The sequence below is a fragment of the Rhamphochromis sp. 'chilingali' genome (genome assembly GCF_963969265.1).
Source record: "Rhamphochromis sp. 'chilingali' genome assembly, chromosome: 19".
NCBI lineage: Eukaryota > Metazoa > Chordata > Actinopteri > Cichliformes > Cichlidae > Rhamphochromis > Rhamphochromis sp. 'chilingali'.
This window is the reverse complement of record NC_137946.1, coordinates 6578408-6722586: the sequence shown is the minus strand read 5'-3', so window position 1 is coordinate 6722586 and position 144179 is coordinate 6578408. Positions and strand designations below refer to the sequence as shown.

The following is a 144179-nucleotide window of genomic DNA, read 5'->3' as shown; positions in this document are numbered from 1 at the left end:
AACCATTTTTATTTCTCAGCAGCATCCATAGTAACAAAAACGCAATTTAGTTTTCGCTGTCAAAGTCGATTTAACTGAAGTTACGTGTTTCCGGTTACTGTGGAGGTCATGTGCTTCCGGTTACTGTGGAGGTCACGTGTTTCCGGTTACTGTGGAGCTCCACAGTGGCTGCAGCCAGGTGCTCTTGGAGTGAAGCGGGAAAATAGTGCGATAGAGCAGCGGTCCCCAACCTTTTTTGCGCCACGGACCGGTTTATGCCCGACAATATTTTCACGGACTGGCCTTTAAGGTGTCGCGGATAAATACAACAAACTAAAACTAGTACCGGTACCGGAAAAAAAAATTATTCATAACACACGTGAAAAGACCCAGGAAAACCGAGTAAACGATAAAAACAATAACAAAATAACGCTGAACACCGATAAAAACCCTGAAAACTATACATTTCACACCTGAGCCTCAACTCTCGCGGCCTGGTACCAAATGCATCACGGACTGGTACCGGTCCGAGGCCCGGGGGTTGGGGACCGCTGCGATAGAGCGAGAAAGAAAAAAAACCCCACAGCTCGCAATAAGGAGCCGGCTCGCGCCGTTCACCTCAAAGATCCGGCTCTAAGAGCCATTTCGTTCGCGACCGACACATCACTAGTAAATATAGGAAAAGTTAATGGAGTCTGGCTAAGTTGATACCAGCACACGAAATATTAGCTCGGAAGTTGGCTGTACTGGAGCATGAGAAATATATGCTTGTGAGTACGATTATATTCTGTGTTCATGTTAAGCATGTGATGTAAAATGGTTTGTTGACTCTCATATTTGAAGCCGGCATGTTAGCTGCACTGCCTATGCTAATTGTGTTAGCATGTCAATAGGAAATTCCATTATGTGTTAGCATCAAGCCAGCGGGATTTGGAGTTAACATGTTTTCATTTATTTTTCTTGGTTATATCAGCTGCAATTTTATTTGTTAAGTCTTCAGTCAGTACCTTGTAATGTGAGAAATATATTATGCTCCAAATGTATGTTTCAATATGTTTTTTCTTATGTTTGTAGTTTCACAGTGCCTTCATTAGGGAGACAAATAAACCCTGCAATGAGAACTGGAAGCCTTTGCCTTTCCTTTTGAAGAACTGTTTATCTATCTTCCAAACTGGGCATCAACGTACAGGGAGGGCAGAACACAAGGTATCTCATGTGGTGGCATAACTCACACTGTCTCACTGCATGTGGACGATTTGTTGTTATATGTAACAAATCCAATCACATCTACCCCTGAAATCCTCAGTCTTACAGGAATTTGGAAGCATATCTGGATACAAACTAAGTTTAGCTAAAAGTGAATACTTCCCCATCAGTAATAATGCAGGAGAATACCCCAATCTGCTATTTAAGTTGTCTACCGAGTCCTTTACATATCTGGGTGTAGAAGTCACCAAATCCTATGACAGTCTGTTTAAAAGTAACCTCACTCCTCTATTGGAACAGTGCAAACAAGATGTTAAAAGATGATCTATTTTACCATTATCTCTCATTGGGAGAGCTAATTCTGTAAAGATGAATATTGTGCCAAAATTTCTGTATTTATTTCAGGTGTTACTAGGGCTGGGCCATATCATACCGTTCACGGTAATACCGGTATAATGTTGGGCAATGACAAGAAAATGAAATATCACGATAGAATATGGCTAAAAAGCGCATGTGCAGTGCATTTGTTTTCATACGCACATGGCGAAAAAGGCACGGCGGCGACGGAGAATGACAAGGGCGAAAGCGGATCGTTGAATGAAACCGATGAACCAGAATTGGTTTGTAAAAATGCTGCAACTTCAGTGGTGTGGAACTGGTTTAGCTTTCCTCCGTCAGATACACAACAAAGCACTACTTTTGGTAGAGCATGCTAGAGGACCGTCATTATTACCGTGTTTTTTGGAAAATACGGCACACTTAAAATCAATCATTTGATTTTTCTGAAAATCGACAGTGCCCCTTATAGTCCCGTGTGCCTTATGTTTGAATTCTGGTTGTGTTTACTGACCTCGAAACGAATCTGTCAAATGTTTTAGTACGACTTTGCTAAGCTACGAACCCGCACCACTTGATGAATTGTCGGAGCATTACGGCTATCGTAGGCAGGAGCCTGGCGGAGTGATACGTACGGTGCTTCAACATAATATTTCCGTTTTGCGTGTGTATAAGCTCTTTTTAAGTTTTGTGGATATTGTACTTGCTTATGCTGAGGATATGTCGGCCAATTTCCACTGGAAATGCCTTTTGGTTAAACTGTCAGCAAGGAATTTGCATTTGTACTGATACATTTTTATATAACTTTAATGCAAAAAACAGTTGCTTGTTTAAGTGAAAATACATTGATGGGTTTTTTTTGCACTAATAAAATTGTGGAGTTGTAAAGTATTTTGTCTAGTGTCAATTATCGTCAGTTATATCGTTATCGCAAATTTTCAAATCTATATCGTGATAAATATTTTTGGTCATATCGCCCTGCTCTAGGCGTTACCTGTTTACATATCACAATCTTTTTTCATGTCATTTAATCGAATGGTTTCTTCATTTATATGGAATAATAAAACGCCTCATATAAGAAAAGCATTTATGGAAAGACCAAAAAATTTAGGTGGGCTGTTACTGCCAAACCTGCACACATACTATTGGGTGGCAAATCTCAATACCATCTCTCTATGGCTAAAGGACTGGAATGATCAGATCCCTGCGTGGCTACAGATTGAAAGAGTCACAGGCAGGCCGCATTCACTCCCAGCTTTACTCTGTGCACCCCTACCACCTCTAGTTAATAATGTTAAAGATAACATAATTGTTACTCAATCGATAAGCATTGTAAATCAGTTTAAAAAAAACATCTGGGTATTCAGAGTATTTCTATTCACTCTCCAATAATACATAACCATCTTTTTCAACCACCCCTAATGGACGATGGCTTCAAAATTTGGCACGACGGGGGCATTCAGAGTATTGAGGATTTGTATATTAATGATACGTTTGCTAGCTTTGAACAACTATCTAGGAAATGTGGTCTGACTAATAACCATTTTTTGCGATACTTGCAAATCAGAGATTTTATACGTAAAAAGGTTCCTAATTTTCCTACTCTCCCCCCTCCTTCCTGTTTGGATTCTATACTAAGGGTCAATGAGATGAAAAAAGGCACAATATCATTTATTTACTCACATATCATGGACAGCTGTAACCTGTCTATTTCATACATTCGAGAACAGTGGGAGAATGATTTGGGTACCCAGCTGTCTGACGAAGAGTGGCATATGGCTCTTACCAGAGTCCATTTGTCTTCTATATGTTCAAGACACTCCCTAATACAATTTAAAGTGTTACACAGTTAAACTAGCAAAAAATATTTCCGAACATCGTGTGATAGATGCAAACAGACTCCAGCTACTTCCCTTCATATGTTTTGGTCCTGTCCGAAAATTGCTCCTTTCTGGTCATCATTTTTTAAAGTCATCTCTAAAGCCTATGCCTATAACATCTCGCCTTCCCCCTTTGTGGCAATTTTTGGTTGTTTCTCTGGTATCGCGACTTCTGTTCCCCCTGCCCATTTACAGAGGGTCATTGCCTTTTTGTCATTATTAGCGAGACGCCTGATTTTATTTAAATGGAACCTTGAATGTTTTTGTCTGCCCTAGAACAGTCCTGTAAAAACAATTGAGAGGTGCACCGCCCTTTTTTTTGTTTTTTTTTGTCTGTGTGTGTGTGTGAGGGTTTTTTTTGTTTGTTTTTTTCCCTTTTCCTGTCTTGGCATTATCTGTCTTTATGATCTGTGGGGATTGTTGTTTTGTGGTTATCTGTAGAATAATAAGGATGCTATGTATAATAATTGTAAAACTACAAATAAAGTGTTAAAAAAATTTTTTTAAGCTTTTCATTTATGTTTACCCTCTTATAATGGCGTGGATCTCTTAACAGATCGTTTTAATAATCATTGTCTTTCTATTTTAGATAAAGTCGGTCTTGTAAAAACAGTAGCTCCTTTTTCATTCATCGATGATTAAATGACAGTATTTGCTGTTCACCTTCTTGTTAGAATTGCGAGAGCTGCCTATTTTTCAAACCTGGTTTTGAAGACCAGAAGTAACTCCTTACTGTAACTCCTGCTGTACCTGCAGTCCCAAGTTTTTTAAATGAAGATTGGGAAATCTTTCTCTCCAGCTACTCCATATACTGTATGGCTGCAGACCTCCCAAGTACAAGCTGGAGGTCACCGCCTGATAAAGCCAGAAGAGCCACATCTGGGAATAGCAGAAACATGATCCAGAGGCCACCAAAGTACACATCTGCACCTAGACATTTTGTCCATAAAAGTTATGAACATAGTCTTGAAGGAGGGTGGGCCTGGTGGAGTCCAACTCTCACTGGGAAATGTGCTCACTTACTACTGGCAATGCGAACCAAGTTTTTCTATGGTTATGCTAGGAACAATCCCATAGTCCCAAGGTAATCCCCACAGGATGCTGTTGGGGTGCTTAATGTAAATTGTTATCTTGTTTAGGAAATATGTTATGGGATAATTAATTATAAATAATGAATAAAACATTTCATCATTTTCCATTTTAAAGATAATTTTTAAATATAACTTTAATTTACTGTATGCAGTGGTCCGCAGTTCACCTTTTGCCGATTTTTTTTGTGCAGCTTTGCATGTTCCCCCCCCCCCCCCCTTTTTTTTTTTACAGAGCATTGTGTTCTGCGTCCTGATCAGCTGTGGACCATTGTCAATCAATCTCCTCCGTGCTGTTTCTCCTGTTAAGTACAGAATGCGTTCAGCTTGTCAATTTTACATAAATCGTCGATCGCTAGCAGTGTGACTCCGAAGTGCTGCACTGTATGTTTGTAAGTTTTCTCCAGCAAACACAAAAATGTCGATGAAACGTTTTGCACCAAAGGCAACCGTGGGTGCCTTCGGTTTTATTCTATAATACTGGTCTTATTTTTCTACGAAGTTTTGAACTTTTAGAGTGTGTAAACCATAGAGAAAAGTGTGGAAATGTTCGAGCCTGTTGGAGAAAAGTGTATAAAGTGTGTAGTGAGGGGTTTTACAGCTATAAAACATCTATAATAATTGTAAAAAAAAATAAAGTTAGCTACTTCGCGGATTTCACCTATTGTGGGTTATTTTTAGAACGTAACTACCGCGGTAAACGAGGGACCACTGTACATACTGTATATATACAGTACATTAAATGGGAAGGAAAATGATAGGTTTAAACACACACTTTATAGCTCTGCCAGTGTTTGGTATTTTATATGAATAGCCTAAAGCATTCTAGAGTTATAATGAAAATGGGAAACCATGGACTCATTTTGTATTAACTTTTCAGCAGTGCATTTTAAAGAAGTTATTGTCCGACTCTTCAAGGCTGTAAGCTTGGCTGTTAGGTGCATTTGTACAAGCCATAATGTGTTTGTAGTGTTGCAAAAAACACTCAAAGGTCCTGTGAATGTTTGCCACATTTTTGGTCTTGTTTTAAGCCCCTCAGAGTAAAATGTGTAGACTGTCACATATTATTATGTGTTATTAATCTGCCCAGAGATTAATAACATCAGGGTCAGTGCAGAACTCTAGCAAGTCTGAAGAGACATGACTACAACACCATGGTCAGCGAAGGGATACGTATGAAAAAAGGGAGAACAGGACATGCTAATGACTCATATGAGAGTAACATTTACAGACACTGCTCATACAGCTTTCAGCGCACAAACAAGAGGCACAATAAATACACTACTGTAGGACAGGTTGCTGTGAGAGACACTACATACAAAGACAACAGGAAGCAGAAAACCACAAGGAGAACCACAAGCAGAAAAACTGGAATATATTGTGTGCATAGAGTCTCAGTTTTCACTTCTGTTGATATGTGGAAATTCAATTTGGACATATTCATGTGTACAGGGAAGGAGTAAGGAAGAGAGGGGGGGGTTTGTTGGACTGACTGCTGAAGAAAGCTGCTTTGACTGTATTTTTCAGAAGTCTTTTCAAACTTTATGCAGGCTCATTAATGCAGGCTCACAAATAAAACATTATATTACCCAACTGGACAGAACATTTCTCAGTGTGACAATGAACAAATGCATAAACACATGCAATACCACCAATATTTAATAACTTTGAAATGGACTTCTGTGATAAGATTTGTTACGGTACCTGCCAGGCAGTAAAACAGGAAGTACACATGAGGTGACCGCATGGTTCAATCTTGATGTCTTTGTCATTCTCAGCACAGATCTTACAAAGCTGAAAGGTAGAGCCCATTTCACAGTACAGCTCATACTGCTCCTGTTCATGCAGAAAATACTGCTGTTAGTCATCAAATGGCATATAAAAGTCATGAGAAACATATAAACATGCACTATCCGTACAACACACGTTTCCCATCTCGTCTTGTACAATGTGTTTTTCTTCTCTCACTCGTTCAGAGCTATTCCATAACCTTTTATCTTTAAAGTCCCAAATTTTATTTGGGGATCTAACTGAATAAGTGTTCAGTTCAAAAGAAAAAAACATGTTTTCTCATAGTGAATGGTGCTGCACCAAATTCACAGAAACAGACTATTTTTATTGGTTTAATTTTAAAGGCTTCCCCCTGAAAAACCAAGTCTGATTTGTCACCATTACTAAACAAAAATAAGTACAAGAACAGGTATAGCTGTGTAAGAACTGCTAGCTACTAAAAACCTACAATTTATCTGTACAGTTTTGAAACCACAGAATAATCAGAATTTCCACCCGAGTCAGCATGTAGCATAAACCAAAATGGTTTTAAGCATTTTCTAGAGAAATTTTCCCAAATTACTTCCATTGTGACCATTTAATAATCTACCAAGAAGAAAATCGCTTTTGTAGCGGAAGCCTTGGTGGAGCTATGTTTTCAGTGATGTTTTCAATGATGCAAGCAAAAACTACCAAGCCAAATTCCATGAAATTGTGCAGTGATGTAAATATTTGAAAAAGAGGATCTCATTGGATGGTGATGTAGAACTGGATAACTTTCTTAAAGTGGCCTTGTCAGATAATACTCTTGCTGGTGCAGGAAAAACAAATAAATAATAAGCAGACTGCTTGCTGGGCAACTGTCATTCACCTTTGAAGTTTCCCAGTATTCCCTAACTGATCTCGTTTGGAATAATTTTCTCAGAAAATTAAAATGTCAAAGTACAGTGAACACTACACCATTACACATGAATGAATAAACAAACCACTAGTAAAAAGTGGTTTAAAAACAACTTTTATGTACTATTTTGAAATTGAAAAAATGTGGTTTCACTTCTAGAAAACTTAAAGTTTTTGTCACACTATATGGAAAATTCAGTTTTGTAATAAATCAGAAGTGAGTATAAAAAGCCATTGATTTGTATTACCTCATTTAATACCACACTTTTACACAGTGATTTTCAACATTTAATAGTTTGGAGAGGCTGTAAGTCATGTCGATTTACTGAATGCTGTGAAACACAAAGTCTACCTGGCGAATCATACTACTCACCGAAATGTCACAATTATTTATGTGCCATTACAAGTGGGAAATTTGCAGAGTATTATAAATTTCTCCACGTATACATGTTTTTTTTCCCAGTAACATAGAAATGCTTACACACACACATAACCACACAGACAAACCCACTTGTGTGACTTTGATGTGATCGTGAGGTGTCGGCTCACATAAACCAGTGAGGTCAGGATTGTAACTGCGACCATCTGGGAATAAGTAGCTGTGAATTTAAAGCAAACAACCAAACAACAAAGAACAGCATTTCATTATATGTTATATTTATAAGAGTTTAACTTGTGCACAATTCAATAATCATGAATTCTGTCTAGTTAAAAACAGTGGGTATAATTATGTAATGAGTAAAGTGAAAAAATGGATTAGTAGTACTGTTTGTATCAGTAATATAACCTGTTTTTTCCACCACTTGAATTAAATATATATGTCTAACTTTTTTGAAGGCTTTTAATATTATCAGGTTTATTGAAACAGACAACATCAGATAAACACTTCTGGGTCAAAAACCCTTTCTTGATCCATATATATAAACCAGAGATTAGCAACAAATCTCTGGTTTGCTGCTAAACATTTAAAGCGAATCAGATGTGACCACTGAAGATACAATTTGTGACTTTCTGTTTGTAGAAAGCGACAAGCTCACCACATACCTGCAGAGAGTGAGTTAGAAAAAGAGATGTGTGACAGGTTACATACAAGCCCTCCTTGTAGCCATCGATTAAAGCCTGGAACAGCGGTTTGTTGTTGGGAATGGTCTGCAGTATGTTTCCATCAGTGGTCACATAGCCAATGGCCCATTGGCCCAAACGTGTACAACTCAGTCTGAAGATGTAACTATTAGAGAAAGAGAAAGATATGCATGACTCACACTAAAAACATCACTGACAAGGAAAAATCTGGTAACAACTGAAAAGAATGCAGTGACTACTGGCGAGTCAGTGACACCTTGGAACGATGGCATTAAGCGCAAATCAGGCTTACAACAGAGTCTGTGTCTTCTGTAAGGTGGCCCCCCAAACAACACAACACACAGGTGTTCACTCTGTTGAGAAGGAGGCCTGGAGTCACCCAAAGTCAACTTGAGTCTGGCAATGATATGGTCCAAATTATAGAAGCAACCATGATAGGAGATATTGGCAGGAAACTTCAAGCCATGGCAACAATAGGTTCAGAGGAAAAAAGATGAAAAATATCAAAGAATGAGAACGGGAAGGTGAAAATCAAAAGACAGTTACATGTAGGCTTGACACTATATAAATGTCATGGTTACAGGTTTTGGACTTTTGAATTATTTATTAATCATTTAAAGCTCCACTGGAATTCTTAGTATGTATGTATTCGTACACACACACACACACACACGCACGCACGCACGCACGCACGCACGCACGCACGCACACACACACACCTGTAGTTTATATTAGGGCTGGACGGAACTAGTTTAGCCTGGAAACTAAACTCGATCTTGGACACTGGTTATATTAAACAATTTCTTTCCTCTACTGGCTGTCAAAGAAAAAGAACAACAACAATAACAATGACAAATAAAAATAAACTAAAAAATAAACAACTTATCCCATTATCTAAAATACATTGTTGATGTACCACAAAAAGGTACCCCAGACCTGATCAAAAATATCTTCTCTCCCCTTAACTCTGTGCGTAACTTGCTCATATAATGCCATCTTGGACATTTGTTCAGTCCATTCCCTGAAACAACAGGGGTTAGATGACTTCCAGTGACAGAAGTCATCTAACAGAATCCATGGATGGCAGGCTTTTGAGTGTCCTTGCAAAGAAAGGTGGCTATATTGGTCGCTGATTTGTTTTTGTTTTGTTTTTGAATGTCAGAAATGTATATTTGTGAATGTGGAGATGTTATATTGGTTTCACTGGTAAAAATAAATAATTTAAATGGTATATATTTGTTTTTTGTTAAGTTGCCTAATAATTATGCACAGTAATAGTCACCTGCACACACAGATATCCCCCTAAAATAGCTAAAACTAAAAACAAACTAAAAACTACTTCCAAAAACATTCAGCTTTGATATTAATGAGTTTTTTGGGTTCATTGAGAACATGGTTGTTGTTCAATAATAAAATTATTCCTCAAAAATACAACTTGCCTAATAATTCTGCACTCCCTGTATAAACCAACACGGGATCTTTTCTCTGAGTGAAAAAGACCTCTTAAGGTGTAGGAGCCACAAGACTTCAATCGCAACGATAAAAACGATAAAAAATTGAAATATCGCGATAGAATATGGGTAAAACATGCCTGTGTGTAACATATGTGTTAAATACTTGTGAATTTCACCCAAAACGCATTTTTTTTTGGATTAAATATGTCATTTTTGCATCTCGGTCTCCTACCTGTGTGATCTGAGTCTGTGTGCGTTCGTGTGTGTGTGCGCTGCGTGGTGACGTAGGCGCGTGCATGTGTGCCCCGGTCACAGCTCCTTTCAGCATGGCCGGAGGTAAGTCACTGCCACGTTGCTCTCTGTGAATTAAAGTTTGTTCAGACCCCAAGCTGCAATGTGAATACAGCCGAACCGCCGCGTTTTTGTTTGTCATTAAGAGACTCATTCGGGATAAGTTTTGTGGAGGGCGGAGTTCGCTAATATACGCTTATAATGAGTTTTAGCCGAGAACGCAGCTGAAATGCTAGCATGCTAAGTTAGCCTGATCGGCTTGAGAGCATACTCGCGGCAGTCTTTTTTTTAACAGCATGCACTCTTTTTTCCTTCATCAGGAGAGGTGTACTGGCAGTCGCGTGACACACACAGAACAGACACATATTTCTGTGTTGCAGGTATGGAGGCGTAACACTTGAACGGGTTACATTGGTGCCGTGACCCTTTGGATTCATCAAGCATCGACGTCATCTCGATCACCGTGGGGAGCTCTTCGCAATTGCCCTTGTTCCAAGTTGGTTGCTTTTCCTAACTTGTGTGGGACTTTTTGAATGAGCTTGTACATTTAATCTGCTCAATTCTCATCCTGAATAACATTAAGTGTTAGTTACCAATACTGTGTTTGCTTTTGTACAGTTGCACTATTTGGAATCTTGTTTCTTGTGATTGTGCTTTATTCATCTTTATGGAGTCAGCATCTGGTTCAGAGGCAACTGGTGTTCCTGATGGGGAGGTTTCCTCTAATGTTGGTTTGGGGCGAGGGTGGTTTCCTGGGGATGGGGTTCAGACACCTAAAGTTGGTGTGTCATTTGCTCCCAAGTTTTGTTCCACTCGTCTCCAGGTTCCCCCCTGTGACATTCAGACCCCGCAGACAGCTGCCAATGCTGAGTTGAGTACACTCATTTCAAATTTGGCCAATCAGATTGGTCAGTCCATTGCAGCCCAGCTGCAGGGTGATAAGGGGACCAGTATGCCTACTGAAACCTCTAAGGCTGAGTTTTCAGGGGTGATGGCAGTGATAAATTCTCCATTCATGAATGGGTTGAAATGATGGAAATGTACTTTGTAAAACGCAACACACCAACAGATCAGCGATCACGTGACATATTGGCTAGGTTGATGGGGAAGGCTAAGGATGTAGTGAGGGTCACCCTACGTCACAACCCCTCACTTGACCATGTCCAGGTTCCTGAATTGATATTTGACATTCTGAAACAGCACTTTAGTGTACTGACTTACTCTTCTATGCCTATGGCTGACTTCTATAACACCAAACCATTACAACATGAGGGAGTGATGGAATATTGGATAAGGCTAAACAATGCTATTGACTTTGCTGACGAGTGCTTGCGTAGGCAGGGGCGTAATGTTGAGGATCCAGGGCGTGAGGTCTCGATGATGTTCATCAAGTATTGCCCTGACCCCATCGTCTTGAACAGGCTCAGCATCAAAGCAGCTGAGGAGTGGACAACCACTGAGGTTCAAGAACGCATTGATAGCTTCCAGCGTGAACTCAGGGCACGCAGTCAGGGCAGTTTCCACACCTCACAGAGGAGAGAGGTTAGCCACAACTGCTCTCTTGTGCCTCAAGAAGCGATGGCATCACAGCCTGTGCAGGAGAGTGTCGGCTTGCAGTCTCAGCCTACAGCACCAGCCTCAAACCTCGCTTATCAGCTTTCGCCCACAGCAGTTTGCTTCACTCCTGTTCTAGCTGATGTTTCGACAACCTGTCCTTCTGGGACATCAGTGTCTTCTTGTCCGGTGCCTACACCTACTCCTCAGTTCCAACAGTCACCAACAAGCCCTGTGACCACTCAGTCTAGTCAGCAGTCAGTTGGTTGCGAGCTTGGTTCGACTAACACCCAAGCTTTTGACGTGACTGGCATGCGCGCTCTGATCAGCCTCTTGGATCGCGTGATTGCATGTCAGAATGTGCAGACTGCAGCCCCTGCATCTGCACCTTCACAGCATTTTACCCGCAGGCCCTTTCTTAAGAAGAGTTGTCAGGTCTGTGGCAACACTGGTCATTCCACTCACATGCACTGCAGGAGAGAGAATCTCTGTCTTGCATGCTTTGCTCCTGGTCATTGGAAAAAGGACTCTCACGGTCGTCGTGAGGGACGAGAGGCTGGAGCTGTCGCGAGGCAGAGTTGGCCTTTGGAAAACTGAATCGCCCACACTTGGAGAGGGGCAGTGTGGGGGATGAACCTAATACCCTCAATCATGATGAATCGGATCTTGAATTTCTTTATGTCAACACCTGTTCAACAATTCCAGAGGGATACCGTGTCGTGGTTCAGGGACCAGCAGTAGTGCCTACATTTAGTGAATTGTTCTACACCCAAGTTGCAGTGAATGACAAGGTTAACTTGAGGGGCATGATGGATTCCGGGTCCATGGCTTGCACTATGAGTGAAGAGGCCGAGAAGTCACTTAGAGAGGCTGGAGCTCTTGTGAGTGGACCGCAGTCGGCCGAACGTATTGTACTGGTTGGCTGTGGTGGGAAGCAGACCCACCCAAAGTGCATTTATGACTTGACACTTACTGTCCACAGTGTAAAATGCATTGTACCAGTTTTGGTAGTGTCGGGCCAGCGTGATGAGCTCATCATTGGCTCCAATGTCCTCAAGTACCTGATGCGAGTTATGAAACATTCTGATGACTATTGGAAGCTTGTGTCTGTGGGGAGCAAGCACTTGCTTCTTGACTATGAGCACTTCTTGGACATGATGTCGTGCACCACTAGATGGAGGGGTGAGGAGGTTCCTGACAAAATTGGCACTGTGAAACTGCCTCGTGCTGTGACACTACTCCCACAGTATGAGCATCTGGAATGGGGCAGGCTGCCCAGCAATGTGCCAGTCTCTCCAGGCAGCACGATTATCGTGGAACCTTGCACCTCTGGGTCTGGGCCGAGAGACATTCTTGTTGGCCGGGTGATCACATCCATGTGGGGTGATCGGTGGGTGCCATTGAAGATGACCAATCTCTCCTCAAAACCGCTAACCTTGAAACGCAACTCGAGGGTTGCTGTTGTTTCATCTTGCCTTGCGGTGGAGGACCTTGATTTCCAGCAGGACTCCTGCAAGATGGCGAGTATGGCCCAGGTACCAGTCAGTGGGCCAGCCGCTACTGAGGCTGTCTTGAATGACAGGTTGTGCTCCCTAGGTTTGGGTGATCTTGACATTGACTTAGCCAGCTTACATTCAAAGAGAGAGCTTGTTGAGCTAATTGAGCAGTATGAGGACATCTTCTCTAGACACCCGCCTGACTGTGGCGAAGCTAAACGCTTTGTACATCGGATCCACCTGACTGATGAACGCCCATTCCGCATGCCTTACAGAAGAGTACCCCCTGCTCACTGACATGGAGGAGAAAGGGATTATTCGCAAATCCATCAGCGAGTATGCATCCCCCCTCGTCATGGTCTGGAAGAAGGATGGTGGATTGAGGATCTGTACGGACTTCAGGTGGTTGAATGCGCGAACTCTTAAGGATGCGCACCCACTCCCTCACCAAGCAGATTGCCTTGCCGCGCTTGGGGGCAATGCCTTCTTCAGCATGATGGACTTAACCTCTGGGTTTTACAACATTCCAATGTGTGAGGAGGATAAGAAGTACACCGCTTTCACAATGCCTGTTGGCCTGTACGAATACAACCGGATGCCACAAGGGCTCTGCAATAGCCCAGCTTCATTTATGCGCATGATGCTGAACATCTTTGGTGACCTCAACTTCACCAGTCTGCTCTGCAACTTGGATGACCTCCTGGTCTTTGCTCCCACTGAAGAGGAAGCCCTCTGCCGGCTCCGAGCTGTTTTTCAAAGGTTGAGAGACAACAATCTCAAGCTGAGTCCAAAAAAGTGTCATCTGCTGCGGAAGTCAGTCAGGTTTCTTGGTCATGTCATCGACCAGACCGGAGTCGCTGTGGACCCAGCTAAGGTGGAAGTGATTTCCAAGATGCCAAAGGAGGCTCTAATGGAGAAGGATGGTTGCACTCCTTCTGTGAAAAGGATTAAGTCCTTTTTAGGAATGGACTTTTTCTATCAGTGCTTCATTCCTGGTTGCTCAGCCATTGCCAAGCCTCTGTTTGCTCTGACGGCTGGCCAGAAGAGGAAGGGACGGACTAGTCAGGCTTAGAGGGGTGCTGGCATGTTCAGGAAGTTGACTGCTGCAGATTGGAGCCCTGCATGTGACAAGGCCTTTCATAAACTGAAGGACGACCTCCTTAACTGTGCCGTGTTGGCTCATCCTGACTTTTCACGACCGTTCATTTTGTCTGTGGATGCTTCTCTGGATGGACTGGGAGTGGTTTTATCACAATTGCCTATCGACGGGGACAAGGCACGCCCTATTGCTTTCGCGAGCAAAGCGCTAAGCAGGTCACAGCAGAGATACCCAGCCCATCGCCTTGAGTTCATGGCCCTGAAGTGGAGCATCTCTGAAAAGTTCAGCCATTGGTTGAAGGGGCACAAGTTCACAGTGTGGACTGACAACAACCCGCTCGTTCATATATTGACCAAGCCCAAGCTGGACGCTTATGAACAAAGGTGGGTGGCCAAGCTGTCATCCTACAACTTTGATTTGAGATACATCCCGGGTCGAAAGAATGTTGTAGCAGATGCACTCAGTCGTGACCCCTTCACCTATTCTATTGGTGGGCGCTTGCTTCAGGAGCCCTATGAGCACTTGGTGCGGAATGGAGAAGGTGCGGCGGCTCATGAGGTGCAGGACGCTTTCAGGTTTGGTGTCCAAAATCTTCAGGTTGCCCAACAACCTGTTCCAGCTCTGACCTCAGAAGATTCCTACAGTTCGTCGGAAGTCACAGCTACCTTGGTTCACCATGATTACTGGGAAACCGCTGCGGAGAATAGAGCTGCGTCCCTTCTCCACCTTGTTCAGCAGTTGCAACCAGTTGGCAATGAGGTACTGCCTTCACTTACCATACATGAGCTGGAGGACCACCAACTTCAAGATCCTATCATCTCCGCTGTCCTGCCACTCGTAGCCTGCAGGAGGCGCCCTTCCAGGCGTGAGAGACATGATATGGATTCCAGGGCACTGGCCTTATTGAAGCACTGAATTTACGGGCGCAGGCCTTGAAAGGTGTCCACGATTTGGCAGGGCACCAGGGTCAAGTTCGGACCCTCCACCTAGCAAGGCAACGTTTTTTCTGGCCCAATATGGAGAGGGATGTGAAGGAGCATGTTCGGTGCTGTGGAAGGTGCATACTTGCCAAGACTCCAGAGCCTGCAGCACGAGCCCCATTAGAGAGCATTAAGACCTCTGCTCCCATGGAGCTCATCTGCATTGACTTTTGGTCAGCAGAGGACAAAAAGAAGCGCTCTGTTGATGTGCTTGTGGCGACTGACCACTTCATGAAAACGGCCTTTGCTTTCCCGTGCAAGAATCAGACTGCCAAGCAGGTTGCCAGAAAGTCATGGGACTGTGTTTTTTGTGTATATGGTTTCCCTGAGCGTATTCACTCAGACCAAGGTCCCAGCTTTGAAAGTGAATTATTTTCTGAACTCCTGCAGATTTCGGGCGTTGCCAAGTCTCACGCTACTGCTTATCACCCTATGGGCAATGGTGGCACGGAGCGGTTCAACCGCACACTTGGCAACATGCTGCGCGCTCTCCCTCTCAGAGCCAAACAGGAATGGCTGCAGCAGATTCAGACATTGACCTTTGCTTATAATGCAACTGTTCACAAGACTACTGGATATGTCCCATTCTACTTGATGTTCGGCCGTGTCCCACGACTACCGGTCGACGTTATGTTCAAGTCTGTTTTGCATGATCCCATTGTGGTGGACTTTAACAGCTACTCCAAGCTTCTTCTGTCATACTTGTCTGAGGCTGCCAAGATCGCCCAGGAGCACACCAGCAATGAGCAGGAGCATCAGGCTCATCAATATAATAAGAAAATCAAAGGTGTGTCTCTGAATGTTGGGGATCGCGTCCTGCTTGCCAATAAAGGCGAGCGGGGCAAGAAGAAACTTGCAAACAAGTGGGAGCCTCAGGTTTATACTGTTGTGGAGAGGCATCCCAGGACCCACATTTACAGGATCAGTGACTCTTCAGGCCAAAGTAAGGCTGTACACAGAAACCTTCTGTTGGACGTGAGTTTCCTTCCTGTTCAGGATTCATTGGGAAGTCAGTCCCTGGACGTTTTCTCCAGTGAGGGGGATCTCAGTGCTTGTGGGGATCTGGAGGATCCTGGCAGTCTAGAGACAGAGTCTACCGCAGCAAGGACTTCCTTGTGGGTCCTTTCGGATTTGAGCCATGGAGTGGATGTGGATTCTGTGGCAGGAGAGCATGCCTCACAGGCCACGGATCGTCGGCACGGTTCATGTGATGGTGCAGATGTGGACAATGCCTTACCTGACTCTCAGACTTGCACAAGGCACACTTCAGCAAGCCCTTCTGGTCAGGCCCAGCACTTTGCTCTTCCTACTCCGGTTGACTGTTCCGCTACCTCTGATTTGACACAGTCTGGCACAGTTTCTGCTCCAGGTGCCTGTCATGGGGACGCTGTTGTTCCGCAGACTGTTCCTGTTTCTGGCTCAAACATGAATCAGACCTCTGGTCAGCCGTATACTGGGCAGCCATCCAACTTGCCAAGACATGACCCTGACCATGCCAATGTTCGAGGCAGAGTGGTTACCAGAGTAGGTCGGGTGGTAAAGTCAGTCAACAGGCTGACAGAAAATATGGTCCAGAAGCCTATTACATGGGGCCTGTTACCGCCACGGGAGGCTCGGCCTCTGACATAGACTGTTTTTGGTCATCCCATTGCATATTATGAATGTGTTGTATTTGCTTGAGGCATCATGACACCCGCCCTGTGCGTCTTTAATGGGACCACGTTTGATGAGGTGTAGGCTGCACCTTTGTGTTCTGAAAGGGTTGGAGGCCTGATCAACCTATCCAACTTCTTTTAATCCATTTACGGATAGTTTTTTAACTGAACTATGGGATAAGATCCTTGGGTTGCCTGGTCCGGAGGTGATGGTAGTTCAGCATCGTTGTGCCTCTTGGTATTGCAGTACCATTCAGATGTGTAGTGATTTTGGTGAAATTCAGGGGGGGTGAATGTAACATACGTGTTAAATACTTGTGAATTTCACCCAAAACACTTTTTTTTTTGGATTAAATATGTCATTTTTGCATCTCGGTCTCCTACCTGTGTGATCTGAGTCTGTGTGCGTTCGTGTGTGTGTGCGCTGCGTGGTGACGTAGGCGCGTGCTTGTGTGCCCCGGTCACAGCTCCTTTCAGCATGGCCGGAGGTAAGTCACTGCCACGTTGCTCTCTGCAAATTAAAGTTTGTTCAGATCCCAAGCTGCAATGTGAATACAGCCGAACCGCCGCATTTTTGTTTGTCATTAAGAGACTCATTCGGGATAAGTTTTGTGGAGGGCGGAGTTCGCTAATATACGCTTATAATGAGTTTTAGCCGAGAACGCAGCTGAAATGCTAGCATGCTAAGTTAGCCTGATCGGCTTGAGAGCGTATTCGCGGCAGTCTTTTTTTTAACAGCATGCACTCCTTTTTTCCTTCGTCAGGAGAGGTGTACTGGCAGTCGCGTGACACACACAGAACAGACACATATTTCTGTGTTGCAGGTATGGAGATGTTCTCATGTTTTGGAGATGCAGTCTTTCACTCGTTTTTATGAGTACAGTGTTGTATTGCCTGCTAGATGGCGGTTATTAATATAATTGTACTGAAGTATAATGTTTGAACTATAAGTACCAGAATATTGGATCTTGGTCAGATATTGTATTTATCTGACTGTTTATTTGTTTTTGAATTATTTTGTTTATTGTTCTTATAAGTTGTTTTTGATGTTTTTTTAATGACATATTATTTATTTTGTGCTTTTTGTTTTTGAGAGCTTAAGTTAATGTTTTAAAACAATTTGTTGTATTTGATTTATTATATTATTGTAGTGTTAATGAAGCTGCAGACACAGCTCCTTTCAGCATGGCCGGAGGAGAAGTGTACTGGCAGTCGTGTGACACACACCGAACAGACACTTACACTCAACAAAAATATAAACGCAACACCTTTGTTACTGCTCCCATTCCCCATGGGATGGACGTAGAGACCTAAAATTCATTCCAGATACACAATATAACCATCCCTCCCAAACAGTGGTCACAAACCAGTCCAAATGTGTGGTAGTGGGCACATCTGCCATATTGAGATAATCCATCCCACCTCACAGGTGTGCCACATCAGGATGCTGATCTGACATCATGAGTAGTGCACAGGTGTACCTCAGACTGCCCACAACAAAAGGCCACCCTGGAATGTGCAGTTTTTTGCGCTATTGGGGGTCTGGGGTCCCAGAACCGGTCAGTATCTGGTGTGACCACCATTTGCCTCATGCAGTGCAACACATCGTCGCATGGAGTCTATCAGATTGTCAATTGTGGCCTGTGGAATGTTGGTCCACTCCACTTCAATGGCTGTGCGAGGTTGTTGGATATTCGTGGGAACTGGTACACGCTGTCGTATACGCCGGTCAAGCACATCCCGAACATGCTCAATGGGTGACATGTCCGGTGAGTATGCTGGCCATGCAAGAACTGGGACATTCTCAGCTGCCATCTGCCCTGAACAATGTGAACCATGATTCATCCGTGAAGCGCACACCTCTCCACCGTGCCAGATGCCATTGAATGTGAGCATTTGCCCACACAAGTCTGTTACGGCGACGAGCTGGAGTCAGGTCAAGACCCCGATGAGGACGACGCGCATGCAGTTGAGCGTCCCTGAGACGGTTTCTGACAGTTTGTGCAGAAATTGTTTGGTTGTGCAAACCAATTGTTCCAGCAGCTGTCTGGGTGGCTGGTCTCAGACGATCTTGGAGGTGAACCTGCTGGATGTGGAGGTCCTGGGCTGGTGTGGTTACACGAGGTCTGCGGTTGTGAGGCCGGTTGGATGTGCTGCCATATTCTCTGAAACGCCTGTGGAGACGGCTTATGGTTGAGGAATGAACATTCAATGCACGGGCGACAGATCTGGTTGACATTCCTGCTGTCAGCATGCCAATTGCACGCTCCCTCATTGCTTGTGGCATCTGTGGCATTTTGCTGTGAGACAAAACTGCACATTCCAGGGTGGCCTTTTGTTGTGGGCAGTCTGAGGTACACCTGTGCACTACTCATGATGTCAGATCAGCATCCTGATGTGGCACACCTGTGAGGTGGGATGGATTATCTCAATATGGCAGATGTGCCCACTACCACACATTTGGACTGATTTGTGACCACTGTTTGGGAGGGATGGTTATATTGTGTATCTGGAATGAATTTTAGGTCTCTACGTCCATCCCATGGGGAATGGGAGCAGTAACAAAGGTGTTGCGTTTATATTTTTGTTGAGTGTATTTCTGTGTTGCAAATGTGCAGTAAACAGCCAAAGACCCAGTACTGTCGCCTGCCTCTTACTTTCATGCCAGAACACAACGCAAGAACAACAGGCGTAACACTTGAACGGGTTACATGTTCAGTGGCCGAAAAAGCATGGCACCAATGGAGAATGAGAAGGGGAAAAGCGGATCGTTGAGTGAAATGGACGAACCAGAATTGTTTTGTAAAAATGTTGCAACTTCAGTGATGTGGAACTGGTTTGGTGCTTGTCCGTCAGATACCCACCAAAGCACATTTTTTGTAGAACATACAAGCGGGCTGTCGTTATTACCGTATTTGTCGGACTATAAGGTGCTCGTAAAAGCCTTTAATTTTCTCAAAAATCGACATTGCACCTTATAATCCAGTGTGCCTTATATATGAATTCTGGTTGAGTTTACTGACCTTGAACGGATTCTATGTGGTGCACGGCGCTCAAAAATCTGTCAAAAAATGTTTTAGTACGACTTTGGTAAGCTACAAAGCCACACCACTTTGATAGATTTTCTGGGCATTACGGCTCATGGCCTCGCAGAGTAATCTGGTCCCAAAACTCAGTTTGCTTCAGGTCCCAAAGTCAAACAAACACTGCAGCACACTTAGAGTTAAAAATTGTCTAAATTCTGTCATCTTTTATTAAAGTGATCAGCATTGCTGCTTTACCAGGTGTAACAATTAAGTTTAACATCCAGGCATCCATGAAAACTGAACTTGATAAAACTTAAGGGTTCCTAATGGTTAGGGACAAATGCAATCGCATGGCTGGATGCTGTAAACGAACCAAGCTTCAGTCAGGAGAACAACTGAGAAAATCCTTCCACAATACGAAGTTAATCATTAAGATACCGCAACAACATGGGAATAGAGAAGCTGTGATAGAATACAGCATTAATGAGTCAATGGTACAGAAGTGGAGGAAGCAAGAAGAATGAGTTGAATAAACTTTGAGTTATCTGACTATATATATATATATATATATATATATATATATATACATATATATATATATATATACATATATATATATATAGGGGTGCAACGATACTCGTATCGATATTGAACCGTTCGATACAGTGCTTTTGGTTCGGTATGCATATGTATCGAACAATACAAAATTTTTAATTTATTTTATCAACTTTCCTTCTGACGATGCTGTCTGTGGACAGTGCAGCCTAGGCGGAGTAGTCGAACGCAGATTCACTGAGCGCAGGGCAAGCTAGCGAGACAGAAGTTAAGCTCTCCTTGCAACATGGCAAATTGAACCTCCCCCACCCTCATTCAGATGTGGCGTTTGGAACTATTTTGGTTTTCATGTGACGTATGACCCTGAAGGTAAGCGCGTCATGGACTAAAGTAAAACAGTATGCTGGATGTGCCATGCAATGCTCAATTACATGGGTGGGAGCTAGTGTGTTAGCGCAGTTAGCTCGTTAACGTGTTGGCTGTCCAGCCCCATGCACGCCCCGCGGTAGCTTGTTAACGAAGATTTGCCGTGTTGTGGCGTTAATGTCATTTCAACTAGATTTACGCTGACAGCACTAGTGGGAACACAACGAATATGACTGCACATTTACACCGACATCATCCAAGTGCAAAGACAAGTGGAAGCAGACAAAAACAACAAGCAGCATGCTACAAACTTTACCCGAGTCATTTAGACAGCCGTTAGCACATGATTCTCCTTATGGGGACCTGATATGTTTAATATGCTGCTGAGAATATAGCCCAGAAGAAGCGTATAGTATAGCTTTTATTTTGGAAAGAGCCATTTCTCTGTAATAAACTCTCTTTTCCAAAGATGAGGGATTCCTCAATCAGATACAGGGCTCGCAAAATCGCTAGCCCGACGTCCATTTTTCCAGTCGGGCTACCAAAATCTATCTCTGCCCTGCCCGTCGGCCTATTGTAGGAAGGAAAAATATATGTCAATGCTTTTGCATTCTTTCGGAAATGTAGCTGGGTAATTATGTCATTGGCATCGGTGAGCCACTGTCAATATGTGACATATTGAAATCGCGTTTGAATTTGCGCTTGTTTTTTGCTTTCACTTTGCAATCGCGCGGACTGTGAGCGACAGCACTGATTGGTGAGTGATGATAATTTGCGCACCAATTCCTCTGACATCGTCTTATCAATCGTTAGCTTGCAAACATGACAAGCAAACATGACAAGTGAAATCTCCCGCAGCAAGCTTAAACATGTGAGAGGTTGATCGCGCAGAGAATCGCTGAGCGTTATGTGAGTGCGTGTGTAAAAGCAGCAGGATATATATTTTAGTTCTGCTGAGCCAAATAAGACAGGTCAGGGTGAAGAAGTGACAGCCAAAGAAAAGCTTACCACAAAACGGAAAAGTTATGACAAATCAGACTATAAGGCAAAAAGAAAGTGCAGCTTTATGGTTTCATGGACAAAAGAATTTCTGTGGCTGCAATATGACAAGCTAAATAACCAGGGCTGCACATAAGTGGTCCGCAGGTGCGCATTCGCTGTCAAAATAAAAAACGCACACAAGATAAGAACTTGCAACGCGTGTTTGCGTACATAAGATTTTCAGGAGGAGGACAGACATTTGTTTAGAACTCTTAAAGATGTCGAAGAAGCTCCTTTAAGCAATTACTGTGATGTTCCTCCACCTCCAAAGAAATGTCAGGAGTCCGAACCACAAAAGAAGCACGTATTCTTGGAAAAGTAGTTGCAGGAGGTGAGCTGGCTTCAAACAAATGATGAACGCACAGAGATGTGGTGCGGAATGTGCCGTGAAAATGTAATAAATGACAAATTAAAAAGGCATGAACATTTTTTTTTGTATCGAAAAAATATCGAACCGTGACACCAAAGTATCGAACCGAACCAAACCGTGAATTTTGTGTATCGTTGCAACCCTAATATATACATATATATATATATATATATATATATATATATATATATATATATATATAGTTTGTTATTTATTCCTACTGTCTTACCATTTATATTTTATTTCCACACAGCTTGTGTGGAACACCCATAATTGTGTTGTACATATATAATGACAATAAAGAGCTTTGTTTGTCTTGATCATTGTCTTGAGGTTTTGGTTTCAGTTAATATTTTGCTTAGGGATTAGTAGAGTTGGATTTCTCGAGACCGGTCTTGGTCTCGAGACCGGTTTCGAGACCACTTTTACGTGGTCTTGGTCTCGTCTTGGTCTCGACTGACTTTTGTCTTGGTCTTGTCTTGGTCTCGAGTGACTTTGGTCTCGGTCTTGGTCTCGGTCTTGCGTTCTCAAATCGACATAGTGTTCGGGAGATTTGGAGTCAACCATCAGCGGAGCGAGGGGGTGGCTTACTGGGCTTAAGCCCGGGTCATTTTTTCAGAAGCATGGGGTCCTTTTGGAGTGTAATTTGTTAGTTAGATGCCTGACTGACAACTGTATAAAACAAAAACAATACAAGAAGCACAGAGTTCAGGCACTAGGAGCACAGCACCCATGTGAGTGAGGGGGGAGAAGCTGCTGCCTGCGAGTTTGCTGCAGACAGAGGAGAGCTTAAGTTTGACCAGGTACCAAAGCAAATCATTCGTACTGTACAAATAATGTAAATATGACGGTGTATCACAAAAGATTGATATCAAACTGATCACTTGGTTGCGTTACTTGCTCTTCGAGTGAATCAACAAATAGATAAATAAAAAGCCGAACAACAATGCAAATTTTTTAGAGAGTCTTAGCTTACATTTCATATTTTCAGTTGTTACCCTCCACGGCTAAACAAACTCTCTAAATCGGTTTCAGTTGTGTACTGATGAACACAACAATGGACATAAGGAGCTTCTTTCAAAGACAAAACTCAGGTAGATGTTATTTTATATATTATGCTTTGTATGTTGTTCAGTATATTTCTATGCAAAACAAGAGGAATTTCAATACACAGCAGTATATTCACAGTTGAAACCAGATATCAACATACACTTTAGGGAGAAAACATAAAAACTTTTCTTTTTACTGTTAAACATGAATTTAGAGTAAACTTGTTTTGTTTTAGATAAATAAATGTTGAAATATCTTTGAATTAGTTAAATGTCAGAATAAAGAGAGACAGCGCTGTCTATTTTAATCACTTTCATCAAATTTAGGAGTACATATACACTAAGTTAATTAATACGAAAACGCCAGGCGATTCCATTCTGAGCTTAAGAAGCTTCTGATAGGTTAGTAGAGTCCATGTGAGTAAATTGGTGGCACACCTGTGGATGCATATAAGGCCCCCCAACACACAGAGCCTGTTTCTTTGACATGGGAAAATCAAGAGATGTCAACCAAAACACCAGGAAAAGAATTGTGGACCTCCATAAGCGTGGCTCAATTTTGTATACATTTTGGGTCCATTTGCAATTAAGGAATACAGACAATTTCTCTCTTTACTCTTAAAGTTAACAAATATGTTTTTATATTTATCAATCTAAAAAAATAAACATTTAGTGTGATTTGATGTTACAATTGAAAAAGTGTTTGTGTTTTTATCTGAAGAGCATGTAAATATCTGGTTTCCACTGTATATTTGATGATGTTGGTGTTTGGCTTGATTGTCAGCACAAAGAGGGAGAGAGAGGAGCAGAGAGGGAGAGAGAGAGGAGAATGAGGACAGAACAGAGATGGAACAAGAGCAGGTGAGACACATGTTAGTCAAATGGTTGTTTGCCAAAACTCATCAGAATATGTATCTAGTACCTAGTGTAACTTTTTAGATACCATTTGTTACTTTTCAAATTCTATATTTATTAAGTTATGCAGGCTTGTTTGCACAACAAGGCTAAATAATTATATAAACTTTTCTGAATCTAAATAGTTTACTTTGGTAGAATTAAAAAATAAGTGTAGTGCAGATCTATGATGATTTTTAGTGCTACTATCATCTAGTTTTGATTCTGGTTCTGTTTTGATTAAGTCCCAAGTAGTCCTGATTTTGAACTGTTGTAGTCCCGTTTTAATTCCGGATCAGTTCTGGGTCTGGTTGAATTGGGGTTTAGTCCCTGTGTCTTGATACAGCCCTGACTTTGTTCTGCCTTGCTGCTTAATTAAAAAAATAGTTTAAGGCGTCCTGCATATGTGACATATATATATTTTTCCTACATGAAGTCATTCTTTTTTGAACAAAACTCAAAAAGGAGCCTAATAATCTTTCAGTCATTTCTACCCTCACTTAATTTCCTTTCGCTGCTCAGCTCTCACACAGTGGCTCAGCTATGCTCCAATCCCTCCATATTGTGGCCAATCACATGCAAGGATATAGGATAATATCATTATGTGAAAAACAGAGAGGGTGAGAGATGCGACAGTCAAGTGCAGCGTGTGTCTGTCCTCTCAGTAAGTGAGTGAGACAGTAGACAGCGGTGAGGAGGGCTGTGCGAAAGCAAAAACACATAAATATGCCTGACACCTGTAAACGAAGCAGCATCTGGCTGCAGTTTAAATACTTTTTTTGTCTCGGTCTTGGTCTTGGTCTCGTCTCGACTTGGTCTCGGTCTTGGTCTCGGATTAGGCGGTCTTGACTACAAGTCTAGGGATTAGTACTGTGTGGGAACACTACACTACTACACTTGACTGAATGAACAAACCACTAGTAAAAAGGGGTGTAAAAATATTTTTATTTATTATTTACAAACTGGAAATATGAGGCAGTACTTCTAGAAAACTGTTTTGTCACACATAAATCTGAAGTCATTGGTTGACAACAACCTGGAGACAGAGCAAGGAGTTTCCTTTTAGAGGTTGAATAAAGTGTTTTGCTGATCAACTTCTATCTAAAGCCTTTGGCTTATTAGGTGTTAAAGGTGTAAGGAGACACAGTCACTGATGGCTGTGGCTTAAAAGAGGAGAACCAATGGGGACAGAAGTGGAAGGTCCTATTAGGGGTGGGCGATATAAACGATATACGATAGAAACTTTCCCAGCTGAAACAAAGGGACCAGCAAGACTCATTGAAAACTAGCTTTAATGCAAATTCTGTGTTCATACTATGAATATTAAGTCACAAATGCTCAAAGTACAAACCTGGTTAAAATTCTGTGCCATATTTTGTGTCATATTCTTTATGCCAGTATTTTTGAGCATTCTAAGCCGAAATAAGCTAAATTAGAGTTAACTGCATTAAGCAGAAGTGTCATAGCAGTTGGAAAGTCCGCTCTACAGCTTGGTAAAATAAGTAACAGGGACAGAACAAATGGCAAAATAAAATTTTTACAAGTTAAGGAAGCAATGACAGTATCCATTCATCCTGAGACCCTCTGTGATCCAGCCCTTTCTGCATGCTGAAATTGAAGGATTACATACCTGCCAGGCTTGTTGATGTACTTGTGCAGTCGAGCTTTGACTTCATCATAAGTAAGGAAGGCCATATAGCCAGGGTGTGTCACCGCTAGGAAATTCCAGTTCCTCAGAATCGATCCCCAAGGCTGAAAAAAAAAAAACATGTTATTGTGGTTATGCAGTTTTTGTAAGTATTAATGTTTTATATTGTAAACATAAAGTAAACGGAAGTTGGGTCATGTATAACAGCATACACTCATTGCGTTGCCTCTTCAAGGTAAACTGTTCCTTAGGGATGGGTACGGCTATCTGACGGTTCTGACATAAACGTTAGTAACCAGACCGTAAAGCAGCGCACATTTCGGTGCTTTATTTCGGTGCTTTTTTTTCCTGAGATGTCAGACACTTTGGATTCCAGCCAATCATTTTACCTTTGCAAGCGTAGTAGGCGGGGCCAGGTACGTACGTTCTTTTAGAGCAGAGCTACAGATTAAAAATGCCCAAGGCGAAGCGGTCAAAGTCTGGCTGTACTTCACAGCAAAAGATGCAAACTCAGCAGCCTGCAACAAGTGCTTTAAGGTGATACTGTGCAAAGGAGGTAACTCCTTGAATCTGTTGAAACACCTGGCGACGCATAGCATTTTTTTAAAAGCCGAGAAATGCGCCGTATTTGATAGCTTGCTGCGAGACCTCACACCGTGCACATCTACTGCGGGTGTGGTTCCTGTTATCGGTCCCGGAGTTAGCAACATCCCCCAAAAACCCGAAGAGGAGAGTCCTGGCCCCTAGCCCTGCCAGTGTAGCAGGAATGATGACGGATGATGATGGCAGCAGCAGCCGTTCTTCTCTGGGTCAGTAGCTTAATGTTGTCCGTGTGTAATTTACGTTGAGTAAGCTAACCACGTTATTAAATTAATGCATTTAAGGTGAACTAGCAAACACCGTCATAGTTACATGCGGCTGTCTTCTTGTTTGATGGCAGATACTCCCTTCACCCTGGCCAAAAAGGCTAAAATGACCAAAGAAAAAGTGGAAAACAGCTAAACATAAGAGGTTTTTGGACAAAGTTGGTGTTTTTTCCATTGATTAAGCACTGCTTCCAGCCAAGAGTGATACCATAAATCCCCTATAGCTGCAGAAAAGGCTAACATTGTTATCTTTTTACAAAAAAAACAGCTAAACATGAGAGGTTTTTGGACAAAGTTTGTGTTCTTCATTTTTTAAGCACCGGTTCGAGCACCGTTTAAACACCAGCACCGTTTCAAAAGTACCAGTTTGGTACTGGTATCGGATAAAACCTAAACGATACCCATTGTTGTGATATTTTGATACCATGGTAGCATTTACAGGATATTGTTTTATAGTGATATTATACAGGAAAACTGTTACTCAATAAGGCCCATTTACTAGTTGTTTTTCTCTTTCTCTGTGACCCAAGAATTAATGTGTAAGAATCACAGGATGGTACCTCAAGGTCGAAAACACCACAGAGATCACTCCCTTACTCCCATCCTCCCTTCTTTATCTCCTAGAAAAGGCTCGTTAAAGGCCAGGTGGTTTGTTTCAGAATTCACTAATGAAAGAACTCTGTATTCTATGTCTAGGAGTGTATTTCGCTGGGATGATCATAAATTGTAGCTGAACTATACAAAGGATACTTCTTTGCTCAGAGGGCAGGAAGACGCTTCCTTATTTGGTCTGTACCGGTTTGAACTGAGAATCTGCTGACACACGAACCTTTTTCCTCTATATAAACTGTTGTACTTGTGAATAAAGTTGAGTCAGTTTGGAATGACAACCTAGGACAGTCTCCGCGTCTTCTTGTTCTTCCAAACTGCTCCCGGTACTCCGGCCGGTACCGTGATTAACCGTTGATCATGCATGAGAATATTTTAATTTTGTTATATGTTAAAGGATGAACTCTGCTTATTGGTGCCCACGCCTTAGGAGGAAACTCGATCTACGGATGACGGAGATTTCCTTCACCCATCCCTACTGTTCCTTGCTGAGGGACCAGACAAAGAGTGATTTAAAAAGAAATCCATAAAGGAGGCAAAACCATGGCGCCCCACGAGGCAGACATGTTTGCTTGCTCTGCTCTCGGATGCCGACTTGTTGTTTGTTGTTGTTTGCTTTTGTTCTTTTTGCACTAGATAAGTGTTGTGCACTGTTAACATAGCCGAGACAGACACTACTGGACTTCGGTAACTCACACAATCTTCTGGACTTTACCCTTCCACCGGAGTTTCAAGTCATTGTTCGCCCAGGTAGACACCAGGGACTGCAGACTCACTCTGTATACCAAGGAAACTGGACTGCAGATCCCCCAGATCACCCATGTGACTGGCTACAGGACTTTCCCAGTCCGACAGGATCGGCAACAGGACTTCAGCCAGCATTATTACAAACACTGGCATTCCACAGGGTTGCGTCCTCAGTCCTGTAGACCCACAACTGTGTCGCCTCCAATAGGGATAACACCATACTGAAGTTCGCGGACAACACTGCAGTGATTGGTCGCATCACTGGAGGGGACGAAGCGGCTTATAGGAGAGAGGTGGCCGGTCTGGTGTCATGGTGTGAAGACAACCTCAACCCTCAACACTCATAAGACAAAGAGATGATAGTGGACACGGGAAAGAAGAGGAGGGCTCACCAGCCACTGTTTATCTGGGGGCGTTAAGTGGAGAGGGTGAGCAGCTTTAGATACCTAGGCATCTACATCACTGAGGACCTCACCTGGACACTGAACACCACACAGCTGGTCATGAAGGCTCAGCAGTGGCTGTATTTCCTGAGGAGGCTGAGGAAATTTGGTATGTCGGCCAAGATCCTCAGCACCTTCTACAGCTGCATTTCCGAGAGCACACTGACCAAGTTGCATCACTGCATAGTATGGCAGCACTACTGCTATGGACCGCAAACGCATGCAGAGAGTGATAACAACTGCGGAGAAGATCACCAGGACTGCGCTGCCCTCTCTGCAGAGCATCTACCATCGCAGAGTCCAGAGGAGAGCTGGCTCCATCCTCAAAGATCCCACACACCCCCAACACGGACTGTTCACACTTCTGCCATCGGGACGGTTTTAGAAGTGTGAAATCCAGAACATCCCGACTCAACAACGCCTTCTTCCCCACTGCTATCAGACTCAGAACAGCAAAGAAAGAATTTCATTGCACAGAGAAATGCTTTTCTTTGTACACATGACAATAAACAATTTGAGTTGAATTAAATTGAAAATATTCAATCACCCTCCTTAAGTCAGATTTGTGGAGGGAACTTGACATAGACCATCCGGTGGCCGGAACTTAGCCTTAGCCTCCTGTATGCCTACCACCCACAGAAGGCACTGGGGGTGTCAGGTGCATTGTGTCATGGGTAAGGATCAAGGGCGGGGGCCCTGGCAAACCGATCTACAGCTATTGAGGTTGACTACTGGGACACGGAACTCCTCTCTTATAGGGAAGGACCCTGAGCAAGTGCGTGACGTTGAGAGATACCAACTAAATATAGTCAGGGTCACCTCAACATACGACTCTGACACTGGAACCATTCTCCTGAAAAGTCACGGGACTCTGTTATAGTCTGGAGTTACCCTTGGTGACACGTAATGGGCAGGGGTAGGTATTCTTGTATGCTCTCGTTTTGCTGCTTGTACACTGGGGTTCGTGTCATTGGACAAGATGGCCATTTCCCTGTACCTTCGGGCTAGAGAACGGGTCCTGACTGTTGTATGTGCTTATGGGCCTAACGACAGTTCAGAGCACCCAGCCTTCTTGGAGTCATTGGGTGAGGGTGTTCTTGGTGCTTGTCATGGTGGTAATCTCCGAACCAGATGTTGGAAACTGGAGGTGAAGGGACCCATCAAAGCTGAAGAAGGAGTCCTATTGGACTTGGTTAGCCTGTGGGACTAAGCTGGGAAACAGCTGACGGGTACTAGAAGGCCAACTGGAATGCAGCCCGGGGTGGTAGCTGAAGCAAAAACTCAGGGGAGTTTGGTGAAGCCATGGAAAAAAACTTTTGGTCTGTCTCAGAGCAATTCTGGTAAACTATTCGGCAACTCAGGGAGGGAAAGTGGTGCTCTACTCACTGATCTCAAGTGGGAATACAGTTAGGTGGTGAAAGGAATACTTTGAGGACCTCCTCAATCCCACTGACACCTCTTCCATAGAGGAAGCAGTCTGTGAATGAGAGGGACAACTCGCCCCTCACTAGGGACAAGGTCACTGAGGCAGTTAACCAGTTCCTTTGGTGGCCAGGTCCCTGGGGTGGATGAGGTTCGCCCTGAGTTCCAAAAGGCTCTGGATGTTTTAAGGTTGTCCTGGTTGACATGTCCGGACTATATCGCATGGAGATCTGGAGTGGTACCTGTCTGGGTTGTTGCTACAAAGCTTTTCAATCCTTATGTGACTACTGCAGGAGCTTGGTCCAATTTGCTGGCAATAAGTCGGACTCGCTTTCAATGTGTGTTGGACTCCCCTAGAACTGCACTTTTCCAGAGATTTGGTTCATAAGTTTTTATGGACAGATTTTTTTAGAAGTAGTAGAAGTAGTAGTAGAAGCCTCCCACCATGTGGTGGGAGGCTTCTACTTTGGAGGCCTCAGAATCTCATCACTGAATTTTGCAAATGATGTGGCTGTGTTCATCAGGTGGCGGCCTCCAGTGCACAGATGTGCCAGGAATGGGGATCAACAAGTCCAAATTTGAGGCCATGGTCCTCAGCCGGAAAAGGGTGTAGTGATCATTCCAGGTCCGGGATGACTTGCTGGCACAAGTTGATGAGTTTGGGTATCTCAGTGTCTTGGTTATGAAAGAAGGGAGTAAGAAACAAGAGATTGACAAACTGTGGCACCAGTGTCCTTGATTGGACTGCTGCCCCTGCCCGGATAAGCCGAAGTAAGTGAAATAAAACCAAACTACAGTCTAAAGTAAAAGGTCATATGAGTCAAAATAATCAGATTAAGTAGTTGGAAATTAATTTACTTGATATTGACCAACCTGGAAGAGGCGTGTGAAGATGTCAAACTCGAACACAGAAATGTAGTCATTGCAGGTGAGGTCAATGGTGGATTTGAGAGCCATAGCCTCCAGACCGCTGCTGATGGGATGTATGTCATGAAGGCACTGACGGAAGACTTTCCATGGCACTATTGTCCTGCAAAAGAACCAAGTCGTAAAAGTCACATACAGGATTGTGAGATATAAGTTAGATATCCAGACATGCATCTTTACTGATATAAATGTGCAAATTACCAAATGTATGTGGTGACTGTGATTAGCCACAGTGGGCCTTTAGACACTGGGCTTGCAGTCAAATCAGCAAAGTTACTTAAACACAACAGTATCTTATACCCTGACATAGTTTAAAACCTAATATTCAGCAATTAAAAAAATTGATTCAAATGTTCCCAAGATGCCAAATGCATTAACTACACTGTTACAAAAAATAGTAATGTCAAAGTATCTTACTGTATATTTTACAGTTTTGTACTGTCTTTCTAGAATATCATTACATTTACATAAGTAGACTGTGATTTTATATGTCAAAGGTAAAATAACATAACATCACTGTAAATATAGTAAAACACAATTTACTTGTTTTTTAAATATATTTTCTGTACATATTTAGATTGTAAAACTACATTCAGAAATGTATCATAATTTCACAAATATTTGTCTGTTATGTGAGAGAATGATCTGTGAAATTCAAATGTAAAACTATGGAAAAATATATAAAATGATCGAACAGTAATGAGAATAATCAATAATTAAAGGAGTATTTGATTTATAATTTTGCTGAAAATTCCATGTCATCTGGGTCTGATTCAATAATTCAGAGGTAACAAGTGAAAATATAATTAATAGGAATAAAAACTAAAAAAAAACATATAAAACATTGCACGGCCAACGCTGTGCTAATTATATATTTTAAAAAATAAATGTAGAGGTAGGAATTGCAATTAATATAAATCTCAAAGTATTCACAACATTCCTAAACAGAAATAGGCCTCTGCACCTGGGGTGAGGGTGTGGCCATGAAAACAACGTGACATGCCATTGGATGTTGGGACACATAATAACATGACGCTAAGCATCGGCCAATGAATGTGAACTAACAACCACAAGATCGCGGGTATGGCTTTACTGTAGGAAAAAATCCTAATATAAAAGTATTTTAGTGTGCAGTTTACAGTTTACAGTTTTGTTCTGTTCTTCTAGAATATCATTAAAGTTATGTAAATAGACTGTGATTTCACATTTCAAATGTACATTAACGTTAAATCACTGTAATGCAATAAAACATAATTTTCATGACTATTAAATGTATCTGTCTGTACATATGCATATTTAGATTGTTAAAATACATTCACAAATGTATCATGATTTCACAAATATCTGTCCGTTATTTGAAAGATTGAACTGTTGAATTCAAATGTAATGCTATGGAAAAGTATATAACATGATTCCTATAAGCTTGTGTTACATCACATAAGTTTTATTATCATTGCTATTTAGGGCGATCGTGGCTCAAGAGTTGGCAGTTCGCCTTGTGATCAGAAGGTTGCCGGTTTGAGCCCCGGCTCGGACACTCTCGGTATTGTGTCCGTGGTCAAGACTCTTCACCTACCGCCTACTGGTGATAGCCAGAGGGGCCGATTGTGCGATATGGCAGCCTCGCCTCTGACAGTCTGTCCCAGGGCATGCAATCCATTATTATTTAAACTAACTGTTAACTGTATATTTCTGTACATTTACATATTATGATTCATATTGCCACATTCATTGACCTTGTTTATAGGTAATTCCATTGTTTGATCACGTTAAAATGTTCCTAATTTAATGTCTAAAAGCACTTGGAAAAGGCAGAATCCCATGTAAAATTAGCGCAACAAACTCTATTTTCATTACTGAAAATAACTGTATTTTCATGAGAAAGTTATTTTCTGTTATTTTACAGTAGTATTTTGGCGCCCCAGCTGCCAGAATACTACCGTTTTTTTAGGATTTATTTTTTTTCCTATTTATAGATAATTTCATTGTTTAATCACATTAACATGTTCCTAATTTAATGTTTAAAACCACTTGAAAAGGCAAGATCCCATGTGAAATTAGCGCAACAAACTGTATTGTCATTACTGGAAATAACCGTATTTTTATGAGGAAGTTATTTTCTGTTATTTTACGGTAGTATTTTGGAACCCCAGCTGCTGGAATATTACCATTTTTTTAAGATTTTTTTTAACAGTGTAAATTACAAAAAGGAAAATACACAGAGGCAGTAAATATTAAACATTAAGCATTCTGGAACAAACAACATGTTTATGAACATAAGTGAGGATAAGACTGTGAGCAATATGCAACATCTTTTACCCAGCAACTGGTAAACCTAAACAATGAGGTAGCCTAAAATTTCAACAACACAGTAAAGATAACACAAACATTGCATGAACCAAATACTTTCTATGCCTAAATATCCTTTAGCAGCATACTAACACCAAGTTGCTCTCCGATGCATCCATCGGCGTGTGAATGTTGAGATAGAAAGCGCATAGATAATGGATGATGGTGTGAATGGAGCATTTTACACTGAACAAAAATATAAACGCAACACTTTTGTTTTTGCTCCCATTCCCCATGGGATGGACGTAGAGACCTAAAATTCATTCCAGATACACAATGTAACCATCCCTCCCAAACAGTGGTCACAAATCAGTCCAAATGTGTGGTAGTGGGCACATCTGCTATATTGAGATAATCCATCCCACCTCACAGGTGTGCCACATCAGGATGCTGATCTGACATCATGAGTAGTGCACAGGTGTACCTCAGACTGCCCACAACAAAAGGCCACCCTGGAATGTGCAGTTTTGTCTCACAGCAAAATGCCACAGATGCCACAAGCAATGAGGGAGCGTGCAATTGGCATGCTGACAGCAGGAATGTCAACCAGATCTGTCGCCCGTGCATTGAATGTTCATTTCTCAACCATAAGCCGTCTCCACAGGCATTTCAGAGAATATGGCAGCACATCCAACCGGCCTCACAACCGCAGACCTCGTGTAACCACACCAGCCCAGGACCTCCACATCCAGCAGGTTCACCTCCAAGATCGTCTGAGACCAGCCACCCAGACAGCTGCTGGAACAATTGGTTTGCACAACCAAACAATTTCTGCACAAACTGTCAGAAACCGTCTCAGGGACGCTCAACTGCATGCCCGTCGTCCTCATCGGGGTCTTGACCTGACTCCAGCTCGTCGCCGTAACAGACTTGTGTGGGCAAATGCTCACATTCGATGGCATCTGGCACGTTGGAGAGGTGTGCGCTTCACGGATGAATCATGGTTCACATTGTTCAGGGCAGATGGCAGCTGAGAATGTCCCAGTTCTTGCATGGCCAGCATACTCACCGGACATGTCACCCATTGAGCATGTTCGGGATGTGCTTGACCGGCGTATACGACAGCGTGTACCAGTTCCCACGAATATCCAACAACCTCGCACAGCCATTGAAGTGGAGTGGACCAACATTCCACAGGCCACAATTGACAATCTGATAGACTCCATGCGACGATGTGTTGCACTGCATGAGGCAAATGGTGGTCACACCAGATACTGACCGGTTCTGGGTCCCCAGACCCCCAATAGCGCAAAAAACTGCACATTCCAGGGTGGCCTTTTGTTGTGGGCAGTCTGAGGTACACCTGTGCACTACTCATGATGTCAGATCAGCATCCTGATGTGGCACACCTGTGAGGTGGGATGGATTATCTCAATATAGCAGATGTGCCCACTACCACACATTTGGACTGATTTGTGACCACTGTTTGGGAGGGATGGTTATATTGTGTATCTGGAATGAATTTTAGGTCTCTACGTCCATCCCATGGGGAATGGGAGCAAAAACAAAAGTGTTGCGTTTATATTTTTGTTCAGTGTATATAAAGCACCACTGGTGCTCAGGTAGAGTACAAAAGTGCTATATAAGGTAACAACCAGTAGATTTATTGACCTCTCAGGCAGAATGTTTACTGCACTGACAAGATGATGAATGCAACTCAACAGCAAAAATAGAAATATTAAAGTAAAACTTCTTTCAAGTGAAATTAAGAATAAATGTGCATGGGTGTGTAACTAATCAGCTGTTTGGGCTGTGTTTTATAGGGGGCTCTCTGGCAATGTGTATAAAAAATGAAGCAAACTTGGGACATTAGACGGACCCCAAAAGACCCCAAAAAATGCAATCTATATTACTATGTGAATTCCATAGATTTGAGTTTATATTCAGTTTTGTTGGTACTACTGAAGCCTTCAATTTGTTGAAAGGAGGAGAGTCCATATGCTCTCACAGTTACCACAAGATAAAAGAAGACTGATATCCTTATGTCCGAGTTTTCATGAACACAGCTCTGCGCTGAAAAACGTTTCTGAATGAAAACAATGTGGACGAAATGTTTTGCACTGTCAAAAGCACCGGCGGTAGCATCCAAAAGGCAGAGGAAGATGCTAATCATCGCACAAAAAGTTGGACTTCTGGACATGCTAAAGGAAGGTAGAAGTTACCGTATTTTTCGGACCATAAGGCGCATTAACCGACACAAAACAGTCAGATAAGTCAAACTTCACTCAACTCATTCTTCTTGGTTCCTCTACTTCCGTACCATTGATTCATTAATGTTGAATTCTCTCGCAGCTACTCTATTCCCATGTTGTGGACCTGAAAACAGGGTTTGATCTTTGGTTTCATTCTATAATACTGGACTTATTTTTCTACAAAGGTTTGAACTTTCAGAGCGTTTAAACAAGAGAGAAAAGTGTAAAAATGTTCATGCTTGTCTGAGAAAAGTGTATAAAGTGTGTAGTGAGGGGCTTTACAGCCTGAAAACATCTATAATAATTGTAAATAATAAAGCTGGCTATTTTGTGGATTTCACCTATCATGGGTTATTTTTAGAACATAGCTCCCACGATAAATGAGGGAACACTGTAATGTAAAAATCTAAAATCTAAAAAATGTTTGTGATTAATTCTTATTAAAGGACAAAACATCTCAATGGCATTCACTAATAAGGTTCAGGAAATACAAAGACAATGATATATTTTATAACAGTGTTCTGTAAATAGCAGTCATTTCTGGAGATGTTCATGGCCACAGTTGAGGTGTGCCAGTGTCTAGTGGCAGAATGGATGTTGCGGATGCTGTCCCTTTTTTTGAGGGAGGCCCAGACAGTGGCAGGTATTGTGGGGCAAATTCACAAATGTCTGCAGGGCAACTCCAGGGAAGAGGGATATAGTTTAAGGATTGACCCTTCACCTACATGCAACAGCTCTGAGATGCAGGAGCCAGGTGGTTGCTGCATCGTCTCAATCGGGCCCTGGCCGATTGAGACGGGAACACAGCTGCTGGATTTAGCCATGTTGGAACAGTTTGTGGGGCTCCCGGGACAAACAGATCTGGTAGAGTGGGTCTCTGTTGGTCAGCGAACCTGGAAGTGGTGGATATGTTGGCAGAAGGGTTCCACATAGATCTTAGTCCACCAAATCCAAGGGAAAAGAGTCAAGGCTGCAGTTAGCTCCCTTCTGGAACATCGGTTAATTCTGGGAACGGAATGGTTCCAGTTTAATAAACCGATGAGGCATTGTTTAGGGATGTGCACACAACTGGTAGGCACATATGTCTGTGCTGTGTTCAGCGGTGATGCAAATTCCTCCAACACTCTCCAGGCAGGAGGAAATTGGAAGTCTCTCAGGGGCATCCCCAGTTCCGATGGTTTACTTCATGGAAGATTTTCCCCTTGAGCAGTCTTCTGACAACACTGTGAAATTAGGCTTTGGCTAAGTGATGAAAATTGAAAATTGGGGCAATTCACTATCGAAAGGTGTTTCAGGTTATCTCCTGAGTCGGCATCCAGAGAGACTGACGGGTTGGTGAAGTGTCTGAATAAGACTTTAAAGTCCATAATTCTTAATAATTCTCCAGCTCAAACAAGAGTATCCTGACATTGAGTACAGCCTCCAGCATGGTGCATTTGGCCCAAGTCACTCACTCAGGCAGAGTCATGCTTAAAGTGGTCCCAGTTACCCTCCACAATAATGGGCGATCTCTGTCCACCTACGCCATTCTTGACGACGGATCAGAGTGGACTATTGTTTTATCTGCAGCGGTTCATTACCTGCAATTAACCCCTGGAGGATCTTAGAAAAATGCATACGCTATCGGACCTAGAGCCACAAATCGACCACGCCCAAAAAGTGCTATAAAAAATTTATATATTAATATTTTATTCCACTTTAAATTAGCCAATCTTTTAAAACTACTTCTCCCTGAACTATCCATGTAAAGTTTTAATTATATTTCGGGGGTTTTAACCCTTTTAATCGCAGTTTAATTACATGTGCGCACCGTTTTTTTTAGCCCCCCGAAACAAAACGAAATATTTAAAAAAAAAAACATTTGAAGTAATATTTGATTGTTATTATAATTAGGCCTTTAGATGGACTAAAGATTGGCACCAACCTTCATTTCGATCGCCTTTTTTTTTTTTTTTCCGGACCAGAAAATGGTCTCCAGGCGGCAAATGCTCCTCCTCTAGGCCGGAATCGGTGCATGCTCCCGGGTTGACTCGCGACGATGACCGGGGCATGTTGCGTCGGACCCCTTTTTCCAACACACACATCCAGTACCACGTCACAACAAATACGTCATTTCCTGTTGATTAAAAAAAAAAAATCCAACCTCAAACGGTCCTGGGGCCGAAAATTGTCCCGCCCGATCAGCGGGCGAAGCCGCTGCAGCACGCCGGAAATGACGCTTCATTCCCCGCAGGTCTCTTTAAGCAGCCCACTGTTTTCCAGCCCCGAGTCAAATGTGGAGCAAGGGCGCCACCCGGTGGACAAATAAAAAAATTACAACTCTAAGGCCAGTACTGCAAGCGGAAGCGGAAGCATTACCGATCACGATCGATTTGACCGTAATTTTTTTGCCGTGAAAAATAGCGTTTATAATGGGTTTCAATGGGGCACAAATCGACCACTAGGTCCGATAGCGTAAGTTTATCGATAGCTTAGCCACTGAAGCTAATTTCCGGAAGTCATACTGAAATTTTAACAGTAAATGTGACCGAACTTTTTTTTGCAGACTTTCGCTATATTCCATTCAACACTGTGCAAATGGCAGGTAATCAAAATTTGAAAATAGCCACAAATCGACCCAAGACCCTCCAGGGGTTAAATATCACAGAGGAGTCCCTCAAACTATGAACCATCAGGCAGGAGGTGTCACAGTTACAAGGCGCATGCGTTTCTTTTGAACTAAGCGCACCCAGCTCTCCCCAAATCAAACATCACATCAGACGTGTTTTTACTGCTAAAGAACTTAATCTGGCAAAACAATCCTGTCCAGTGGACATACTCCGTCAGAGATATCCACATCTGGCCGACGTTCCCATCAAAGCATTTAAGGATGTGCAGCCTATGCTTCTTATAGGCTCAGATAATGTCCAGCTCATCACCCCTCTGTCACCTGTCAAAGTTGGTCCACTAGGCAGCCCTGTTGCTGTCAACACTAACCTCGGTTGGGCCATCCAGGGACCGGCTACCTTTCTACATCTACCTACTGAAGCTTCATGTCTGCACACATCCCTGTTACCAACTCCCTCTCAAGCGCTAAGACAGAACGTTGAGAAGCTGTGGCAGTTAGATGTGCTCCCCTTTCGATCAGAGAAAGAGGTAACTCGCTCTAAACAAGACAAAGAGGCACTGGAGTTACTGAAGAAAACCACAGAACGTGTACAGGTGGATGGAATAGCTCGCTATGCTACTCCTCTGCTCCGCCGCAGAGACTCCACTAAACTACGAACTGACCATGGCAGTGATGGCTCTCCTTCGGTCCACAGAGAAGCGCCTGATTAAAGATCCTGATCTAGTGGCTGTGTACAATGCAGAAATACACAAACTGGAACAAGCAGGTTATGTAAGAAAACTCACTCCTGAAGAGGCAAACCGCACAGATGAATCCTGGTTCATTCCCCATCATATTGTGCATCATAACAATAAACCTAGGATAGTTTTCAACTGTTCCTTCCAATACAGGCAAGACTGCCTTAACGATCAGCTGCTACCAGGTCCAACTCTCGGTCCATCCTTTATAGGTGTCCTGTTGAGATTTAGGGAGCACCCTGTTGCTGTGAGTGGGGACATACGAGGTATGTTCCATCAGGTGCGGCTTCTTTCGCATGACCGGCCCCTGCTGAGATTCGTGTGGAGAGATATGGAAAGAGATCGGAGCCCGGACATTTATGAGTGGTGTGTCCTGCCCTTTGGAACCACATGCAGCCCCTGTTGTGCCACGTATGCCCTTCAGCGCCATGTGCAGGATCATAAAGATGGCAATGAACAAGTACTAGACTCCGTGCTGCACTCATTTTATGTCGATAACTGTTTGCAATCTCTGCCCTTTGCTTCGCAGGCACGACCACTTGTCGATGTTATCATCAGAGAGTTGCTATCTACTGGTGGTTTCGAAATCCGACAGTGGGCCAGTAACTACCCAGAGGCCATTGTTCATCTCCCCTCTGAAGCAAAGTCCCCTACCTGCGAGCTGTGGTTGACTGAACACCAACCACATCCCCAAGAACCAACCTTAGGCTTGGCATGGCACTGCTCCACAGACCAGATCGCCTACAGATGTCAGCCAGTGGTTCCTCAGGAGTCAACCATGAGAAACATCTACAGCATCCTCGCCTCTCAATACGACCCACTGGGTTTCATCATCCCCTTCACGACCCGGGCAAAGGTTATTGTTCAACGTCTGTGGCAGAACGACAGGAACTGGGATGATCCCATCGAGGGCGAGTTACTCCAACGGTGGCAAGAGTGGGTGAGTGAGCTACAGTATCTACAAGAAATCTGTCTGCCTAGATGCTACACAGCCCCAGCAACCCAAGAGGGAACTTTCCAGCTGCATGTATTCTGTGATGCGTCAGAGTGTGCTTACGGAGCAGTGGCATATTTGAGATTTAAATCGGCAGAACATGAGGTCCACACTGCCTTTATCATGGCCAGATCACGTGTAGCTCCCCGCAAGAAACTGTCAATTCCCCGTTTAGAGCTGTGTGCCGTACTGGCTGGTGCACAACTGTCTAGACTCCTCCTCAGTGAGCTTACTCTGCCCATTAGTGAGACTACTTTATGGACCGATTCTACCACTGTGTTGAACTGGATCTAGTCCGAGTCCTGCCACTATAAAGTGTTTGTAGGTACTCGTATTGCCAAAATACAGGAGCTGACTGAGGCCGCCAGCTGGAGGTATGTCCCCTCGGCTTTGAACCCAGCAGATGACATCACCCGGGGAAAACCATTACGTGAGCTGTCAAAACCTAGCCAGTGGATGGATGGGCCCCCCTTCCTGAGACAAGCATCTGAGCAGTGGCCAGCACGACCTACTGTGAGTACAGACACTGAAGATAATACTGAGTTAAAGAAATCAGCTTTCTGTGCCTATGTCACTACAGATTTGGCACAGTCTGATCCTGCATACAACACCTGGGCTGATTTGGTGCAGGCCACCTACCTGTCTTCTCACGGGGCGGCTGTCCTCCCTATGTCAGCGGCACAACGCTTAGAGACAGAAGTTCAAATTCTCAAACAGGCACAACAAGATAGCTTCCCTGTTGAAGTACACACACTTAAATCTGGGAAAGAGGTGTACAAAGACAGCAGACTGAGCAACCTTTCTCCCAAATATGACAGTCAGCTTGGCCTCATACGAGTAGGTGGACGTCTCCAGCGAGCAGAGCAGATGGATGTTAACACTCTGCATCCTATCGTGTTGTCACCAGACCATCCTGCTACTCAGCTCATCATCAAAGACTAGGATACACGTCTCCTGCATCCTGGCCCAGAACGTGTCTTTGCCGAATTGAGACGCAGGTATTGGATTTTAAGAGGCAGACAGGCCATAAGGAAGCATCAGTATCGCTGTTTTGAGTGTAAGAAGTGGAGAGCCAAGCCTGTTTCACCGAAGATGTCTGATCTCCCTGCTACCCGCTTGCGATTAAATCAGACACCATTCTGGTCCACAGGAATTGACTGTTTTGGCCCTTTCACTATAAAGATACAGTAGGTAGGAGACAAGAGAAACGGTGGGGAATTATATTTAAATGCCTTACGACCCGCTGCATTCACCTCGACCTTCTCACTGGTATGGACACTGACTCCTTTCTCATGGCTCTGCGCAGATTTATTGCTTGAAGAGGAAAACCTTTTGAAATACTGAGTGATCAGGTCACCAATTTCAGAGGAGACAGAGAGCTGCAGGAGGCATTCAAAGTGATGGAGCCACGACTGCAGGAGCTCAGTGAACAGAGCATCATTTTCCACTTCAACCCTCCGCATGCTCCACATTTTGGGGGAGCCTGGGAACGGGAGATCCGTTCAGTCAAATCTGCACTTCAAGTTGCTCTCAAAGGTCAAGCGGTGCCAGAGGATTTGTTGCTTACTGTTCTTATTGAAGTAGAGGGCATACTTAATTCCAAGCCACTGGGATACGTTTCCTCGGATATTGCAGATGTTGATCCAATCACGCCAAATATGTTGCTCATGGGGCGGCGCGATGCTTCCCTTCCCCAGGCAGTTTATGGCACCAGAGAAGAACTTGGAAGGCGGAAATGGCGTCACAGCCAAGTCATAGCGGACCAGTTCTGGACTCAGTTCATTCAGCGCTACCTGCCTGGACTGCAGCCTCACCAGAAGTGGAACCAGACTACTCCACCTTTGAAAGTGGGACAGACTGTCATGGTGGTGGACTATCAGCTCCCACGGGCTTCCTGGCCCGTAGGACAGGTAACACACGTGTTTCCCAGCCCGGATGGACAGGTGCGAGTAGCTGAAGTCGCCATTGGGAAACATAAATACCAACGGCCTATGTCAAAACTTATCACTTTACCTGAACTGTCAGCTGAATGTCCTTAGTCATATTCACATGGGTTTTTTAATGTTTACTAATGTGCTATACACATTAGGGGGCGGCTGTATAAAACCCCTGTGATTTGTGTATATAGACTGTTCCACGGACACCCTCTAACCACTGCTAAGATGGTACATTCCTCCCATCCTTTGTTTGAGTTTGCGCTGGTTCACCGTGATAGCGCTGGTGGAGCTGGGCTGTTGTACTGAACATGTGTCGTGCGTGTGCGTGAATGATAAGTAAGTGCCTTGTATTTGTTTGTTCTATGGTTGTAACTTATCAAATACTTACCTATGTACATTGGGTGATGCTTTTATAGAGTTTTCCAGCGGTTTGTGTAGCCACGAGACAATGTATATTCATGCTGATTTGACCAAAATGGCGCTACCCTTGTGAACTGAGCTGCCCAAAGTAAAGATGGAGTCTATCCCTGTGCAGCAGCCCATTTGTGTCCACCAGGGGGTGGGGTTTAGTCATTTTCGAATTAGACTTTCTGTTCAACCCTTTCTGTATTTTTTAGACCAGTTAGGTTGACTTTAATTGTTTGCTAATTGTAATTTCTGTTATTTTACAGAACCACACACATACATATACTCATACGAATTCACTTCTGGAGATGTTTTGGATTAAAGGAACCCTAATTATCATTGCTGTAGACCCCCTCTTTCATCATATAAGTCACCTGTGCCTTCTGACCGAGGATAGGAAAATCCTGCTGTAATTTGCCAGTTTATTGAGCACACACATGACCAGTTCAGGACTGCTCATGTAGTTGTAAAGTATCTCTAAAATTAGAAACATCCTGTCATAGAGCTGAAAAACTAGTTTTTGCATTTATTACTTCTCGGCTGGACTAGGCTTGTCCTAAAAACTCCCTGAAAAGCTGTCCATTGATCCAACATGCTGCAGCGAAAGAGAGAGCATTCCCTTCATTGGCTCCCTGTTAGATTCAGAATTTAATTTAAAATCCTTCTCCTCACATACAATGCATTGAATAACCAGGACTGATTTTATCTTCAAGACCTTATAGTACTGCCAGAGATTTCTTTCTGATAAAAGGCAGTATTTCCTCCCCACTGTCGTCAAGTGCTTGCTCATAGAGGGACGTTTAATTGTGGGGGGCTTTCTCTCTCTATTACTTCGGGGTCTCTACCTTAGATTATAAAGCCCTGTAACAGAACTCTCGTGATTTAGTGTTAATACATACATAATTGCTATTGTATACATAATACAATATACACCAAATCACAAGGGGGTGGCTGTAGCTCAGGAGGTAGAGCAGGTACCCTACTGATCGGAAGGTTGGTGGTTCGATCCCTGGCTCCTCCAGGCTGCATGTCAAGTATCCTTGGGCAAGATACTAACCCCAAGTTACTTTCTGATGCATCTGTCAGCGTATGAATGTGTGACTGTAGTTAGAAAGCACTATGTATAAAGAAAGTGCTTGCGAGATTGGGTGAATATGGCATGTTATATACAGTGCTTTGAGTACTCCGGGAGAGTAGAAAAGCGCTATATAAGAATCAGCCCCTTTACCATATACAGTGGGGCAAAAAAGTATTTAGTCAGCCACCGATTGTGCAAGTTCCCCCACTTAAAATGATGACAGAGGTCAGTAATTTGCACCAGAGGTACACTTCAACTGTGAGAGACAGAATGTGAAAAAAAAATCCATGAATTCACATGGTAGGATTTGTAAAGAATTTATTCGTAAATTAGGGTGGAAAATAAGTATTTGGTCACCTCAAACAAGGAAAATCTCTGGCTCTCACAGACCTGTAACGTCTTCTGTAAGAAGCGTTTCTGTCCCCCACTCGTTACCTGTATGAATGGCACCTGTTTGAACTCATCATCTGTATAAAAGACACCTGTCCACAGCCTCAAACAGTCAGACTCCAAACTCCGCCATGGCCAAGACCAAAGAGCTTTTGAAGGACACCAGGAAAAGTATTGTAGACCTGCACCAGACTGGGAAGAGTGAATCTACAATAGGCAAGCAGCTTGGTGTGAAAAAACAACTGTGGGAGCAATCATCAGAAAATGGAAGACATACAAGACCACTGATAATCTCCCTCGATCTGGGGCTCCACGCAAGATCTCATCCCGTGGGGTCAAAATGATCATGAGAACGGTGAGCAAAGATCCCAGAACCACACGGGGGGACCTGGTGAATGACCTGCAGAGAGCTGGGACCAAAGTAACAAAGGTCACCATCAGTAACACACCACAACGGCAGGGAATCAAATCCCGCAGTGCCAGACGTGTTCCGCTGCTGAAGCCAGTGCATGTCCAGGCCCGTCTGAAGTTTGCCAGAGAGCACATGGATGATACAGCAGAGGATTGGGAGAATGTCATGTGGTCAGATGAAACCAAAGTAGAACTTTTTGGTATAAACTCAACTCGTCGTGTTTGGAGGAAGAAGAATACTGAGTTGCATCCCAAGAACACCATACCTACTGTGAAGCATGGAGGTGGAAACATCATGCTATGGGGCTGTTTTTCTGCCAAGGGGACAGGACGACTGATCCGTGTTAAGGACAGAATGAATGGGGCCATGTATCGTGAGATTTTGAGCCAAAACCTCCTTCCATCAGTGAGAACTTTGAAGATGAAACGAGGCTGGGTCTTCCAACATGACAATGATCCAAAACACACCGCCCGGGCAACAAAGGAGTGGCTCCGTAAGAAGCATTTGAAAGTCCTGGAGTGGCCTACCCAGTCTCCAGACCTCAACCCCATAGAAAATCTGTGGCGGGAGTTGAAAGTCCATGTTGCTCGGCGACAGCCCCAAAACATCACTGCTCTCGAGAAGATCTGCATGGAGGAATGGGCCAAAATACCAGCTACTGTGTGTGCAAACCTGGTAAAGACCTATAGTAAACGTTTGACCTCTGTTATTGCCAACAAAGGTTATGTTACAAAGTATTGAGTTGTATTTTTGTTATTGACCAAATACTTATTTTCCACCCTGATTTACGAATAAATTCTTTACAAATCCTACCATGTGGATTCATGGATTTTTTTTTCACATTCTGTCTCTCACAGTTGAAGTGTACCTCTGGTGCAAATTACTGACCTCTGTCATCATTTTAAGTGGGGGAACCTGCACAATCGGTGGCTGACTAAATACTTTTTTGCCCCACTGTATGTGAATTTAATTAATTCATAACATATCGTTTTAACATATTAAAACAAAATATATGATTCACAGTTTAAATTTCATTTTCTGAAAAATATCCAACAGTGTATCTGTGAAAATGTGAAGCTATTGCCTTAAACACTATCTTCTATTAGGGTAAAAAAAAAAAAACTGTGGATAAAAAAAATCCACACAAAACTGGCATTTCGGGCATTTTGAAAATTTACAGAATTTGGTGCCCAATGTTTAATGTATTTGTTTTTTTGTTTTTTAAGTCATCCTTTTTACATCGCATTTTTAAAATGACACAACTGTAACCGTAATTTGGACTGTACCATTAATCCCAGAGGAAGAGAAAAGTATTCACAGTGCTTTGCTTCCTCCACAATGTGTTATGTTACAGCCTTATTGTAAAATGTAAATGTAAATTCATTTTTCAACTCAAAATTCTACATACATTATCCAATAACAACAAAGTGGAAAACGTTTGCTTAAAATTCAGAAGTGTAATTCTTGCATGACACCGAAAACTGAGCTCAGTTGCACCCTGACACACACCTGTCTATATAAGGTCCCTTTGATGACAGTGCAAGAAAGGTCAGAGGAGTTGTCTGTAGATTTTCAAGACAGGACTGTATCAAGTCACAGAACTTGGGGTGGGGGTATAGCACAGTGACCGCCATCATCCATAATAGGAAGATTTTGAAACACCGGGACTGTTAGCTACTTGGCCAGTCTGAGCAAGTTGGGATAGAAGGAGTATCATTTCTGCAGCACTTCACCGATCAAGCCTGTATGGTAGAGCAGCCAGACGGAAATCATTCCTCATGACAGGTCTCTCTTAAACAAAGATTTAACTTTTTGGCCTGAATCCCGTGTGTCATGGAAAGCAGGCACTGCTCACCACCTGGCTAATACCATCCCTACAGTGAAGCATCGTGGTGCCAGCATCAGCAGCAGAACTGGGAGATTAGTCAGGGTTGAGGAAAAAATGACAGCAGCAATCTACAGAGACATCCTTGATGACGGCCTCCTTCAAAGTGCTCTGGCTTTTGAAATGTGGCAAAGGTTTATCTTCAACAGGATAATAACCCTAAGCACACAGCTGCCGGACACTGGCGCCACCGGGCCCTCTGACCACCACCATTTCATATACCTCCAACAGCTTCCTATCTGACACAGTTGGCTAATTTGGCTAATAGTGGCCATAGTGATGTTTTCTGCTTAAATTTATGAATGTTTATTTATAGTGAGCATCAGCATCAGCTTCCTTACAATATAAACAGTAAATTCATCTGAAAGACATTATGTGCAGTTAGCCTCAAGCCAAGTCCTGACATCTCAATCTTCTCTCAGGATGGGTAACAAGTGTGACCCTTTGACTGATTAAAGGGCTATACCTCAGCTTCGGTTTGCAAAAATCTAATAATCTAACAGATTATACTATACTTAGTTTCTAAGGTGGCTCTGAACACAGTGTAGGATGAGCAGAGATAATTCAACTACATTGAAAAAAACACATTGTCTTAGAGATAATTATGAGGTTTTACAGAATCAAAATAAAGCAGTGATAGTGCATCCAGTAGCAATTTATATCTCTCTACACAAGTGGATTTTTTTTAACATGACATTTTTCATAACAAACACTTTAATTCACTATTATACTGAATTACATATATTGTGTAATGTATTGAAATGATAGGAACAGGATCTTCTAATATTCTCAAAATTCCAAGAATATCACAAAATAAGTTTTGCATTTTTTATGCAAATAAAAAAAACATTTTTATGAGGAAGGTATATGAGCAAAACATATTCTTTTAAGACATTTGTAAAATCATGGAAAATACTAGCCAAAAATGTCCTCCTGATAAAACTGAAAAGAATTAGAAACTGCTTCACAAGGAAGTAACCATTACCCTACTGCAGACTTTTGTCAGTATGAATGGAAAATGGTTATGATCTGAAATTATATGCTTAATGAAAAATACTGCTAAATTACTCTTTCTCGTTTGGCTCTCGGCGAAGGCAGTTGCACTTTTCTCCTCTCCTCCTTCCCCTTATCTTCCCTGCTTAGCCTCTTGTGTCCTTGTCTTGTCTCATGTGTATTACTTTCCCTGGAACACTCTCTCACAGTCTGTTCTCTAAAACCTAAAAGAGAATTATGGATTTGATCAACTGGTCTCTGAATGCTATTGACACCCTTTTCTCAACGAGAAGTCTGGGCTTGGGAGAGCCCGAGTGCCCTGGAGGGACTTTCCCTGCCGGATACACGATGGACGGGTGGCAGAAATGGAGGATCGTGTGCCTGGCGGGACTGTCGATCGAGGACGCTGAAGATATCTACCTATTCGGAACCATGATAACAGGGTTCTTGCTGATCGGAGCTGGCTTGGCCCTGGCTTATCGGAGAATTAAGAAAGCGGAACCAGCTGTTTAAACCCCCCCAAGGCTGCCCGCTGGGATTGAAACGATGGGACGAGGCGCGACTTCTCAGAAAGAGCTCACTGAATGCAGCATGGTTAAGACCTTGGAGAAGCTTACGGCTGCCGTGAATACTCAGAATAACACCTCCGAGCGTATATTGGATTACATCAAGGGGAAGTTCCCTCAGAATAACACCTCTGAGCGAAAGTTGGATTACATCGTGGAGCAGCTCACTGCAGTCGTGAGTTCTCAGAATCGGCTCTCTGAGCACAAGAATGACAAGACCACGGAGTGCAAGTTTGACAACATCATGGAGAAGCTCGCGGCTCTCCAACGGGAGAGTGAGAGACCAGTGTTGGAGTGTTAAAGAACAGCTTTAAAATTCTCATGAGTTATTCGCATAAAAGAAAAATCAACAACATCAACATGATAATGCGGATATCCCCTCGGCGCCAGCTGTGGGCTTAAGGCTGGAGCCGAACAAAAACTCCCTGATAACGACTGTGTTTTGACTGTTCCTTCCCATTATAAGGCCACCTGGGTTGGCTGGTAGACTGTTTACTTAGCCTGGTAGGGCGAAGGACACTGTCTCAGCTGAACTATGGACACGCACACACATACACTTACACTGATGAGCACTCACTCATCCCCCTTCCCCTTCCAATGCCTTCGATGCTTGTTGCCTCCTGGGAACACGAGGCGGGTCTGGGCCCGCGCTGGAGAGACGGTGCAGTGGCAGGATGGCTGCTGTGTTGCCTGGGATTACTCCTCATCCCCTACCCAACCCTGTTGCTGGTCACGTGCTCTGTAATGTTGTACTGTGGACATTTATGTGCTTTCTGTGCAGAGGAGTTTTTTTGTTTCCTGTTCTCATGCTGTCCTCCTATAGCCCAGCATGAGTAGAGGTCTCTTTTTTCCTCTTGCATTTTCCCATTGTAGTGTACATTTCAGTGTTTTTTTTCTGTAATGCAACCGTTCTCTGACTTGTATCCCCATGTGATGTCTGTGTTGTGTGTGTAAGGTCGGGGGGCGGGTTCATTCCACTGCAGGGCAACATGCCACTGCATGTGGCAAATAAAATTTGAACTTGAACTTGAACTTGAAATTTAGCACCAGTGTGGAATTTGACAAACTTTTAGCTAGCCAGCTCTAGAATAGGCTTGGTACATTTGTAGTGGTGTTTTACTACTTTTTACCATTACACGTTAAAAGTGATGGTGTTGATTATTTAATGGAATATGTCATTCCCAACTATTTGTGTGCATGTCCAATTTGGACAAGTGAATAACATACACATCTATCAAAAAACAAACAAACAACAACAAAAATAATACTGAGGTGACACTTACTTTTCACCAAAAAATCTCCTCCAGAAGTCAGCAGCATCAGCTTTGGTAATCCTGAACGTGTCTCCTTGGAATTGTCCTCCAGGGAAGATTGCCTTGATTTCTGCCAGCATATGACTGAAGATCAGAGACAGCTTGGTCAGGTTCCTCCTGCAGAGGCCAGAAAACAGGAAATAGTTCATGTAAAATTATAGCCTCACATGTTTGACAGACACCACATGGAAACTATTTGACCTGTACAAATATACTGTACATGTTCCTGACTTCTGATTTGTTGGTAATAGCTGGTCAAATCAGACATTTCGAACACTCTCTTAGACCAACATATGCTAGAACACAGTTTATAGATAATTTAATGTTGGATTTCCTTTAAAAAAGTTAACTATAATATGAACTACATGAGCACATTAGAAAACAAACTGGCTTAAATAACGACTACAGAAGGATCTCTGTGCTATATCACACAACATATCACATCTATCACACACTAGATAAAACTGAACTTAAAAAAAAAAAAAACAGACATATTATAACACTTAAGGATGTGTGGGCATAGGATGTGAGAACACATTTTTCTCAGGGTTAGGGTTAGGGTTAGGGATCTCATCATCTGATAATGATAAATGTGACAAATGCAGAGCCAGTGTCAAGTTTTATTTTGCACAGTTATTTATGCAGCCTAAAATCCAATAACATATTGCCACTTATTTTCTGAGTGTACAAAAAGGGTGATAATGTTAGTGCTTTGTAAAAGGAAAGTAAATTTGTTCTTATTCACAAAAACTAACCAGTATAGACAGGTACATTTCCTTCTTTTGAAAGCAAAACCCAGACAATCATAAATGTGACATAGAAAGATTCATCAGTCAAATAAACCACTGACTTGTTGATCCAGAAGACCCTCTATGGCATAGGTGTCAAACTCTGGCCCGCGGGCCAAATTTGGTCCGCAAAGCCATACCAAATTACTATTAGAGCTGGCCTACTGGTATTATACAGCTAATATATATATTGTTTAGTATTAAGCTTTGCTTGTTCCATATTCAGTTTTCCAGCAAAACCTATTTGAGTCCATAAGAAAAGATTCATTCTTATATCTGGAGGAAGATTTTTTTTTTTTAATAAATATTATTGTTAGCCCACGACTCCAGTTTTGAATTTTGGCCCACTGTGTATTTGAGTTTGACACCTCTGCTCTATGGAATGGATTCATGTCATTTGTTTTTGAATTACTGCATATGGACACTATCTACACATTGCAACAAGTTTTTTACACTTCCCAGGATGACTTAGAGCAAAGAAAACCTATGTGTGAGAAGCTGCTTCTTCAACAGAAAGATTGCACACTGTCACTTTGTTGCCTGCTACTATTACTTCCTATTAGACCCTGGTTAAAACCAACAGATGGCATAGCTATACTTTCAACTTTCAAATGGTCATAACCCCAAATGTCAATCAAAGAAAATCCTGTTTATTTGAACAATTATATTTGACGTTATATTCCATCTTTGCTATGAGGAAGGGCAAAAATGAAACTTCGTAACTTCCCAAACACTATCATAAGAGATTTAGCTTTACATGTGATTTTTTTCCCATCAGATGAGTTTTAATGTTGTTGTCTTGTGCAATTCGCCATCACACACATATTATTTTATGATCAACAACTGATGACTATAATATGAACTGGTTGACAAAAATTGAAAATGGCAATGTCAAAATTTTATTTCAAACAAATAATCAAAGGACTTAAAAGAGTCACTAAAACAGTAGAACCCTAATTGATGTCTTACCAATAAAATGGGTCAGATGACAAACACATCATCTATTAACTGTAATGTAAACACAACATGCAAATATTAATTGGAATCCCCTTATAGAAATAGATAACCAGGATTTGTGTTGTGATTGCATTACTACTTTAAAGTGGACATAAAACACTACACATATTGGGGCTCTTTTTATCTAATTGCTATCATTTTAATTGATGCCCACTCATGGTAAATGATGGTAAACTGTTGTTATGTTATTCAGCCATGTTCAGAAACACTACAAATCCGTTATGCACAACGTGCATCACTCATACACTGCATCACACTTTTTGGATGTTAATTTGTCCTATTTAACCACAGTTTAGTGTTTTTCTTCATTGTCTGTTTGGAGTATAAAATGTAAGATTAACTTGATATCTGAGTGTCTCTTAGTCTCCTATATTAGCTAGTTAGTCTAGTTTTTTGTTTGTTTTTTTTTTGGGGGGGGGGGGGGGGTTGCCTTGTTTAGTTGACTAAGAAATCAGTTGCCATGAACAGTTAAACGTCAATCAGAGCTGTAGTCAATTTGATAAATTATACAATAATTTTACAATTATTCATAATATTTTTCAACTTTTTCTTTATTTCTGATTTAATTTTGGAATGTTTGCCCATCTACTGTCTTTCTCCATTTCCTTGGAAATGGAATAAAGTATTTGAGTAATATTAGGTTAAAGTGGGAAAGGTGAGCATCAGTATTCTGTGGTAGCGTTCCACTTCAGTTGGTCTGCATGTGTATGAGCATGTGAGTGTGCTTGTGTGTATGCCTGCACTGAAAAAAAGTAATTTCATGCTTCTTTGGTTACCATTAGGCCTCTAATCAACCAAGGGCCAACCAAAATAACTTCTCATTGGGATGCAAAGGAAAAGACCACACATCCTTGTGGGCGAGGGCTCTGCTCTTAAGTACCCCCAAACAAACAGAAAAAGCAGCATGTATTCTGCGCTATATAATGTATGCATGGATACATGGATACATTTTTTGGATGTAAATTTTCTCCCTGCTTACAGCATCACCCCACTTTAATGCTCAGTGCAAAGTACAAGACAGATATATGGTCAGTCTCTCATGTGTCCTTGCCATGATCTGTGCTATCAGTCTGTAATCTGCCTCATCTGACAAGCTGCCCATGAAAGGCAGCCTAGGGCTAATTTATTCAGCGTGTCTAGGGTAGCATGGCCAGAAACTGCTGGCTAACTTATGTAATTTTTTGATTGTTCTGTTATAAGCAACACATAAATGAAATCATACTAAACAGCTTTTCAACATGTTAAATAAAAAGAACAATTTCAGATTCCCCATAAATAAAATAGAGCAAAGTCACAAATTTGCTTACACAGTTGCTATCACACTGCTGTGCTGACAAGTGCACTCCAGCTGCTCAACTGCTCACTATCTCAATTTCTATTGGCTTCCTGCCATCTCAACAATTTGTCTCCATCACAAACGGCTTCCTCTAACTCACTATGACATTGTAGACTTGCTTTAAATGTCAGGGTCACTATAACAGAAGTCTCTAAATAATAAATGAATTGTTCATTAAAAGTAATATGGTAAGGACCATACAGTTGTGCTGTATTCAATATTCAGTCTTGAGTATTTACTTTCATTCTGGATAAATGTATTACCATTTCTCCAACATCATGTACTGGTATTCAAAAGCTTCATTTGAATCATTTTTAGGCTCTTATGAATGATGATGAAAGCTATTATTATCAATTCATAAATGTAACATTTCCTATCATACTGGGAACAGTATTCTATTAAAAGGGTGATGTAAGAAAGATGTTTCTAGATTTATTAATAAAAAGCATTCTCTTTTCTGCAATTAAGGGTTATCTGTGGTTGATGATAACTATGATTATAAAGTCTGGATGTTAAAGGGTAGAGCGATCAACTGGAAAACGTGGTCTGGCATTGTAGGGCCAATGCTAGGTTTGACAGCAAACTTTTGGGGAGAGATTTCCTCGACCATTTCCTTCACACTGTCCCCCAGCTGCATCCGTTCAGTAGAGCCCCCCAGTCAATACCAGTCATTACAGTGTCCCCCGGTCGCATCCGTTTGGTAGTGATCCCCAGTCAGTACCAGTCACTACAGTGTTCCCTGGTTGCATATGTTCGGTAGTGACCCTCAGTCAATACCAGTCTCTACAGTATCCTCCGGTCACATCTGTTCGGTAGTGACCCCCAGTCAATACCAGTCACTATGGTGTCCCCCGGTCGCATCCGTTCGGCAGTGACCCCTAGTCAATACCAGTCACAAGAAAGCATTGCTATGGTTAAAAGCTTTGAAGATGCTGTAGTTTAAAGCTTGTCTGCCACAGCCCCTGTCTCTCATGTACCTCAGTGCTCATAGCTGAGTGTCCCGCAGAAGCTTGGAAAGAAAGCGTCTGGAGTTCTTTAAGTTTCCTCGAAGATGTTTCACCTCAAGGAAACTTAAAGAAGTCCACATGCTTTTCTTTCTAAGCTAAGACTACAATGAGCTGGATGACTGCGAACCTTCACAGACATATAACTCATGAAGTAGAACTGGATGCAGAACAGGAGGTAGAGCTAATTCACAATTTGAAGGTTGGTGGTTCAATCCCTGGTTTCCAAAGTATCCTTGTGCAAGTTGCTCAATTCACTGGAGTGTGAATGTATATGACTGTTAGGCCAGCATTTAGAAAAGTGCCTGTGTCAACGGGTGAATGAAGCACGGTGTATAAAGCACTTTGAGTGCTCCAGTAGAGTAGAAAGGCACCATTTAAAGGCTACATTTCCCATTTACAGCTGGGGGATGTGGACAAAAGAAATAAATGGGCCCTTTGGAACCAAATGACTCAATCCAAGCTTTGATCCAACAGTGGAGGGGCTGTTCTTTTTTCTTCATGTGTGTTTGAAGGGTGGGGGCATAATACTGCAGGTCAAAGCACATTGATATAAACCCTTAGTCAGAAGGCAGTGAGTAAACCTCTCAAAATAGCTTTCCAGTCCTTTGTATGTATGTACTCTCACAAACACACATACATTTATGCTGAGACTTATTCCTACCCAGGTTCTACTTTGTGGAAGCTTACTCAGGCTCAGACCTTCCATGGGAACATGTGACATCATCATTTCAAAGGACTGCTCACTATGACACATCAACAAGCGTAATAAAAATCCTTCTGCAGAAGTACATTCCAGATCAAGCCTATACATGTTAGTTGCAGAAATACAGTACTGTGCAAAAGGTTTTAGGCAGGTGTGAAAAAATTCAGTAAACAAAGAATGCTTTCAGGAATATATGATTGTTGTAATGTTTGTTTATTTTTATCAATTTACAAAATGCAAAGTGAGTGAACAAAAATTTAAATCAAATCAGTTATTTGGCGTTACTGCCTTTAGCCTTCAAATAAGCATTAGTTCTTATAGTACAATTGCACAAAGTCAGGGATTTTGTAGGCCAAACTCTGCTACCAAGTTGAGGTTGTGAAAGACAGTTTCATGTCATGGCAAGATTGAGCACAGCAACAAGGCACAAGGTAGTTATACTCTCCCAGACAAAGATTTCAAAGCAGACTGGGGTTTCAAGATGTGCTGTTCAAGCTCTTTTGAGGAGGCATAAAGAAACGGGCAATGTAAAGGATCATAGACACAAGTGGTCGGTCAAGGAAACTTACTGCAGCAGTGCTTATTACCCTTTGAAATCAGAAGATGTCCAGCAGTGCCATAAGCTCAGAACTGGCAGAAACCAGTGGGACATTCCATCTAATGTCTGGAGAAGTCTGGCCAGAAGTGGTCTTTATGGAAGAGTTGCAGCCAAAAAGCCATGCCTTTGACGTAGAAACAAGGCCAAGTGACTCAAGTATGCACGTAAACATAGGAAATGGGGGTGCAGAAAAATGGCAGTAGGTGCTCTGGACTGATGAGTCAAAATTAGAAATATTTGGCTGTAGCAGAAGGCAGTTTGTTTGTTGAAGGGCTGGAGAGCGGTGCAATAATGAGTGTCTGCAGGCAACAGTGAAGCATGGTGGAGGTTCCTTGAACGTTTGGGATGCATTTCTGCAAATGGAGTTGGAGATTTGGTCAGGATTAATGGTGTTCTCAATGCTGAGAAATACAGGCAGATATTTCTCCATCATGCAATACCATCAGGGAAGTGTATGATTGGCCCCAAATTTATTCTGCAGCAGGACAATGATCCCAAACATACAGTCGAAGCCATTAAGAACTATCTTCAGTGTAAAGAAGAACAAGAAGGCCTGGAAGTGATAGTATGGCCCCCACAGAGCCCTGATTTTAACATCATCGATGGTGTCAGAGATTACATGAAAAGACAAAAGGATGTTAGGAAGCCTACATCCACAGAAGACCTGTGGTTAGTTCTCCAAGATTTTTGGAACAACCTGCCAGCCGAGTTCCTTCAAAAACTGTGTGCAACTGTACCTAGAAGAAGGCAAAGGGTGGTCACACCAAATATTGATTTGATTTAGATTTCTCTTTTGTTCATTCACTGCATTTTGTTGATTGATAAAAATAAATGATGCAGAAATACAGTACTGTGCAAAAGGTTTTAGGCAGGTGTGAAAAAATTCAGTAAACAAAGAATGCTTTCAGGAATATATGATTGTTGTAATGTTTGTTTATTTTTATCAATTTACAAAATGCAAAGTGAGTGAACAAAAATTTAAATCAAATCAGTTATTTGGCGTTACTGCCTTTAGCCTTCAAATAAGCATTAGTTCTTATAGTACAATTGCACAAAGTCAGGGATTTTGTAGGCCAAACTCTGCTACCAAGTTGAGGTTGTGAAAGACAGTTTCATGTCATGGCAAGATTGAGCACAGCAACAAGGCACAAGGTAGTTATACTCTCCCAGACAAAGATTTCAAAGCAGACTGGGGTTTCAAGATGTGCTGTTCAAGCTCTTTTGAGGAGGCATAAAGAAACGGGCAATGTAAAGGATCATAGACACAAGTGGTCGGTCAAGGAAACTTACTGCAGCAGTGCTTATTACCCTTTGAAATCAGAAGATGTCCAGCAGTGCCATAAGCTCAGAACTGGCAGAAACCAGTGGGACATTCCATCTAATGTCTGGAGAAGTCTGGCCAGAAGTGGTCTTTATGGAAGAGTTGCAGCCAAAAAGCCATGCCTTTGACGTAGAAACAAGGCCAAGTGACTCAAGTATGCACGTAAACATAGGAAATGGGGGTGCAGAAAAATGGCAGTAGGTGCTCTGGACTGATGAGTCAAAATTAGAAATATTTGGCTGTAGCAGAAGGCAGTTTGTTTGTTGAAGGGCTGGAGAGCGGTGCAATAATGAGTGTCTGCAGGCAACAGTGAAGCATGGTGGAGGTTCCTTGAACGTTTGGGATGCATTTCTGCAAATGGAGTTGGAGATTTGGTCAGGATTAATGGTGTTCTCAATGCTGAGAAATACAGGCAGATATTTCTCCATCATGCAATACCATCAGGGAAGTGTATGATTGGCCCCAAATTTATTCTGCAGCAGGACAATGATCCCAAACATACAGTCGAAGCCATTAAGAACTATCTTCAGTGTAAAGAAGAACAAGAAGGCCTGGAAGTGATAGTATGGCCCCCACAGAGCCCTGATTTTAACATCATCGATGGTGTCAGAGATTACATGAAAAGACAAAAGGATGTTAGGAAGCCTACATCCACAGAAGACCTGTGGTTAGTTCTCCAAGATTTTTGGAACAACCTGCCAGCCGAGTTCCTTCAAAAACTGTGTGCAACTGTACCTAGAAGAAGGCAAAGGGTGGTCACACCAAATATTGATTTGATTTAGATTTCTCTTTTGTTCATTCACTGCATTTTGTTGATTGATAAAAATAAATGATTAACACTTCCATTTCTGAAAGCATTCTTTGTTTACAGCATTTTTTTTACACCTGCCTAAAACTTTTGCACAGTACAGTAAAAGCATGCCCATTCTCATGAACAAATTAAAAGAAATAACTGATACAGTGAATATCAAATTAAACAAAGAAAAATGGACTATGCTTTTCTTTTCCGTCTATACTTTTATTCTCTCTTTTCTTTACCCTCAACTCTCAACTAGCCACAGAAGATAACTGCCCCATGCTAAGCCTATTTTTGGAGAGGATCACTTCCCTTCCTATTAAATAAATGTTTTTCTTGGCAGTTTGCTGAGTGGTCATATGCTAAAAAATATAAACAGTCCTTGCTAATGCTCTTTTGAGATTTTAATAATCTTAACACCTTAACTATTCTGGTATAAAATGTCACAGAAATATAGGCTACATAAAAATGTATATGAGAGTACAAAAGTATGTGGTGTAGTATGTGAACTATCAAATGAGGATCACAGAAGAAAAAAAGTTGTTTCAGCATAAGTTGACGCAACCTTCAGCAAGATCAGGAAAAAAAAATCTTTTTTAGCAGAGCTAATTTACTGCAACTTTGTTTTACGGCTCAGTTTTAGCAAATGACATTTTATATAATAAATTTATCATTTTCAGCCATGAATTATGAAACCACTCATGTTTGTCAGTGTCATTTTAGGCTGTTTGATGGGCTCTTTTCTAAAAAGGGTTTACCCTTGCTTAAGAATGACATCATCTGCTTTGGGCATTAACTGCCAATGGGCAGGACAAATAGAGAGAGTCACTAAAGTACTATGGTGTCAAAGATTTGTACTAGAAAGTAAAAAATTGAAAAGGAAGAGGTTAACTTGCTCAATTAAATAAAACAGCCATGAGTCTGTTTCTAATGAGAGGCTCAAATTTAATACAAAAGAGACTGCAGATCATTCTTAAACTTTTAGAAATGCTCTTCTTCACATAACCTTCACAGATGTGTGCTTGAACGTACTTCTCCAGTTTAAAACACAATTACTCAAACAGACATAAGCAAAGACACACAGACACCCTGTCTCTCAGTCTTTTGTAGGATGAAAGAGAGCCTCTTGCCTGTATGTTTAAGAGTCTACTTTCTCATGATATGAATAAAAAGATGTATGAATAAACTCGGACTATATATTTACAACTACATATTTTTTCACACTGTTCTAGCTAGGGTCTATTTAAACATTGTATGCTAGTGAAATTGAGTTGCTTATGTTAAAAGAGTCATTGCTAGACAGCAAAAAAGGATGCATGTATTTTTGAAACTGTTTGCCATTCTTTCAATGTGTCAGCAGAACATCCACTTGAGAACATTGAGAAGAGTTGATGAATAATGCCCCTATCATTTTCCAGTTTCACATCTTTAACATCTATGTATAGTATTTGTGAAAATATTTTGAAAAATATTTGCTGATATGTAAATATCAGGATGTACTTTCTCCCTAATAATCACTGGTATAGGTTCCAAAATTCAACTATGGGAAAAACTGCTGGAACACTTCTCACTTAGTCTGGTTTAACAGGCATCCTGCAACATATGCATATAATGTAAAAGCTCAACCTCATGTTGTAACTGCAAAAGCTATTTGATATAACCGGAAATCAATTTGATTAACACAGAAATCAAACCCTGCAACTGGTTCAACTGTTCTTTTAGACTTCATTGAAGCAGAAGGAATCATCACGAACCCACACACACCGCATGACTCTTAGCTTTATGCAAATGAAAACAGCTATCTTAAAAGTCTAGAAATACTGACTCATACAACATCATGTAACTACCAAGAATGTACTAAATAGCTAAATAATTTGTCAGGTGATTCAGATATGACATTTATAAATTTTCACACGTGAAATATATGTTTCTATGGTTTCTTCTTTACCATATTGCAACAGCAACATATAGTGTTTATAGTAAACACTGTGTTTTACTGCAATAAATTAAGCCTATACAATCAGAGGCAATAAGAGAATAAAAGTAAGAAAAAAAGAGAGAAAGAGTTTCACACATACAGATCAAAAAGGGTGCTGGATGCTTCTTCAGCTGAGATAAAAAGGAAATATATGAAGCGGATGTAAAGTGTGTGGGGATTTTCCCTCTGAAGCTCTGCACATAGCTATCAGAAAGGGCTCCTGAGAATTACTGGAGCCTTACACATTTAAATTACCTATTGCAAAAACAGTTTTTAAATGACATAAATCATTTAGTTTTTATACCTGTTGACTCATAGCAAGAAGTTTCTGGAATTGAATACAGCATCTGGCTGGGCCTTCTGTATATGTTACATGACAGGCTTGCATTTGAAAAAAATCAGAATTTCATATCAAATCTTTGCAATGCGCAAGATGTGTAGTGGCATTTATCCTTAGATAGTTTGGGAAGAAAGCCAGTCAGAAGGGCTGTCTGGACATCAGTAAAAAAGAATAAAGTAAAAAAATCAGTAAAAAATAATTTAATATATGTGTGTTTTATTAAGCTCCAATATGGACTGCAGAGTACAGTGAAGCAGTGCACCTTGAAAACAGATGAAATTGCAGCAGAGACTCTCTGCATAGTTACTTTTTGGATTATATGACTACTTTGCAACTCGAACCATGGAAAGAATGTGAAGTGTTCTTCCTGTAACTCTGCAATGGGTAAAGTTTTCACAGAGAATCATCTTCATTCTGCTATCACAGTATTTCAGCTGGCTAACCAGCCATGTACAGTTACAAATATCTGTCATCACGATGTGGCTGAGATAAAAAAAAAAAAACAACTTAAAGTTGTCAAGATCATTCCAACATATTTTTCAGATGAATCAACCTGCAACTTAATATTGAGCGTTAAGACAAAGAGCAGGAGTTGGTGTGTTGAAGTACTTATGGAAACTTTTGACTTTCACAGTTGTAATTGCAAGTGTGACACATATGAGTTGGTTGTAAGAGGCTGGAAAACTGAGCTATTAAGATTTTAAGAAAATGTTATTTAAATAACATTTAAAGGTGAATGGTAAGACATGTAAGTAAGTAAGTCATGTTGTCTCTGTGACTATGGTTATCATGAGTAAAACAAAAAGAGAGCACCGTCTCGTACAGTATTCAAAACGGAAACTGACATCTGAGGGCATCAAGGAGCATCTACTGTGCATATCTAGCCCAAATGTACACAAATATATATAGCTTTGGAATGAAGTGGCCAGAACAGAGTGTACCTCCAAAAAGCTTGTAATTTTTAAATCTGAAACAAAACTGTTAATTATTATTGTTCCTATTCTGTCTGAGAGACATCATATGATAGCTACTTCTCTTAAAGCAGTCTTCCAGAGAAAACCAAGAAAATCTGTGTTAACATAAAACACAAAAGCCAGGAAATATCCCGTCGTCATACCTGTCCTGTGACTGCTCCTCGTACATCCTCTCTCTTCCCTCTTTGAAGAGCCGGATAGCTCGTTTGGATTTCTTCATAAGGCTATCAATGTAGATTTTAAAGTAATCATTCTCACTAAGCTGTATGATCATCTGGTTCTCTTCATATTTGCCTAGTATGACCCGCAGGTGTTGGTAGGCATCAGGTAAAATATCCAGGATATATGGTGGACTGTTTTTCAGTTGGAGTCTGGGATTTTGGCAGAGCCGCACCTGTTGCAAAGGAATTAATCAATAAATGAAAAATCAATGTTTTCTCAATGCACATCAAATTTTCTCCTGCCACTCTACCTGAGCAGCTGTGGCAGCATGAGAGGAACAACAGGAACAATATTATGCATATACTAGTTTCATTATGTAACTCAGGTATGTATATGACGGATTTTGATAAGGACTTTTGTAAATAAATGTAGTTCTAAAGGTTCTATTGAGATGAAATTCTCACCATATGTCGGTAAACCCATCCAACCCACATATGCAAAGAAATCAAACCACAGATGTCTCTTAATTAAGTTGTGTGTAATGATGATAAACAACACAGGGAAAAAGTATTGAACACATGAAGAAAGGGAGGTGCAAAAATACATGGAAAGCCTGACACCAGCTAAACTCTATCAGTAATTAGAAAGCCATCCTGCCAATTAATGCAAATTGATATCAAGTGCTTCAGCTGTTTTCTGGACAAAATTTCTAGGTGTAGCTAAGTAAGGGAAGGTTTCCACTTAAGTGGTCTCCACTCATCTCTGCTTTTTGCAGAGGATGTGGTTCATTTGGTTTCATCATTTGGTGGCTTGTTTACAAGTGAGGGGAGAGGAGAATGGGAAAGCAATAGGTGGATTGGTACTGTGGCAGCAGTGTTGCCGTCATGGTCAAAAGGGAGCTGAGCGTGAAAATTGAGCTCTTGATTTAGTGGTCGATCTACATCCCTACCTTCACCAATGGTCACGAGCTCTGGGGGGTGACTGAAAAAACAAGATTGCGGACACAACCAGCAGAAATGAACTTTCTCTGAAGGGTGGCTGGACTCTCCCTTAGTGATAGGGTGAGGAGATAGACAATCCGGGAGAAGCTGAGAATCTAGGCCCTGTAGCAGACCCAGGACACGCTGGAGAGATTATATCTCTCAACTGCCTTAATGTTCCCCCCAGACAAGCTTCTCTGCTTAGGCTGCTGACCACATGGATAAGTGGAAGAAATTGGACAGATGGATAGATAGACTGATGGTTCAGTCCCAACTGATGCCCTATTAAAAGCTGTCTCATTACCAAGGTTTCACACAAGAAATATCTTGTGATGGGTAAACCACTGAGTGCTCTCAAGACCTATGGAACTTTATTGTTGCAAGAAACACAATGATGGCATTGTTTACAGAAGAATTTCTAAACTATTGAAGATTCCAGTGAGCACTGTTTGGGCTATAATTCAGAGGAGTGAAAACAACTATCAGAAGAGTTGTCCAAGAGCCAAGGACCATTTGTGAAGAGGTACAGAAAGGCTTGGAATCAGCAGGTACAAGTGTTTTAAAGAAGATATTAAGTAATAATCTCAAATGCCATGGCCTGTATGGATGCTCATGATCCAAGACTCCATTGCTGAAGAAAAAGCATGTTGAAGTGCGTTTAAAGTTTGCTGAACAACATTTAGACAAGTCTGTGAGGATACAGTCTGGTCAGATGGGAACAAAATTGAACTTCTTTGATAACATAATATATACCATGTTTGGATGTCAAAAGGCACTGCATATCACTTTAGAAGCACTGATGGCCAAGGTCATTTCTCAAGACTTACAACTTTATCCATGAGTTTCCAAGTTTTTTCTACAGTCCTCCGGTCAGCAACTGCTTGTTTGGGTGGCCCCACTGCATCCTGGATGGCATCAATGATGCCTAAAATTCGCCCCTTACTTCTATTTGGTCCACGTCCACCAGGATATCGACTACTGAGAGCAGTTGCCATTTCCTACAATCACACAGAATTTGTACTATCAAAACATTAAATGGCATGAAAACATTTGAAAAAAAAAAGTAAATTTCTAATAGAAAAAAAAATCAGCGAAAACAGTTACAGTTGTTATTTTTTCATTAATATGTTTTCAGACAGAGAGAATGATGAGAGAATATGCACAGCCTATATAAGATGTTTATTATACCGAGCTTCTTCTTAGTTCCCCCCCCACACACACACACACACTTCTCCTTGGTCCTGGACTTGTCAGTTAAACCCCTGCAATATAGGTTTTAGTGTCTTTCCTGATGAGTGCATGTCACCTGATTTGCATGTTAATTTTACACATCCAGAACTTTAACTGCAAAATTAAGCTGCACAAAATAAGCTGCTTATTATATTCCGTCCTCTTCCTTTGTGGTTTGATTAAGGATCAAGTTTTTACTTTGTGTGCAGTGATCTTGTCGTATGTTAACTTATTCGTTTTTCTGGTTTTCATGAACTACCTGTTATGAACGTAAGTTACCATATAACCACTGTTTCCGGGAGGCAGATTTTTCGTTTTAAGCGACTGTGACTGAGGTCACACAAGATTCTTACACTTATATAGACGGATGTTGGAGGGGAACAAAGTCCTAACTTACCAAATCACAGGGGAATGTCTGCTGGGATCCCTACTGAATTCGGTCCACATCCAACACAAAAACAAGAACTATCCCAGAGTCCAAAGCTGAAAAAAAATGGGCATGAAAAGTATCCAGCCTATATAGTTCTGTTATTTCACTATAAATCCTCAAAATTTATAATTGTCAAATAAGAGCAACTCCCTAGGAGTAGCCGGAGGAGCTGTATAAACCCGAGGCACAATACGTTTTGTACAACAAAATAGGTGTGAAGTTAAATGCTCTAAACATTATACTTCCAGTGGAACATTTCAAAATAAAGTGACGATTGATGAAATCATTTACATCTAGATTTTCAGCTCCGTGGTCAGCTTGTATTCGATTTTCTTTTAAATTAAAATCAACACCCAACAATCATGCTCTTTTAATAGACCAGTTGGACAAAAATGACGGCCAACAACAAGATGAATTTAAGGTGATTATGTCATCACTGTCTGTTGTAATCAAAGATAGGACTGTTAGAGATTATGTAAAAATAATTTTGTCGACTTCTTTCCTTTTATTTTGGTCAATATAAGAATTAGACACTGTAGCCCATATTATTAACACTCAAAATAATAGATCACAGGACTATATCTCTTGATTAATTTATGATTATCGTTTCAAGTGGCAATGGTTAATCAGGATGTAGTCTTATGAAAAACTAAAGTAGTGCATAGCATAGCACTCGACCTCCCAGGCCCATCTCAGAGCTATGAAGACTCTATTCCTTTATAAATATTGCAAAATTGAATTTGACATATCTTACATTCAACACAAGATATGTAAATTTCCCAGCACAAATGTGTTTTGTTTAACTTTTGCCTTTATTTTTTAAATTGTCTTTTTGTGTCTGTTGCTGGCTACATTCATCTTGTCTTTTTTGCGTCACACAAACGCAACTCATAGCGTAAAGTCTGTGCTTTTATTTTAGAGGTACAGTAGTCTAAGTTCCTGCATCGTTTTAGCCTTGTTCTGGAATCTTGCTACAACCACAACGTGACATGAGGGCCGCTCCCACTCCTTTCAGTCGGAACGAGCAGTGTTATACCGGAAGTGACAAGAGTGCTTGGGTGTGACAAATGTGCGCCCTCAAATAAACGTGTTATTGAAGTTGTGTAGTAGTGATTACAGCATTTACATATAACTCCGCTGTGATTTGTTAGATCTTAATGGCTGATGTTCTTCCTGATACAACCACTGAGAACGTTGTCTTTATTCTGATGATCGAACCACGGATCTTCCCAGCAAACAAGGAAACCATCTGCAGCCCCCCAGCTCCCCAACCCCCCACACACTCAGTTCCCCAACCGTTGCGTCGTATAAGGAAGTTCTCTGGAAGTTAGAGAATCGGTTGCTGGTGGTAAAAATGACAGGTCGGTAATCGTTTTGCGAGCATTAATCGGACCTTCAAATTTACCGTTAAGGCGGCGGACCTCACCGTTCGGATTAACGCTGTCCTCGGTGTCCTACGAGGATAGCGCTGCTATTCTTTCACCGCCACCGTCCTCGGGAGAGTTCCAGCTGGCGCTGCTTCCGGGAAGTTGTGTTAACCGGTGTTAACAACGTAAAAAGACCATTGCACGCTAATAAATTTTACCAATGTTTAATTAACAGTGTCATATATTGGCAGCAACTGGCAGGTCTGCCCGGGAGAAGCAAATCGCACCAACTCTAACTGCTATCTCTTTTCCCTTATTCATTGCCTATGGCAGTGCTTTTAATTATTAATACTACAAATAGCATCTGTCAGCAAGCATAACACAGGGAAAATCTTATGCAAAAATAAAATGTAATAAATGTGAGATTGATGATTACAACATAAATTTTATATAGTCTTGATTTTGACAAGTGCAATCTGTATACTGTCTTAAACTGGTAAGGGTAAGTCTTGCACATGAGGATGAGGTATGGATTCTGTCAACTACTTTTGGATCAGATCAGAGAGACTTTATTTATCCCCAAGGGGCAATTAAGAGACAACAGAGCATCATGACCTTAAAGATAAGGACAGGGCATAAACAGACAATAAAAATGAGATAAAAAAAAATACTTAGAATATACAGTATATACACAGTTTTAAAATTAGAGAGACAAAATAAGTGAATAAATAACTATAAGTGACTAAGAGTGAATAAAGTGTCAGCAGTATAAAAAAGAGTAAAGAGAAGTTTATGTTTATGGGTGTGAGAAATGGTCCTATCGGCTGGAGTTAAAAAGCGGAGCGGCAGTGTCCCAGTAATCTTCCCCAAACTTAGGACACAGTTCCTATTCCCAACTGGAAGTGATATTTTTGGTTGAGTAATTGCCCAATGCAATAATGAAAGTACATATTCTTAATATGAGAGTCTTACTGTGAGGTTTCAATTAAAATAAGTCCTTCCATGAATGCTTGGGGGGCTGATTTGGAAACTGGGAAAATAGAGGCTGCACAGTATCTTATTTGAGAATAGCGGAATAAATGAAATGAGGGCAAATCGTACAAATAAGACATATCACTAAAAGTGTTGTCTTTGAAAAAATGATTTAAAAAACATTTTATACCATTTCTTGCACATATATGGAGGGAAGATTCCAAAGGAGATGGGGGAGAGATGATTGTTACACATTGGGGCCAGAGCAAAGGCAGAGACAGAATTAAGGTGTGGCCGGATTTGATACCATATTTTTAGACAGGGAATTGCAACAGGGTTATCTGTATATTGTCACAGGGAAACAGGAAGGGATGAAAATAATAATGGTGAAAGTGAGGTAGAGAGACATGATTGAGCCTCAAGGTAACACCAAGTAGCATGAGGATCCTGTTACCTTGGATCCTACCCTGTTAAAGTGAGGCTGAAATGAACTAGTAACATGAACAGTGTCATGGTGGACTGAACGGACTGAAGTGCAGACTCGAGGAAAAAGTGCAAAAGGTTTATTACAGCAATAATAAAAAGTGATCCAAATGTAATATTGTATTTAACATGTGTTAAGTGAATCTGAAATTATTCGAGAGCTAAATTTTAAAGGATAAAATACATTTTCAAAGCAAATGAATTCATTTTCAAACTATAACATTCAATTTCGGTTTAGTGATGATCATTTTCAAACCAATAAATTGAATTTCAAATTAGGCTAATTCATATTCAGTTTTTAAAAGCATTTATTCAAGTTACAAGTCACATTCAATCTGAGCAATTTAAATTTGAATTTAACTTATTCAAATTCAGTTTCTGATGTCACAGATTTCTGCCCATATCCACCTCACTTCCAGTCAGTGAAGGAAAACCTCTGGAGATGAAAGGCTTGAACACATCTATCTCTACTGCTGGCACCTTGTAAGACAATGGCTTACAAGGTGCCAGCACTAACACTGTACTGGCCCTACAGCAGACAAGTTTCTTATGTTTTGGGGCATTAAGTGGAGAATGTCCATGACCTGCGAGCCATACCTTCAGCCCCACCTGATACCTGGGGGCGGGTGTCCTGCGGCAGTTAGCATACTTGTGCTGGCGTTTGACTGAACTGAGAAGCCTTTCCAAGGCCTGTGCCCAGATGTGTTGGCATAGTTGGAAGTGGTACTGAAATTAGGGAACCGCCAGATCTATATCTGCCTCTGGGAAAAGCGGTGGTTGATATCCTAGGGGTGCTTCGAAAGGCGAGGGACCAGTAGCAGAGGCAGTGAGAGAATTGTGAGCAAGCTCTACCTATTTGAGATATGATGACCAGGTTTCCGGGTTGTGAGAGGTGATACAGCGGACACCGGATTCCAGTTCCTAATTCAGTCATTCAGTTAGGCTGTTGTTTTGGGGTTGATAACCAGAACTGAGACTGACCGGGTCCTGAGTGCCGAGCTCAAGGACTTCCAGACTTGCAAAATGAACTGGGGACCACAATCTGAAATTATTTCAAAAGGGTAATTTGTCCAGAGCAATGACATGAGCTCATTTGGAAAACCTGTCAACTATGGTGAGTATTACAGTTCTGCCTGAGGAAGGCCATTAACAAAATCCAGTGCAATCTGCGACCAGGGTCTGTGTTAGAGCAATCCGGTGGGGTGTCGATTATGGTGTTTATACAGGCACAGTTTGGCAGGCAGCTGCATAGCTCCTCAGATCCTTTTTTAGGGACTCCCACCAAAAGTGATGCGTGAATAATGAAATGGTTTTACTCACGCCAGGGTGGCAGGAGAATCTGGCGGTGTGGATCCAGTTGAGTATGGTGGCGAGGGTGGATGTGGGAAAGTACCATAGGTATTTGCTGCAGTAAATACTGTGGAACTGTGGATGGGCTCAAATGTGAATTAATAAACAGCAGAGGATACTTATTTTTGACAGTGATTTCATTCAGCCTCCGGAAATTTATACAGGGACAGAGTGTGCCGTCTTTTTTTGAGCCAAAAGGTAAAATAAAATGTGAGTCTCCCAGGAGTTGCTTGACATGACCAGACAGACACGTTCGGTTGGATGGGTTATTATGGATGCATTATTACGCCAAACACTTGATTGTTCAGAGCGGTAACCGGGACAGGTGGGTTTAAAGGGATGAGTGATAGATGCAGTTGGTTCGCTAATTCCGTGTCTATGATGTTCTGTTCGCCCTCTGAATCTAGAAGGGCCTGTAGTGACCGAGTAACCTGGTTTAGGCTAAGTTTTACTGATAGCAATAACCAGGGTTTAGAAGAGGTCATGGATCTGCTATCCGTATCCCCAGATCCTTTTGACCCAAATCCTTGAAAGAGGAGTCCCATGAGGCTAATTGATCCCTTATCTGATCATTCAGAGCTTGGAGGAAAACTCTAACAGTTTCTTAGCTGTGCTGCCCTCAGAGATGAGGTGAGAAAAGGTCTTTCTCAATTCCCCATGGAACTCATCATACAGGCAGGAAGAAATTGGGTTGAAGGAAAAATATGACTATAACCCATTAACTGACATATATTGACCTCACCGTGGCTCAGGGGGTTGGGAAGCGTATCTGTAACCGGAAGGTCGCCGGTTTGATCCCCGGGCTCTCTGTCCTGGTCGTTGTGTCCTTGGGCAAGACACTTTACCCTACCGCCTACTGGTATTGGCCAGATGGCGTGATATGGCAGCCTCGCTTCTGTCAGTCTGCCCCAGGGCAGCTGTGGCTACAACCGTAGCTTTCCTCCACCAGTGAGTGAATGAATAGTGGCATTGTAAAGTGCTTTGGGTGCCTATAAAAGCGCTATATAAAATCCAATCCATTATTATTGATCATATTTAAGGTTGTAGGACTTCTTTGAGCTGTCTTGTAAGAATGGGGTCTAATAGACATATTGATAATTTGAAGATAATTATCAAAAGTTAATTCAGAAAGCTCAGATGGTTATGAATATTTTTGCCTATTGTCTATCTTCTTCAATCACTAATAGTAAGATGTTACAAGCTTTAAAAAAAAAAAAAAAAAAAAATATATATATATATATATATATATATATATATATATATATATATATATATATATAAAGCAACAGACTTTTTTACTGGTTAAATAAAGACCTTTTAAATTAGTGAGACACAATTTCGTCTCCAGCTCACAGGTTATCTGTGGTTTGTGAGTTATACCAGGCAGAAGAGCACCTCTGATTTCAGGCTTTAGCCAAAGAATTCAGAGCCATACACAGTGAAGATATAACACTAACAAGATAATCAATCTCTGTTGGAGTAGAATTGATGTAGTGTCAGAAGGGGCCGAAATGCCAGTACGTGGGGTGGACCCAAAAGCAGACTCAAGGGACAGACAAGTTTGTGAGAAAACAAAGCTTTATTTAACTTGGGGTTTGTGATGCTGAATATTTAGCTGAAGCAAGAGCCTCTGGCATGGATTCAACTGAAAGCAGAGAGAGAGGACAGTTAATACTGAGCGGAGAATGGTTGACAGAAGGTGAGTCATGGCAAAGGTGGAGGATCAATGGAGGAAATATATCTTTAAACTTAGTTACAACACTTTCAGAAAGACGTCTATATAAGTGACGGTTGGAGTCGAAAGGGACCATCATTCTGAAGGAGGAGTCCCGTTGTGCTTGGTTAGCCTGTATGACTTCAGAGGCAGCTGATGGCAGTCCCAAAGGAATGAAACTCTGACTCAAAGACTCAGTGGGATTTTTGCAAACCATCAGACGACTTAGCTCTACTGACACTGTAGAAAGCGGAAGTGGGACACTGCGGACACTTTGAGAAATGTTGCATGAAGGTTGAGGTTTTGAATTGTCTGAGTAGGGTATACAAGGGTAAAAGTCACAAATCACAATCATAAATATCACACAAAAATAACAATAATTACAGTCTGATCATAAAAGACAACAATTTTAAACAACTGCCCTTCTGGCTAATCATCTGAACAGTTTTGTCTGCATTGGCCTCTGCCCCTAGACTTAGTAGGCTGGGCCATCTGGACTGTTTTCTGTTTTCTGTTTTTTTTGTTTTGTTTTGTTTTTTTTTATTTTACGTTGGCTGTTTTTCTGGGACATCTCAAGTCAAGTTGGCTTTATTGTCACTTCAACCATATACAGTTTAACAGTACACAGTGAGGCGAAACAACGTTCCTCCAACATAATTTAACAGAAAAACTCTAAACTAGCTAACTAAGAGGCCTAGTTAGCTGGCTAGCAGAGACAAGACAGACTGACCTAACATAAATTACAACATAAATTAACAAAAAACTATCTAACTATCTAAGGATGACTTTTTTTTGTTATCAGACCAATTCAAATTCATCTGATTCAAGATTCAAGATTCAAGACTATTTATTTGTCATGTGCATAGTTTTACAACTATAACACACAGTGATTGATGTCCTGATTTAACACACGGATGGCCTGAGGATAGAAGCTCCTCTTGAGCCTCTCCGTTTTTGCTCAGATGGTGTGGAAACTTCTGCCTGATTGCAAAGGTTGGAACAGTTTATTGCTGGGATGAGACGGGTCCTTCAATATCTGGGCTGCTCTGGACCAGCTCTCCTGGTGTAAATGTCCTGTAGGGAGGAGAGAGCAGCCATGCAGAAGTGTTCTGCTGTACGGATCACTCTCTGAAGAGCTTTTTGCTCCTTAACATAGCTGTTCCCATACCAGGATGCAATGTCCTGTGTGAGGATGCTCTCCACAGCGCTTGTATAGAAAGGAGGAGATGTGGACACCAAGATACTTGAAGCATGGCACCCTCTCCACTGGAGCTCCGTTGATGACAATGGGCTTGTAGTCTCTGTCCTTACTCCTTCTGAAGTCCAACACCAGTTCCTTGGTCTTGCCAACATTCAGCTGGAGGTGGTTATCCTGGCACCACGATGCCAGATTCTTCACTTCAGCCATGTAGGCCGCTTCATCGTTGTTGGAGATGGCACCCAACACCACTGTGTCGTCAGCAAACTTCACAATGGTATTGTAGCCATGGGTAGCCACACAGTCTGAAGTATAGAGGGAGTAGAGTAGAGGCGAGAGTGGTGCTTTATGGTGATGCTGACGGAAACGCACCTACCCACCCTCACCACCTGAGTTCTGCCAGTGAGGAAGTCCAACACCCATACACACAGACAGCTGTTGAGTCCCTCAGCTTTGTGAACAGTCTACTGGGCACTATTGTGTTGAACGCTGAACTGGTGGTGTGCAGAACATGGGCGATGATGTACTCAGTGGATCTGTGGTGTTTGGGATGGAGGATGAGATGATGTTCTTCAGTAGCCCCTCAAACACCTTCATTACCACTGAAGTCAGTGCAACTGGCGGTAGTCGTTCAGGCATGAGGGCTTGTTGTTCTTGGGCACAGGGAGGATGGTGGATGTCTAGAAGTATGTGGGGACCACAGACTTTGCCAAGGACTCGTTGAAGATGGAAGTGAACACACCTGCTAGTTTGTCAGTACAGCAACGCAGCAGACGGCCGGTGATGCCGTCTGGCCCCACCACTTTCCTTGTGCTCACTGTTGGGTCTCTCTAGCACAGGCCCACCGCTGGAACGAGACAATTTAACTACACAGCAAAAGCACTGAACACCAAGTAGGCAAAGTTCTTCGTGTTACTCATGCATGAGGGAGACCTGCCTGGAGCCAAGTGTTGTTCCACCCACTTGACCTCCGTCAGACTCTCAGCCAGGTTCCCCATAGCACTCCTTTTATTGAGCTCACATGAATATACATAGGCTCATTAACATATGACGTCTACATACACACAAAGAGTACCTAGCCTGTGCGTTGTGTAAGTATGTGTGTGTGCGTGTGTGTGTGTGGGGTCAAGATGTGACCCTGTGAAGACTCCCCAAAGCTAGTGCCAGGAGTCTAGCGGTCCATCTAAACAAAAGGCACTTAGCCTAAAACTGACATAGCTACGTTTATCCTACCATAAAACAATAAGACAAGGTACGACCTCTTCCTATGCTCCCAGGTTGTACACTGAAAAAAATATGTTGTTGGATTTACTTAATTCAATGGTGGACATTTGTTGCACACAGATGTTTTGCTTTGGCAGCAACTTAAACAATTGAGTTAAATTAACACAATTTATTCATGTTCAATAAACCTGTGCAATTTGTGTTGATAAAATGTGACTTAAACATGTTTTGATGAAGTAATTTGAGCTCTTGGAATATTTTAATCCTTCACAATTTTTTCACTTTATCCCAACACCATTCAATAACTTTTACCCAATACTACTTGGTCACTTAAATACTACATGTTATCTTCAAATTACATTTTGCTATTATATTCTAGTATCAAATACACAATTTTCAAATGGAGGCCTTATAACAGATTGTATTGTTCTCTTCCAAGATGGTTGCTGGCATCCACCAGTAACCTTTAAAAACAAAATGTCTAATTTCACTGCATTGACAGAAGGTAAAGAATTAAACTGACATTACTCCTCCACTGAATCTACATAAATCAACAGTTAAATAATGTCAGTTCTTCCGTGTTCTCTGGAATCAATCACAGCAAAGAAATTAGACTGTTTCTTTTGAAAAATGTTACAGGACAATACAAAACATTCTATTTAAGGCCTCTGACGTCAAGATTCAGTTAAACAACAATTATAACTAAACAATTTGAGGAAATGTTAGTTTCCATTAACATTAAATTAGGTTACTGAATTGGCAAACACCTTCCTATTAACATTACCCATTTTACCCCAATAACTAAAGAAATTAGCACTTGCAGGTCAAAACCTTTATTCAAGAGACGCAAAAATAACATTGATACAGTGACTGTCAAAAATTACAGCACTGATCATACTGTGACATCTTGGTTCAAAACAGCACACTTAGAAATATTCAACGTTCTTTACTTCAACTGAATGAAACTGAAAATACCATTTCACACGACCCATATGGGATATTTAGACTGTATAACTGTTCACGCTACATCTCTTCACTAGTAAAAGAAAGAAAAAATACAAACAGAAATTGAAAAATGCTGCCAAACAGACAAACAGAGAACTTGTACAGAGCAAAAGGAAAAACAAACAACAACAACAAAAACGGCTTGTCCTCATGGCAGTTGCAGAGTATATAAAAATGAACCCTGCGATCTGCTCCTGGAATTGAGCTTCAAAAATGCAGCAGAACAAGTGTGAGATTTAAATGTCCTCTCACCTAGAGCTGATCAGCTTGCATGCATAACAGTGAGCTTTCCTTGCAGGAGCAGTTTTGTCTTAGTTGTGAGCTTTTCTTGAGAGCTGAGTTGCATCCAACTCCATTACCACCCAATGAATCACCTCAAAAGTGTAGCAGAGTTGTGATGGGTAACTCATATTGAAGGAATAAAAAAGGTCCAAACAGCATGGCTACTGCAAAGGTCACGTTATCCAGATCTTGAAGAACTACTATACCCTCGATGATGATGCCAACATCAGAAAAGTCATTGCCTGGCGCATCTCTGGAGACAGATGTTCATTGTGGTTTTCTCAATCTGTGCAGTGGCCTCAGTCAAGTCCTGGTTAAACACAAAACATTTTTTTAAGATTCCCTTTTAAACTCATCTCTTTTGAATCTACCAGTTCTAATGTTAGAGTAATTTAAACCAATGCAAGCAACATAGTAAATAGCTATAGCCAAAGAGTGGCCTGCCATGCTGCCATTCATGGTCTAACAGAGTTTCTAAGAGAGAGTGAAAAACATAATAATTTCAAATGCTTTACATTAGTTTTTGTTAGAAAGACACCAGCCCATCAGAAATCCAGGTTATGTCTCTCAGAAGATGTTAGAATTTAGACTTTCAGCCCCACAATTTGGTTAGCTGTTGGTCAGTTGGTCTTTTTTTTTTTTTTTCAAACAAAAGCTAATGTAAATATTGGTGGGATTTTTCTTTGTTCACTAGAATGACAAATTTAAAGTTTTTTCACACTGATGTGACCCCTAATACAGGGGTAGGGGTGGGGCCTCAAGGGCCGGCGGCCGAGTTCACTACTAGGCCTCATGTGAACTTCAAATTATTAAAGAGGACTACTGGTCCTAACCAGTCCAATGAGGATCAAGTGGATAACTAAATGCATTTTTAAATGTTGCAAAGCCACAATCTACTCATAAAACACTCACCATGAACTCCTGCACCAAGATGTTGCAATTGTCTTTCACACAGATGCGGAGCACTTTGATGAGACTCCCTTTGAGCATTAATGTCATCCTAAAGTATTATAACAAAGAAAACAGAGATTTGTGAACTTTTCAGTAGCACAGAAGAAAATGATCCCAGACAAAAACTTGACTTTTTAAACCAGTCAACATGCAACACCAGCATCTACAAAGCAATAGCAAAAGTTCCTGTTTGACATCAACTTTATGGATATATAGTTTCCAGAACATTTATTTTTTAAAAAAGATAATTTTTTCTCAGTGGGCCAGTAAATGCATGACAAAAAAGAATGGCATCCTTTCAGTGGAATCAGTACTCACAGGTAATAGTTGACTGTTTCAATGGATGCAGCATAAAAATCTTTTACTGACCTAATGCAATACATATACACTTTGTAGTTAAAGAATTTTAAAGTTCTTACTGTCATCATGGCAGCTACATCCTTTAGCTTTGTGCCCTGTTCCCCCGATCACTTTGCAAACACTTTCAGCAGACTGTCAGAGAGAAACTCAGCTCCGTCAGAAACCTTGACTGTAAAGGCATGGTTGGGATGCACTGGAATGCTGCATTTTATCTGAAATGACATAAAATTATTTTGAAATAACAGCAGGCACTGTGCTTGGTTAATCAGTAATGTTTTGTTGAATAAAAACTGTGTTTCCAGATCTTATGGGATTAAAAAAATCCAAAGATGTTTGTTTCTGATTTGCAACCCAAGAACCCACAAGTTAAAACCTCATTTTAGTTCAAGTGTGCATTAATGTGAGTCCAGTAATCACCTTTCTGACAATACATACAGGTATAAGTTAAACCTATGGCAGATTTTGGATTTCTCAGTTGTATTAATAGGGTGGTCTATTTGTGTATGCATGCACCTAATAATTATACAAAACCTATTATAATTAAGTTACAGAAACCTTAAGCGAAAATAGAATATACTTTCTTACCATAACACCTTGAACCCACAATCCATCAGCTGACTCCTGGTGAAATGCAGAATAGATGTGGTCTCTCAATGTGCAGCAAAAAAAACAAAAAGAAAAGGACAGCAGGTGAGGGCAGGAGGGGTAGGGATGTAAGCTAGCATAATGCCGCTAATGATATTAGCTAAAGCTGTTCAATGTCCAAAATCTCACTAACACCACGGTGCAGTAAATACACAATGTAACTGAAGAGTCAGTTGGCAAATCTATTCACACAGAAAACCAAATTATGTTATGAGTGCCTCATAATTAGGTTTAATGTGATATTACGGCTCTTGTGCCAAAGACAAATTCAAATGAAAAAGCGCCAATTCTTTGACAACAGATAAAACAGCAAATAAGCTAATGGCTCTTTTTTAGCATGTTACATGGCGACACTCTAGACGTTTAACTACATTTGGCTGAAATATGGTAAATATTAATTAAAAAAATCAAGACATACCAAAAACGTAGAGTTGGCTGCTCGACTTGACTGAGATGGATGCCTTTTTTGAACCACGATCCAAAGCCCGCGAGATGAAATCACGCGTGGTTTCACGAGATTTAACGTTGCTATCTTATTGACTTACTTCACCTGAACATGATATGAACAATTTAATACACCCTTTCTGCATATCATGTAGTTTTTACACTATATAGTTACATTTATCTTTAAAACATGAGGTAATTGTGTTAAATACATGCAAGATGCTTACATAAATCCAAGAGATGGCCAGTCCCTTTTTTTCAGTGTAGGTGTGAATGCCAGAACACGCTGGAATGCACACCAAGCCTTTGCAGACTATTAAGGATCACACATCCTATCACTACACAATCGATTATACACCTCTAAGCATATATGGTTAAATATTTCTAAGCATAAATGACAATAAACAATACAAATCTAACACTCACTCTCCTCAGTGCCACTCGGACGTCATGCTTCGCGATGCTGATCACCGGTCCCTCACTGATGACGTCACCGTCCTCAGTTGTCAGGCAGTAGTTAGCATTAGCTGCCTGGCTAACCTCGAAATGGGCGTAGAACGTGTTCAGCTCATTGGTGAATGCAGAAACGTTGATTGGCGCTGTGTCCCTGGCTTTATAATAGGGCTGGGTATCGTCACTGATTTCTAGAATCGATTTGATTCCGATTCACAAGGTCCTGAATCAATTTGATCCACGATTTGATTCGATTCGATTCAATTCAATTCAATTTGAATCTGGGAAATTTTACCTCAGTCAGAAATATTAAAATTCTGATCAGTATATTAACATATTTTTGTATCTATAAAAAGGAAGCTGACACTTTCCAGACTTTATCAAAGGTGTAAGCATCACAGCAGATGCCTTTGTGTCAAAGTAGCTGAAGATAAAACACAGAAAAACATGAAGGTGATTTTCCTGGCCTGGGATTTTATAAAAATATTCTGCAGTACATCAAAAACGAAAGAAAACCATTAATCAACATGTGAACATTACCTCTGAAGTTACAGCGGTTTTATTAGAGACATGGCTAAGCGTTTTGCATTTTGTATAATTTTAAAAAGTTTAAATTTGTTCAGAAGTCTATTGAACGGCAGAAACTAGGTTTTCTTTTCGGAAGTAAGTAAAAGGAAAAAAAACATCGGCTGACAGCGCTGTAAGAACGGTAGTCTTGTGCGTAACAAGCAAGCGAATAATACAGAAAACAGATTTCGGGGATAGACGGGAAACTGTTCTTGAAGTACACTGAGAAAGAGAGAGAGCTGTGCATGAAGTGTGTGGTGGAAGCAAAACAACAAAAGTAAGAGGGAGTCCATGACGATGACAATGTTTATGTGAAGCTTAGTTTGGATCTTCTTTTGCTGCTGGTTCGGTCAATATTGTTTGGAGAGAGATAAAACTAACAGCTTTAGAATCAGCGCAAAAAGGACGTAAACACAAAGCGCAGGCCCGCTGAAACATCAGAATCAGTGAGCTGTCGGCTTTCAGCCCCGACCGTGTCCGTGCCGTGAGAAAGGCGACATCTCACTGATTCTGATCTGCGGGTCCACGCTTTGTGTTTACGTCTTTGTGCAGAAGTCTGTACTTGCTCTCATTTACTGTTTTAAATGTCTGGTGGTTGTCAAAATTTTGTGACATTTCACCTGAGATTCTGGAATTTTGGGCAAAATACATTTATATTAAAAAAATCGATTCAGGATTTTAATGAATCGATATCACGCTATCCAAGCCAGAATTGATTTTAATCGATGAATCGATTATTAAAATCCACCCCTACTTTATAGTCCGTGATTGTGCGTAGTCCGTGCCACATGCTCCGCGTGTCGCCCTGGTGGAAGCGAGACTCCACGCGCTCCTGATACCAGCGTTTGGCATCCCTCACCACGTGCCGCACGCCGTATGAAGCAGTTTTGTAGGCGCTCATATTGCCAGACGCGAGACCTGCGTTGTAGGTGGCGGTCCTGGCGTTCACTGCAGTGCGGATCGATCTGTCTGTTTCTGGTTCGGGAATGTCACGGCTCTTGCAGTGCGGATGATCTCCTCCATTAGCATGCTAATGAAGCTTACTGCTACTTCCATAAACCCATTGATGTCAAGTGCACATGCCCTGAACATGTCCCAGTCTACGTCATTGAGCGCGTCCTGTAGTGTTTGGCAGACCAGCGTTTCAGCTCCCTTGTGGTTACTTCATCTCTCTGGTATGTGTTGTTTACACTGAGGAATTAGGAAGATGGCATTATGGTCAGACTTCCCAAAAGCTGGGTGTGAAATAGCTTTGTAGCCCTGCTTGTATGGCGTGTGGCAATGGTCCAAGATTCTGTCTCCCCTTGTCGGACATGTGACATGTTGGTAAAAGTTCGGCATGACTTGTCAGAAAGTCTCCTGCCACAATGAGGGGTGAACACAGATCCTTGTTTTGAAATGCACTCAGCACATAATGTAGTTTAGACAAAGCCATACCTGTGTCTGCTTGGGGTGGGTTGTAGACCAACTCACGGGACAGGTAAAAAGGGCGACACTTAATGCTCAGGTATTCCAGATGTGGAGAGCAGCCGCTGGAGAGCGTAGATATGCTCCTGGTGTCACACCACTTTCTCTTTACCATAAGACACAATCCTCCACCTTTGGTTTTGTTTGACTCTGCCGTTCTGTTCAGATCAATCAGATGCAGTTACAGCACGGTCCAGCATGGCGGGGGTCAGCCATGTCTCAGTGAAGCACAGAATGTTGCAGTCCCTCATGTCTCTTTGAAAGGTGACTCTTGCCCTCAGATTATCTAGTTTGTTCTCCAGTGATTGAACATTACTAGCAGGATATTGGTCAGAGGTGCACAGTCGCCTGCTGCCTCAGTCTGTTCCGAACGCCAGCGCGTTTCCTCCCGGCGCTTCTTTGTTCTTCGCCTCGGGTGAGCGTCCTGTCCACGCCACGTAGTATCTCAGTCAGCCAGGACCAGTCGGGTTTAAAACTGCTCAAGATTACATGTGCAAATTGTTATCGATGTTGAGAAGTGATCTGCTGTCGTAAACTATAAATCTAGAAGATTTTGCAATGTATAACAAAGCAATAAATAAGTTAACAACTAAAAAGGTGCATAGTCTGTGCACAGTTGTCCGGAAGGCATTTGGATGTGGCTGTGCCATCTGAGAAGCCATCTCTTAAGGGGGATAAATAAAGCTGCAGTTTACATTTTGTTTCCAAAATTCTGCAGTGCTAAGTCCTGTTGCTCTTAAATTTCTTTTCACCTGTTTATCAGGAGTGGGGCCAGTGGAGGTTTGCCCAGTGCCCAGTGCCCAAAGTAATGTCAGTACATCCAAGCTTTTAATGCTACATGGTTGTACTCTCTCCCGCACTCCATATTATCCATTGTTGATCCACACATGTCTGTTGCTGCCACGGACGTCACACGCTTGTACGTCATTGTCATGTGACACTGTCACAAACAAAATCACAGTTTAGTAACGCAGTAAAGCAGTAACACAGCGTGCTCACGGGAAAGTAACAGTAATCGAATTACTTTTTTGCAATAGTAATCTCTTATTTTACTTGTTACTTAAGAAAAAGTAATTGGATTACTGCCCATCTCTGCCTGCAAGACAAAACAGAGAAACATAGAACATACAATTTTGCTATGATGTGTGTGTCCACTCAAGACCAGCACCCACCATCCCCAATACAAATGGTTGTAGTAGTACCCGAGCAGATGGGCCCCTAGACTTGAGCCCCAACACCAGTAATCCACTAAATCTCTAATGAATAAAAAAATGACAAGACAAAGTAGTCTGTGTCTGAGATAAACTAATGCACAACCCACCTAAACTATCTCAAACGTCACCAACACTGCCGAGAAAGAGACTGAGGCCCAGACTCCTGACAAGAAACATCTGTAATATATTTTGTGACGAACCAATAAGTTGCTACGTATTTTATTTTCAACTTTCATAAATTTATAATCTCACTCTTTCTCTGTTTTTCCCTCTGTGCACTGAGCAGAGGAGGAGGATGAGGCAGTGCCTGCAAGACCATTAAAAGTATGGCAGCTTTTCCTTATCTTGTCTACAGTTGTAACCTTTCAGCCGTTCAAGTTGTTCTGAATAGTTCATATTTCTGACATATGCAATTAAAACTGAAATATTTTCACATGGCTTTTTTTTCTGTAAAATCGGAGACACTTAAAATACAGCCCAATCCCCAAAAGTGAGGACACTGTATAAAATGTGTAAGTCATTTAAACCACTCTATGACTGTCTTAGAAACAGTGAAGTCATATTAAGTTATATTTATAAAATATTTTAAGAATAATGCAATTGCAAAGAATTTGTGGTTTTGATATACCACTTTGTAAATACCAACATGGTCTCCTCTGAACCTGTAGAACTGTGGTTTTCCTGTATTGTCAGATACAAGTATATGGTGTATGTAAATGTTGTTAAATACCGTATTCCCTTTTAATGCGGGTTTCAAGTCAAGGTTTTATTAGTTTGAACAAATTCTGTACATAATCACACTGCACACTACTTTTCACAAGCGATTCCTACTAAAAAAGCTAGCAGATGTTATTTGTATCTTTAAAATGTTGGAATACGGAAGCATAGTAAGCACACAAGTCTGTGTGTTTTGCATACATGGAGAATGGCTCTATGCAGCCAAGTATGGACCCCACCCTTATCAGCTGAGACCAGACTCAGGGAGCATGACGTTTTTGCAGCCAAACATTACCTATTATCCAATTAGACACACTTATTGGATGCCATGTTTATCTGATAATCAAAGTGGTGGTGTGGACAGAGAAGATATACAATGTTTAGGTCAGATTAGTCCTCACTTGCTACACTACCTCAGAACTGCCGTCAAAGTGAACCAGCACAGGACTCTCAGATGACCTGCTACACAGCTTTGTTTTTAAATTTACAAGGCAAAAGAACATGGAGGTAGGATGAATTATAGTTTTTCTACTCATCCAAGGTTTGAAGTGGGGACTGGGGGCAGGGAACTGACATAGGATAGATAGAAGGCATAAAAACAATACTTTTGATTTGGTTCAATACATTGACTCAGTTTTACTAATATGTTGTAATTTTATTAGTTTTACATTCAGGATGTATTTATATTTATTATTATTATATATTATTTATATACATATACTTAAAATATTTATAAGCTTTCACAGAGAGAAAGTAATACCTAATACAGTTATTTATCCAATAGTAGACTCACACTTGTTTGATAAACTCTGTATAGTAGCCAACACATTAATGTGTTGCAAAAAGATTCCTAGAAATGTTTAGAGCACAGGTCATCACTGGAATATCTATCTATATATTCCAGTTTTTTTTTTTTTTTAATGAACAGTATAACAGAGTCAACCTGTTATAAAAAAGGCCAGTCTTCAGCAAATAAATATGTTTTAAGAAACGTTTTAAACTTAGAAAGAAAAGAGGCCTGCTTAACGTGGAAGGGCAGATCATTCCAAAACTTTGGAGCAGTTACAGCAAAAGCACAGTTACCTCTAAATTTACGCTTAGTTTTTTTTCACCTCAGACTTGTGAGTCTGTGTCATAATGGTAAAATTTGGTCTGGAGATATCTACTACAAATGCAGTTTTGAATACATTGCCAGGTGTGTTTCTCAGTCAGTTAGCAGAATTTGAACTTGAACTTAAACATATGTTAATCCAACTAATGAGTTATATGTTGAAAACAAAGTTATGCTTGGTTAATTAATAGTTTTTAATGTTATTTTCACTTGTTAAATGAAAATGATAATCCCCCCCCCCCCCCCCCATGTAAAATCTTTAGTCATCAGGGTAATTCAATGCAAATTGGCTATGTTTACATTTAAAGTCTGAACATATCCAGTTACCTCTTGTTAAACCAAGATAATCTCATTGTAATTCTATTCCAAACAACTATATAACATGTTTGCAGCTTATGCATTTGTGTTATTATTATTATTATTGAGAAAAAATATAACAACAACAACAACAACAATAATAACAACAATAACAACAATAACAATAACAACAATAACAACAATAACAATAATAACAACAATAACAATAACAATAATAACAACAACAATACATTTTATTTATAAGCACCTTTAAAGACCCTCAAGGTCACCTTACATACAAGATATTTATAAAAAAAAAAAAGTACAAGTATAAACAAGGTAAAAATGCAATTACAAAACTCAACTTTTCTTAAACACCTCTAATGCAAAAAACAAAAATACAAGCTATCTTCATTTCAAAATCTACTTGAATATGATTTTAAAAAGCATTAAACAACAATCATACAGAGTAACACATGCAGTGAAATGTTTGTGTCCAAGCTTTGGACAGGCTGCAGACGTAGCCGCGCTATGGTCTTGCAAGGAAACAGTCACATTCTTTAGAACACCGAGTTATATTGGCTCTTCTTAAAACATTTTTTCTACATTTGCTATAGAACAGACCTCAGATAACCCAACTACATTATTACATTGTTGCCAAAAAAATACTGTAAATGTGATATAAACAATTATGTCATTTATCCATCTTCTCTGTGGCTGGGTCGTGGGGGCAGCAGTCTAAGCAGAGAACCCCAGGCCTCCAGGGCCTCCGCCCTGTGGGACACACAAACCACCCGAACTGGCTTCTTTCAATGTGCAGGATTAGCAGCCACCCTTCAGAAAAAGCTAATGTCATGCTTGTATCTGTGATCTTGTTCTTTCAATCACTACCCAAAGCTTATGACCATAGGTGAGGGTAGGGATGTAGAGCAAACAGTAAATTGAGATCTTCGCTTTTATATTTAGCTCTCTGTTCACCATGATGGACTGGTACAGAATCCACATGACTGCAGTTGTGGCCCCAATCCATCTGTCAATTTCTGGTTATCCCTCTTTTACTTGTTATCTTCCAACACAGTATGAGTTTAGAATGTCTTGTCATTTGTTAGTTATGGTTTGGCCACTTTGTTTATTCATTTATTTTTACCAACAGAACAAAGACAGCAGGATGACAACAGAATGGAACTCAACAATGGAAAACAGAAAGCAATCAGATAGCAAACAAACAAGAACTGACATGAAAACCCAAAAAGAAACTTTAAAAAGACAAAGGCAACTGATATGTCAAGCAATGGAGGAGATCGAACAACTCTGGAGACAGACAGAAAGAAAGACAAATGAAATTGACTTCTTAAAGACAAAGACAGAGGGGCAACAGGAAGACATTGAGAGACTGACATCTGAAAAAAATAAACATCACCTACTATTAAAGCAATTTAACTTCCAAATAAAAAATATAACTGAGAAACTCAAACAAAGCAAAAATTCAGTTGCTAAGGAAAAAACAAACTTTCTGAAAACGTGGACTAAAATATATCAAGAAAAGGATACTCTGGACAGAAGACGTCAATACTTCATCAACGAGCGACACAAGCTAGACACTATAAAAGCTAGTAAGACAGAATCACCAATAAGGGAGGAACCCAAAGAGCCCCTTAATGAGCAGGTAAAGCGGGAACTGGATATACTGGAGAATGCAACTGAGAAAAACAGGGAAATAATGCTTGAAGTAAAGAAAGTTAAAGAAAAAATGGAGAAAACTAAAGCAAACATACAGCAAGCATTAAAAAGAAATAAAAAGGACATTTCAAAAAACAGTGAACAAATTAACCACATTAAACATATTATGTATGTAAAAATCAACATGGTCAAGCACAGATGGGCAAGCATTATAAAACAGGCTGAAATGAAGAAAATTCACATGTATAAAGAAGGACAGAGAGAAAGAAACGATGGAAAAGCCACATTTGACACAGTGAAGAGAAAACTGTGTAGAATCCAGGAAGAGATGGAGAAACTTTGGGATGTGCTGGAAGACAGTGAACAACAACTGGAAGTGACTCAAAGTGCAAAGCAGCAGCTAATGGCAGAGAACAATCACATGAACATCAAGATGAATATTGATTATCAAAAGCAACAAGATTCAGATCTAAGCTTTAAAGTAACACACATCCAGCCTGAAAGAGATGATTTAAAGAGAGTTGAAATGAAACTAAAGACAGGAAAGGAAAATGTAGAAAAAGACAAACCAAATACTTACATGCAGAATTTGATCTCTGAGGAAGAAGAAAACAATGAAGTGCTTTGTAACAAGGGTGAAGAAACAAAGCAGAGCATGAGGGACTTTACAGAAGTAAAGGCTCAAACGAAATGGACAAATTTTCGAGAAAAGCAAAAAAGAAGGGAGCTTGAGCGTTTGCTGGAGAAGATAAGGAAAGAGAGGGATGAGTTAGAAATCATGAAGACAAAAATACAGCGACAAAAGGAAAGGGTTGAACAAAAACTGGAAAATACTGTCACTGAGATAAAAGGTAAAATAGAAAAAACTGGTGCAGAAATGAACAACACTTGGGAGAAAATGCAGAGAACCCAAAGGGAGATTAGTAAGAACCAGGAAGAAACCAAGAACTATATGGTAAGTATTTATTCTTTCCTTTTAGGTATTTCTTGTCAGGATCCCCTGATTTTTATTGAACCTGCTTTTAGTTGATAGACATTCAGTATTTGATAACGATTCCTTTATTTACCGACTGGAATTGTTGGAAGAAATACTCCATTAACTACTCCAATAAAACTGTAAAAAAGTAGTAAGATGCCTGATATAACAGTTTGGGTTTAACTGAGCTTGAAATTGTAATTTGCGTATACATAATTTTTTAATATTCTGACAATTGAAAGGGTATGGTTACTGATATCCACATACTGTAGTTGCTGTTGTCAATAAGTTGTGGAAATTATTCTAGCCATCCTAAAGATGATAAGAACTATCCCCAGGCTATGCAAAGTTAACATTTCTGACTTTTTCTCCAATGTTTCCCACTTGGTTCAAGCATGGAATGTTAATTACATAAGTAATTTTACTGTATAAACCTAACAAACTGAAATGCAAAAGAATGTGTAAAAATAATCAGTTATGCATTGGGAACGGTGGATTTTGGAGTCAGTGGCGAAAATACCGCCTACCACCAGATGTGTTTTTTTGTTTTGGGGTGGGGGGTGCCCTTTAAACATGGAAAAGATAGACATACACCAGTGGCAGGCAATAGAGAAAGAAAGGTGAAGAATGATTGAGTGCACTTAAGTCTGCTATAGTAAAGTAAATTATGTCATCAGACGGTGGGCACAAATGTCCATGCAGACATCAGTGTGCCTGTGTGTAATCAAAGCTAAGTCTGCTACCAGAATGGCATCACACTGTGCTGATAAGATGCTGATAATGTTATATTTAATTTAATGAAAAAAAAGAACAGTAAACATTTACAGTTAAGCATGAATAACTTCTGCTCATAGTAGTAAACTCATTCCATGTCATCTTGATCCTTATCCATGTAAGGCTACGTCCACACTTACATGGGTATTTTTGAAAACTGAGATTTTCCATTTTTAAAAAAAAATCCCATCCACACGTAAAAGCCAAAAACAAAGGAAAACGCTGCTAGGAACATGCCAAAGCAGCAGGTGGCGCTATATTCCTATCCGTGTAGAAATGTTGGCCAATCAGAAGTCAGCCTGGGTGGGAAAGAGTAAACAAAGATGGCGAATAGAAGCAGAACTGAGTCCTATGTGTGGAGGGACAGCAAATGTGTAAGCATTTAAACACTGCAGAGTAAAATTAACAGTAATGGTATTTTGTGTAAGTCCACCATTGTAGAAACTCATTTCATCGAAACAATAACGTGGCGCACAGTATGACGTCAAAAAATGCGCACACCTTTGATGCTGCGTTTTCTCCTTTTTTCTCGTCCACGTAAACGCAAAAACTGAGGTTTCAAAAATATCCACCCTGGCTGGAGTTTTTAAAAATCTCTGTTTTCAGTGACCGAAAACACCGTTTGCGTGTGGACGAAAGGTGCAAATGCATAGAAAAATCTGTGTTTTCAAAAATACCCGGGTACCTGTGGACGTAGCCTAAGTGAGATAGAAGATTTCTACATTTATTGCAACTGCCAGGCTCAGGAGCATAGCAGTCTGTGTAAGATCTAGGGTTGGGTGATTGGACGAATATATCAACTATAGGCTGAGCCCACTGGCGATTTATTTATTTGCCCATGAGTAAGTTTGCTAATAATGATGGAGCAAATAGAATCAGTCAAAAAAAAAAAAATATTAAGAGTACTGGTTTAAAAGCACCCTCTGTCATCTGTGAGCAAATGCACCCTCCTGAGAGTGTGCCCAAATGCTTGTTGATGGAGCTGCAGAAGCTGGTGATAGCCTTGTGTGGTGGCGCAAATGAGGGATAACCAGGGAAGGTGACAACGCCACCTGAGAGGAGAGTTACACCCCAGGAAAGATTTTTTTATAGCCAGTGTAGATGTTACACTATCTACCTAAGCCCACAGGCTAGTTATTAACAGCAGAGGTGAGGCAGATCAGTTTTACAAATCAAAATTTATTAAGAAAAACTACTAAAAAGCATAGAACTGAAATCAGAGTTCTTAGGGTAGCAGGGCCAAGACTGCAAGACTGTTAATTAAAACAATTAACAAACAATGATTAAAACCACAAGGCTCGCTGCCACCCTAGTAAAATAACTCGATAAAGTAACTAAACAAAATAGTTGAGACCGGCCACTTGAGGCAACCTACAGAGAGGAGTGCCCAAGGGTACCACCAATTACTCACCAATGTAGTTCCACAGCAAACCTCACCGTCACTCACACTGAAATCTAAATGGTGCGGTCTACCTATGCCTGGTGTGTACACTCTCATGCATCGAGGAGGGGATTCCACCTCATGTGCCTAGCCCCTCAACAAGCGGCCGCACCTCCACTAAAGCAATAAAACAAAGCGTAAAACATTAAACAAATTAGTAAAAGAGATAAATAAAACAAACCCACCCTAAGTTACAGTTCTTTATAAAAGCAAGATTACAATATATAAAACAATTCCAAGTAAAAGATCATAAAGAGTCAGTCGAGGCCAGTCCATAAACATTTGTAAGGCCACAACAAGACAGAACAAAACTGAACAAGAAAGAACGACACAAAACAAGATAGCACAAAACAGCAGCAGTATGGCACAATCCTGTAACAAAAGAGGGAAACAGTCGTCAAGGTCCACCCTACTATATGCCACATCTAAAGGGTAGTGATGGCCCGCTTGAAGCTGAAGCTCTGGTGCGTGTGTCAAAAAAATCAACACACTGCTTCAGAAGCACTGTGTCGAAGCTTGATTCGTTTGGCCAGAGTCACGTGATCGGTAACGTCCGAAGCTTCATTTAGAGCCTAACTGCTTCGGTATCTGATTCAATGGTTTATAAGGAAGCGAATCATTCACGGGATTTGTGGAGTGTTTTGATGGTGACAGCGAACCACTGATCATTCCACTGAGAGATTTGGAGCCAGCGAGGAATTGAGGAGGTTCTGTTGTGTGGGAGAATTTTGAGTTGATTTTTTGTCAATCCGGTGGGTTTTCCAGCTTTGTGTTCTGGCCGTTTGCTTTTGTTTTGTGCGTGTTTATTATATCTGAAAACGGGAAAAAGGTAAAATGTCAAAAATCTGCTTCCATAATATAAATATCATTAAATAACTTTAGAAAAACTTCCACTTGACTCTTTACATGTAATGTTGTAAAAATATATATTTTATTGTTTAATTAATCTGAAAATGTTAGTCTGCCAAATGTGCAGCAATTGAATTTATTTATTCTCTTTATCTGATCATTTGTGGGGCCCAGGTAGACTGTATAACTGCATCTCTACCAGTTTCTCTGCACTCCAGCCTCCTCTGGGCCATGTGAAGGGATTTTCCTTAAGGCAGGAGAAATTATCTCCACGAAAAGGAACAGGTTCGGCCATCGCACACTAGAACAAATTTTCTTTTTAAATAAAAATGAAAAAGGGTTACCTTAAATGCATAATGTTTTTAATTTGCAAGTTCATAAGCATTTTCCTTTTCCATTTCACAATCAATTCTACCCCCAGGTCAAAAATATGTCTGGGGAAATTTCCCTAATATAATATTATTTATAAATAAACCTGTCTAGCGATTGATTGCATAAGTGCATGGAGGCAGGACCTCAGAGCAGAAGCATACTCCATAATGTGTTGTACATATTATATGTAACGTGGTATTTTTCAATTATTGTATTTACCAACATCAAGAAGTCACAAGCAAAGGAAGACCACACCATGGTGCATAACAAGGAGAGTTTACTGGTCAAAACTATTTATTAAACAAATAAAACACATTTTTTTAACCACCAAAAAATACACGTTCAAAGCAACACAACGGCGGCCCAATATCAGACAGAATTCCACTCAGTAGAGTGGGCAATCATAATGAAGCAGTTGGTTTTATTTTGTGGATTCAAGCTGCTCTTCGTATTTTTGGCCACCAGATGTCACCAGAGAGGACTGTGTTGAAAAGCTTCGAGTAATGAACCGTTTTTCAATACAAGCTTCAGTGCTTCGGAAAGCTTCATTTGGCCATCACTACTAAAGGGCAATACTAAAATGAGCAGCTTTCCTGAGGAGCTCTGCAGTGCTTAAGCTGCCTAATGCTCTCAGCCACCTTGGATGGGAAAAGACTGCCAAATACCTCCATGTGGTAGTGAAGCGCAGCTGTTTCTTATAAGGTTGCTAATTATCAGCTGGGAAGGTGGATGTTAGTGCTGCAATCGAGGACATCACGTAAAATCCTACCCCAAAATCTGCTTCACTACACTAGCATACTCAGCCAGATGGTGGACACGTACATGCTCATGCAAGTTAGTCGTGTTTGAGTACTTATACTTATACATCTGCACAAGGGGCAGACCGTTTTGGTTACATCCTTAGGTTTACTATTTTCATCTGGTTTAAAGCCAAAGAAATCCCAACTTGGCAACTTTATATTTCTTTAGTGCTGTCAACGTTAAAGTGGCACCATCACGACTAACGCGTTTAACAATTAACCCATCTGGATCGCAGACTGAGTCAAAATCCCTTAAATGTCTCTCTCAACGCATTTCGAGCAGTTTGTCCAAAGTTTATTCATTCTGCACTCCAGATGGGTTAATCGTGATGACCGCATAAATGTTGACAGCCCTAATTTTTTGGGGAAATTAGTTCGTCCATGTTTGGACTTCATCTGTGTTGTAAATGTGCAAATCACTCCATGCATGGCTACATTGCTCTGCCAATCAACAAGTCTGCGTATGCGCGAATATATCGCCCATCGTCGATTATTGGACTGACAATTGTCGGTTGGAAATTTTTTACATATGGCCCAACCCTAGTAAGATCCATAAATGTGAAACAAAAAATTAAAACATAGATGTTTTAAGAAGATCTTTATTGTTGTCTTGGTGTCATCAAAAACAAAAAAAGCTCTTTTTTTCTGTTTTTGTGAAGGAAAAACTGACATCCATGAAAACTTGGGTCAACAAATGGATATCGGCACAATCTACAATCAAACATACTTTTTCAGTGAACGCATCCAAACTTCAAGAATCACAGTATGAAATAGACACAGACTCCCTTGAGGATCAAACATCAGCAATTCCAAAGGACAAAAAAGGGAAAAAAAGTATAACAGATACAACATCATTACAAAATTCTGTAACATTAGATGATCAGCATCAAAATAAAAAAATAAAAGAACAACAGAAGGAGCATTTTGAATCCAAATATTGTTTTGCAGAAGGCAAAAATGGGGAGCAGGACTTTTGCTTACAGATGCGAACTGAAATTCATGAAGAAGTAGTGCATGATAAAACTGAATTACTGATAATTGTAAGAGAAAGGGAAGAAGTGGAAAAACTGATACGTAACCTAAAGCAGCAAGAGGGGGAAATAAAGGAACAAATAAAGTACACTATTGATAACATGAACGAAAAAACTCAAGATATAAAAAGGCTCATTTTGGAAATAAATGACCTGCAGAGGGCAGACACTGTAATTACAGTCGGGGAAACTGAAAATGCCCAGGAAGTATTAACTAAGCTGTTGGAAGAAACTGAACAGAGAAAGATTTTGATGCTGAACACCAAAGTTTTCAAAAATGAAATAATAAAATATGAAGTACAAGAGGGGGACGATGCCAAAAAAATAAAACAAGAGTCTAGCTTGATAAGGCTTAATGTTAACAAGCAAAAACTAATTCAGAAATCAGGAGAAGAGATGAAAAAACATGTTGAACACACCGATGAAGATAAAAAGGACAGAGGAGCCGATATACAAAGACTCAGGGCAGAGATTTACAAAACACAAGAGATTATAAGAACGCTAAGAGGAGGACTTGAGAACCTAGCGGAAAAAAATAACATGGACAAATATCAACAGAATGAAGGCAGTGAAATTGAAGGATTGCTAAAAGACATCAAACAGTTTCAAGAGTTTTTGGAAATTGTAAAAACCAAAATAAAGCAAAGTGAAGTACATATGACAGAAGAAATGAGCAATATAAAATCAATGAAAACTGCAGTGAAAAAGAAGAGAAGAGAATTAGATCAAAGGTTAGAAAATACTTTGAAAGAGAGAGATGGATTAGACATCTTTAAAATAAAAATGCAGAGGCAAACTGAACTGATTCGGCAGAATTTAGAAAAAATGGCAAAAGTTAAGAGCACAGTCGAGAAAATAGCTGCTAAGACCAGAAGGAAAATTGAAGAGATAGAAATTAGTATGAAGGAGACTGAAATAAAACTAAGACAGTTTAAAGACCTTGACTGCATTAACCTTAACTTGACAAAAGGCGCAAAACCAGACATGGAACATGGTAGTACACCTAAGCAAAGAACTGCTCTTGAAATTTTCAAGACTGAAATTAAGAAGACAATGGACAATAAAAGAGATAAACTGACAAAAAACAAAATGGACAAAGAAACTGAGGGAACAGAAAGCCTCAAACAAGTTAATGAGAAACTGGAGGAGGTAAAACTTTCATTAGACAGTCTGGGTCAAAAAAATAAAAAATCAGTTAGTGAGAATGTAAAACAAATAATCAAGAGAGAAGAGACTGAGATGACAGAACAGATCCAAACAGCGATAAAGAATGAGAAAATGGTTAAACAGCTAACTGAAACAGAAATACAGGAGGAACAGGTGAACCATTTGAGGGAGAAAACTGAAAGAAAAGAACAGGAGCTTGATGACGGAGTACACATGACCAAAAGGCAAATAAGAGAAATGGAGCTGCTGCAATCAGAATTGAAAATAAAGGTAAAAGAATTTGAGCGTTTTTTTAGAAAAAGTATGAGAAAAAAGGAGGAAATTGAAATAATGTGGTATGAAATACAACAAGAAAAGGAAGCATTGAGGACCGAGATCAAAAAGAAAAGAAGAGAATTAGACCAAAGACTGGAGATGACTATGAGAAAAAGGGATGAACTAGAAGTGTTAAGGGTAAAATTGAAACGACAGATGGAAGAGCTGGCTGAGGAGAAGCAGAGAGACCATAATCTGTTCATCCATCTACCCAATGAACATGAAAAACATTTTGGAAGGAAAGATGTGAAAATGTTAATGGAGAAAATCAAAAACCACAGCTTAAAAGTTTCTCAGTATACTATTTACATCCAAGACATAAGAGACAAGTTTAATTTACACATGGGAACAATTAGGACAGAGATGAAAATTCTAGAAAATGTGAATGCTCATTTAGAAAAGGACAGAAAAGGATTCAGAGAAGTTGAGGCTGAAAATAAGAATATAACAAACAAAATGAAGAGGTTAAAATATCAGCTTAATATACTCTTTGGAAGAGTTACCATACAAGACACTGCAGAGATGGATGAAACAATCAACATCTGGGAAAAAATCCAAAGAGAAAAACAGAAGCTTGATATGAGACTAGAAAATATTAAAAGGGAAAGACAAGAGATAGAAGTTCTGGTGGTTGAGCTGGAGATGAAGAAAAGAGAAAACCAACGTGTAATCAAAAGAAGCATTCAAAAAGAACAGAAGATAAAAAGAATATGGGCTACTTTCAAAGAAGAAAGAACTGCCCTCGTGAGAGAAACAAAGCAGAAAAAGGAGGTTGAACAACGACGAGAGGAGATCATCAAACATCAAGGTGAACAAGAAATAAAGCAGAAGTTGCAAAAAGAAAAGAAAGGGATGCAAAGTGAAATTGAAGACATGAGGATGAAAGAAAAAAGGAAACAAATTCAAAAACAATGGGAACTAATCAAGAAATACTTAGGGGAATATAAAAAGGTAATTAAAAACACTCAATTCATCATTGGAATAATTCAGAATGAAAATAAACACATGCAAGACCAAAAAAATTTCTACATGACCAAAAGGAAAGAAACACTGAATATTAAAAGTGAATTAAATAGGCAAAAGGAAATTATACGGTGTGCATTAAAAAACATACAACAAGAGCCAAAACATGGGGAACAAGTGGAGACAAAAATCAAGACGGAGCAAGGAAAGCATGAAAATGAAAGGAAAAAAATATATGAGATAGAAAAAGATGCCTTGGATGACTTGAGTGCAGACGAGAGTCAAGACAAAGAGGATCTTGAAAGAGTGAAAGAGTTGTTGAAAAAGAACCAGAAACTTGACATGAGAGGCTGTAAAATCAAAAAAGAAATAGACATATTAAAACAAAAAAATGAAAACATAAAAGAGGAAAGGAAAACAACTGAAATAAAAGAAACTGAAAAAAAAATGAAACTGAAAGATTTCAATAAAATGTTTTGGGGCAAACAAAAAGAAAAACACAGTACTGAGTATCTGACTGTAAAGAAAGAATATAAAAGAGAAACGACTAAGGATGGTATAAAAAGGGTGATCTTACAAGACACAAAACAAGACTTGATAAAAAAAGAGATCAAAAAATGTAACCAGGAAAAAGAAAAAGTCATCCAGATGAAAACTAGACGTGAGAATAGAAAAGAACTGTTGTTGAAGGTAAGGAGAAACATCAAAGATGAAGAGAAAGAGATGGAAATGAGAGGAGACCAAGTCATGGATGAAATGAAATCGCTAGAGATTCTGAAAGTGAAACTTCAACAACTGAAGGGGGATATAAAAGCCAAAATGGAGAGATTACTACAAAATGTTGACAACAGGTCAAGGCTGCAAACAGTGTTGGAAGAAAAACTTCCAACCCAAGACAAACTGAACGAAAGCATTCGCTGTTTCACTGAAATGTTAGAGAGAGAAAAGGAAGGTGTGAGAAGTATCCTTTCAGACATGGTCACCAAGAGAGAATGCACAGAAAATGAATGGAAGCAGCAGTTTGAACTGGACAAACGAGAGCTTGATAAAGTGAAAGAAGATCTGAGACACGACAGAGAAGATCTGGAGAGAGAAAGTGAGGTGCTGAATAAAGAGAAAATGGATTTGAAGGTGTTGATGTCTGACATCAAGAAACAATTTGAAATATTGGAAGAAAAGAAACAAAATATAAAAGAAGAACGAGACTCAATGGAAACCATAAAGCTTGAACTGCTCAATAAGATGGAACATGTAAACAGGCTGTTACATGAGACAAATGACGAAAAAGCCAAGATTAAAAATTGTATCCTTCAGGTTCAAACGGAAAAAGAAAGACTTGAAGACATTTTAAGCAAGATTTTCTTAACACATAATGAAGCAAAAGTCAAGGAAGATGACCTCAGAAGACAAACAAAAGAAGTGGAAATCATGAAAAAGGAATTACAGAGTGAAAGAGCAAAAGTGGAGAGTCTGATGAGGAATCTGAAGAAGAAGCAAGAAGAGCTTGAACGTGCAAAGGGAATCATGAGTGAAGAAAAAGAAGAGATGAAAGAGATGAAGACTGACATTGCCAAAGAACGAGAACTGTTGTTGAAGGAAAGGAGAAATATGGAAGAAGAGCGGTCTGAGATGGAAATGAGAGGAGACCAAGTCATGGATGAAATGAAATCGCTAGAGATTCTGAAAGTGAAACTTCAACAACTGAAGGGGGATATAAAAGCCAAAATGGAGAGATTACTACAAAATGTTGACAACAGGTCAAGGCTGCAAACAGTGTTGGAAGAAAAACTTCCAACCCAAGACAAACTGAACGAAAGCATTCGCTGTTTCACTGAAATGTTAGAGAGAGAAAAGGAAGGTGTGAGAAGTATCCTTTCAGACATGGTCACCAAGAGAGAATGCACAGAAAATGAATGGAAGCAGCAGTTTGAACTGGACAAACGAGAGCTTGATAAAGTGAAAGAAGATCTGAGACATGACAGAGAAGATCTGGAGAGAGAAAGTGAGGTGCTGAATAAAGAGAAAATGGATTTGAAGGTGTTGATGTCTGACATCAAGAAACAATTTGAAATATTGGAAGAAAAGAAACAAAATATAAAAGAAGAACGAGACTCAATGGAAACCATAAAGCTTGAACTGCTCAATAAGATGGAACATGTAAACAGGCTGTTACATGAGACAAATGACGAAAAAGCCAAGATTAAAAATTGTATCCTTCAGGTTCAAACGGAAAAAGAAAGACTTGAAGACATTTTAAGCAAGATTTTCTTAACACATAATGAAGCAAAAGTCAAGGAAGATGACCTCAGAAGACAAACAAAAGAAGTGGAAATCATGAAAAAGGAATTACAGAGTGAAAGAGCAAAAGTGGAGAGTCTGATGAGGAATCTGAAGAAGAAGCAAGAAGAGCTTGAACGTGCAAAGGGAATCATGAGTGAAGAAAAAGAAGAGATGAAAGAGATGAAGACTGACATTGCCAAAGAACGAGAACTGTTGTTGAAGGAAAGGAGAAATATGGAAGAAGAGCGGTCTGAGATGGAAATGAGAGGAGACCAAGTCATGGATGAAATGAAATCGCTAGAGATTCTGAAAGTGAAACTTCAACAACTGAAGGGGGATATAAAAGCCAAAATGGAGAGATTACTACAAAATGTTGACAACAGGTCAAGGCTGCAAACAGTGTTGGAAGAAAAACTTCCAACCCAAGACAAACTGAACGAAAGCATTCGCTGTTTCACTGAAATGTTAGAGAGAGAAAAGGAAGGTGTGAGAAGTATCCTTTCAGACATGGTCACCAAGAGAGAATGCACAGAAAATGAATGGAAGCAGCAGTTTGAACTGGACAAACGAGAGCTTGATAAAGTGAAAGAAGATCTGAGACACGACAGAGAAGATCTGGAGAGAGAAAGTGAGGTGCTGAATAAAGAGAAAATGGATTTGAAGGTGTTGATGTCTGACATCAAGAAACAATTTGAAATATTGGAAGAAAAGAAACAAAATATAAAAGAAGAACGAGACTCAATGGAAACCATAAAGCTTGAACTGCTCAATAAGATGGAACATGTAAACAGGCTGTTACATGAGACAAATGACGAAAAAGCCAAGATTAAAAATTGTATCCTTCAGGTTCAAACGGAAAAAGAAAGACTTGAAGACATTTTAAGCAAGATTTTCTTAACACATAATGAAGCAAAAGTCAAGGAAGATGACCTCAGAAGACAAACAAAAGAAGTGGAAATCATGAAAAAGGAATTACAGAGTGAAAGAGCAAAAGTGGAGAGTCTGATGAGGAATCTGAAGAAGAAGCAAGAAGAGCTTGAACGTGCAAAGGGAATCATGAGTGAAGAAAAAGAAGAGATGAAAGAGATGAAGACTGACATTGCCAAAGAACGAGAACTGTTGTTGAAGGAAAGGAGAAATATGGAAGAAGAGCGGTCTGAGATGGAAATGAGAGGAGACCAAGTCATGGATGAAATGAAATTGCTAGAGATTCTGAAAGTGAAACTTCAACAACTGAAGGAGGATATAAAAGCCAAAATGGAGAGATTACTACAAAATGTTGACAACAGGTCAAGGCTGCAAACAGTGTTGGAAGAAAAACTTCCAACCCAAGACGAACTGAAAGAAAGCATTCGCTGTTTCACTGAAATGTTAGAGAGAGAAAAGGAAGGTGTGAGAAGTATCCTTTCAGACATGGTCACCAAGAGAGAATGCACAGAAAATGAATGGAAGAAGCAGTTTGAACTGGACAAACGAGAACTTGATAAAGTGAAAGAAGATCTGAGACATGACAGAGAAGATCTGGAGAGAGAAAGTGAGGTGTTGAATAAAGAGAAAATGGATTTGAAGGTGTTGATGTCTGACATCAAGAAACAATTTGAAATATTGGAAGAAAAGAAACAAAATATAAAAGAAGAACGAGACTCAATGGAAACCATAAAGCTTGAACTGCTCAATAAGATGGAACATGTAAACAGGCTGTTACATGAGACAAATGACGAAAAAGCCAAGATTAAAAATTGTATCCTTCAGGTTCAAATGGAAAAAGAAAGACTTGAAGACATTTTAAGCAAGATTTTCTTAACACATAATGAAGAAAAAGTCAAGGAAGATGGCCTCAGAAGACAAACAAAAGAAGTGGAAATCATGAAAAAGGAATTACAGAGTGAAAGAGCAAAAGTGGAGAGTCTGATGAGGAATCTGAAGAAGAAGCAAGAAGAGCTTGAACGTGCAAAGGGAATCATGAGTGAAGAAAAAGAAGAGATGAAAGAGATGAAGACTGACATTGCCAAAGAACGAGAACTGTTGTTGAAGGAAAGGAGAAATATGGAAGAAGAGCGGTCTGAGATGGAAATGAGAGGAGACCAAGTCATGGATGAAATGAAATTGCTAGAGATTCTGAAAGTGAAACTTCAACAACTGAAGGAGGATATAAAAGCCAAAATGGAGAGATTACTACAAAATGTTGACAACAGGTCAAGGCTGCAAACAGTGTTGGAAGAAAAACTTCCAACCCAAGACGAACTGAAAGAAAGCATTCGCTGTTTCACTGAAATGTTAGAGAGAGAAAAGGAAGGTGTGAGAAGTATCCTTTCAGACATGGTCACCAAGAGAGAAAGCACAGAAAATGAATGGAAGCAGCAGTTTGAACTGGACAAACGAGAACTTGATGAAGTGAAAGAAGATCTGAGACACGACAGAGAAGATCTGGAGAGAGAAAGTGAGGTGCTGAATAAAGAGAAAATGGATTTGAAGGTGTTGATGTCTGACATCAAGAAACAATTTGAAATATTGGAAGAAAAGAAACAAAATATAAAAGAAGAACGAGACTCAATGGAAACCATAAAGCTTGAACTGCTCGATAAGATGGAACATGTAAACAGGCTGTTACATGAGACAAATGACGAAAAAGCCAAGATTAAAAATTGTATCCTTCAGGTTCAAACGGAAAAAGAAAGACTTGAAGACATTTTAAGCAAGATTTTCTTAACACATAATGAAGAAAAAGTCAAGGAAGATGACCTCAGAAGACAAACAAAAGAAGTGGAAATCATGAAAAAGGAATTACAGAGTGAAAGAGCAAAAGTGGAGAGTCTGATGAGGAATCTGAAGAAGAAGCAAGAAGAGCTTGAACGTGCAAAGGGAATCATGAGTGAAGAAAAAGAAGAGATGAAAGAGATGAAGACTGACATTGCCAAAGAACGAGAACTGTTGTTGAAGGAAAGGAGAAATATGGAAGAAGAGCGGTCTGAGATGGAAATGAGAGGAGACCAAGTCATGGATGAAATGAAATTGCTAGAGATTCTGAAAGTGAAACTTCAACAACTGAAGGAGGATATAAAAGCCAAAATGGAGAGATTACTACAAAATGTTGACAACAGGTCAAGGCTGCAAACAGTGTTGGAAGAAAAACTTCCAACCCAAGACGAACTGAAAGAAAGCATTCGCTGTTTCACTGAAATGTTAGAGAGAGAAAAGGAAGGTGTGAGAAGTATCCTTTCAGACATGGTCACCAAGAGAGAATGCACAGAAAATGAATGGAAGAAGCAGTTTGAACTGGACAAACGAGAACTTGATAAAGTGAAAGAAGATCTGAAACATGACAGAGAAGATCTGGAGAGAGAAAGTGAGGTGTTGAATAAAGAGAAAATGGATTTGAAGGTGTTGATGTCTGACATCAAGAAACAATTTGAAATATTGGAAGAAAAGAAACAAAATATAAAAGAAGAACGAGACTCAATGGAAACCATAAAGCTTGAACTGCTCAATAAGATGGAACATGTAAACAGGCTGTTACATGAGACAAATGACGAAAAAGCCAAGATTAAAAATTGTATCCTTCAGGTTCAAACGGAAAAAGAAAGACTTGAAGACATTTTAAGCAAGATTTTCTTAACACATAATGAAGAAAAAGTCAAGGAAGATGACCTCAGAAGACAAACAAAAGAAGTGGAAATCATGAAAAAGGAATTACAGAGTGAAAGAGCAAAAGTGGAGAGTCTGATGAGGAATCTGAAGAAGAAGCAAGAAGAGCTTGAACGTGCAAAGGGAATCATGAGTGAAGAAAAAGAAGAGATGAAAGAGATGAAGACTGACATTGCCAAAGAACGAGAACTGTTGTTGAAGGAAAGGAGAAATATGGAAGAAGAGCGGTCTGAGATGGAAATGAGAGGAGACCAAGTCATGGATGAAATGAAATTGCTAGAGATTCTGAAAGTGAAACTTCAACAACTGAAGGAGGATATAAAAGCCAAAATGGAGAGATTACTACAAAATGTTGACAACAGGTCAAGGCTGCAAACAGTGTTGGAAGAAAAACTTCCAACCCAAGACGAACTGAAAGAAAGCATTCGCTGTTTCACTGAAATGTTAGAGAGAGAAAAGGAAGGTGTGAGAAGTATCCTTTCAGAAATGGTCACCAAGAGAGAAAGCACAGAAAATGAATGGAAGAAGCAGTTTGAACTGGACAAACGAGAGCTTGATGAAGTGAAAGAAGATCTGAGACACGACAGAGAAGATCTGGAGAGAGAAAGTGAGGTGCTGAATAAAGAGAAAATGGATTTGAAGGTGTTGATGTCTGACATCAAGAAACAATTTGAAATATTGGAAGAAAAGAAACAAAATATAAAAGAAGAACGAGACTCAATGGAAACCATAAAGCTTGAACTGCTCAGTAAGATGGAACATGTAAACAGGCTGTTACATGAGACAAATGACGAAAAAGCCAAGATTAAAAATTGTATCCTTCAGGTTCAAATGGAAAAAGAAAGACTTGAAGACATTTTAAGCAAGATTTTCTTAACACATAATGAAGAAAAAGTCAAGGAAGATGGCCTCAGAAGACAAACAAAAGAAGTGGAAATCATGAAAAAGGAATTACAGAGTGAAAGAGCAAAAGTGGAGAGTCTGATGAGGAATCTGAAGAAGAAGCAAGAAGAGCTTGAACGTGCAAAGGGAATTATGAGTGAAGAAAAAGAAGAGATGAAAGAGATGAAGACTGACATTGCCAAAGAACGAGAACTGTTGTTGAAGGAAAGGAGAAATATGGAAGAAGAGCGGTCTGAGATGGAAATGAGAGGAGACCAAGTCATGGATGAAATGAAATTGCTAGAGATTCTGAAAGTGAAACTTCAACAACTGAAGGAGGATATAAAAGCCAAAATGGAGAGATTACTACAAAATGTTGACAACAGGTCAAGGCTGCAAACAGTGTTGGAAGAAAAACTTCCAACCCAAGACGAACTGAAAGAAAGCATTCGCTGTTTCACTGAAATGTTAGAGAGAGAAAAGGAAGGTGTGAGAAGTATCCTTTCAGACATGGTCACCAAGAGAGAATGCACAGAAAATGAATGGAAGAAGCAGTTTGAACTGGACAAACGAGAACTTGATAAAGTAAAAGAAGATCTGAAACATGACAGAGAAGATCTGGAGAGAGAAAGTGAGGTGTTGAATAAAGAGAAAATGGATTTGAAGGTGTTGATGTCTGACATCAAGAAACAATTTGAAATATTGGAAGAAAAGAAACAAAATATAAAAGAAGAACGAGACTCAATGGAAACCATAAAGCTTGAACTGCTCAATAAGATGGAACATGTAAACAGGCTGTTACATGAGACAAATGACGAAAAAGCCAAGATTAAAAATTGTATCCTTCAGGTTCAAACGGAAAAAGAAAGACTTGAAGACATTTTAAGCAAGATTTTCTTAACACATAATGAAGAAAAAGTCAAGGAAGATGACCTCAGAAGACAAACAAAAGAAGTGGAAATCATGAAAAAGGAATTACAGAGTGAAAGAGCAAAAGTGGAGAGTCTGATGAGGAATCTGAAGAAGAAGCAAGAAGAGCTTGAACGTGCAAAGGGAATCATGAGTGAAGAAAAAGAAGAGATGAAAGAGATGAAGACTGACATTGCCAAAGAACGAGAACTGTTGTTGAAGGAAAGGAGAAATATGGAAGAAGAGCGGTCTGAGATGGAAATGAGAGGAGACCAAGTCATGGATGAAATGAAATTGCTAGAGATTCTGAAAGTGAAACTTCAACAACTGAAGGAGGATATAAAAGCCAAAATGGAGAGATTACTACAAAATGTTGACAACAGGTCAAGGCTGCAAACAGTGTTGGAAGAAAAACTTCCAACCCAAGACGAACTGAAAGAAAGCATTCGCTGTTTCACTGAAATGTTAGAGAGAGAAAAGGAAGGTGTGAGAAGTATCCTTTCAGACATGGTCACCAAGAGAGAATGCACAGAAAATGAATGGAAGAAGCAGTTTGAACTGGACAAACGAGAACTTGATAAAGTGAAAGAAGATCTGAAACATGACAGAGAAGATCTGGAGAGAGAAAGTGAGGTGTTGAATAAAGAGAAAATGGATTTGAAGGTGTTGATGTCTGACATCAAGAAACAATTTGAAATATTGGAAGAAAAGAAACAAAATATAAAAGAAGAACGAGACTCAATGGAAACCATAAAGCTTGAACTGCTCAATAAGATGGAACATGTAAACAGGCTGTTACATGAGACAAATGACGAAAAAGCCAAGATTAAAAATTGTATCCTTCAGGTTCAAATGGAAAAAGAAAGACTTGAAGACATTTTAAGCAAGATTTTCTTAACACATAATGAAGAAAAAGTCAAGGAAGATGGCCTCAGAAGACAAACAAAAGAAGTGGAAATCATGAAAAAGGAATTACAGAGTGAAAGAGCAAAAGTGGAGAGTCTGATGAGGAATCTGAAGAAGAAGCAAGAAGAGCTTGAACGTGCAAAGGGAATCATGAGTGAAGAAAAAGAAGAGATGAAAGAGATGAAGACTGACATTGCCAAAGAACGAGAACTGTTGTTGAAGGAAAGGAGAAATATGGAAGAAGAGCGGTCTGAGATGGAAATGAGAGGAGACCAAGTCATGGATGAAATGAAATTGCTAGAGATTCTGAAAGTGAAACTTCAACAACTGAAGGAGGATATAAAAGCCAAAATGGAGAGATTACTACAAAATGTTGACAACAGGTCAAGGCTGCAAACAGTGTTGGAAGAAAAACTTCCAACCCAAGACGAACTGAAAGAAAGCATTCGCTGTTTCACTGAAATGTTAGAGAGAGAAAAGGAAGGTGTGAGAAGTATCCTTTCAGACATGGTCACCAAGAGAGAATGCACAGAAAATGAATGGAAGAAGCAGTTTGAACTGGACAAACGAGAACTTGATAAAGTGAAAGAAGATCTGAAACATGACAGAGAAGATCTGGAGAGAGAAAGTGAGGTGTTGAATAAAGAGAAAATGGATTTGAAGGTGTTGATGTCTGACATCAAGAAACAATTTGAAATATTGGAAGAAAAGAAACAAAATATAAAAGAAGAACGAGACTCAATGGAAACCATAAAGCTTGAACTGCTCAATAAGATGGAACATGTAAACAGGCTGTTACATGAGACAAATGACGAAAAAGCCAAGATTAAAAATTGTATCCTTCAGGTTCAAACGGAAAAAGAAAGACTTGAAGACATTTTAAGCAAGATTTTCTTAAACAATAATGAAGAAAAAGTCAAGGAAGATGACCTCAGAAGACAAACAAAAGAAGTGGAAATCATGAAAAAGGAATTACAGAGTGAAAGAGCAAAAGTGGAGAGTCTGATGAGGAATCTGAAGAAGAAGCAAGAAGAGCTTGAACGTGCAAAGGGAATCATGAGTGAAGAAAAAGAAGAGATGAAAGAGATGAAGACTGACATTGCCAAAGAACGAGAACTGTTGTTGAAGGAAAGGAGAAATATGGAAGAAGAGCGGTCTGAGATGGAAATGAGAGGAGACCAAGTCATGGATGAAATGAAATTGCTAGAGATTCTGAAAGTGAAACTTCAACAACTGAAGGAGGATATAAAAGCCAAAATGGAGAGATTACTACAAAATGTTGACAACAGGTCAAGGCTGCAAACAGTGTTGGAAGAAAAACTTCCAACCCAAGACGAACTGAAAGAAAGCATTCGCTGTTTCACTGAAATGTTAGAGAGAGAAAAGGAAGGTGTGAGAAGTATCCTTTCAGACATGGTCACCAAGAGAGAATGCACAGAAAATGAATGGAAGAAGCAGTTTGAACTGGACAAACGAGAACTTGATAAAGTGAAAGAAGATCTGAAACATGACAGAGAAGATCTGGAGAGAGAAAGTGAGGTGTTGAATAAAGAGAAAATGGATTTGAAGGTGTTGATGTCTGACATCAAGAAACAATTTGAAATATTGGAAGAAAAGAAACAAAATATAAAAGAAGAACGAGACTCAATGGAAACCATAAAGCTTGAACTGCTCAATAAGATGGAACATGTAAACAGGCTGTTACATGAGACAAATGACGAAAAAGCCAAGATTAAAAATTGTATCCTTCAGGTTCAAATGGAAAAAGAAAGACTTGAAGACATTTTAAGCAAGATTTTCTTAACACATAATGAAGAAAAAGTCAAGGAAGATGGCCTCAGAAGACAAACAAAAGAAGTGGAAATCATGAAAAAGGAATTACAGAGTGAAAGAGCAAAAGTGGAGAGTCTGATGAGGAATCTGAAGAAGAAGCAAGAAGAGCTTGAACGTGCAAAGGGAATCATGAGTGAAGAAAAAGAAGAGATGAAAGAGATGAAGACTGACATTGCCAAAGAACGAGAACTGTTGTTGAAGGAAAGGAGAAATATGGAAGAAGAGCGGTCTGAGATGGAAATGAGAGGAGACCAAGTCATGGATGAAATGAAATTGCTAGAGATTCTGAAAGTGAAACTTCAACAACTGAAGGAGGATATAAAAGCCAAAATGGAGAGATTACTACAAAATGTTGACAACAGGTCAAGGCTGCAAACAGTGTTGGAAGAAAAACTTCCAACCCAAGACGAACTGAAAGAAAGCATTCGCTGTTTCACTGAAATGTTAGAGAGAGAAAAGGAAGGTGTGAGAAGTATCCTTTCAGACATGGTCACCAAGAGAGAATGCACAGAAAATGAATGGAAGAAGCAGTTTGAACTGGACAAACGAGAACTTGATAAAGTGAAAGAAGATCTGAAACATGACAGAGAAGATCTGGAGAGAGAAAGTGAGGTGTTGAATAAAGAGAAAATGGATTTGAAGGTGTTGATGTCTGACATCAAGAAACAATTTGAAATATTGGAAGAAAAGAAACAAAATATAAAAGAAGAACGAGACTCAATGGAAACCATAAAGCTTGAACTGCTCAATAAGATGGAACATGTAAACAGGCTGTTACATGAGACAAATGACGAAAAAGCCAAGATTAAAAATTGTATCCTTCAGGTTCAAACGGAAAAAGAAAGACTTGAAGACATTTTAAGCAAGATTTTCTTAAACAATAATGAAGAAAAAGTCAAGGAAGATGACCTCAGAAGACAAACAAAAGAAGTGGAAATCATGAAAAAGGAATTACAGAGTGAAAGAGCAAAAGTGGAGAGTCTGATGAGGAATCTGAAGAAGAAGCAAGAAGAGCTTGAACGTGCAAAGGGAATCATGAGTGAAGAAAAAGAAGAGATGAAAGAGATGAAGACTGACATTGCCAAAGAACGAGAACTGTTGTTGAAGGAAAGGAGAAATATGGAAGAAGAGCGGTCTGAGATGGAAATGAGAGGAGACCAAGTCATGGATGAAATGAAATTGCTAGAGATTCTGAAAGTGAAACTTCAACAACTGAAGGAGGATATAAAAGCCAAAATGGAGAGATTACTACAAAATGTTGACAACAGGTCAAGGCTGCAAACAGTGTTGGAAGAAAAACTTCCAACCCAAGACGAACTGAAAGAAAGCATTCGCTGTTTCACTGAAATGTTAGAGAGAGAAAAGGAAGGTGTGAGAAGTATCCTTTCAGAAATGGTCACCAAGAGAGAAAGCACAGAAAATGAATGGAAGCAGCAGTTTGAACTGGACAAACGAGAGCTTGATGAAGTGAAAGAAGATCTGAGACACGACAGAGAAGATCTGGAGAGAGAAAGTGAGGTGTTGAATAAAGAGAAAATGGATTTGAAGGTGTTGATGTCTGACATAAAGAAACAATTTGAAATATTGGAAGAAAAGAAACAAAATATAAAAGAAGAACGAGACTCAATGGAAACCATAAAGCTTGAACTGCTCAATAAGATGGAACATGTAAACAGGCTGTTACATGAGACAAATGACGAAAAAGCCAAGATTAAAAATTGTATCCTTCAGGTTCAAATGGAAAAAGAAAGACTTGAAGACATTTTAAGCAAGATTTTCTTAACACATAATGAAGAAAAAGTCAAGGAAGATGGCCTCAGAAGACAAACAAAAGAAGTGGAAATCATGAAAAAGGAATTACAGAGTGAAAGAGCAAAAGTGGAGAGTCTGATGAGGAATCTGAAGAAGAAGCAAGAAGAGCTTGAACGTGCAAAGGGAATCATGAGTGAAGAAAAAGAAGAGATGAAAGAGATGAAGACTGACATTGCCAAAGAACGAGAACTGTTGTTGAAGGAAAGGAGAAATATGGAAGAAGAGCGGTCTGAGATGGAAATGAGAGGAGACCAAGTCATGGATGAAATGAAATTGCTAGAGATTCTGAAAGTGAAACTTCAACAACTGAAAGAGGATATAAAAGCCAAAATGGAGAGATTACTACAAAATGTTGACAACAGGTCAAGGCTGCAAACAGTGTTGGAAGAAAAACTTCCAACCCAAGACGAACTGAAAGAAAGCATTCGCTGTTTCACTGAAATGTTAGAGAGAGAAAAGGAAGGTGTGAGAAGTATCCTTTCAGAAATGGTCACCAAGAGAGAAAGCACAGAAAATGAATGGAAGCAGCAGTTTGAACTGGACAAACGAGAGCTTGATGAAGTGAAAGAAGATCTGAGACACGACAGAGAAGATCTGGAGAGAGAAAGTGAGGTGTTGAATAAAGAGAAAATGGATTTGAAGGTGTTGATGTCTGACATCAAGAAACAATTTGAAATATTGGAAGAAAAGAAACAAAATATAAAAGAAGAACGAGACTCAATGGAAACCATAAAGCTTGAACTGCTCAATAAGATGGAACATGTAAACAGGCTGTTACATGAGACAAATGACGAAAAAGCCAAGATTAAAAATTGTATCCTTCAGGTTCAAACGGAAAAAGAAAGACTTGAAGACATTTTAAGCAAGATTTTCTTAACACATAATGAAGAAAAAGTCAAGGAAGATGACCTCAGAAGACAAACAAAAGAAGTGGAAATCATGAAAAAGGAATTACAGAGTGAAAGAGCAAAAGTGGAGAGTCTGATGAGGAATCTGAAGAAGAAGCAAGAAGAGCTTGAACGTGCAAAGGGAATCATGAGTGAAGAAAAAGAAGAGATGAAAGAGATGAAGACTGACATTGCCAAAGAACGAGAACTGTTGTTGAAGGAAAGGAGAAATATGGAAGAAGAGCGGTCTGAGATGGAAATGAGAGGAGACCAAGTCATGGATGAAATGAAATTGCTAGAGATTCTGAAAGTGAAACTTCAACAACTGAAGGAGGATATAAAAGCCAAAATGGAGAGATTACTACAAAATGTTGACAACAGGTCAAGGCTGCAAACAGTGTTGGAAGAAAAACTTCCAACCCAAGACGAACTGAAAGAAAGCATTCGCTGTTTCACTGAAATGTTAGAGAGAGAAAAGGAAGGTGTGAGAAGTATCCTTTCAGAAATGGTCACCAAGAGAGAAAGCACAGAAAATGAATGGAAGCAGCAGTTTGAACTGGACAAACGAGAGCTTGATGAAGTGAAAGAAGATCTGAGACACGACAGAGAAGATCTGGAGAGAGAAAGTGAGGTGTTGAATAAAGAGAAAATGGATTTGAAGGTGTTGATGTCTGACATAAAGAAACAATTTGAAATATTGGAAGAAAAGAAACAAAATATAAAAGAAGAACGAGACTCAATGGAAACCATAAAGCTTGAACTGCTCAATAAGATGGAACATGTAAACAGGCTGTTACATGAGACAAATGACGAAAAAGCCAAGATTAAAAATTGTATCCTTCAGGTTCAAACGGAAAAAGAAAGACTTGAAGACATTTTAAGCAAGATTTTCTTAACACATAATGAAGAAAAAGTCAAGGAAGATGACCTCAGAAGACAAACAAAAGAAGTGGAAATCATGAAAAAGGAATTACAGAGTGAAAGAGCAAAAGTGGAGAGTCTGATGAGGAATCTGAAGAAGAAGCAAGAAGAGCTTGAACGTACAAAGGGAATCATGAGTGAAGAAAAAGAAGAGATGAAAGAGATGAAGACTGACATTGCCAAAGAACGAGAACTGTTGTTGAAGGAAAGGAGAAATATGGAAGAAGAGCGGTCTGAGATGGAAATGAGAGGAGACCAAGTCATGGATGAAATGAAATTGCTAGAGATTCTGAAAGTGAAACTTCAACAACTGAAGGAGGATATAAAAGCCAAAATGGAGAGATTACTACAAAATGTTGACAACAGGTCAAGGCTGCAAACAGTGTTGGAAGAAAAACTTCCAACCCAAGACGAACTGAAAGAAAGCATTCGCTGTTTCACTGAAATGTTAGAGAGAGAAAAGGAAGGTGTGAGAAGTATCCTTTCAGACATGGTCACCAAGAGAGAATGCACAGAAAATGAATGGAAGAAGCAGTTTGAACTGGACAAACGAGAACTTGATAAAGTGAAAGAAGATCTGAAACATGACAGAGAAGATCTGGAGAGAGAAAGTGAGGTGTTGAATAAAGAGAAAATGGATTTGAAGGTGTTGATGTCTGACATCAAGAAACAATTTGAAATATTGGAAGAAAAGAAACAAAATATAAAAGAAGAACGAGACTCAATGGAAACCATAAAGCTTGAACTGCTCAATAAGATGGAACATGTAAACAGGCTGTTACATGAGACAAATGACGAAAAAGCCAAGATTAAAAATTGTATCCTTCAGGTTCAAACGGAAAAAGAAAGACTTGAAGACATTTTAAGCAAGATTTTCTTAACACATAATGAAGAAAAAGTCAAGGAAGATGACCTCAGAAGACAAACAAAAGAAGTGGAAATCATGAAAAAGGAATTACAGAGTGAAAGAGCAAAAGTGGAGAGTCTGATGAGGAATCTGAAGAAGAAGCAAGAAGAGCTTGAACGTGCAAAGGGAATCATGAGTGAAGAAAAAGAAGAGATGAAAGAGATGAAGACTGACATTGCCAAAGAACGAGAACTGTTGTTGAAGGAAAGGAGAAATATGGAAGAAGAGCGGTCTGAGATGGAAATGAGAGGAGACCAAGTCATGGATGAAATGAAATTGCTAGAGATTCTGAAAGTGAAACTTCAACAACTGAAGGAGGATATAAAAGCCAAAATGGAGAGATTACTACAAAATGTTGACAACAGGTCAAGGCTGCAAACAGTGTTGGAAGAAAAACTTCCAACCCAAGACGAACTGAAAGAAAGCATTCGCTGTTTCACTGAAATGTTAGAGAGAGAAAAGGAAGGTGTGAGAAGTATCCTTTCAGACATGGTCACCAAGAGAGAATGCACAGAAAATGAATGGAAGAAGCAGTTTGAACTGGACAAACGAGAACTTGATAAAGTGAAAGAAGATCTGAAACATGACAGAGAAGATCTGGAGAGAGAAAGTGAGGTGTTGAATAAAGAGAAAATGGATTTGAAGGTGTTGATGTCTGACATCAAGAAACAATTTGAAATATTGGAAGAAAAGAAACAAAATATAAAAGAAGAACGAGACTCAATGGAAACCATAAAGCTTGAACTGCTCAATAAGATGGAACATGTAAACAGGCTGTTACATGAGACAAATGACGAAAAAGCCAAGATTAAAAATTGTATCCTTCAGGTTCAAACGGAAAAAGAAAGACTTGAAGACATTTTAAGCAAGATTTTCTTAACACATAATGAAGAAAAAGTCAAGGAAGATGACCTCAGAAGACAAACAAAAGAAGTGGAAATCATGAAAAAGGAATTACAGAGTGAAAGAGCAAAAGTGGAGAGTCTGATGAGGAATCTGAAGAAGAAGCAAGAAGAGCTTGAACGTGCAAAGGGAATCATGAGTGAAGAAAAAGAAGAGATGAAAGAGATGAAGACTGACATTGCCAAAGAACGAGAACTGTTGTTGAAGGAAAGGAGAAATATGGAAGAAGAGCGGTCTGAGATGGAAATGAGAGGAGACCAAGTCATGGATGAAATGAAATTGCTAGAGATTCTGAAAGTGAAACTTCAACAACTGAAGGAGGATATAAAAGCCAAAATGGAGAGATTACTACAAAATGTTGACAACAGGTCAAGGCTGCAAACAGTGTTGGAAGAAAAACTTCCAACCCAAGACGAACTGAAAGAAAGCATTCGCTGTTTCACTGAAATGTTAGAGAGAGAAAAGGAAGGTGTGAGAAGTATCCTTTCAGACATGGTCACCAAGAGAGAATGCACAGAAAATGAATGGAAGAAGCAGTTTGAACTGGACAAACGAGAACTTGATAAAGTGAAAGAAGATCTGAAACATGACAGAGAAGATCTGGAGAGAGAAAGTGAGGTGTTGAATAAAGAGAAAATGGATTTGAAGGTGTTGATGTCTGACATCAAGAAACAATTTGAAATATTGGAAGAAAAGAAACAAAATATAAAAGAAGAACGAGACTCAATGGAAACCATAAAGCTTGAACTGCTCAATAAGATGGAACATGTAAACAGGCTGTTACATGAGACAAATGACGAAAAAGCCAAGATTAAAAATTGTATCCTTCAGGTTCAAACGGAAAAAGAAAGACTTGAAGACATTTTAAGCAAGATTTTCTTAACACATAATGAAGAAAAAGTCAAGGAAGATGACCTCAGAAGACAAACAAAAGAAGTGGAAATCATGAAAAAGGAATTACAGAGTGAAAGAGCAAAAGTGGAGAGTCTGATGAGGAATCTGAAGAAGAAGCAAGAAGAGCTTGAACGTGCAAAGGGAATCATGAGTGAAGAAAAAGAAGAGATGAAAGAGATGAAGACTGACATTGCCAAAGAACGAGAACTGTTGTTGAAGGAAAGGAGAAATATGGAAGAAGAGCGGTCTGAGATGGAAATGAGAGGAGACCAAGTCATGGATGAAATGAAATTGCTAGAGATTCTGAAAGTGAAACTTCAACAACTGAAGGAGGATATAAAAGCCAAAATGGAGAGATTACTACAAAATGTTGACAACAGGTCAAGGCTGCAAACAGTGTTGGAAGAAAAACTTCCAACCCAAGACGAACTGAAAGAAAGCATTCGCTGTTTCACTGAAATGTTAGAGAGAGAAAAGGAAGGTGTGAGAAGTATCCTTTCAGACATGGTCACCAAGAGAGAATGCACAGAAAATGAATGGAAGAAGCAGTTTGAATTGGACAAACGAGAACTTGATAAAGTGAAAGAAGATCTGAAACATGACAGAGAAGATCTGGAGAGAGAAAGTGAGGTGTTGAATAAAGAGAAAATGGATTTGAAGGTGTTGATGTCTGACATCAAGAAACAATTTGAAATATTGGAAGAAAAGAAACAAAATATAAAAGAAGAACGAGACTCAATGGAAACCATAAAGCTTGAACTGCTCAATAAGATGGAACATGTAAACAGGCTGTTACATGAGACAAATGACGAAAAAGCCAAGATTAAAAATTGTATCCTTCAGGTTCAAACGGAAAAAGAAAGACTTGAAGACATTTTAAGCAAGATTTTCTTAACACATAATGAAGAAAAAGTCAAGGAAGATGACCTCAGAAGACAAACAAAAGAAGTGGAAATCATGAAAAAGGAATTACAGAGTGAAAGAGCAAAAGTGGAGAGTCTGATGAGGAATCTGAAGAAGAAGCAAGAAGAGCTTGAAAGTGCAAAGGGAATCATGAGTGAAGAAAAAGAAGAGATGAAAGAGATGAAGACTGACATTGCCAAAGAACGAGAACTGTTGTTGAAGGAAAGGAGAAATATGGAAGAAGAGCGGTCTGAGATGGAAATGAGAGGAGACCAAGTCATGGATGAAATGAAATTGCTAGAGATTCTGAAAGTGAAACTTCAACAACTGAAGGAGGATATAAAAGCCAAAATGGAGAGATTACTACAAAATGTTGACAACAGGTCAAGGCTGCAAACAGTGTTGGAAGAAAAACTTCCAACCCAAGACGAACTGAAAGAAAGCATTCGCTGTTTCACTGAAATGTTAGAGAGAGAAAAGGAAGGTGTGAGAAGTATCCTTTCAGAAATGGTCACCAAGAGAGAAAGCACAGAAAATGAATGGAAGCAGCAGTTTGAACTGGACAAACGAGAGCTTGATGAAGTGAAAGAAGATCTGAGACACGACAGAGAAGATCTGGAGAGAGAAAGTGAGGTGTTGAATAAAGAGAAAATGGATTTGAAGGTGTTGATGTCTGACATCAAGAAACAATTTGAAATATTGGAAGAAAAGAAACAAAATATAAAAGAAGAACGAGACTCAATGGAAACCATAAAGCTTGAACTGCTCAATAAGATGGAACATGTAAACAGGCTGTTACATGAGACAAATGACGAAAAAGCCAAGATTAAAAATTGTATCCTTCAGGTTCAAATGGAAAAAGAAGGACTTGAAGACATTTTAAGCAAGATTTTCTTAACACATAATGAAGAAAAAGTCAAGGAAGATGGCCTCAGAAGACAAACAAAAGAAGTGGAAATCATGAAAAAGGAATTACAGAGTGAAAGAGCAAAAGTGGAGAGTCTGATGAGGAATCTGAAGAAGAAGCAAGAAGAGCTTGAACGTGCAAAGGGAATCATGAGTGAAGAAAAAGAAGAGATGAAAGAGATGAAGACTGACATTGCCAAAGAACGAGAACTGTTGTTGAAGGAAAGGAGAAATATGGAAGAAGAGCGGTCTGAGATGGAAATGAGAGGAGACCAAGTCATGGATGAAATGAAATTGCTAGAGATTCTGAAAGTGAAACTTCAACAACTGAAGGAGGATATAAAAGCCAAAATGGAGAGATTACTACAAAATGTTGACAACAGGTCAAGGCTGCAAACAGTGTTGGAAGAAAAACTTCCAACCCAAGACGAACTGAAAGAAAGCATTCGCTGTTTCACTGAAATGTTAGAGAGAGAAAAGGAAGGTGTGAGAAGTATCCTTTCAGACATGGTCACCAAGAGAGAATGCACAGAAAATGAATGGAAGAAGCAGTTTGAACTGGACAAACGAGAACTTGATAAAGTGAAAGAAGATCTGAAACATGACAGAGAAGATCTGGAGAGAGAAAGTGAGGTGTTGAATAAAGAGAAAATGGATTTGAAGGTGTTGATGTCTGACATCAAGAAACAATTTGAAATATTGGAAGAAAAGAAACAAAATATAAAAGAAGAACGAGACTCAATGGAAACCATAAAGCTTGAACTGCTCAATAAGATGGAACATGTAAACAGGCTGTTACATGAGACAAATGACGAAAAAGCCAAGATTAAAAATTGTATCCTTCAGGTTCAAACGGAAAAAGAAAGACTTGAAGACATTTTAAGCAAGATTTTCTTAACACATAATGAAGAAAAAGTCAAGGAAGATGACCTCAGAAGACAAACAAAAGAAGTGGAAATCATGAAAAAGGAATTACAGAGTGAAAGAGCAAAAGTGGAGAGTCTGATGAGGAATCTGAAGAAGAAGCAAGAAGAGCTTGAACGTGCAAAGGGAATCATGAGTGAAGAAAAAGAAGAGATGAAAGAGATGAAGACTGACATTGCCAAAGAACGAGAACTGTTGTTGAAGGAAAGGAGAAATATGGAAGAAGAGCGGTCTGAGATGGAAATGAGAGGAGACCAAGTCATGGATGAAATGAAATTGCTAGAGATTCTGAAAGTGAAACTTCAACAACTGAAGGAGGATATAAAAGCCAAAATGGAGAGATTACTACAAAATGTTGACAACAGGTCAAGGCTGCAAACAGTGTTGGAAGAAAAACTTCCAACCAAAGACGAACTGAAAGAAAGCATTCGCTGTTTCACTGAAATGTTAGAGAGAGAAAAGGAAGGTGTGAGAAGTATCCTTTCAGACATGGTCACCAAGAGAGAATGCACAGAAAATGAATGGAAGAAGCAGTTTGAACTGGACAAACGAGAACTTGATAAAGTGAAAGAAGATCTGAAACATGACAGAGAAGATCTGGAGAGAGAAAGTGAGGTGTTGAATAAAGAGAAAATGGATTTGAAGGTGTTGATGTCTGACATCAAGAAACAATTTGAAATATTGGAAGAAAAGAAACAAAATATAAAAGAAGAACGAGACTCAATGGAAACCATAAAGCTTGAACTGCTCAATAAGATGGAACATGTAAACAGGCTGTTACATGAGACAAATGACGAAAAAGCCAAGATTAAAAATTGTATCCTTCAGGTTCAAACGGAAAAAGAAAGACTTGAAGACATTTTAAGCAAGATTTTCTTAACACATAATGAAGAAAAAGTCAAGGAAGATGACCTCAGAAGACAAACAAAAGAAGTGGAAATCATGAAAAAGGAATTACAGAGTGAAAGAGCAAAAGTGGAGAGTCTGATGAGGAATCTGAAGAAGAAGCAAGAAGAGCTTGAACGTGCAAAGGGAATCATGAGTGAAGAAAAAGAAGAGATGAAAGAGATGAAGACTGACATTGCCAAAGAACGAGAACTGTTGTTGAAGGAAAGGAGAAATATGGAAGAAGAGCGGTCTGAGATGGAAATGAGAGGAGACCAAGTCATGGATGAAATGAAATTGCTAGAGATTCTGAAAGTGAAACTTCAACAACTGAAGGAGGATATAAAAGCCAAAATGGAGAGATTACTACAAAATGTTGACAACAGGTCAAGGCTGCAAACAGTGTTGGAAGAAAAACTTCCAACCCAAGACGAACTGAAAGAAAGCATTCGCTGTTTCACTGAAATGTTAGAGAGAGAAAAGGAAGGTGTGAGAAGTATCCTTTCAGACATGGTCACCAAGAGAGAATGCACAGAAAATGAATGGAAGAAGCAGTTTGAACTGGACAAACGAGAGCTTGATAAAGTGAAAGAAGATCTGAGACACGACAGAGAAGATCTGGAGAGAGAAAGTGAGGTTCTGAATAAAGAGAAAATGGATTTGAAGGTGTTGATGTCTGACATCAAGAAACAATTTGAAATATTGGAAGAAAAGAAACAAAATATAAAAGAAGAACGAGACTCAATGGAAACCATAAAGCTTGAACTGCTCAATAAGATGGAACATGTAAACAGGCTGTTACATGAGACAAATGACGAAAAAGCCAAGATTAAAAATTGTATCCTTCAGGTTCAAATGGAAAAAGAAAGACTTGAAGACATTTTAAGCAAGATTTTCTTAACACATAATGAAGAAAAAGTCAAGGAAGATGGCCTCAGAAGACAAACAAAAGAAGTGGAAATCATGAAAAAGGAATTACAGAGTGAAAGAGCAAAAGTGGAGAGTCTGATGAGGAATCTGAAGAAGAAGCAAGAAGAGCTTGAACGTGCAAAGGGAATCATGAGTGAAGAAAAAGAAGAGATGAAAGAGATGAAGACTGACATTGCCAAAGAACGAGAACTGTTGTTGAAGGAAAGGAGAAATATGGAAGAAGAGCGGTCTGAGATGGAAATGAGAGGAGACCAAGTCATGGATGAAATGAAATTGCTAGAGATTCTGAAAGTGAAACTTCAACAACTGAAGGAGGATATAAAAGCCAAAATGGAGAGATTACTACAAAATGTTGACAACAGGTCAAGGCTGCAAACAGTGTTGGAAGAAAAACTTCCAACCCAAGACGAACTGAAAGAAAGCATTCGCTGTTTCACTGAAATGTTAGAGAGAGAAAAGGAAGGTGTGAGAAGTATCCTTTCAGAAATGGTCACCAAGAGAGAAAGCACAGAAAATGAATGGAAGCAGCAGTTTGAACTGGACAAACGAGAGCTTGATGAAGTGAAAGAAGATCTGAGACACGACAGAGAAGATCTGGAGAGAGAAAGTGAGGTGTTGAATAAAGAGAAAATGGATTTGAAGGTGTTGATGTCTGACATCAAGAAACAATTTGAAATATTGGAAGAAAAGAAACAAAATATAAAAGAAGAACGAGACTCAATGGAAACCATAAAGCTTGAACTGCTCAATAAGATGGAACATGTAAACAGGCTGTTACATGAGACAAATGACGAAAAAGCCAAGATTAAAAATTGTATCCTTCAGGTTCAAACGGAAAAAGAAAGACTTGAAGACATTTTAAGCAAGATTTTCTTAACACATAATGAAGAAAAAGTCAAGGAAGATGACCTCAGAAGTCAAACAAAAGAAGTGGAAATCATGAAAAAGGAATTACAGAGTGAAAGAGCAAAAGTGGAGAGTCTGATGAGGAATCTGAAGAAGAAGCAAGAAGAGCTTGAACGTGCAAAGGGAATCATGAGTGAAGAAAAAGAAGAGATGAAAGAGATGAAGACTGACATTGCCAAAGAACGAGAACTGTTGTTGAAGGAAAGGAGAAATATGGAAGAAGAGCGGTCTGAGATGGAAATGAGAGGAGACCAAGTCATGGATGAAATGAAATTGCTAGAGATTCTGAAAGTGAAACTTCAACAACTGAAGGAGGATATAAAAGCCAAAATGGAGAGATTACTACAAAATGTTGACAACAGGTCAAGGCTGCAAACAGTGTTGGAAGAAAAACTTCCAACCCAAGACGAACTGAAAGAAAGCATTCGCTGTTTCACTGAAATGTTAGAGAGAGAAAAGGAAGGTGTGAGAAGTATCCTTTCAGAAATGGTCACCAAGAGAGAAAGCACAGAAAATGAATGGAAGCAGCAGTTTGAACTGGACAAACGAGAGCTTGATGAAGTGAAAGAAGATCTGAGACACGACAGAGAAGATCTGGAGAGAGAAAGTGAGGTGTTGAATAAAGAGAAAATGGATTTGAAGGTGTTGATGTCTGACATCAAGAAACAATTTGAAATATTGGAAGAAAAGAAACAAAATATAAAAGAAGAACGAGACTCAATGGAAACCATAAAGCTTGAACTGCTCAATAAGATGGAACATGTAAACAGGCTGTTACATGAGACAAATGACGAAAAAGCCAAGATTAAAAATTGTATCCTTCAGGTTCAAACGGAAAAAGAAAGACTTGAAGACATTTTAAGCAAGATTTTCTTAACACATAATGAAGAAAAAGTCAAGGAAGATGACCTCAGAAGTCAAACAAAAGAAGTGGAAATCATGAAAAAGGAATTACAGAGTGAAAGAGCAAAAGTGGAGAGTCTGATGAGGAATCTGAAGAAGAAGCAAGAAGAGCTTGAACGTGCAAAGGGAATCATGAGTGAAGAAAAAGAAGAGATGAAAGAGATGAAGACTGACATTGCCAAAGAACGAGAACTGTTGTTGAAGGAAAGGAGAAATATGGAAGAAGAGCGGTCTGAGATGGAAATGAGAGGAGACCAAGTCATGGATGAAATGAAATTGCTAGAGATTCTGAAAGTGAAACTTCAACAACTGAAGGAGGATATAAAAGCCAAAATGGAGAGATTACTACAAAATGTTGACAACAGGTCAAGGCTGCAAACAGTGTTGGAAGAAAAACTTCCAACCCAAGACGAACTGAAAGAAAGCATTCGCTGTTTCACTGAAATGTTAGAGAGAGAAAAGGAAGGTGTGAGAAGTATCCTTTCAGAAATGGTCACCAAGAGAGAATGCACAGAAAATGAATGGAAGCAGCAGTTTGAACTGGACAAACGAGAACTTGATAAAGTGAAAGAAGATCTGAGACACGACAGAGAAGATCTGGAGAGAGAAAGTGAGGTTCTGAATAAAGAGAAAATGGATTTGAAGGTGTTGATGTCTGACATCAAGAAACAATTTGAAATATTGGAAGAAAAGAAACAAAATATAAAAGAAGAACGAGACTCAATGGAAACCATAAAGCTTGAACTGCTCAATAAGATGGAACATGTAAACAGGCTGTTACATGAGACAAATGACGAAAAAGCCAAGATTAAAAATTGTATCCTTCAGGTTCAAATGGAAAAAGAAAGACTTGAAGACATTTTAAGCAAGATTTTCTTAACACATAATGAAGAAAAAGTCAAGGAAGATGGCCTCAGAAGACAAACAAAAGAAGTGGAAATCATGAAAAAGGAATTACAGAGTGAAAGAGCAAAAGTGGAGAGTCTGATGAGGAATCTGAAGAAGAAGCAAGAAGAGCTTGAACGTGCAAAGGGAATCATGAGTGAAGAAAAAGAAGAGATGAAAGAGATGAAGACTGACATTGCCAAAGAACGAGAACTGTTGTTGAAGGAAAGGAGAAATATGGAAGAAGAGCGGTCTGAGATGGAAATGAGAGGAGACCAAGTCATGGATGAAATGAAATTGCTAGAGATTCTGAAAGTGAAACTTCAACAACTGAAGGAGGATATAAAAGCCAAAATGGAGAGATTACTACAAAATGTTGACAACAGGTCAAGGCTGCAAACAGTGTTGGAAGAAAAACTTCCAACCCAAGACGAACTGAAAGAAAGCATTCGCTGTTTCACTGAAATGTTAGAGAGAGAAAAGGAAGGTGTGAGAAGTATCCTTTCAGAAATGGTCACCAAGAGAGAAAGCACAGAAAATGAATGGAAGCAGCAGTTTGAACTGGACAAACGAGAGCTTGATGAAGTGAAAGAAGATCTGAGACACGACAGAGAAGATCTGGAGAGAGAAAGTGAGGTGTTGAATAAAGAGAAAATGGATTTGAAGGTGTTGATGTCTGACATCAAGAAACAATTTGAAATATTGGAAGAAAAGAAACAAAATATAAAAGAAGAACGAGACTCAATGGAAACCATAAAGCTTGAACTGCTCAATAAGATGGAACATGTAAACAGGCTGTTACATGAGACAAATGACGAAAAAGCCAAGATTAAAAATTGTATCCTTCAGGTTCAAACGGAAAAAGAAAGACTTGAAGACATTTTAAGCAAGATTTTCTTAACACATAATGAAGAAAAAGTCAAGGAAGATGACCTCAGAAGTCAAACAAAAGAAGTGGAAATCATGAAAAAGGAATTACAGAGTGAAAGAGCAAAAGTGGAGAGTCTGATGAGGAATCTGAAGAAGAAGCAAGAAGAGCTTGAACGTGCAAAGGGAATCATGAGTGAAGAAAAAGAAGAGATGAAAGAGATGAAGACTGACATTGCCAAAGAACGAGAACTGTTGTTGAAGGAAAGGAGAAATATGGAAGAAGAGCGGTCTGAGATGGAAATGAGAGGAGACCAAGTCATGGATGAAATGAAATTGCTAGAGATTCTGAAAGTGAAACTTCAACAACTGAAGGAGGATATAAAAGCCAAAATGGAGAGATTACTACAAAATGTTGACAACAGGTCAAGGCTGCAAACAGTGTTGGAAGAAAAACTTCCAACCCAAGACGAACTGAAAGAAAGCATTCGCTGTTTCACTGAAATGTTAGAGAGAGAAAAGGAAGGTGTGAGAAGTATCCTTTCAGAAATGGTCACCAAGAGAGAAAGCACAGAAAATGAATGGAAGCAGCAGTTTGAACTGGACAAACGAGAGCTTGATGAAGTGAAAGAAGATCTGAGACACGACAGAGAAGATCTGGAGAGAGAAAGTGAGGTGTTGAATAAAGAGAAAATGGATTTGAAGGTGTTGATGTCTGACATCAAGAAACAATTTGAAATATTGGAAGAAAAGAAACAAAATATAAAAGAAGAACGAGACTCAATGGAAACCATAAAGCTTGAACTGCTCAATAAGATGGAACATGTAAACAGGCTGTTACATGAGACAAATGACGAAAAAGCCAAGATTAAAAATTGTATCCTTCAGGTTCAAATGGAAAAAGAAAGACTTGAAGACATTTTAAGCAAGATTTTCTTAACACATAATGAAGAAAAAGTCAAGGAAGATGGCCTCAGAAGACAAACAAAAGAAGTGGAAATCATGAAAAAGGAATTACAGAGTGAAAGAGCAAAAGTGGAGAGTCTGATGAGGAATCTGAAGAAGAAGCAAGAAGAGCTTGAACGTGCAAAGGGAATCATGAGTGAAGAAAAAGAAGAGATGAAAGAGATGAAGACTGACATTGCCAAAGAACGAGAACTGTTGTTGAAGGAAAGGAGAAATATGGAAGAAGAGCGGTCTGAGATGGAAATGAGAGGAGACCAAGTCATGGATGAAATGAAATTGCTAGAGATTCTGAAAGTGAAACTTCAACAACTGAAGGAGGATATAAAAGCCAAAATGGAGAGATTACTACAAAATGTTGACAACAGGTCAAGGCTGCAAACAGTGTTGGAAGAAAAACTTCCAACCCAAGACGAACTGAAAGAAAGCATTCGCTGTTTCACTGAAATGTTAGAGAGAGAAAAGGAAGGTGTGAGAAGTATCCTTTCAGAAATGGTCACCAAGAGAGAATGCACAGAAAATGAATGGAAGAAGCAGTTTGAACTGGACAAACGAGAGCTTGATAAAGTGAAAGAAGATCTGAGACACGACAGAGAAGATCTGGAGAGAGAAAGTGAGGTTCTGAATAAAGAGAAAATGGATTTGAAGGTGTTGATGTCTGACATCAAGAAACAATTTGAAATATTGGAAGAAAAGAAACAAAATATAAAAGAAGAACGAGACTCAATGGAAACCATAAAGCTTGAACTGCTCAATAAGATGGAACATGTAAACAGGCTGTTACATGAGACAAATGACGAAAAAGCCAAGATTAAAAATTGTATCCTTCAGGTTCAAACGGAAAAAGAAAGACTTGAAGACATTTTAAGCAAGATTTTCTTAACACATAATGAAGAAAAAGTCAAGGAAGATGACCTCAGAAGTCAAACAAAAGAAGTGGAAATCATGAAAAAGGAATTACAGAGTGAAAGAGCAAAAGTGGAGAGTCTGATGAGGAATCTGAAGAAGAAGCAAGAAGAGCTTGAACGTGCAAAGGGAATCATGAGTGAAGAAAAAGAAGAGATGAAAGAGATGAAGACTGACATTGCCAAAGAACGAGAACTGTTGTTGAAGGAAAGGAGAAATATGGAAGAAGAGCGGTCTGAGATGGAAATGAGAGGAGACCAAGTCATGGATGAAATGAAATTGCTAGAGATTCTGAAAGTGAAACTTCAACAACTGAAGGAGGATATAAAAGCCAAAATGGAGAGATTACTACAAAATGTTGACAACAGGACAAGGCTGCAAACAGTGTTGGAAGAAAAACTTCCAACCCAAGACGAACTGAAAGAAAGCATTCGCTGTTTCACTGAAATGTTAGAGAGAGAAAAGGAAGGTGTGAGAAGTATCCTTTCAGAAATGGTCACCAAGAGAGAAAGCACAGAAAATGAATGGAATCAGCAGTTTGAACTGGACAAACGAGAGCTTGATGAAGTGAAAGAAGATCTGAGACACGACAGAGAAGATCTGGAGAGAGAAAGTGAGGTGCTGAATAAAGAGAAAATGGATTTGAAGGTGTTGATGTCTGACATCAAGAAACAATTTGAAATATTGGAAGAAAAGAAACAAAATATAAAAGAAGAACGAGACTCAATGGAAACCATAAAGCTTGAACTGCTCAATAAGATGGAACATGTAAACAGGCTGTTACATGAGACAAATGACGAAAAAGCCAAGATTAAAAATTGTATCCTTCAGGTTCAAATGGAAAAAGAAAGACTTGAAGACATTTTAAGCAAGATTTTCTTAACACATAATGAAGAAAAAGTCAAGGAAGATGACCTCAGAAGACAAACAAAAGAAGTGGAAATCATGAAAAAGGAATTACAGAGTGAAAGAGCAAAAGTGGAGAGTCTGATGAGGAATCTGAAGAAGAAGCAAGAAGAGCTTGAACGTGCAAAGGGAATCATGAGTGAAGAAAAAGAAGAGATGAAAGAGATGAAGACTGACATTGCCAAAGAACGAGAACTGTTGTTGAAGGAAAGGAGAAATATGGAAGAAGAGCGGTCTGAGATGGAAATGAGAGGAGACCAAGTCATGGATGAAATGAAATTGCTAGAGATTCTGAAAGTGAAACTTCAACAACTGAAGGAGGATATAAAAGCCAAAATGGAGAGATTACTACAAAATGTTGACAACAGGTCAAGGCTGCAAACAGTGTTGGAAGAAAAACTTCCAACCCAAGACGAACTGAAAGAAAGCATTCGCTGTTTCACTGAAATGTTAGAGAGAGAAAAGGAAGGTGTGAGAAGTATCCTTTCAGAAATGGTCACCAAGAGAGAATGCACAGAAAATGAATGGAAGCAGCAGTTTGAACTGGACAAACGAGAGCTTGATAAAGTGAAAGAAGATCTGAGACACGACAGAGAAGATCTGGAGAGAGAAAGTGAGGTTCTGAATAAAGAGAAAATGGATTTGAAGGTGTTGATGTCTGACATCAAGAAACAATTTGAAATATTGGAAGAAAAGAAACAAAATATAAAAGAAGAACGAGACTCAATGGAAACCATAAAGCTTGAACTGCTCAATAAGATGGAACATGTAAACAGGCTGTTACATGAGACAAATGACGAAAAAGCCAAGATTAAAAATTGTATCCTTCAGGTTCAAACGGAAAAAGAAAGACTTGAAGACATTTTAAGCAAGATTTTCTTAACACATAATGAAGAAAAAGTCAAGGAAGATGACCTCAGAAGTCAAACAAAAGAAGTGGAAATCATGAAAAAGGAATTACAGAGTGAAAGAGCAAAAGTGGAGAGTCTGATGAGGAATCTGAAGAAGAAGCAAGAAGAGCTTGAACGTGCAAAGGGAATCATGAGTGAAGAAAAAGAAGAGATGAAAGAGATGAAGACTGACATTGCCAAAGAACGAGAACTGTTGTTGAAGGAAAGGAGAAATATGGAAGAAGAGCGGTCTGAGATGGAAATGAGAGGAGACCAAGTCATGGATGAAATGAAATTGCTAGAGATTCTGAAAGTGAAACTTCAACAACTGAAGGAGGATATAAAAGCCAAAATGGAGAGATTACTACAAAATGTTGACAACAGGTCAAGGCTGCAAACAGTGTTGGAAGAAAAACTTCCAACCCAAGACGAACTGAAAGAAAGCATTCGCTGTTTCACTGAAATGTTAGAGAGAGAAAAGGAAGGTGTGAGAAGTATCCTTTCAGACATGGTCACCAAGAGAGAATGCACAGAAAATGAATGGAAGAAGCAGTTTGAACTGGACAAACGAGAACTTGATAAAGTGAAAGAAGATCTGAGACATGACAGAGAAGATCTGGAGAGAGAAAGTGAGGTGTTGAATAAAGAGAAAATGGATTTGAAGGTGTTGATGTCTGACATCAAGAAACAATTTGAAATATTGGAAGAAAAGAAACAAAATATAAAAGAAGAACGAGACTCAATGGAAACCATAAAGCTTGAACTGCTCAATAAGATGGAACATGTAAACAGGCTGTTACATGAGACAAATGACGAAAAAGCCAAGATTAAAAATTGTATCCTTCAGGTTCAAACGGAAAAAGAAAGACTTGAAGACATTTTAAGCAAGATTTTCTTAACACATAATGAAGAAAAAGTCAAGGAAGATGACCTCAGAAGACAAACAAAAGAAGTGGAAATCATGAAAAAGGAATTACAGAGTGAAAGAGCAAAAGTGGAGAGTCTGATGAGGAATCTGAAGAAGAAGCAAGAAGAGCTTGAACGTGCAAAGGGAATCATGAGTGAAGAAAAAGAAGAGATGAAAGAGATGAAGACTGACATTGCCAAAGAACGAGAACTGTTGTTGAAGGAAAGGAGAAATATGGAAGAAGAGCGGTCTGAGATGGAAATGAGAGGAGACCAAGTCATGGATGAAATGAAATCGCTAGAGATTCTTAAAGTGAAACTAATTGCGAGGAAATCCCTGAAAGGTGAACTGTCTGATGTACAACCCAGAGAGGACATCCTCAGTAGTGTTACAATCTCTACAAGAAACCTTATAGGAAAACTAAATAGACTGATTCATCAAGACTTGCCGACATATATTAAGAGAGTAGAGGGGGAAAATGAAAAAATATTACAAGTGATCTCCACATATGAACAAAATTGTGTCAGAATTTATAAGCAGAAAATTAAAATTACTGCAGATTATGACAAGATACAACAACAAAAGAAACATGTGTTTAAGACAACGTTTGACAAAGCAATCCAAACTGAGGATGTTGTAAAACAATGCTTACATGAGCATCAGGATGAAGAGACCAATGAACATGAATTTAAGCAGAGGATGAAGGATGTTGCAGTTAATCTTGAAGGAAGCAAAAGATACTTGACACCTGACAAGGAAGGTCTGCTGTTAGTAGGAGAAGGTGAAGAATTTGGAAATGTCAAGAAAACAAATCTTGCAACGTTGTCCATCTTGTCAGCAGAGGAAGATGACTTCACACAGAAGGGAATTTTAAAAACTGAGTTTTTGAAACAAATCTGGAAGGACACTAGAATAGAACGAAATGAAATAAATCAGATGAAGCTCAGAGGTCAAAAAATGAGAAACAATATGGATAAAAGAGTAAAGGTGATCAATCATTTTGTTAGGAGATCAATATTTCAGAAAGAAAAGACATCAGTTGAGAAAACAAGAAAAATGTTGGAACATGGGCAAAGTAATACGTTTTTATCTGTAAGTGGCAGGGATGGAGAACACAAATCACTTGATGAAAAATATACCGAGCTCCAACAACTTAAGGTCCGCATGCTTAGTGAGATTGAGAAATTCTACATACAAAACAAAGCATCTAAGACACTGACAACTAGCAACAAAGCTAATCAAACAGTTCAACTAGATTCTCCAAATATCTATCAAGAGCAAATAAAGGTAGAAGAATCTGAAGCAGCACCAGAGAGATCTCCTGGACTCCTCAGTCAGCTCAGACTTTCCTGTTATCGCTGTTGCTCCCGTTATTGTGCCTACTGCAAGCAAGGATGTATAAAGAAAAAATGAGAGGCAAGAAAAGTGCTACATAAAAATCAGTCCATTTACCTTTTGTTTTACTTTTTAGTTATATTAATATGTGTGTATTTGGAAAATGTGTTTTTCCCGTTAATAATATTAACCTAACAACGTAAGAGTACCAGTCTGATGTCAATCATCTAATTTTTAAACAACTAGTTATGTAATGTAAAAGTATTCCTTTAACATGTTATTTTTTTCACAAATGCAAAATATTAAAGTTTAACAGATAATCTTAACATTTCTAATTACATTTTTATGCTGATTTCTAATTAATCTTCTTTCAACATATTTATTCTGTTGTCTTGTGTTAGAATACAGAAGCACAAAGAATACAGTAAAATCAAAACTAACAAGAATATTTGAAAACTGTGACTCCATATATATTCATATTTAAATGAAAGAAAAATGCATGTTTAACATAAATTTGATCCCTAAATAAATCTTTTTCCAAAACCATTCACATCACTGCAATATTTTTCTTTTGGTAAATTTCGAATTATATAAGAACCCAATTGTTTGAAACATTATTTAAATTAATTACACAGTTAATTGTAAATTGACAAATTAAATATAAAACTCATGCCATCTAATTATCTTCATTGGGGTATATCATGTACACATACATATATATATATATATATATTTATATGTCATATATAAACCCTTTGTCACGGCTGCCGAGGCGAGCCGTGTGGTGTAGAAGGGAGAAAGGACCCAAAACGCAGGCAGTAGATGATAATGCTAGTGATGTTTTATTTACACAGTGGTGAGATGGCAAAACAGGCAAAGAGGGAAGACAAAACTAAAGACCTACACTGGGAAAGCTAAATGACAAACCTGAGAGGGTTCCAGAATGGGGGAGAGGCAGTGACGAACCGGCAACAGGCAGGAGAACATCAAAGCTGACGGGACAGGGGAAACGTAAACTGAACACACTCACATGAGATAGAGACCTTCAGAATAAAACAGGAAACTCACAGACACAGAACTGGACAAGACGCTGAACTAAACAGACAGATTCACACACAGACAGTGTGACACCATAGACAGACAGAACACAGAAGTGGAACCAGGGAAAGCACAGAACAGAAACCTAACAAATGGCAATTCGTAACAGAATATGTATAAATGAACAAAAGCATAAAGAAACATAAAACACTGAGTCGGCAGACTCAGGACCATGACACCCTTTGCTACGGTAGTATAGACCTGGAAAGTGTAGACAAAATAAACAACACTTGATTCTGTAACTTGCCTGATTCTTCAATACAATTTTTATTGTGTTTTTAGTGAAATGATTTTCTATATAATATTTAGAAAATCCTTATTAGAATTCAGAATCTTTTTTCAAAAGATTTTAGAAAGTTCTTTCAATCTTGGGAAAGAGGACCAATAAGACAACAGGCCTAGTTAGATCTTTAAATGAACCCAGCTTCATTTGTTGATCTATCCAACAAGGTTATAATGGTTGACACCCTATCTGAAGCCGAGATTCTAATAATTAATCCTTTAGGTCAGTGGTTCTCAAACTTTTCACAATGAGTACCACCGTATAAAATATATGGTTCTTAAAGTACCACCCTTATGCCCGACATTAAAGTACAGTAGTATAGGCCTATTTAACACCATATACAGTTTACACAAGACAATTTTATTTCTTATATGGATGTTATTTATTTTAACTGTCATAAACAGGATGCGACAAGTGATATAATAACAACTGTACTGCATTAAGACATCAAAGCAGGTGGGATATCCGGTCTTTAAGTGATGACATATGAACCCTGCTTCCAGGTCCAAACTACTCTGTGTTTATTAAAGCTGTTGTGTCTTAATGCTTTGTATCTTTTTCTATTTAATCTGAACAAGCCCCTAAAAAAAGTCAGTGATCACTGTCGGCCTCTCTCAGTTTTTATTATCACTATTCATTTTAAAGCTCAGTTTTTAAAACCTTACGATGCAATTACAGCCCAGCCCATGCAGCAATACATTAATGACTAACCTCGTTAAATATTCAGGAATTAGAAAAAAACATCAAATCACTAGAAGAAGCCTACGCGTCCCACCAAGATCAGGAAACATTGAACAAAATACGCAAAACAAAACTAGAATTAAATGAGATAATTGATAAAAAAACAAAATTCTTAGTACAAAGACTACGCCTACAAAATTATGAACATGGTAATAAATCCGGTCAATTTCTAGCAAACCAGCTAAAAATAAATAAAGAAAAAACAACTAAATGTGCTGTTCAAGATTCATCTGGGAACACAATATATGATCCGATACAAATAAACAACATTTTCAGGGATTTCTATAAAACGTTGTATTCACCACAAATAAACCCATCTAAAAAAGAAATTGATCAGTTTTTGGACAACATAACTCTTCCAAAATTATTGGACACTCAAGCAATGGCACTGGATTCACCACTGACACCAGGTGAACTCCAAGAAGCCCTGATAAGTATGCCCAATAATAAGGCTCCAGGTCCAGACGGCTTTCCTGCAGAATTCTACAAAGAATTCTGGTCGATTCTAGCACCAGTTTTCTACAGAACGTTGTTGGAAATTAAAGAAAAGGGCAGACTTCCATCAAATATGAATTCTGCAAACATTAATCTCCTGCTAAAACCAGGCAAAGACCCTGTATATCCCTCAAGCTATCGTCCAATATCCCTTATAAACGTAGACCTTAAAATAATCTGCAAAGCTCTCTCAAAGAGACTGGAGAAAATAACCCCCCTCTTAATTCATCCTGACCAAACTGGTTTCATAAAAGGTAGGCACTCATCAACAAATACACGTAGATTACTTAATTTGATAGACTACTCATACAGTAAAAACCTAGAAACTACAATATTCTCTTTAGACGCAGAAAAAGCATTCGACAGTTAACTGGAAATTTCTATTTGCAACTTTACACAAATTTGGTTTTGGATCCTCTTTCATAAACTGGTTAAAAATATTATATAATTCCCCAACAGCTTGTGTTAGAACAAATGACCAGACATCCTCCAGCTTCTGTCTCTTGAGGGGCACCAGGCAGGGATGCCCACTCTCCCCTTCACTGTTTGCAATTTTTATTGAACCACTAGCAGCAGCAATTAGACAGAATTCAGTAATTAAGGGCATAAAATGCAAGAACGTGGAACATAAAATCAGCCTTTATGCGGATGATGTGTTACTCTTTCTCCAAAATTCACAAACCAATATCTCTGGGGTGATTGAATTGATAAACTCTTTTGCAAGAATATCAGATTACTCAATTAACTGGTCAAAATCTACAGTTCTACCGATTAATTGCTCCCTCCATAACTCCTCTTCTACACCACTGCAATCGGGAAATATAAAATATTTAGGTATTAATGTTTCTCCCAAGCTTGCAGATCTAACTAAATTAAACCATATCCCACTTTTAAAGAAGGTAGAAGATGATCTGGCTAGATGGAAATGTCTACCCATATCACTCATGGGAAGGGTTGCCGCTATAAAAATGATGGTCTTACCAAAAATAAATTATTTATTCTCAATGATCCCAACTAAACCGCCACAAGATTGGTTGAGATCTCTAGATTCATGTATGTCCAAATTCCTTTGGAAAAATAAACCCCCACGTATAAGCTTAAAAACACTACAAAAGACCAAGGATAAAGGAGGACTAGAACTGCCTAACTTTCAGCACTACTTCTTAGCCAACAGGCTTCAGTTTATCTCAGGATGGCTAAAACATACCCTCTTAGATGAACCTTGGCTAGATGTAGAACAAGCACTCTGCAATAATCTAGAGATCTCAGACCTACCATTTATCAGCTCAAACATCCAACGACATGAATGCTTTAAAAGCATCAACATCAGCTCTTCTCTGACAGCATGGTGGGAGTTTCTAAAATTGACGGCGTCTTCATTAATCCCATGCAAACGTACACCTATCTGGAACAACCCTGACATATTACAAAACAATAATATGATAAACTTTTCAGATTGGAGTGGTAAAGGAATCAAATATTTAGAACATATACTAGAAGGAACAGAATTTTTTTCATTTGACAGACTAGTTACACAATATGGGATCAACAAGAAAAGATTTTTAGAATATCAACAAATTAAATCCATAGTAAAAAAGAAATTTAAACCGGGTCAAGTTGAACTACAAACACCACCAAGTGTGGTTCAATTTCTTACTCTTAAAACCCCCAAATTACTATCCAAAATATACAGAATGCTTTCTAAAACAGATGAATCAATATCACTTCCTATTGCAAAATGGGAAGCGGATTTATCAGTTAACTTAGACCTAAACTTCTGGTCTCAGATTTGCTTAAAAACCTTTAATCTAATTAGAAATCCCAGTCTTCAATTAATTCAATACAAAATATTACATAGAGTGCACTATACAGGTCAACGGATGTTCAAGATGGGCTTTACGTCTACCAACAACTGCTCACACTGCCAAACCAATTCACTGGACAATTATACCCACGCTCTTTGGTTCTGTCCACCAGTTCAGAAGTTTTGGCGCAAGATATGTGAAGACTTATCGAAGTGTCTGAAATGTAACATTCCAACTTCCCCCTTAGTGTGTTTGTTGGGCAGTTTAGATAATGTCACTTCAGAAAAGAATATCTCCCATATGGTTTTCACTGCCCTATGCATAGCCAAGAAAACAGTCCTCATGAACTGGAAAAATAAAAATAATCTTAATTCTAACCAATATAGAAATTATCTATTAGATTACATTAGTCTTGATACAGCCTCTGCCACCACATCAGATCAATTGCTCTGGGCTCCTTTGATCAGCTCCATCACCTAGTGGGGGTGGGGGGTCATAGTCTGGTCCCGCCTTCACTGTTGTGATTGGTGTGGGGGTAGGGACAGGCTTAGGGCGTCGGGGGGTTCCCCGGAGGCATCTTCCTTGGGGGGCTCAACCCGGGGTAGCGGTCATGTCCGGTTAGGGGCTCTGTTGGCTCTCAGGTGACTGTTTCCTCGCGGCTGCGTGCAGCGGGGCTAGGGGAGGGTCTGTGCTGACGGACGTGGGTTACTGACCTGGTAGCCTGGCTGCCCCTGAGTGGGTCCGGGATGGGCGTGAGGTTCTGGGGGCGCTCCGTCTCTGGGCTGGGACCCGGACCGGGCCTCGGGGGCTTGGGTCCTGGTTGGTGTGTTGCCGGGGTTGTGGGCGGGTGGGTGCATGGGGGCCCAGCCCTGGAGCGGGGTGCCGCCGGTGCATCGAGCCACCTGGGGGGCTCTTCAACTGGTGGGGGAGATTGTCACATCTTGCAGGAGCTTTCCTCTCTTCAGGAGCTCCCTCTGCAGGAGGGGGAGATACAGGAGAGGTGGAGGAAGATCTCAGCCTGGGTGTTTATTGTCTTATGTAGTCTGGAAGATGAGTGGATGGTGGGGTGGGTGCAGTTTTCTCTGTGGTGGGGTTGGGAGGACTGTCCCGGGCTCTGTGGGGCCGGGAGGCGCTGCTGCGCTGGGCCCCGGTCTGGATGGGCCTGGGCCCCCTTTCCCTGGCGGGTCGCGGAGTATGGGGGTGCCTACTGGGGTCAGCGGGGGAGCTGGCCCCAGGGAAGGGTCACTTGCCCCTCCCTTCCTTCCCTCCCCATCTCCAGCTGCCTCCCTCTTCCCGCTCCACCACAACCACCCACACATGCAGGACCTTGGAGTAGGGGTATGTCACCAGGGTGCAGAGGAGGCTACCCCCCCCCCCCCCCCCCCTGTCCCCTTCTGGCTGCCTCTGCCTCAATTTTATCCCACAACTTAGACATTCACATTACTCACACTCTCATTACACATACATATAGGATCTTGGGGGTGGGCACGATACACGGAGTCCAAAGTACCATCAGGGTGTACACCCCACCCCTGGCATCGTTGCCCACCTCTCAATTTTAAATACACGTAGACATTGAGGGCTAGCAGGAGGGACCATGCGCTTACCTGCTGCTCTCTGGCAGGTAGCTCCAAGCCCTCCTGGGTTTTAAATGCACCTTAGAACACACATGCATCAACACTACAATGAGCGGGTGGAGGGAGGTTTGGAGTCTTCTCTCACCCCCATTCTCTGCGACCTGCTGGAGCGGGGGGGCTAGGAGGAGGAGTTGGCCGTCCGACTGCGGTCTGGAGTGTGGGGCCTTCCTGCTGCTGCAGAGTCGGGGCGGTCTGCCTCCCCCCACCGTAGGGAAAAGGGTAACACCACCTGGGTCTGGGTGCGGTTCCCCCCTCCAGGGGCAAGGGCACCTAGACCCGGTTTGTAGAGTACGCTTGGGGAGTGTGATCGTGTGTACAACGTCTCTTTATGTCTGTCTCCACGTTGGTTGAGTGTGGAGTAAGTGCATATGAGAGCATGAGGGTGGGAATGGATGTTTGTATCTGTGTGTGCCTGTATGTCTGTGTCTATATGTCAGGTTGGGTGTCAGGCGCCACCTCTCTGGGGACATCTCAGGCCCTCCAAGGTATGGAGGCCTATCTCCCCCTACCACCACTTCCCCTGCCAGTGGCGGTCCCCCTCGGACATCGGTGCGTTGGTGGTTCTTTGTGTCCGGGGGTGGGCGTCCAGGTACACACCGGCTCACTCCTTGGCGGCCGCTTGTCGGGGCCTGGAGCCTGGGGCTCGCTCGGGCCACTTCGGAGGTGGGGTGCCCCCGGCCTCTCGGCCTGGGGCTCGGTCACTCAGGCACGGCTGGCTGCCGGCGGAGCTCACGGGCACGTCACTGCAACTCCCCCTGGTTTCTGCTCCGCGGCTGCTGGGTGAGCCCTCATCTGGGACTCTCCTCAGCTCTTTCTGGGACAGTGGCGCAGCTGCCCCTCTGTTGGTCTTCCTTGGTCTCTTGTGTTCTGGGGGCCTCTGGATGTCTGGAGTTTTGATCTCCTCCATACCTGCTTCATGCCCTGAAGGACGGGACTGTGGCCCCCCCACACCCTCTAGCAGATTATTACATGAAGGAACCTTTTAAAAAACAAAAAACAAGCGCGTCCATGCTCACAGGTGTACACACGGGTGATCACACCCACAAACTACACCCTTTTTGGCTCCTACCTCAAAGCACACTGTGTTCTGTTGATCTTATGTGCTGCACAATAATGTTTAATATTTAGTATTTACTGTCATATTCCCATATATCATTGTGATGTTGTTTATTCTATTACTCTTGTTCTCTTCTGCTTGTTTTCTTTTTTCTTTCTCAGCAGGTGACCCAGGTGATTGATATATGCATTTTTTTTTCTCTGCCCGTTCTGTTGGTTTTTGTCTTTTGCCCTTCTCCCCCGTCCCTCTTCTCAGCTGTTTCTCTTTCCCTCTTTCTTTCTCCCCTTCTTTCCCCCAGTCAAGTCTGTCCCGTATTCAGTAAGTGAAAATAAAATAAACAATAAAAGGTGAATCAAATGGACCATTACGGCAAGGCTGGGATGGTCAATTTGGTAAAGTAAATCCGTTGGGCATCTTTCTTTGCCTTTAGACAACAATTCTGATGGCAAAAGAGCCAAACGGGACAGGCAAAAAAAAAAAAAAAAAAAAAAAAAAAGACTAACCTCGTATTGTGGATGGATTATCTCAGTTGTTCTCCTGACTGAAGTTTGGTCCGTTTACAGCATCCTGCCATGCATTTGTCCCTAACCATCAGGAACCCTCACGTTAACTTTTATCGAGTGGAAAAAGGTTAGCGTTCATCATCCAGCTTCACTGTGTTTATGTTATGCTACCATAGCTGTTTAGCTAGCCACCATGTAGCACAGTGGTTCCCAAACTTTTTTTCGCTGGGCCCCGCTTTGTTTTACAGAAAAATGTTCGCGGCCCCCCCCTCGCACACACGCGCACACATGCATGCACTAACACACGCATGCACTAACACATCCTCCAACCACACACACCCATATTTTGCTCAATTGTGGTTTATTTCACACCTCAAACATTTAGTAAACAATTAAGCAAATACAAGTAATCTGCAGGTAGTAAGAAAATAAACTACTAACTCGCTACGTCCGCACCTACACGGGTATTTTTGAAAACGCAGCTGTTTCGTCCACACGTAAACGGCTTTTCGAATCACCGAAAACTGAGATTTTTTAAAACTCATTTTTTGCGTTCACGTGTGGAAGAGGAATACAGAGTTCATCACGCAACATCAAATGTATGTGCCTATTTTCACGTCAGCTGTGCGCCACGTTATTGCTTACATGAGAGGAATTGCAGAATGGCAGATAAACCGTATTTTGTCTCTATCTTCAGGTTTTACACGCAGTTACTGTCCCTCTATTTAGAAAGGCAGAGGCGTCACGGTGTAATTATTTTACATGTAGTTGTTTTTTTCCTGTGTAATAATATTCAACATTGCTATCAATACATTTTTCCAAAAAAATGCCTCTCTGTGCAAAATGGGTTCAAAAACATAAACAGCTGTGGGATACTGTTTGTCCATGATTTAGACAGGGAAAACAAATTGTGGCAGGATCAGCCTGATGTTATTTGTATCCCACTGTAACTTTACTGTATAAAGAGCTAAAATCTCCAAAATGTCAGGAGTAGTTAGTCATTACAAGAAGTGTTTGTGAACTAAAAATCAAGAATGTGGGATACTGTTTGTCCATGATTTGAAGAGCCCAGCGCTGCTCCCGACGAAGGAAAGACCAATTCTGCAGGGGAGACCTACCTTGGCACTTGTGCTGGTGAAACCAGGGGAAGATATGCTTCACCATATTTTCTAGTCTTTGGCTTAGAATGAAGTTGGTTTGGAAACATATTCAGCTATGCTTCATCTCCTGCTTTGCGTTTGTGTAGGCGCCCCGTGCTAGCAGTGTCCAAGCGTTGTTTTTGGTATTTTTTCCCTTTTCATGCCGCGCACCCCCTGCAATGGCTCTGCGCCCCCCCTAGGGGGCGGGCCCCACACTTTGGGAAGGTCTGATGTAGCACATCATTATATACCAGCTAGCCCAACTTCAGTAACCCTACAAACGTCACTGCTGTTTAGTTTTCTGTCTTCATTTATGTCAGAAGTGATTGCAGATTTTTTCAGAAATCCCTTCAGAAATCCATTTTTCAGAAATCCTTCAATCAGAACATGGTATATTATTTAATCTTACATTTTTTTTGGGAGACTTCCCGCGTACCAGTTGACTGCCTTAAGTCAACTGGGACCATTCTGTGTAGTGTTTTTATGCTTTCCCAGTGGCTGTGTGAGTTTCTTTTGAGTTACTTCAGCTTCCCCCGACTATTCAAAGATGTGCTTGCTAGCTTACATGGTGATTTGATACCTACATGCACTGTAGGCGTGGATGTCACATGCTTAGCTGTCTCTCTGTACTGGCATTGCGATCTTCTGGTGAGCTGGTTGTACCAGTTTGTACCCTGATACAGCTGTGAGCAAGCTCAAGTCTTGTGACCTCAAGTTGGATAAGCAGTTAGAAAATGGATAGATGGGATATTGCTACTTAGTTGACCATCTATGTCGGAATATGTCAACGATTTTAGATGACAGCAGTGAATGGACTAAGTGAGTTGGTTTTAAATGTGAAGAGGAGCTTGTTTGTGACTAGATATTTTCTGAGCACTCAGTGTTTGCTTAAAAAGTCTGATAAAATTTTCCCCAGCTCATGACTGCCAAATGTAAGAAAAGAAAAATCAAGAAGTTGCTACACAAAAAAACGTTAACTTATTTTTAAAAGATTCTTCTACAACTGCTTTCTGCTTCTTATAAAATATATAAATATAGAAGAGTTAAATCCAAGCTAAATTCAGTTTCTTGTCTCATTTGTCTCTTGTCCCTTGTCTACAGCAAAAATAACAGTTTCACAAAACTGTGGAGGTCTTAGTAAGTTTACACTGTATGGCCTACAGGCCACAGCTCTTAATCTTTGAATGCAGGTGTTTTAGTTCCTTTGCTACATTTATGTAAAATCAAGTAACTACCCAGGCAATCTCACTAAATTTGAGGATGGTACTGTAATGGGATCCTGCCTTTGCAAGAAGTCAGTTTGCAAAATTTCATATCTCTTAGATATTCCACAGTCAACTTTAAGTGGTGTAACTAAGATATTTGCTCTGTGCAAAGCGTTAAATCAGGCACGGTTGTCTCACAGTAAAAGGTCCTGGGTTAAAATCCAAATGTAGGGTCTGTGTTGGCCCTGCAACATATGAGTGACTTGTCCAGGGCGTACCCAGCCTCTCACACTTACAGTGTTCACTGTGCTCATTTGTAAAGCGCTTTACAAACTCAAACATTATGGTTAACAGGCAGATTTTCCTGTTTGACTAAAGCTAGTCAAACAACGTAGAGCCACTTACTGCTACATCAGCCACTTACTGGTTAAATCAGCTTCACAGACAGTGTTACATCTATGGTTTTTGAGACCATGGCTCAATGGTGTAAATTAGCCTCTATATGTTTAGTGGTTCATGTCCTCTTTAAATGTTTAATAAAAAGTTTTTTTTAGCCCACACCGGTTGGAGCCATCTTACTGATGTATTTGTGGATGTTTGTTGTCTCATCCTGGACTGTGGTGCTGACACTCACCAGTCCCTGGCCTCCTTCCTTCCACTTTGTGTACAGCCTCAGGGTGCTGGACTTGGGGTGAAACCCTCAATGCATGGTCAGGAGCTTCCTTGTCTTGATGTCAGTGGCTTCTATCTCCTCCTTTGGCCCACTTATTCCAGCAGGGTACCTGATCATGGGCAGGGCATAGGTGTTGATACCCCGGATCTTGTTCTTACCGTTCAGCTGACTTCTCGGGACTTGCCTGACCCTCTGCAGGTACTTGGTGGTTGCAGCTTTTCTAGCGACCTCTTCATGGTTCCTATTTACCTGTGGTGCCCCCAGGTGTAGCTGTCCTCTATGTCTGCAATATTGCCTTCTGGTAGTTCGATCCCCTCAGTTATGACTACCTTCCCTCTCTTTGTTACCATCTGACTACACTTCTCCAGTCCAAATGACATGCCGATATCATTGCTGCATATCATGGTGGTGTGGGTCAGTGAATCAATGTCTCGTTCACTCTTGGCATACAGCTTGGCTGGTTCTGTAAAGAAAAGTAGAGATGGACCGATCCGATATTACATATCGGTATCGGTCCGATACTGACTTACATTACTGGATCGGATATCGGAGAGAAATAAAAAATGTAATCCGATCCTTTAAATATCAAAAAAGCACCTCACAAAACTTGCGACACGGCGTAACTCAGCTCATAACCGTAGCACGTGGGAGCAGTGTGCTCACGTGATAGAGCGGCTGTGTGTATTTGTAGCCTCACTACCAAACCAGCATTTCATCTGGAGGAAGTGATCCCAGAGAGAAGTAGAGCAAGTGTATAAGTTCATCTCTGAATGTTTGTAAAAGCATTCCCGCGTTAAGCTTAACAACCGATATATGGAGCGACTGCCTCTTCTCTCTCCCTCCCCTTCCTGCTGCTACCTCACTCATGAAACTGATCAATGATCAGCTGATCGTCTGTGAAGGTTCTCAGTCATCCCGGTCATCGTAGTCAAAGGAGCTTGCAAAGAAAAGCGTCTGGACTTCTTTAAGTTGCTTGAAGACGTTTCACCTCTCATCCGAGAGGTGGCTCTCATACAGAAGAGCCACCTCCACAGGACAAGACTCAGCAGTCCATCTGCATCTTAAGGATAAAGGACACTCTTTCAAGGATGCCAATGTTCACATTTTGGACAGAGAGGACAGATGGTTTGAAAGAGGAGTGAAAGAAGCCATCTATGTCCACTGTGAGCGGCCATCTTTGAACAGAGGCGGGGGTTTACGACACCAACTCTCTGCCATCTATAATCCAGTTTTGAGATCCCTCCCCAGACGCCTTAACGCCCACTCACATCCTGGGCCATCTGACCTCAGGAATTTGCATGATAAGGTGGGGCCAGGTTTCACAATGAACATACCTGAAACGCTGGCTGATTGGGACCCACACCCAGTTTCACACCTTGGCTCAGGCGATTAGAGGATCATCAGGGGGTCCTTTTGTCCCTCTGTGGGGGGTTACTCCCACTAGGTTTATATCTGGGACTCTCCACCATTTGACCTTAGAACTGAAGAAGCTTCTCGGATGAGAGGTGAAACGTCTTCAAGCAACTTAAAGAAGTCCAGACGCTTTTCTTTGCACGCTCCTTTGACGATCAGCTGATCGGCTTTTCTGTCGCGAGTTCATCTCTCTTGCTTGTTTTTGACCCACTTCATGCCAGAAAGAGGAAACCAGCGGCTGAACAACAGCAGCACGTTTTTACCTTGATAAGCTGTTGTTAGAATTTATTTAATATTACTTTCTACACCAGGATCATTTTCTACGTAGCTGACGGCTGGTAACTGTGCAGGGGCGGATCTAGCAAAGTTTAGCCAGGGGGGCCGATAGGGCATTAACAGGGAAAAAGGGGGCACAAAGACATACTTTTCTTTCTTATTCTCTGACCAAGTTATTCTCTGAACTGCAACCAACTTCAAAAAAAGTGTGCCAGCTACTGAAATTAGCTGTGGACTTGACTCCACAACAAAAAGAAGTGAAAAATCATCTCAAAAGATTCATCAGAGAGCTGGATAACATTAAACTTCAGAAATGTATGCGTTTCTGCACCGGATCTGACCTTATAGTAACAAACAGTATTTATGTAGAATTTCAAGATATGACAGAGTTTACAAGAAGACTGCAATTTTTAGTTAACGTAGGTTAAGGTATCAAAGTTTGGCATTTGTTATTGATTACAAAGGTTCCATTTAAAGTTGGTGAAAATATTTTTTAAAATTCCAGTATTTTCTTAATGTCATATTGTTTCTAAGCATACCTGTTATTCATCCATCAAATTGATTCAAGCTGCTTAAATGATTCAGTCTGTTTTGAAGACGGTTATTGATTACTGAGATCATAAATAAACAGTCACGTATACAGAGACACACAGTGCTTTAACTGTTACGACACACCCACACGCACACTCACTCACGTACGTACACACATACACACAGGTACGCGCACACAGTCACTCACGTGCACTCACATAGACACACGGGTACGCGCACACACAGGCACTCACGTGCTTGTGCATACACACACAGACACACGGAGTTTGCAGCACACCATGGGGGTTTTATGATGGGGTCACTTCTATAATGCTGGCTGTAACTAACAAAGACGTGGAAGATCTGCAGAGGGACACCGGCCTGGCACATCTCCCTTTCTAGAAGATGCATGCTTAAATGAAGATGAATAAAGATGAATAAAGGTTTTGTGAAATAACTACTGGGTTCCGGTGCCATCTCTGGATGCCCGGGGAATAAAAGAACCAGGGTAAAATTGATTTCTCAACAAGACTCAAGCGTTTTGTATCACTGTACATTGAAGCTTTTTATTACAAACAATTTACAATACTGAAAAAATGACAGGAAGTATTGTTTTCTGAAGTAACAAAGCAAAAGACCGCTGTCTCTCTTCAGTTGCTGAAATACTCCACAAGAGACCCGAGTCATGACAGCAAATTGTCAGGGGTTGCTGAGTGGATGTGGAGAAAAGGACTCAAACGCAGGACTCACGGTGAAGATGCAGGATGTTTATTGTGAGGGACGAATGACGAAAACAGGAGATGGCTGACTGACTGACTGACTGACTGACTGAATAACTGAATGAACGGCTGACTGATCTGAACTTGGGAGGCAAACATGGGGCATAGACAGCAGTGACAACATTAATGACGCGACGCCGACCAAGAGAGAACTGAGGACTTAAATACACTGGCTGAACAATGACTGATAGGTGACAGGTGAGTGAGCAGCTGAACACAATTGAACTAACGATGCATGGAATAAGAACTAGAACATAATGCACACAGAGTAACGTAACACAAAACAGGAAGTGGAACGTACAGAGGATAAACAGTGAACATGAACTGAAAATACTGGGTCAACGACCCAGAAACCCTGACACAAATGTGCTTCTGTTTGTTTTTTAACATGCTGTAGTTGCCTGACTGAACATATAAGTCCTGTGCACATAAAGTAAAACTATTGATGAAAAATGTTCACCTCGAACGAGCAAATCCCAGACAAAATGTAGTAAAATATTTAAATCGTGTTGAACATTAAATTGTGTATATATATCAGTAAAAATCACCCTTTCTATGGCCATTTTTCATTAGTTTTCAATTCAGTCAAATGCTTTCTTGTATTGCTAGGTTGCACATTTTTGTATAACACATCCTCCTCTTCACCAAGATTCTAGAGGAGATAGTTGCTATGTGTTGACGTTTCTGGAAAAACAGTAAAATCACTTAAGTCCTTTTCCATGACTGACTCACTGTGTCCTTGTTTATGAACAGATCTAGAAAAAGAGAGACAGGGACATGAGCTCTGAACTGTAAGCATGGTCTGCTTCTTTTGTGTCCGGTGAAGGAGCAAACAATGGAGAGGGCGATGATGTTCCATCATTCATGTTGTGTATAGACACAACCTGTGGTAGGCTACTTTGCATTTCAGAGGTTTCTGTGTTGTTATCCTCTTTGTAGTCTTGCAGTCTTATAGTTTTCCTCTGTTGGTGGCTGCTGCTGAGACTTTCATCATCTGAAAGTGTAACCCAGTGTTAATTTGGTTATCTGATATTGTGTGATATTCAGTATTTATGTATATATCTATATTGGGTGTTCAGTTATAAAATGTTCTTCAATGATTTTGAGTTTTTTTTATTGCTATTGGTTTGCGGCTGCTTTACGACAGTCGACTGTGGTAGTACATCCTAGCGGGAGGGGTTACGAGCTCACGTGGCTTGTAGCTGTGCCAGAGAGCAAGCTTTGGTGAGCTAGCAGGGAATATCTCCTTCTGCAGTAGCCTTAAAAAAGACTATTGTTCGTTCTCCTGCCAGACGCCTCGCTGCTGTGTTGCCTTACTGCTGTGCTGCCTTACTGCCTTACTACTGTGGTGTCTCGCTGGTGCCATTAAAGGACCGGCGGCTGCCATCCATTCATCCATCCGGACCTCGATTATTTGGACCGAAGTACTCACACACACGCCCGCACTCAGTGCCATACACTCTCTTTATTTTGCTGGCCAGCTAACACCATTGTTTTTTGTTTTTTTTGTTTTGTTTTTGCATTCACAAAGACTATCCAAAGACATTTTGGTTATTGTCAAATAGACACTCTCTGATTACGGACTGAGGAGGTTGTGGTGTTACAACCCCAGGACTGAGAAAAAAACGACTCTTTACATAATATATTCACTTGTCTCCTGGTTAGGAGAAGTGGCTATTGATGGAAATATTTTTTTTCTTCTTCTTGTCTTTGTTTACATTGTATCCCAGAGAAGTTTTAAGTTGTTCAGGTTGAAACATTTGCCCTTAGAGTTGGTTAAGTTTCCTTTGATGTATCAGTGTCAAGCTGATGTTTAAGAGGGTATGTTAAGGACAGATGTGCTCCAGTCCATCAATCCTTTAAAGTGCTGGACACCGATGGTAAATTGCCATCAGACCCTAAATAAATTGTCCTCTGCTGTCATCCATATTGCTTCACTCATTCTTTGTTGAGTAGATGTATTGGTTACAAAAGCACCAAGTTCAAGTAGGCCTGATTCTCTCATAATTTGGAAGAGTTTGTCAAGGCTATGTGAGACTTCAGTGCCACTGTTTTGGCTGGCCTGGGATAAGAGATGGGTGTGCTGATGTAACTGAGTAATTTCTCTCTCTATAGCAACATTCTGCTTTAGCAGCTCCTTGGTGCGTAGTGTAATAGCCAGCAGGCCCAACTGGTTGAGAATCTCTGCTGTGTTGAGGAAACTGCGCTGACGTGTGGAAGAGCTGTCTGGAGCTAGGTGATATGGACTGTGAGCTGTTGAAGTGGGAGATGAAGAGGAAGGAGAGGAGGATAGGGGAGAAAAGGAAGAAGGTGAAGAGGGTATGTGGGACCTCGAGATGGACAGTGAGCCTAATCTTTCAGAGCTGGAGTTTTTGTGACAGTGGCGGGACTTGTGTTGGGTTTTAGATGAGGCATAACTGGGCAGCAGGCAGTGAGATAAGTTGAGGGTAGAACTGTGTCCTCCTCTGACTTTATGTTGGAAATGGACTTTGTTGTGGACAGGGTTTTTCAAACCAGAAGAAAAATAAACAAACAAACACAAGATGTAGAGGAGGTTATGGTCAAAAAGAGATAAGTTGTAGGGCACAAAAACAATCATATACACATCATCTATGCATTGACATGGAAATGTATTACATATACTGGGACAAATGATCAAATTAGCAATTTTAAAATGAAAGAATGATCAAAAACAGTCTAAAAATATTCAAATCCAGTTTAACCTTATTTTCTATCTGAAAAATAAAGCAAACACATTGTATATTGTGTGCTTAGCACCGAATATTGGCCCAAAAAGGTTTGAAACTAACTGATGAGGAAAGTCAAGATTTCAGAAGCTAGAGATAGCTAGGGTGATAACTAGGCTAATGGCTAAAAGTACTATTCTCAGAAATTGGTTAAGACCAAATCAGAACTAAAATTATTATGAATATTTAACAATGCAACACACTAGAATGGCGAAAAAATAAATACACCTCCACATTTATTATATCTTCAGATCCAGTCAGTTACATCCAGTGGTTCCAGATTAGCTACCAAATATTAAAACCTGTTCGACTTATTCAGACCTCTGACATCAAGAGTCAGGTGTCTCTATATGTGTGTGCAGTTTGTAGCGGCATCTTAATAGATCTAATGAGGTTTCTAAGGGCACTAAAGGATGGGATTTAAAAACAAAAGAGTTTTAAAGCACTTTGAGGCCACTGTTGTTCTGATTTGGTGCTGTACAAATAAGATGGAATTGAAATGAAATGATCTTCTACTTATTTAAAAGTCAATCATTGGGCTGTAAGGAAACTAATCCAGATTTGGTGCAGATTCTGGATCTGTTGAGGACTAGCCACTCCAGCAAATGTAAAATAAAAACAGACTGTTGTGATGCAAAGGAAAGTCTAAAACACTTCTATTCTCTAAACACAATTTATAACTCAGCATTTAGAGGGGTTTCCATTTCAAACCAAATCCCCCCCCCCCCCCCCCTCCAAAAAAAAGTTGGGACACTGGGTAAAATGCAAATAAAACAAAATACAATGATTTGTAAATGTAATAAACTTCAACAACACAGAAAAATGTTTAAAATAAAAAAAAAGTACCATTTCAAGAAAAAAAAAGCACATCAATCAATCAATCAATCAATCAATCAATCAATCAATCAATCAATCAATCTTTATAAAGCCCTTTTCATACAAAGATGTAGCACAAAGTGCTTTACATGGTTAAAAGCAGCCCACCCCACCCTGCCCTCCAACTCACTCTCCACACTCTCATTAACATAAACGATCATGGATACATAACCCCCCCCCCCCCCCCCCCCAACGCACGCACACACACACACACACACACACACACACACACACACACACACACACTTAAAAAGTAAAATTGGGCTGGGCACACATGAGCCAGGTGAGGAAACACTATCACGGGGAGCCATGTGCACCGGGAGCCGGTCACAGACCGCAGCCTCCAGGCTGGGCACACAGCAGGAGGGAGGCAAAGAAGCCCCCCAGCCAGGCTGAGAAGACCCACAGAGCCCCAGCAGCCACGGTCGATCACAGCCCCGGTGCAGAGAGCCCCCTCCGAGGAAACACTGGAGATATGACCTAATAAGAGTATATACAGAATAAAAATAAATAAATAAATAAAATAAATAAGAATGGGATACAATATAAATATAAATAGAGTAAGAAGATAAAAAATGAATAAGAATAAAATCAATAAATATTAGGTAAAATCTAAATTAATAAAAAAAATTAATCAAAAGGCCAGTGCCTGAGGACCTCAAGGTCCGCGAGGGTTCATATGGTAAAAGCAAATCTGAGAGATAAGAAGGCCCAAGACCATTAAGACATTTAAAAACCAATCCTGATCCTGAAACACACAGGGAGCCAATGCAGCAATTCTAAAACCGGTGTAATGTGGGCCCGCATTACACCGGCCTGAGAGAGAATAGGGCGGACCCTGGCTATATTTTTAAGATATTTTTTAGATGATAAAATCCAATTTTGGTAACATGTTTAATATGTGGGATAAAACCAAGCTCAGAGTCAAAAATAACACCCAGGTTTTTCACTTGTAGTGAAGGGCATAGTGAAAATGCCTGTAATTTAGACAAGAGTTTCTCTCTCTGAGCCTCAGGACCAATGATTAAAACTTCAGTTTTGTCCTGGTTAAGCTGTAAAAAAAAACACACATTTACCACTGTGCAGCATGTCGTCTTAAATGTCTGGGAACTAAAACCAGTTGTTGAACGTTTTGGAGAGGAAAGCTAATAGAATTCTAGCTGCTCAACAGTCCTGGGTTGTCTTTGTTGTATTTTTCATTTCATGATGTGCCAAATGCTTTCAACTGGTGAAAGGCTTGGACTGGACAATTCAGGAACAAAAATGTATTTTCTAAAAACCCATTGTATTGTTATACCTGCAGTATTTGGTTTACCATTGTGTTGCTGAAGTATTCAATGACAAAAAATCATAAGCGTCCTATATTGATGGGAGTTGACGAGAGTTCTCTATATTCTCAAAATCTTTTAATGATACTATGCACTGTAGATGATGACATATCCAAAGTCCAAAGATCAGCAGCCCAGCACTTCCTTTTAAAGACCTGAGCACCAGAGAACCACCTTGGAGAGCAGTAAAAGAGGTGGTAAAGAATGCTGAAGCGTCAGAACGAGTGGCCTGCCTTACACATACTGAAAGAAATACTCAATTTTGCTGCACAGACTTTGTGCCAAAAGAGTAGGGATTTTCTAAGATTTGCCAATTTTGAGCTAAGATTTTCTTTTCAGGCTTGGAAACACAGATTACAACATACCCGAAGGAGAATGGTATGGGCTCAAAATGTGGTCATAAATATTTTGTACTTGTAAATCAGTTTTGTATGTGTAAAAAGAATTTGTGTATGTGTACAGCGTTTTCCCCAAGGAAAAACGCAGTGTTTTGAAAATGCTCTCGAAAACTTATATATTTCAAAACGGAGCTGTCCCGTCACAGTGTGGACACTCGAAAATGCAGACTTTCTAAAACGATGACACATTTTAGTCATGTGATGTAGTCATGTGACCAATTAAACAAAGATAGCGGAGTGCATTATACAGCAGTTGTTTCTCAGTTGTTTTTTTTATGTGGACGCGCAACTCTGTGAAAACTACTTAAAACGGTAGGGTGGACGCAGAGCATTTTCAAACGAAAACGCCGTTTTCAAATATATCCAGGGTAGTGTGGCCATAGCCTGAGCATTTCTTCTTCAGTCACCTTTCTCACTCACTATATGTTAATAGATCTCTCTGCATTGAACCTCTGGCTCTCTTCCACAGCATGTCTTTTATCCTGTCTTCCTTCTCAAACCCCAACCGGTCGCAGCAGATGGCCGCCCATCAGGGAAGGGTGGTCATCTGTTCTGCCGGAGGTTTCTTTCTGTTAAAAGGGAGTTTTTCCTTCCACTGTCGTCAAAGTGCTTGCTCATAGTCATGTGGCGTCATGTTATTGTTGGGGTTTTCTCTGCATGTAGGGTCTACTTTACAATATAAAGCACCTTGAGGCGACTGTTGTTGTGATTTGGTGCAGTACAATTGAATTGTAAAAGTACCAATGTTCTGCATTAAAATATACCTAAAACGCTATATAATTGTTGAGTCATTAAAGTGTACACCACAGCTGGAACTAATTTACTGTAGCTAAATTATACAATAATTTATTAACTGATTTATATTTTATATTAATCCATTCATGCTCATGTTCTTATGCTAGGAGGCTGGAACCTATCGCAGCTACCATATGGTCAGTGTGAAGGTACACCCTGGTCAGGTCGCCAGCCTGTTGCGGTGCTACAGAGAGACAGACAGCCATTCACACCCATATTCACACCTATGGGCAATTTAGAATCACCAGTTATTCTTGGTGACTCCAGTAAATGCATGTCTTTTGACTGTGGGAGGAAGCCGTAGTACCTGGAGAGAACCCACGCAGACACAGCGAGAACATGCAAACTCCACACAGAAAGCTCAAAGCTCAGATGGTAGATTCAACCCCAGGACCTTCTTGCTGTAGCTTAACAGTGCTAACCACCATACCATCATGTTACCCTCATGTTAGTCTAACTCTGCTAAATAGGATTAGAGCTTTTATTGGAGTTCATAGTGAAACATTTGCCTATGTACAGTTTATCTTTATATGAATAAATTAAAAATCACAATGAAAGAGTTGAACTGTGATACACACCAGTAACTTACCGGCTTAAAGATTTGTTCACTTTAAAAACAAAGTTTGCCAGTTTAACTACATCTGTTATTTTTACTGTGTAACATTGGATGTACTGATTCATCACTGGCTTCACTTTGATACTGAAAATCTTAAAAATCATAGAAGTCAGTAGTAATATACCTGTACCTCTTTTTGCCCCCCCCACACCCCGAGGGCATTCCCCCCCCCCCCACCCACCCACCCCGAGGGCATTTTCCCCCCTCCCCTATCCCCCTCCGCGTCCATGTGCGTGTGCACGTGTGCGAGAACGGACTTTTTGCACGTGCATGTGTGTCCAGGGGTCATATGAGTTCACATGTGTTTAATAGAGTATTATTTAATGAAACCATAATGTGTTTTAATTAAACTCTTTTTAAAGGATTGTATAGGTCTCAGAGTTCTGTTATTTAGACATAGGTGATTTAATTGAACTACTTTAGGGGTATTTTAACTAGTTAGGAGCCTTTTGCATTTTCTTCAGTGCTATTTAGGAGCAAATAGTTTTCAAACAGAGGGCCGCAAATAACAGGTATCCCTTTAGAAATAAACAGTGATACTTTTAAAAACCGTGTATTCCCACACAGCATTTAATTTAGCTAGTTTAGGAAGATTTCACTTTTCTAATAGTTTCACAGGCTAGTAGTTTTTAAATAGAGCACCACAAACAACATGTTTCCCTTTAGAAATAAACTGTGATACTTCTAAAAGTACATATTCACACTAGCGCTGTATCAACCTCAATGTGGCTTTAATGCAACTAGTCTTATAATTATCTACTAGTCTGCAACAGTTAGACTCGCTGATTACACATAGCTGATTTAACTACTTTAGTGGCATTTCACACTCTTTTTAAAGGATTGTATAGGTCTCAGAGTTCTGTTATTTAGACATAGGTGATTTAATTTAGCTACTTTAGGGGTATTTTAACTAGTTAGGAGCCTTTTGCATTTTCTTCAGTGCTATTTAGGAGCAAATAACAGGTATCCCTTTAGAAATAAACAGTGATACTTCTAAAAACCGTGTATTCCCACACAGCATTTAATTTAGCTAGTTTAGGAAGATTTCACTTTTCTAATAGTTTCACAGGCTAGTAGTTTTTTTTTTAAATAGAGCACCACAAACAACATGTATCCCTTTAGAAATAAACTGTGATACTTCTAAAAGTACATATTCACACTAGAGCTGTATCAACCTCAATGTGGCTTTAATGCAGCTAGTCTTATAATTATCTACTAGTCTGCAACAGTTAGACTCGATGATTACACATAGATGATTTAACTACTTTAGGGGCATTTCACTTTTCTAAAAGTTTCACAGGCCAATAGTTTTAAATAGAGCACCGCAAACAACATGTATTCTTTTAGAAATAAGCTGTGATACTTCTAAAAAACACATATTCCCACACTCTGTAACAGTTAGACAGAGGGGGTGCAGCTAGGCTCCCAACAGTCTGCAAAAGAAGTCATGAAGCAAACAAAAGAGGCTCCTTATCAAGAGCATCCCAGCCCAAAGGTGTATATACACAAACAGTTAATGGCTTTAATGCAACTAGTCTTATCATGTCAGAGGCCAGCAGAAACCATGTCCAACAGAGTCTCCAAAGGCCTGCCACCTTTCTTCCTTTCATCATGCTCTTTTATCTCTACATCTCAGAGGTCAACTGAAAGTAGCCCCACCTATATAAAAACACCCCATCAGACACACAGTATTTTCCTCAGCACTTCACAACTGCCGCAAGGTATAGTGTTTTAACTTGTTGTTTTTTCACCTGAATGTGCGTTGGAGCCGACTTTGCTACCAGCACAGAGCGTTTCTGACAGTCGGGCGCTGCTTATACAATAGAGAAAAGCAACAACACAGAGTGTTTCTCTGCTCCAAGAAATCCGAGGGCCTTTCACAAGGTAAGCATGTCTGTTATACCCAGGGCATAAATGTCTGTATGTCAGTGCTGATTATTCAAACCCTGTTTAAAATGTGAGACATATGTTGTCCGAAAACAATTCCTCTAAATTTGCAAAGTTACTGATTTAAAAAATATATATTTTCGAATTTTTAGTTGCATGTCAAACATATGATAGACTCTTGAGCATATTCGTATAGCTAAATTCACAATGGTATAACCGTGCTAAATAAAAGAGGACCAAGCACCAATGCACTCTAATCCACTCCGCTAAACTGTATGTTGATAAGTACATGAAGAGTACCTCTACCTCTACAGCTGAAAACAGTTTGTATCCGCACTCTGAGGGTCCGCTGAATTGTTTTAATGGCACTTTTTGACGAACAGCAGATGATGAAATCCTATTTATTGTAGAAACTGTCCCTAAGCTATTGTTGCTCATACTTACTGAGGTCCCTAGCTACTTCCTTACTATGTCAGTAAACTTTTTTGAAAAGGAAGCTGTTGTAGATTTAAAGAAACATCTTAATTGAAGCAAAGGCAAAAAAAAAAACTGGAATGAATTTCATGTGACTGTTCATATTAAAGCCAACAACAAGTGAAAATCCAAAAACGGCTCCAATCCTTTGTATTAATGATCTCCCCCCCTCTCTCTCTCTCTCTC

The 144179-nt window shown here is 40.2% G+C and overlaps 3 protein-coding genes and 2 long non-coding RNA genes across 13 annotated transcripts in view; 3 read left to right on the top strand and 2 right to left on the bottom strand.

The window, feature by feature from the left end:
- Window positions 1-63810, bottom strand: part of cblb (Cbl proto-oncogene B, E3 ubiquitin protein ligase) — a 174848-nt gene extending 111038 nt beyond the window's left edge. For 3 of the 8 annotated variants that reach the window (XR_013969943.1, XM_080867432.1, XM_080867436.1), the window contains exons 1-9: window positions 62221-62458; window positions 61421-61591; window positions 59595-59845; window positions 48564-48710; window positions 30681-30837; window positions 25703-25824; window positions 8250-8387; window positions 7671-7758; window positions 6194-6325 (exon numbers count right to left, since the gene is read on the bottom strand). Coding sequence is in view for 7 of the 8 variants with exons in the window: in XM_080867432.1 (XP_080723558.1) it covers window positions 6194-6325; window positions 7671-7758; window positions 8250-8387; window positions 25703-25824; window positions 30681-30837; window positions 48564-48710; window positions 59595-59845; window positions 61421-61588 (1203 nt within the window). In the remaining variant the exon portion in view is untranslated. Of the gene's footprint in view, window positions 1-6193; window positions 6326-7670; window positions 7759-8249; window positions 8388-25702; window positions 25825-30680; window positions 30838-48563; window positions 48711-59594; window positions 59846-61420; window positions 61592-62220; window positions 62462-63658 lie in introns of those variants that run through there. The other 5 variants (XM_080867433.1, XM_080867434.1, XM_080867435.1 and 2 more) reach the window with 5 other exon arrangements.
- A 6824-nt stretch (window positions 63811-70634) lies between these two features.
- Window positions 70635-74490, bottom strand: LOC308386676. Of its 2 annotated transcripts, none has more exons than XR_013969840.1 (4): window positions 74223-74490; window positions 73219-73371; window positions 72761-72848; window positions 70635-72158 (listed from the first exon to the last, which is right to left on the bottom strand). It is a non-coding gene; the product is annotated as an uncharacterized lncRNA (long non-coding RNA). The 2 variants fall into 2 exon arrangements; XR_013969841.1 differs by lacking the exon at window positions 74223-74490 and adding an exon at window positions 73745-74201.
- Window positions 74491-79091: 4601 nt separating this feature from the next.
- Window positions 79092-102654, top strand: LOC308387037 (uncharacterized protein; the record flags this gene model as incomplete). The annotated part of the gene is made up of 4 exons (XM_080866911.1): window positions 79092-79173; window positions 81228-82709; window positions 87626-102410; window positions 102629-102654. Exons 1-4 carry the CDS (start codon window positions 79168-79170, stop codon window positions 102652-102654), a joined length of 16299 nt encoding a protein of 5432 aa, XP_080723037.1. The 5' UTR covers window positions 79092-79167.
- Window positions 102655-102742: 88 nt separating this feature from the next.
- On the top strand, window positions 102743-118973 carry LOC308387036 (uncharacterized protein; the record flags this gene model as incomplete). Its single annotated transcript, XM_080866910.1, is given in 2 exon segments — window positions 102743-118918; window positions 118920-118973. Coding segments are annotated over 2 exon segments (16230 nt in total).
- A 23934-nt stretch (window positions 118974-142907) lies between these two features.
- The window catches only part of LOC308387042, a 1901-nt gene continuing 629 nt past the window's right edge, over window positions 142908-144179 (top strand). Inside the window, exon 1 of the long non-coding RNA XR_013969882.1 lies at window positions 142908-143516. This is a non-coding gene — a long non-coding RNA (uncharacterized lncRNA). The remainder of the gene's footprint in view (window positions 143517-144179) is intronic.